The sequence below is a fragment of the Nyctibius grandis genome, chromosome 4 (assembly GCF_013368605.1).
Source record: "Nyctibius grandis isolate bNycGra1 chromosome 4, bNycGra1.pri, whole genome shotgun sequence".
Taxonomy (NCBI): Eukaryota; Metazoa; Chordata; class Aves; order Nyctibiiformes; family Nyctibiidae; genus Nyctibius; species Nyctibius grandis.
In genome coordinates, this window is record NC_090661.1 from 84,466,952 (window position 1) to 84,588,847 (window position 121,896).

Sequence of the window (121,896 nt, forward strand, 5' to 3'; positions counted from 1 at the left end):
TAATGTAGGTAACTGCTAGGAAACTGTGTGCAGCCTGCCCAGCTTTTCTGTTTTCTTTCAGCTCACAGGAGAGGAGGAGTCAGGCTGCCCAAAGCCATAAGTGCATCATTGTACTTCACCAGCTGTGTATGTGTAGTGTCCCTGGAAGTGGTTCTAGGACTCCACTGGAGTCACTCCAGTTTTACATCAGCCTGCAATGGGAATCAGGCTGTACAGCCTACCAATTAGTCATTTCAGCTTGGGTCTGTCCTTTTTTGTTTCATAATTCTGCCCAAAGCAACTAAACCAAAAAGCTATTAGAAAAATACGTGATCAACCAAATTTATTTTGTATTATTTTGTACACGTGAGGGTTTCTGTGGTTTACCTTTTTTGTAGGTGGCAAGAAGCAGAAAGCACATGGATTTCTGGCACCACATTCTCATCAGGGGAGGGAAATGCCATAGATGGAGGGAGCAGGTCAGGAGGGGTGGGGAGAGAAGCAAACCACATAACCAATGCCCAGAGGCCGTGCAGTAAAGTGGTGCAAATAATATTTGTTTGTTTGAAATGTCTTAATTTGGCCGAAAGTATGTAATCCTTAAGGTCATTTTGAAAAATAACACTTTCAAAAGTGAAAAATAAGAAAAATATAATTTTTTTTAAGTTTTAAAAGGTTTCAAATGTTTTGAATTTTTTTTTCATCTATACCTATTTCAGACTAAACATACTGCTGAATTTAATCTAAATTGTCAAATTTGGTCTTGTTAACAGAAGTCCCTTCACATATCTTTTTGCAGTAGTGAGTAGGATCCCTGACCTAAAATTTTCATGTAATTCCAGTTCATCACAGAGCAGAGCATAACATATTTGGACCCTGCTGACCTTTAAGAAAACCACACGATAAACACTAGATTCCTGGTTTACCTCTATTTCCCCCTGCAGAGCCTAGCCATTTTCACTGATAGCTACTATCATTAGCTGTTAGTAAATAGCTTAGTTATTGAACCCTTTATGATCAATGTCGGGGCCTTTAAGTGGGTCCATGTTGTACCAATATATAGCAAGAAGCCCCAGTGCAATGTGTTGTCATCTGTGTTTCCTTTACCGTGAAAGAGGTGGGTTGCTATGCCTTGTTGATTCAGCTGGAGCTCCTGGGTGGCCCATGTGCAGTTGGTCACAGGTAGATGTATTGCAGCAGTGCAGACAAAATCCTGGATTATTGTGCTATGACTGGTTCCAGGAAGAAAGGTATATCCTACCAGCCAGCTCGTGATATATAAAAAGTATTGGTACTGTTTTGGCACCCAGAAACGGGAGAGGAGACCAAGAGGATGCTGAAGTGGCAATGCTTCAACAATGAAGAATGTTTCTCCAGCTATTTCCCAAGTCTTTTTCTATTTTACTTCTATCCTGGCTTGATCCCACTGCTTTTTATCCAAGAGTTGATTTTTATCAATTGATGATATCACGATTTAATAGCATCAAATGTGCTACATATGAATGGACCAGGATAGGGCTATTGTTCTTAACATACCGCTTGCAGCAAAATTCACTGGCCTCTGATTTTATGTACATAATATATGTAGATGGTGGATAAAGGCCAATCCCCACCTGTCTGGTGGTAAGGCACATTATACACTTTGCTTTTCTGGTACCTAGCCCACTCTAGTTTACCAAAGAAGCCCCCATCACTATTGGACTTTAGGTTTTCATCACAGTACTATGTAAAACACCTTGCTAAATTGAGGTCCTCAGACTCTTTGAAAAGGTATCTGAGCTGGAACAATCTCAGGCTGGGACAAGAACCAGATGCAGCACTATAAATTGCAAAATTTCTACCTGGCATAATCTCTGAAAGCAATTTCCAGGGTATACCCAAACACTTCTGGGCAGCAGGTAACACCTTGTCCTTCAGTTTATCAGCGGAAGTATCGACTCACATGGTGTTACTTTTCTTTCACCATATCTGAAGTGAACAGATACCACCTCTATAGACACTCAGGTCATGCATTCCCAAACATATAGAATGATACTTCTACTTGGATCTCTGAGTCCACGCAGTGTTCTGTATACTACATACTCTTTAGGCTGAGTGGCATCCTTCAGAGCTTAGCTTCTGGCATTTTCCTATAAAGAAAGGAGAGGGACTCCTCATCTCTACAGCATCCCACTTTAGGAAGGCCAGGATACAGGCGGGCTGTGGAATCTTACTGTAAGCTCACTGTCCAATACTGAATATAAGTTTTAAAACATTCTTTGAAAGGAATGGCAAGATATTTTGTTTTCCAGTTTCCACAAGAGACTTTTCTGCTTTGTTTATTTCTCCAGCTGAAGAAGTATGGAATCCAAATAAAATTAGTACATCAGAGAAACAGAAGATAAAGGATCCCACATAGAACTTTGACACTGGAAGCATTTATTTTCTATACTGAAGTTCACTCACTTTTGTGGATCAAATGCAATGCACCAAGGAGGAGCTCCTTGCAAGCGCTTTCTGTGTTCCCCTCTTTCTGCTTTCTTACATTGCTAGGGATGGTAGTAGATCACAGTCCTAAGGGCAAAACAAAGTTCATTTGGCCAAACATGTGGCCTTTAAGTTACAGGGTAGTGAGCTGGAGAAGTATGCTGCTATACTAGTGGTGATCTCTGAGCTGCCTCTGTGCAGTAGCTGGTTACATAACCTCCTCTCCTATATAAGTATAAAATGTTTGTGCTTGCAACATATTTAGATTTCTTTGCAGCTTTCCACAAAGCACAGGTCCTTGCCTGCAGAAAAATGTCCCATGGTCAGGAAAACACCTGCAGAACTTGGTCTTACTGTGTGGCATGGTCTTATTGTGTGACACATTCTCATTGTGAAGCTCTTCCATCCTTTAGAGGTGATGAGCACCTCTAGGTTGATATCTGACAGCTGGTATCTAGAATATCAGGCAGTTGGATGTTACAGGATTCACTTGCAGAGTAGAGCAGTAAGAGAGAAAAAGTTTTTTCTTACTCCATTATCTCATTGTATGTATTTGTACTGGTGAAGGAGTAAGGAGTTAATGTTCAACAGAAATCAGTGCTTAATTACAGCCTATGGATACTAATAGTCCAGATAGTCTAGAACAATAGAATGATGCAGCTGTCAAAGGGAATAACTGATGTACTTCATTCTGAAAATGTTCCTTTGTATCTACCAAGATAGGAATCCCAACCTTCTCTCCCCTCCTTAGCCGGTAAAACAGCTCCCTCTACTGCAGCTATGTCAGAAGTCTCATCTATAACAACCTGTGCTTCAGGTTCTTTGCCAACAGCATATTTATGAGCTACTTTCAAAGAGCAAAATAAGTGTTTTCAAGGCCAAGTGAGAAGGTGAAGAGGTAAGAGGAGCACTTCTTGTCTTTCCAGTTGCACCATATCCCAGCTATTGACAGGTGTGGCACAAGTCACCGTGATCATTCTCTTATAGAAGAAAATCTCAGTATATCAATGCTTTGATCACAATAGTTAACAAAATGCAGACAAATGTTTTCACCTACATACTGAAGAGATTTCTAAATTTTATTTTTAAATGTGGGTAAAATATGTGAGATAAAGAATTTTGGAAGATGAAACCTGTTCAAAATAGAAAGGAAAGAATTATGAATGGAGTCTGGCCTTGCATTCCAGAGAACAGAAATTAAATTTCTGACCATAGGCTGATTGCTTCATGTCTCCAGGATGGGTTCAGTATTCCCTTGGCAAATAGGGATAGTGTGAGAATAAGTCCTAATGACTGTAGACTGTTCAGAAGCATTAGTGAGAGTGATTTTGAGAAAAAGCAGGCCCACAAAATCCCAGTCTGGTGCCTTAGTGGTAAAACATTGATGACAAGTATTGGCTTAGTCCATTAAAAAATCCAAACCCTAATCCTACTGTTGCTTTAACATGATTGTATTTTCAAGAGCATTCACTGAAAAAATATGCAGACAGGAGTTTGTTTATACGTTACCTAATCAGCACGCTAATTCTCTGCAATATAAAAATAGACATTAGTTTTCAAACTGTCTTTCACCCATAATGTGAATCTTCTTGGTCAAATTTATAGGACTTAAAAACAGAAGAGAGAGGAAGTGTGTCCTGTGTCTGATTATTTCCTCTCTTTAATCATAATGCCTTGTTATAAAAACTAGCTGAAAAGGTTATCATTTAATTTCATTGCAAAGTGAAATAAAAAGCTGAAAAAAATACACTGCATAATGATGATTTTGAAAAAAATATTTGGAACTGTCATTGTTTCAATCAAAACACTTCAGCATTCAAAAATAAAAACATTTCATGTTTTTCTCTGCCTGATCTTATCTGAAATACTTTGTTGAAATTACACAGAAAATGGGATCTGGAATACAAAGATACATATAACTATATGGTGGCAGATAAATGCTTTGAAATGTTTTGAGGCAGTTCAGCAGAATAAAATAGCCAGTACTTTTTGCAGAACAAACTCAAAAAACTGATTTTAGTTTTCTTGATTCAAAGCTTATCACTTTTTAAAGACTTTCCAAAATATTGTTATGGAGTAGACTTTGTCTTATGCTTTCTGGCTGGGTCTCTAGCAAGTGAAGTCTCCAGATCACTCTCTTCCTACTACCCTGCCACAACTGCGATCAGTTATAATACTAGGCTTATGACAGGCTTATATTTATGCAGACTGAAAGCTGACCCAGGGGAACCTCAGTCTGCGGATGTGTTGGAGAGTGTTGAGAGAGCAGAGCCTTTGAAAAGACAGGATGGAAAGCCTTAGCTGAAATTCTGTGACTTCAATTGTTTGTGGGGTGGGAGAGGTTCATGACAGAGACTGATAAAAGAGAAATAAACAAAAACCATGTGGCTGCCTTGCTGCATCTCTTGCCATCAGCAGAGGCTCTGTGGGGATTGAGAACTAAGCATGATGCCAGCTCCTTGTGTCAGTTCTGGAAGTTGAAAACAGGCGTGTATCTAGAAGTCGAGACATCTTATGTTCCTCACCTTTTAGTCTGTGTAGGTGAAAAGTATCGCATGTACCTCTGGGCCTCATTTACAAATAGTTCCAAATCAGTTTTGCAGGAAATGGCCCCTCAAGTGCAGAGCATAGAAGGAGAAATAGTGTAAGGAGGGCAGCTGTACTGGTTCCTCTTTCAGCCTGGCAACCAGTTGTTAGAGATCCCTTCCCAAACACAACTTCTGAGGGAGGAAGAGATTGGATACAGCAGCAGCTCCCCATCATTCAAGCAGGATCACTGGGTCCAAGGCAGAATAGACACAAAATGAGGGTAGAAGCACAAAGATTTCACCAAGGATTCTTGGACAGAGCAAGACATCTATAATGTTATGTCAGTGTGCGAGAGGAAAAAGACAGAAAAGATGGTTGCAACCCCAGAAACTAATGAGGCTTTGGAAAGAACAGATGTGAGCTGTCAATGCAGAGCTGGAGTGGGAAGAGAAGAAAAAGGCAGTTGCTAAAGAAGTTTAGGAGAGCAGACAGACAATGGGGAGGAGGGAAAAGTCTTTAAGTGGGAGGAAGGAAAAGGAGACAAGAAATAAAGACTCTGCATGGGAAGAAAAGGAACAGAGAGTCTGAGAGGTTGAGAGAGAGAGAGGTGAAAAAGGGGATGGCTTGCAGAAAGAGCTATGTGAATATGCAATGCATTCTTCTGATTTGATCTCCAGAGCAACTGAGTTTCCATACGAGTTCCAACTACCTGACTAAGTGTAAATTATATGCAGCTAGCTGATCCCCTCTGGGACCTTCCTAATCAATCAGGGACCCTCAGTTAGGCCTGTTAGCTTAAGCTGATAACTCCACAACATTGCTGCATAGACACAAGTCCAGTGTGGGGCAACTGTGAATAAAAGTCTGAGTTAAGTCTGCAGTGAAGATTTACTGTGTGCATTTACAGACCATTTACTGCAATGTGACAATGATCTCAACTGAAACTATGGGCTTCTAATGTAGTACAGATAATATTTAAAGGAGAAAAATTAATGTTAGAGAGGGAGGAGGAATGAAGTTATGCTTTTGTGGTCCTTGCAGCAAATAAATGGGTAATAAGCCTTGCACTTCTTGTGCTACTGGTTTTGACATGGAGAGTGGCTAATGAAGCCTTATTTTCTGCTTGAATGCAAGGAACAGACTTGCTGTTGGACTTGCAGCAGGTCATTCAGTGATGCTGGTGATTCATGGTAGCAGGACAGTGGTGTCCTGAGAGCAGTCATGAAATCTGAATTTGCTAACTGGAAATAATGATATTGTGGTGGAAGGCTCTCATCTGTTGCCAGAGATTCTTAGTGGAAGCTTGTTCCAAACCATGTTTACCACAGATGTCTCCTTTCCTTTCTCTCACCAAGATCCTTTCCTGGCACATAAAGATGAGAAGGATCATGCAATTTGCCACTTCTCTTGTCCAAACAACAAAAATTTTGGAAATTCTGACTTTACCCAGAAGAGGCTTTAGGGGAAACAAATTAGCTCTGTTCACCTCACTAGTGATTAAATGTCAATAAAAGTTTTATTTATGTGAAATAGAACTTACTGACAGCTAGACCCATATTTGAACCTCTCCAACCTCTGCTGGAGTCCGTGAGAGTTGGACTTGAGCTCCTTGTTCCTGTAGAGTCCGGGAGGTTGTGCAGACATTGTTTGTAACAGACTGTGGGGACAGAACACAATTAGGGAGTTGGAGGGCAGTGCAGGAGGAATGTGAGACTGAAAGACAGGCTTCTCTTCTCTGCAACTTTTACAAGATGTTCTAGTGTTTTACTAGATTTACTTAAGCAGAATCAAATTCATGGTGCAAAACCTTCTAATGCTTTGAAATGGAAAGTGCTCACAATGTCCCATTTCGCTTGTTTTGATCACAGTTGAAACCTAGCAAGAGGGTGCTACCTCTGGAGTTCAAAGTAATTCAGAACAGAACCTGAGAAATATTCCAAATATTAAAAACAACCTCATTTTGTTTTTCTGGTGCTTACTAGTGCTTGCCATGGAAAAGCCTGCAGGCCTTACTCTGACATTGCATGTCAGCAGCTAGCATCTTTATGACACTCCAGTTCTTATAAAAAATCACTTACTACTCTTACCTCCTTCAGCATTTATATGGACTTAGAGAGGTTTGTTTCTGTTGTGGTTTGCTTTTTGTGATTTTCTTTTTTTTTTGTTTTCTTTTTCCACAGGAAATCAGAAGGGTGGTTGGACAAAACATATTTTAAGGTCAAAAGAAGGAAGTTTGCTTTGTAAAGCAATGAGTTGGTACACAGAAGAGCAGATTTTGTGTCGCAGGTCTACCAGATCCTTCTTCTCAGTGACCTATAGCAAAGTACATGGTGTTCTGACTCATAGATGTAGGCTACAGAGATTATCACCTACTTCTGTCTGCTTCTCTTCTCTCCCTTGGAGGTTCTTTACCCCTTGGAGAGTCCTTACACCACTATATGTAGCTTAGCTCACCCTGAAATATATGCTGTATTGTTGCGAGTTAGTGTGATATACTGAGGAAAACAAAAATCTCTGTTGGTTTTCTTGATATACCAAGCTATGATTTGTAGTGGTTCAGGATGCTGATTTCTATCAGCTTAGCTGTCCATACAGTATATATGTCTGAGAAACAAATAAGTTGGCAACTCTGGCTTTTATTTTAATCTATAGGTATGTTTGACAATCAAGACCATCAACAGGAATGCTCCAGTCTTTCTAGGGCTGATTGCAAGTCAATATTCTTGAGTCTATATTTGACTGAATATTTTTTTTTTACTCAACTCTTTCACAAAAATATTGATTTCCAAGGAACCCTCTGAAATCCAGGAGCGATGTTGCCTCTGCCAATGCAGAGTGTGTTACACTTGTTTTACTTCCATCTCCCTGTGTGACAGTCTGATTTGCTGGTAGCTGAGAAATGGGACCAAAGCCTTAGTCCTGTTTCCTCGTATCTCAGTAGGTAACTTGTACTGGTGTTCTCCCAAGTACAGAAATAAGAGGAAAATTTGCTGTTCTATTCCACAAGAAGACTGAGTATTTCCTATTATTTTCTCATCTTACTGTAATGAAAAAGTGAAATCTAGAAAATTGCTAGTGGAAATAGAAAAAAATAAGATTGAGTTTCTTGAAATGTTTTTTCAGTAGATTAAAAACATTGCTTCACTTTGATCTTTTAAAATGCTTATACTTTTTACATAGAAATTAAATTTCAAAACAAAATTCTACATTGAGAAGAAAAATAAAATTAAAAAAAGCTAGTCACACTTGCACATATTTTGAGGTTTCCCCCCCTCCAAGATCTGTTGTTTTTCAGCAAAGTTGCTCCATGAAGAAAATATGAACAACTTATAGAACATCATACCTGTTTTGTCCTCAGGACTGGAAGAGGATGCCAAGGCTAATCACAGTATATTCTCCTTCTCCTTTGTACATTAGTGTCTTCTCTTCAACTATGTCCCTGGAAAATCAGACTGAAGCCTACGTAAAGCATCCAGCAGAAGGCTGGGTGCTGTAGAGGGTGTGGCAGCCTGCAGGGTTCAGAAAATAATTAGCTCGTGTCCTGGAGCATGACATTTGATTATCCTCTTTTTCTCAGGCCACATCACTGCAGTTATGTCTAGCCGTTTAAAACCCCTGTCTCAGTGCTTAGTTCTGTGCCCCCCGCAGCAGTGAACGCTGCCATTTGACTATGCACTGCATACAATAATCTCTCTTTAGATTTATGTCACAAGCCATTGAATTTCATTGACAGCCCCAGTTCACATCTCATGGAAGAGGGTGAAAGGATGGCAGGATGGCAGGTTAATTTTCTTCTTGTTTCTAACTTTAATTTTATTTTTTGTTAGTGTAATGCTCCCCTTTTCTGGAATAAATAAGCAGAACCATATTTTTTCAGTTTTCATCCCATATATGGACTGGATTTACCAAACAGCGGCTTACAGGGAAAAGTGAGAAGGCGAGAGAGGCATGGGAAAACAGCTATCAATTTCCTCTAGCTGAGTATGTATCAGTTCATGAGGTCTGTGGAGCTGTTTATCTTCTACAAACAGAGGACCTACCCAGGACTTTGTAGAGGCAGCATGAGATGATGATAACCATACTGCTTTGGAAAAAATCCAAGAGAACTTCATGTAGGAGTAAGTCAGCATCTGAGTGAGGTTAGCAAAGACACGTCCAGTTCCCAGTTGGAGAAGAACATGTGTTAGCCATAGCTTAAAAAGAAAGAAATCCCAGATGCAAGTGAAACAGATCAGTGCTTGCAAAACAAGGCTAGGAGGAAGGAGCATGAAAAAGGAAGCCATGGCAGGAGTGTGTTATATTCTACCACCTGAATGTCCGTCTGCCTTCAATTACGTACACCATTTGACAAGAATGGAAAGTGCTTTTGAACACCAGCAAAAAAACAACGACAAAGATTTCCAGGCAGATGTTAATGAACTTTGTACTGAAAGCAGTGAATGGAAGTACTAGGAGATGTGGAGAAATGAAAAGTAGGGACACTAGAAAAACAATTCCCTCTTCTGCTCTGCCAGCATGTACCTTACATGATGGTAAATCAGTAGTCATTTTTCAATATGGTTGTCACCTTTTGAAGGTATTTGTACAGCTCCATTCCCTTGCAGTGTAGCCATCTCACAATTTTTAATGCTTTTGTTCTTTCACATGAAGTTAGGTAATACTATAATGCTATGCAATACTGTACAAATTCCCATTGTACAGAGAACTGATACACTTTGAGCTGCATCCCAAGCATGATGTGCAGTTAAGACTCAGTGTTACAATGTCTAACTTAGATGCCAGGTCATAAAATGGAATTACAGTCCTGAATTACATGACCAGACTCCCTACAAAATGCAAATCTAGCTAGTTGTCTAAAAAACCATGCTTTCTAAAGGGAGTTAAACACTAAATGTGAACTGGAGCGAGGCACCACTGGCATATTGGGCAGCCAGTATCCATCTGTTTCCTTGCTGTGATATTCCACCATGCAGACTGGAGAATGCCTAAGTGGTGAATCCTACAGTTGTGCTAACTTCCATTTTTTTACATTGTTCATTTTTTTAAAAGTTCATTTAAAAATAACTATGAAACTCTCGAATATACCTACCTGGTTTTATTTTTTTAGTTTTCATTTTCAAAGGTAGAAAAGGCTTCAAAAGCTGTCTCACTGCAATATACATGTATGAATTCAGATTATTTGGGAGACTAATGGAAGAGTTTCAGCTGGGCGGTAAGAGTGTCCGTGTTATGTGGATAGAGCTGATCAGTACTTTATGACTATCAAACTAACTTCTAGTTAGTACCGCCTTTCTTTGTGTCTGCATTACAGAATAAAAGATTAAGAGATAGGTTAGGTTTGGGCTTCTCAAGGGATACACATTTATGTTCTTTAGCAGCATTGAAAAGACTCGTATTTGCTCTTACTGGAGTGAGAGTTAAACATAAGTGTACTGTGTTGCCCTCAGAAAAGACAGACATCTTGTATCACTTCAGCACTACATGAGAATAGACACCAAAAAAAAATTCTCAAGTAGAAGCAAGAAGAGTGGCAGAACACGTTGTTTGGTCCTCTCTGAAGATCTGAAAAACCTGAGCACTCTACTACTGCTCTAGCCTTTGGCTGCGGTGGAGGTGATTGTTAATTTCAAATAGTTTATATGTATTAGGAAATAGGTCAGTCACAGAAATATTCCAGAATCCCTCCTAATTTTCACCCTACTACTCTGATTCCATAGCCTACTGCCTATTCCTCTTAATGATCTTTCTCTTCCACCTCTTATTTGGTTTTAAATTTTCATACTCCACTAGCATGATATGAAAAATCAGGTCTTTGATATTTGGCATCTGGCATTTAAAGAAAAATGAGAAAATCAAGATTACCTTGCCATTGTTTAGATAGTTTTAACAAGTTAAGCGGGGGGGAGGGTGGAAAGCCCTGCTTATTGTGTTTCTATCCTCCATCCAGTGTTATGATGCTATTAGCATTTCTGTGTTCCTGCTTAAAATGTCTTGACATTTTTTCGTTATACGTTTCTGAGATAAGTAATAATTCTCTCCCCAGAGGAATCACACGAAATCTGTCCTTTATTGTTTCATTGAGGGGTCTGCAATCGTCATAGATTTTACAGGTTGTGCTTATTAGATATTGTTTGATGTGAGGAGGCATGGTCTGCATAAAAGTGCAGTGACTCTGCTTTGTGTTTCAGCACATTTCTCTAGCATAGTATCCCCTAAAGATGGGTTATGTGTCTTCTGCTCACAAGCCAAAAATATTTCTAGTCTATCCAGTTGGATGGCTTGCTTATGGTCTGCTTTTTTCCTATGTACAGATTTCCAAAAACGCTTTTCAAAACAAAGGAAAAGAAGGAATAATGTTTTTTAATGGATCAGCCCCCCCTTTTCTATTTCACTTTTCTAGTGACATTCCTGCATTTTTAAACCATTTTACATGTTGATCTCAGTGTAGTGCTCAAGTTCATATACACAGAGGTACAGGGCAAGTTAGTAAATACTAAGGAGATGCATAGCGCTTTTTTTTGAATTTGTCTAGGCAACTACAGCAGGTGGGTCCTGTTACTGCCCCTCCAGTATGTAACAGGGGTTGTGTGTGCTTCTGAAGCAAATCAAAATGATGCCAGAACAAAAGGTTCCTGAAAGAGAAGTCAGTTCCAGTTGGAAGTTTAAGTTTGTTCTTATCAAATTAAAAGTGAAGCAAAGAGTTGGGGAGATGTAGATTGGATTACATTCAGGGTGTGTGCTGCAATGGGGCAGCATTGGCAAACTGTTCTCTCATCCTTTGCCCTCTTATGACCCGTCATTACAAGAGACTAACTGTATTGCATGAAACAGTATTGCTTGGGGAAAAAAGTCTATCATCTCACATTCCTCTTTCAGCAATAGAAGATTCTGGACATGGTGGTGTGTTGTGGAGAGTAAAAGCAGGCTTCAGCAGTAGCATGTGTGTGTCTTATGACAAAGAACAAACTTGAATATGATGTTGTTCTTCATGATCAGTAAACAAGAAATTTGTTGTTAAGAAACTGCTTACCAGAACCTAAGCAGCACTCTGTGAATTTCAAGGAAGTCATTGTCCACACCAGCTTGACTTTTTCTAGGCTTTTTGGGGTTAGGTTACAAGCATGGAAACTTTCATGCATTGAGTATGAAATGGGAGAACTTTCTTGTTGTTCCTGGAACACAGCAGAAAAGCATGCTGAGAACTGGAAGAACAACTTAGCAATAAAAAAGGTGAATACAACAAATAGTTCCCAGGGTATGAGCTTTCAGGCAATACAAATTAATTCCTCATCCCATCTGGTCTGCAAGTAATGGGTGAACCTCTAAATAACCAGAGTTTGGTTAAGAATTCAAAAACTGGAATCTCCCTGGAGTCACAATCATATGACTCTGTGCTTTATCTCCAAAATGCCTATCCTCACAAAACCTAAGCAGCAAAGCCCTCATTAGTATATTGTATTAGATTCATTTCTGAAACTAGAAAGACGACAATTACCACAAAAAAATTAGCACCATCTGCTGCAGTCTTCAGGTTGTCTTTGAACACTTCCTTTAGCATGCTGAACGAGGTCATGATAATGTTTGCTCATGAGGTCCGGTTAGACTCCATTCCAGCGTGGAAGGCTGGCTTGGAGCAGGCATCGCATTTAGGCTTGATCCTGGAATTATATCAGAATGCATAACTGGCAGAAGCTATTTGCTGTGTGGAAGGCAGAAGGGCTAAGCAAAGACATCCTGGCATAAACAAGTGAAAAATCAGTACTACTGACCAGAATTATGTTTATGAGTTAGCAGACTGTAAAAGCCTGACATTTCTCTGGGCATGTCTAACTGGCATGTTTGCTGCAGATAACCCAAGCTGCCACTGACTTGGCCAGAAAACACAAGACTAATATTTTCCTTTGTATAAACTGTTCCTGAGCTTTTTCTCCGAAGTATTGGAACACGCTTTTCATCAATATAGGTTGGCATGACTTCTTTTTCCATCTGTTTGGGGGAGGGGGGCAGGATGGAGTTGCTATTTTCATTTCTAAAAATAAACAACCCAGTTACACAGACAAAAAATTGGAAACCTTTACTCAACAATAGTATTTAGAGTTTCCATTTGCTTTGGCTTCCTCCTCTGGATTCCCATGTTGTGGAAGAATATTTGCTATACGAGCAGTACAGGTTTACATGAACGAAAGCTTATCATGCCAATCCAGCCAGTCAGCACAGTATGGCACCCTCTGATGAGAACAAGATTCATTAGTTTAAAGAACAAAGTGGGATAGGAGGGGCTGCTCTTCTTAGGGCATCAAAAATCACAAGGTGGAGAATTCAAAGAGAATCAGATCCCCAGGGCAGCCTCTGTAGGTCATCCCAGATGTCTGCTCGTTGCTTGTGCTTGCTTTTTTCATATAAAGGCTGCTGCTTTGGCAAGTGTATGGAATGGGATGATTGGTGGCACAATGACAATTGCAGTTGTGGGCGCTATCATCTGCCACCTACTGAACAGTAATTAATAAGGTCTGCCCTGAACAATACCGCTGGCTTGTCGAATGCTGACATGTGCAACAAATTCTAAAGGGAAGAGACACTCGGTCTGGGGTCCCACCCAGCCACTCCCCCTCCTCCTTCTCATCTTCTCACCCTACTTAGAAGCATTCTCTTTTTTTCTTTTTTCTTTCTTTTTTTTTTTCCCTCCACAGAAAAGGTTACAGTGTATAAAAAATGACTGCAAAACGTTTTGTCTCTTTGGTCTATGTTTCCAACAATGTCATGGACTTCATTGGTGTGGTATAATTAGAGCTCCATTCTGAATTCACAAAGAACAGGGTTTATTTGTTTATGTTGATGCTTTGCAGCTATAAGAGTTCTGTATGTTGCTGGAAACCACTGGTTGCTTCACTTTGTAAGTGAAGCTTTCTTTGCTCAGTAGTGACCTTCTCTGTATTTTGTATTTTTTAAGTTTCATTTTACTACAGTTCTTTGAGAGACATTATCAGCCACAAATAAAGGAAAACATTTATTCTCTTTAATCTGAGGGAATCATTGTACTGCTGCTGGGTCAAAACATTCAGGGGGACACGCTATTTTTGAGTAGCTATCCATTAAATTGCTGTCACATTTTCAACGTAACTGCTGTACAACACTACCAGATCTGCATGCAGTTTAATTAGTGCTCATCACACAGTGTGGTAAATCAGGTGGAACTCCCTTGTGCTTGGTGTGGTTATCATTTTCAGAGAGGCTAAACTGATATTTCTACAACTGAACATGATATTCAAATTCTGAGTTCTGCTACAGCATGTAAATCTAGATTAAATTAATCCCTTATTAACATCTAACATCACAAATAGACAAAGAATTTTATTGCTTTACAGATGTGAAACTCAGAACAGCATTAAGTGTGTAGTTATCTTGCACGGTACTGTGCTACTGTTCTACACAGATATCCCAAGCTAGCAACATTTGAGCAAGCTTCAGAGACTGGAAGCAGTAAAGCCATGTAAAAGTGGCACTCAGTTAAACTAACTGTCTTGCCGAGTGATAGTCTTGATAGCCAAAGTACAGTCCAATATCAGCCTATGTTAATGTAAGTATTACACTGCATCATTTAGAAGCACTGGCTTGCATTGTGGTAGCTGCATTTAATGGCATAAGCATCCCCGGGGTGATACAGGCTACTGTTAGACTGCCTGACAAAATGCAGATGAGCAAGCATGTTAAAGCACAGCAAGCTCCTTGAGCTGCCTACATTATATGCACCACTAGGACCTAGGGTGCCTGTAGTTCAGCTCAGTGTGACATAGACACAAAGTAGGTCAAAACTAGGCTGCCTACCTGCTCTGTTATCCCTTAGCAAACACAGTGATGATGCTTTTCTAGGCACAATATAGTGACTAACTTATCTTCTTAATGTAGAGCATACTTGGGCCCATGCTGAGGAATAATGTAGTGCTAAATTTGTTCCCGCATCATAGAGTAGCATTACTACAGGGATATGCCCAAACACTTTAAAGAGGAAGTGAATTTAGGCTTTAATACAGGAAATTAGCCATGTATCTATCTATAAAGGCAAACGTGAGTGTGACTGGAATTAAATTTACATCTGTTGCTTTCCTTTAATTTTATCAGATGTATCAGGTGTAATTTTATCAGAATAATCCCACAAAATTGTAGACAATGTGCATTACTCCATGGCTGCTTTGTAGGATTTGGAAACAGGTGCTATTCACCCCCTTCTGTGGAATACAAAACTGGATGAGAAGGAAGAGACTTCCCGCTTCTCCCCCCCAAAATTTAGAAGGAATAAATTTGACTACTTTGAATAAAAGTGAGAAAGTGCAGAGTATGTTTTATATACATGCACACATATACATATATGTATGTGTGTGCACATTTCCTTTTTTAGCAGTAGTGACTCATGACAACTGGAAACTTGGCACCTTTCCTTATCCCAGGTCTGGCGTTGTGCCCACTCTGTATATAGAAGGAGTGAAAAGCTTTTCAATTTCTCCAATCCAATTCATTATGCAGTGGTGCACAAGTTGCCACGTGTGCTGTTAGGAAGTCTCAGCGCAGATGGAAATAGATCATGTCACAAAATATAGCCATTCTTCAGTGCTGATGCTGAGCTTCCCCACTTGGAGAATGATTAGCTGTCTTGAAGTTCATTTACAAACTGATCAAAGCTGTGAAATGGGGCTGACTGGCTAATGCCTGTTTATTCCCTCATGCCATTTGAAACAAATTGGAGGAAGACCAAAGGGTGAAGATTTTTGAATCCCACAGGTAAGAAAGGCCTCCTACTCTGAGATTTGTAAATCCCCTTTTCACTAGAATAAAAGATGACTTTTTTACAGTTACATTTTGGATTCACATGGTCTATGGATTCAGCATAGCAAAAAAAACCCCCAAAACCTGGGGTTAAATAATATATGATCAGGCACTACTCAGAGTAGCCACTGACTGTATAAAACATGTGGGAATTCCTTAGAAGTTGATTATTTCTCATGATATGTAGAGTAGTACAAACAGCTGGATTGGTTCTTTGTTTCTCTTTCTGATCTGGACAGTGCTAAGGACCTGCAACTTCCCTTGAGTTCACTAAGGTGGTAATGGAGTATAGGCAGGGTTGAAATCTCTGGTTTGAACTTAGGAGGTTTGAGATTTGTAATAATTCACCTCTGAAGACTATATGTCCGGGAGAATAGGGAATGGAGAAACTGAAACCTTCACAAAAAAAGGGTTGCAGTGTCACTTAGAGTGTACTCTAACTGGCAATATCTCTATGAGCAACAAGAAGGGTTAAGCTGAGTGAAGCCACCTCCTCAAATGGGAGTTAAATGTTAGTGTTTTTTCCTAGCTCTTTTTTGGTTTTGGTTGTTCTTAGAATCAAACAATGTGGGAGATAATTTTATTATAAACTTAATAAGTGTTTGGAACAAGGGTTTTGGTATTTGATATATCTCCAGTGCAAACATCCATAAAATCAGATCTCTTATGATGTTTCATATATTAATTTTAGAAGGCAGGGACTGGACAGCACCCATTGCAATGAAGTCCCAATCCTGATGGGAGACAATTTGCACAGTGCAATCAAATAATTGTTGTGATAGCAGACAGAATAAAACATACAGCAGAGATTCCAGAAACCTTTTCATACTAAGAAGATATTAGTGCCTTTCCCTACTTGATAGTGCCATGACACAGCAATATACCACGTGCCTGCATTTCACCCAAATGGATGCAGACTGCCATCTTTCCAGTTCTATTTTGCTTGAAACAATGTCTGCTCAAACAGATTCTGTGGCTCATCTTGGCTTGGAAAAGCTTGATTCAAAGGGTCCCTTTTTTGTTAACAGTAATTCTTTTTCATGGCTGTCTCTATGGCCCCTAGTTCCAGCTGGAATCTGAAATGGAAGTACTGTGTTAATGCTACACAGCACAGGCTGGGGTTCTCCAGATGCTGGAAATCCTGGAAATCTTGCAAAAGAGCCTGCATATATCTGCCAGCTCAGTTGTTGCTTGGCTGTCTACAGCTGCAGAGGACTGTCTTTGATGGTCTGGATGCCCCCTACCAGGCCTGTGTTCACACATTCAGATTAAGATGGTTTGGTTGTGATCTAGAGAGACAGACAGACAACTTTTTTAGATATTTTCCCATTTTTTACATAAGATTAGTACTGGCAGGTTGCAGTGTATCTTGAGAATGGTATGGCACAAAGCTGTAAAGGCCAAGGCTGGGAGCAGACTGTTGCTTGAAGGGGAAACAGTGGCTATGCATTCTTCTCTTTTATATTAAAATCATATTAAACTTTACCAACCATTTTTTTCTGGGTAGCTTTTTCTTGTGCCAGATCCTTTATGCTGGTCAATGTACTGAGGCAGCAGAACTCATCTTTTCCATTCCTGGCCTTTTATACTTGTAAGGAGAGGGCTAATGATACCTCTGCGTTGAGAGTTCAAGGAACTTTAAGTGCTTTATTTGTCCCTAGTGTTCTGAACAATTGATAGTCAGTATGCTGGCTTGTTATATTAGCTTGGTACACAAAATGCTACTCATTTCTTTATTCCAACATTTTTTGCATCTTTTATCCAGCAGTGTGTCAAGTGTCAGGCTGCTGCTGCCTGTAAGGTGAAAAGAGTGTAATCTGATTTGTTAGGTAGCATCAGCGATGCGTGAGTGTGGGCACCACTAGTGCTAAATTCTGTTATACGTTAGGTGTACAACTTAGAGGAGAGAGGAAAAAAAGAAAGCAAACATCTTACCATAACCCAAGCCTAGGTGGGAACAGGGAAATATTGTTTGTGCCAACTCTCCTCCTCTCTCCCCACTTTCCTCCCACCATTTTAGTACCAAATATAACCCAAACTTCTGGAGTGTCTCAGCTATTGGAATAAGATGTTGTTTCATGTCTGGTCTCCATCTGGGTCTGGAGGCAGAAATGCCATAATACCGCAAGACAAGTCTCTTGCATGCTAGTTCTGATCAGGGTCAGGAATCTGGCCTGCCCCCCAGAAGGGCCTAGATGTGTTACAGGATTAGCAGGCATCCCCCAGAGCTCTGGGAAGTAATGCAGTGTTAGGCCATCAGCTCCTTAGACCATACTCTTGGTTACAGGGCACGCGCAAACTTTCTCAAGCAAATCTATGCAGCACGTGAGGGCTTTCCAACACAGAACCAGGCCAGCTCGTGGCAACTTCTATGAGCAGATCATGAAAAGGATTGCCCAAAATGCTCAACAAAGGTGTGTAGATCTCAGCTGTTCTCAACTGTCTTCCAATTTACAGCTCTCCCTGTATGTTTTTGTTAAAGTCACAGACAAATATATTAATATATGAAAGAGGACTCTTGCGTGAAAATAAAAATGGCATTTCTGAAAACGTGTGCAAATCAGTGCAAGTTTCATGGAGTATGAAGATAAGAAGTAAGAATGTGTCATGACGTTGGTTACATTTGTTAGTTTAAGAGCATTCTTTGGGCTTCTGTATACAGCAGCAAAATCCCTCAGTCTGTCTATCTTCCCTTACCCTGACAAAGTGCCCTCATTAAGGGATTAAAGATGTTATTGCAATACTATTCATAATGTATACACTTATACAGCCCCTCACATCTGTTTTCTGCACTATTTATCTAATCATCAAGACCCTTATTCATATTTGCCTTGGAGATAACAGGGCAGAATACCAAAGGATTCCTGGGCTGAGAGGAAATGACATAGAGTTGGTGTAATGCGCTAATTAAAGACTTCAAGGTCAGACTAGAGAAATCCAGAATTCTGTGGTGTGGAGAGACTCACAGAATACACATTTTTAATGGCACAGGCGTGATCAAAGCCACCTGATTGATTGTTACATCCCAAGGAATATGCCTCTGCCAGATTAGCCAGCTTCTCAGCCACACATAGAGAGAGATGACAGGCTTTACTTTGCATGTAAGGAATTATGAGGAAGCCAGGCAGCTTGAGAGAGCAGAGAGCTTGCTCTCAGTAAGGCACTAAAAGGCCATATGTGAGTCAGACTTCTCTCTCTTCTTGCTGACCTGTCAGTTGTTTGACTGTCTTGGGTCAAAGAGCTTTGATGGCAGAGTAAAATACAGTATGAAGACGTAGTCTGTATTCTTTTCAGTATGTACTTTCAGATATGCCTTCCCATATCACTTCTACTGCTAATATGTAGAGTAGAAGAATGTTCACGTAAGTGATTTGTGATAGAACTGGGCTCAGTGACCTAGATCCCTGAGAGGTACTTAGGTTTCATTTCAAAAATTCCCAGAGAAAAAGAATTGTAGAAAATTTCACTGCAGGGTAATAAAGATACCTTATAAGACAACACTTTTAAATTATTCCATATATCTGTTCACCCAGAGACGTGTATGTGCTGCATAAGATGGATGAAATGAATGCAAATTATTAAGTCAAAACTCATTAATTTGAAAGTTGGAATTATGGAATAAGATTTCCCCCCTGAATACTTTTCAGGTGTTACTTACTTTGTTGAAGTCAGTAGATAACAATGAAACTCTTCCACTGGAAATGCTGCAAGTACTTCTATGTAGCATTTAAATAACATTTGTGAAGCAAGAGTTAAGTGAAACAAACGGAAAGAATGCATGAGGTGAGAGTTAATCAATAAGGATCTGTGTAATAAACAGTAGTTGTAGAGTGCTGGCAATTTTTGTGGCCAGCATGATAGGCAATTTGGTCATCAAAAATAAAACCTTCTGAGCTTCTAGGCTTAATGAATTAGAGTCGTACTCAGAACGGATGGCTGTAGCAAACTCAGACTCTTTGTGAACTGATGGTGGGATACTTAAAACGAGTGTGAGGACATTTCAGCTATCTAAACATTGCCCAGTGTTCCATAGAAATCTCTATGGAAGAGGGTTTGAAAGAGACTTTTGAAGAATTTTAAGGTCACGTGCTCTGCTTCTTCATCTGGCTAATGTCACTAGCAAGTCAATTCTAAACAAATAACTGTTTAAGTGTGTATTTAAAGAATTGAGAAGACTTGCCAAAATCAAAGAGATACAAAGTTTAGAGCAAGATGGAGCTTCACCCTGCAAGAGTAGTTTGTGCAGCTTGCAGACTACTGCAACTTCTCTTTTTCCTGGGCATCTCTCAGTTGTAGAGATAGTGCTGAGACAGACTAAATGAATTGTTTTGGCAGCCAAGTGCTTTCTTCTATTACAGACCAAAAGAATATCTTACAGAAGGGCATGCAATGCATCCCCTTGAAAGTCATGTCCCATAGCAGGGTAAGTCCTACTATGAGACTGGGGACGCATATTGCATGACCAGAATTCTCAAATGCTCTGCAATGTTAATGACTGTGCTCATTTGGAGGATACCGGCCTCTGCTCACTCAGTGGCCATAGCTGCAGTTACCCAACAGACCTTGCCTCCGTAATGGGCTATGAAGCTTGTCTGCGTGGAAAGTTCCCATCTCTGCTTTAGAGCACTCAGAACATAAATCCATTTAGGGCTTTTGCAAGCTTCTGCCACTGTATCAACAGCTCAGTTTGGTTATGGATTTATGGAGAACTGGTAACATGATCATAGATTCCTCTGACTTGGAAATTAATAGAAACAACTGGAACTGGCTATACTCTGAAGCTGCAATGGAAAATCCCTTTTGAGTTTGCTCTAAAGTTCTGCCTTCTTTCAACTTCTCCTGACACTGTACCTCCTTTATTTATAGTGGTCTGAATCAAACATCCCTATTTGAACTCTGATGAACTAGCAGAAGTTTAATAGTACAGATGAGAGCAGCTATTCAGACACATTCCTGTTTTCTCAGCTGGTTTGTCTGCCACTGTTTTCCCTCAGGAAGTGAAACGGCATAGTGGCATGCTGAAAATTACCTTAAGGCTAGGGTATGGAATGAGCTTATTTTAGCCAGAACTGGCTATTGTCCCAAACTAGAACCTCTGAATTTCAGGGGGGCGGATGAAAGAGACCCAGAGTTGGAACCTAGAGATGGGCTAGCAAACAGTACCACTGCAGTAGATATTGCAGCTATTTATCTACTTGTAAATCTCCTGTATGCTTCCTATCATCCATGCACTGGACCTCTGGAGATGGTTTAGTTATGATATCGTTGTGGAAGAACATGTTACACTAATTCTAGTTTGATTTTGATTGTCACAAAAGTGAAGTGCACTGGGTTTTGTACAGTTTTCAATGTGCCAAATGGCGGGGCTAGTGGTTCAAAAGACCTAAATTCTGCACCTGCTTTTTTTCCTGACTTCCCAGGTGATTGTGAGAGTCAGTTTACTAATTTCCTCTTTTTCTCTTTCTCCATCTACTTTAAAATCTGTAGATGAGAAGTATAAGAAGATACTAGTTCACAGTGGTGAGAATATGGAGTATTATATATTATTAGCAAAGGTGACTTTTCTGTGGTCTTCTGTATCTGGACTGAAGATTAGGATCCAATCAGAGATGTGATTAGTTAGGTTTTCACAACCTGTCTAAGTCTCTGTCCATCATGTCCTGACAGACCCAAGGCATCATTAAAGGGCAGGAGGCAGCTTCCTTACGTTCTGTTACTATCTAGTGATCTGAGGAGAGACAGCGGCCAGTGTGAATGGCCATGATGAGCAGCACACTCCGCTGCCTGTCACAGTCACATGTTAATCAGGGTAGAGTAATTTGTGAGAACATTAATAAATACAAATCACTCTCTAGGGGACTGCAATACATTATTTTGCCTCTCAATAATAACAGGTCTTATTATCTTGCAGGGAGAAGCTCCTGTCAGGGCAATCAAGTATGGCCACTTTTAATGAAGACAAATGATCTCCTTCAAAGAAGCGGCGAGCCTTGATTTGGCTTAATGGCTCACTAGTACGAAGCATGGATTTAATCAGAGCTCCAGCTTCTGTCACGCATGGGCCTTGAAGTCAGGTAATTGGAGGCAGGTGCTAAGTACAATTTAAATGAAATGTCTAGTTAATAAGGACAGTTTGAAACAAGCAATTTATACCCCTCCCCAAGCCCTAGCCCTCTCAGGGACATGGAGGCAACCAGCTGTGCTCAGGAACCAAATGGCTTAATTTCTAAGCGTTGCCTTTCTCACTCCCAACACTGTGCTGCTACTTTTAGCTTGCCAGATGTCCCAACTGGAGTGATCCTCTTTCAGATAAGATGGGCAACTGAGGGACTGTCAGAGCTTAGTATGCTTTGTTTTGTGCTGGAAGAGGCAGCTGAGCCAGAATCTGGACAGAGATGTGGTCCATAAGGTTCTGGCTTTTAAGCATCTCAAAGTCCAGGGAGGGAATAAGAAGGAACAGAGTAGCAGTGTTTCCCTAATATGTGTATCATTGTTCACCCCTAAACTGTGGATCTGAATGAGGGGATTTGACTCTCCAGGCTGTGTTGTGCAAGTCATTTTAGATGGTCACAATGGCTATCTTGAAATTGGAGTATGTATGACCCACAATGCCTCTCATAATCCAAATTGAGAAGCCTTCTGAAGAACACTGTGCCTCCTTTCCTACCTACTAACCTGTTGTTTCCTTCCAAGAACATCATCACAGTTCATGTTTATATTTGTATCTTTTTCCTTTTTGGTGGTGATGGGGCAGGGAGGAGAGCAGATCCTCTGTACTTGTGGGTGCCAGCAAGAAACTTCCTACAACCCATGACCTATGTGCAGCTCCATTTGGAACCATGTAGGAATTGTCAGCATCACTAAGTCTTGTTCTTTAAAGGAAAGTCTTACAACATTTGTGTTTTTTTTTTTTTCCTTGAAAACCTGGCTTATGGAGTCATGTGCTTATGAAGTAAAAAATGATTGTGGCTGGGAAAGAAAATCTGAACATGTTATGTAAAAGAACTGCAACACCAACCCAACACCTCACTGAAAAATAAATACTTATTTTTAAATGAATCTCATAGCTTTGAAGAAAGACCTATCTTATTCTCAGGCATTTGATGCCAGCAATGCTGAACCTTATAGGGAATATAGGGAGTTATAGGAAATTCGGTGAGTTATCACTAATACATTTGTCATATTCTAGATTTTCAGACATGAATCATCAGGAAACCAAACTGGATTTTAAGCCCTAATTATCAATTACTTAAAAGCAGAATCTAACACGCAAAAGCATGATAAGAGTAGTGCTATACGTACTATAGGATCTCCCTTGTCCCTTTTAGGTCTTTGTGCCATGCTTTGAAACTAACAGTTAAAAGGTAGTGCATTCATAACAAAAACAAGATTTTACTTTTGAGGGAGAAAGTAATTAGCCACTGGGTGTGGAAGTATTTTCCATTAGCAATTTTTTAAACACAGGCATGCAACTATGCCTGCGGGGACTGCATGACTGGGAGAAACCACAGACCTTCACTATAGGGAGATTTCTATGATCAATTTCTGTGAGACTCATTTCTTAGTCAAGTAAGTGCACACAGGCAAGCAAGGACCATTAATGCAATTAAGGAGACAGATATTTCTGTGTGCTTTCTCAGGATGACATGTGCTGCTTTGCTTTGTAGTAGGGCCAAGCAACAGGTAGGGCTGCCTCTCTACGTCAGGACCAAAGTTACTAAACCTGTGCCATGGTAGGTGCACCTATTTCTGAGAGCATGACATGGCAGTGATGTTGGAAATTGGTTTCTCTCCATTAATATTTTGTTATAGGAGGACCGTTCAAGATTAGTTGCCCTCTAAGGAATCTGTTTTAGAGAAGAATTAAAGTATTCCCTGGCTCAAATTGCTTATTGAACTGCTTGGAAACAAAAATTGTTCCTGGGGGCCTCTGCAGTTTTGTCTAGATTTTGGGAAACCAAAGAGGTTTTGGCTTTTCAGATACATTTTGAAATTCATTGTTGGTTTTCTTTTTCTTTCTTTTCCCTTTGTCTGTTTTTTTAATTGGGAAAAATGATGAGCTATAATTAACAGATGAGAAATAGAACAATCTTGAGAAGGCAAATGGATCAAGAAAAGAGTCAGAAGTAAAATACAGGCCTTTTAGATTAGAAGTTAGTGTTCAGCTGATCAGAGTCCTGCTACTCTTCTGCTTTATGACTTGAATTCCTTCCACTAGCCCTGAAGGTGGAATATTTCCCACTAGTTACAAAACAATTAATAGGCAAAATGTTCAGATGGCCTTTCAAGTTTACAGCAACGTTGTGGTCATGGATGTGATTGCAACTCAGGTAGCTGCAAAAGAGCTGCCAGCTATTAGAATTACTAAGTCTAGCTAAGTTGGGTACCAGAAGCAGTAGACATTCAAAAGCATGGGCTGCACCCGCACAAACTGAATAAGGCTGGCTGGTGTGCGAGCAAATGCACCGTGCCAGTTTTGATCATGTCTGTCTGTAGTGGAGGAGAGAAGCAGCGTTCTGTGAGTGGCAGAGGTTTGTGCTTCCAATCCCATAGTCACTTCCTATTCATGTATAGGTAGGGCTTGTCATGGGCATGCATGGTGATGAATGTTGATGGGAGGGAGAAAAGAAGGGTAATTTATTTCTGTACCAAAAGGGGAGAGGTTACAATGTCCACCTTGCCTTTTAAATGTTGGTTGGTTCTGTGTACCTGTCAAAGCAAGATGTTTATGGCAGGAAGAGAAACTATTATTCCATCAGAAAATGAGGCATTGGATATGCTATGATACTGTATTTAGTCATTGGCCCTGCTGAGGAAAAAGAGAAGTTCCCAGAAGAAGAGAAGGAGTTTGTGATACCTGTATAGACCACTTTTGTTGATATAAGGAAAAACAGTGGAGAGAAGGCCTGAGCTGGGATTGTAGTTCCCCTCTCCTCCTCAGGAAGCAGAATTGAGGCCATGTAATCATGGAGCAGTGAATGGTTTGTGCGTGTTCTGTCGGCAGTCACGAACTATTTTAAAAAGGTATACACAACTCTTAGAGACAACTCACACCTTAACAATGAGGATATTCCAGTCTAGACTGGAAGCTATTTTGGTGGGCTAAGAGGAGAACATAACACTGATAGATGCAGTGGGCAGGAGACAAGACTAGGGTTACCTGCTGAGTCACAGGAATAATGCATAAGACTAACTCCTGAGCTGAATCAGCCTGTGACTTGTCAGCTTCTCAGGGCATCAGAGAGTAAGGCCAAACTGTGTTCGTTCTTCTGCATGCCCTTGGCTGCTGTGTACACTGTAGGGAGCAATTTGCACTCTATTCCCAGCTACACAGGACAAACAGGCTTTGCTATTCTTATGGACAAGGATCTCTTCATTACAATGTCATTTGTGAGAGCTGGTGCAATAGAAACAACTGCCATGCTTTCCTAGGAGCAAGGTTGCAGAAATAAGGTACTAGGTCAGAGGTTCATTTATACTGATCAGGATTCACTTTCCCGGCTCTGAGAGTTGTTCATCGTGAGGCCAAGTCATTTTGTCTCAGTGCATACTTCAGTGTCTATAAAAAGCCCAGAATAATACTATCAGGCTCTCAGAAGTGAAATGATTTGAAGCCCTCCATGAAAGGTGCTATACAAGCCCAAGCTGCCATAGTCAAGCCAGCCCCAACAATACCTCATGGAATGTGAGCCTTTCATGTTTGTTCTGGGGCCATGGGGAACAATGCCCTTTCAGGAAAATAGATGTCTGCGATTCATGGTGAATTTCCTTTCCTTCTCTCATTAAAATCCATTCTTTTCCAGTTCAGCCTCTTCATTCTCAAACATGCCTCTTTGATATTTGTCAACTTCTATTCATTTTACTTAGTCTGCGCATCTAATCTCTTTGAGACTAAGCATTTCCTCTGATGGCAGAGCCTTAAGGGTGCTATTCTGCCAATTGGGATGCATTGAGGAGAGCCTCTTGGCAAGCTGGCTCATTCTTGGGGAACACACATATTTGAGCAGTGAGACCTCAGGCATTTATGCTGTGCAAGACACCACAATGCTCAGCACTCAGTAAGACTCAGAAGAGAACCACTACCTTGAAACGCAAGATGGTTACTAGCAAGTGTTTTTCAAGATGGGTATGGAAAACTGGCTTCAGTGCACAGTTTAGCTCATGACTCCCTGTGCAGCTTCAGGCAGGCCACTTTGTCTCAGAGTCTAACCTGTAAAGAAGCAACACAAACTTCCTTCTTGTGCACTTTTGCCTGCTCTGCTGGGTGTTTCAGGTGGAGGAGAACAGAAGAACTGTGATGGTAATGTTCCGTAGCAGTAAGTGTAGGGAGGTTGACTCCTTTCAGATTGAACTATCCAACAGCAGTGAAATCATAGCAGCTTTGGCCCAGTAGTGATTCAGCAGTGTTTCATCCACTGACACAGGGAAACGCTCTGTCCTCAGTTCCTTACGTTTGCTGTTTTACCCTGTTCTCTTTAAAAGGGAAAGTCTGTAGGTGACTGGCACTCAAGCAGGAGGCTTCTCCTGCCCTGACTCTAGAGATCCTTGAGAGCTTGGTGACATCTGGTGGGAACTGGAAGGATCACAAGCCTTTTGTGATCTTCACTCACAATTTATAAAAACAAATTTAGAAAATATTCTCCCAAAAACAAGCCACAAAAATTTCTATTCATTTTTTTTCTCAGAATTACAAGAGTACAAAATCAAATTATGATGCTATAATGAGGCATACTGAACACCGTATAGTTTAGAGATCTAATGGCTTGAAATTTTGATGGGATGTAACTGAGCTGAAATACAAGGAATTTGGCACTGGATTCTTTCAGGCATGTAAATGCCATCTTTTTATCAACCTGGTCAGAATATCAGTATAAAAAGCAAATGATGCAGGTCACATTTGCTCATCATGCAGTGCCAGGCCCCTGTGATATAATCAATCTCCATCATGCTTAAACTTTGCACAAAGCACATATATGCCTTAGCCTGGAAAGTATCATTGTGGGTATGTTCAGCAACCGACTTGTGAGCAGTTAGGTATGTGCGCCCAGAGTTTGGAATAGGCGTGGGTCTGACAATGGGCACAAAACTTCAGTAAAGGGAAAGGTAGTAAAGTTAATGCTATATTCAGGCTAATTCTGCTAAGGAGAGTGAAAATGGTTTTCTTGAAGTTCAAATGAATTATCCCATTTGATCTGCATGCAGATGCATGTGAATGAGTTTTTACATTTTTTCTAGATCTTTTTAATCCTATAAACATAAGCACTATTGCCTTTGCTCTCATTTTTGTGAGTGCAGTTTTTGGATCTAGCTATGCACAGCATTTGTGCACCTTCACAAGATGGAGCAAGTAATAACCAGCAAAATTTTCTCCCAGTGTCTTTTAGATATTGGAACAGTATGTCACCTGAAAGACAGAGAACTTCTTGCATTTGCCAAGGGTTTTGTGAGGCCTTTGATAAATGGGGAAGAGTCTAAAATGTTACCAATCAATCTCCTTTTCTCCTTCATCCCTTTTTAGGATTTGTAATGGGAAAGAATAGATATAGAAGGAGGAAATCAGTAAAACGATGATCAAAGTTTTCAGAAGTGTTTGTGAAGGCCACGCCACAGATCCAGCTACTACTGAGAATCTAGAATGTGGATACACAGCACTTCCTGAAATTCAGCCCCCCTTGAAGAATGCTGAACTGGGACCTTGAAGTCACTGGTAAGTTTAAACAATCACAGCCTGTTGCTGCAGCCTATTTGTCTTTTCATCATTCAGTAAGAGAGAGTTAGGTTAGAGGACAAAGCAGGGTGGATTTTCAGGGTGAAAGCCATCAAGTCCGAAGTGGATATTCTCTTAGCTACTTAGGAAAAAGATTTTCAGTCTAAGGATTTAGGTTGCCTTCCTTGAGCTCCTCAGACCTCTGCCACCCTTCCCATGCCAGCTTGTCTCTGTAGTGATGTCATGACATGTGGTATCACTGCTGGTAAACTAATGCAGACACCCTTCCCAATCCTGTCAGTTTTCTCCCACTCCAGTAGAGATCATGTGTGTTTGTGATACGAGGTGGATTGGGATGGGTGTATTCTACCTCTTCCAGAAGCCAAGGCAATTGCAATATACAGGCTTGGTACCCCCAGCTGTTGAAGAAGTAATTGAGAATTAAAAGCAGATTGGTCACATCCCAGCTGGTGTTCAAAGAACAGCCTGACAGGAAAAGAAATGCTGGAGTTTTGGAGGGAAACTTCAAAGGGAATTGAACATCTGTAAATGCTGTAAACCCTGTGACTGAAAGCTGTGGAGAAGACAGGTTGTCCTCCCTTTGGTGGACAGGGAGAAGAGCAGCCAGAACACATCTCATGAACACATTAGTCACAGATCATTTTGGTGTAAATGGTGGAAAAGAAGGGATGAGGGTGTAATTAAACTTTACCAACCTTGCATTGGTAAGGAGCAGACAAGTGAATGGGACCAAATGTGCTCTGATTAAGGACCAGCCTCGTCTGTCAGCAGCAGTGTGGTACAGGTCCTAGAAAATCTAAGTGGTAACCTAGAGTGTGGTAAGAAACTTTATTGTCTGTTCTGAGTCCTGTATATGGACTGCTTTTTGAAGTCTTCTCCGGGAGCTGATCTGTGTCATGATTTTGAGGCAACTTGGACTGAAGGTACAGAGAGCAGCAGCTTTGATAAAATTTTCTCTTCCCTACCCAAGGCTGTAATCACCAGCTGCCTACAGGCCATTGACCAGTGCAGTCCTGACCATCTAGAGATCACCTAGCTGCACTTTGGATTCCTTGAGTTTACAAAAAACTGGGAGTCAAGGTGCACAATCAGAATTGGGGTGTGCAATCCTGTTGCCCTGTTAACTGAATAACTAAGAGGGGAGAACTCTTGACAAACGTGAAGGAAGAAAAGTTTTATTTAATGGATATTTTTAACATATTTACTTGTTGGTGGTGCTCCCAGCTTATTCTGTGTCCTTCTTAGAACTCCAAGGAGATAATTGAGTTTCACCAGATGCTTTGATAGAGTTCAAACCAGTGTTATGTAAGTCCCCAGGAGGACTCCTTGGATAATTGAACCTGACCTTTTGAGCTGCTGACAAAGTCTAGCAGAATAACATAACCCAGCAGCCATCCACACTTTTAGCTAGGGATCTAAGTGAATGTTGATGAGAAGGGGAGTAGGTGGAGAAGTCCCCATGAGATATAGAAAATCTCAGCAGGAGCTGGCATGGAGCTGCTGTTGCCTAGAGCAATGTTGCTCTGAAGGAGTTGAGCATTTGTATTGAGCTGAGAGGTGTGGTCACCCCACTGCTGCTGGCATCCCAGGCTTTGTCCAGATTCTGATTATGGAAACAATTTTAGATCTTTTGGTCTAAAATTGCTGTCAAGCAAAAGGAATGATGCTCGGTCTGTGCTAAGTGGCTCAAGTTAGGTGATACTAATAGAATTTCTAGCTGTGAAATAACCACTTTGTTCCTACTTGCTGTTCAAATGGTACATTAGCAGAATCCTACTCTTCCCAGTGGACAGGCACATACAACGGAAGTAGCTCACAGTCATGTGAAATGTTTCCCTTAATGATGCAGCACAAATTTCCTAATAAAGGGACAGATGCTTTGTATGTGTACCCTCATTTCCACACAGTGGTGGAGGGGAATGTGTGGTAACTCAAAAGTGCAAGCATGGGTAACATTTTATGCTTTGTATGGTCTTTTTCTTGAGCACTTCCTCGACACTTCGCAAGCATTACCTGTGACATGCATCTCCTCTGATGGCAAAACAGTAGACAAGGAAAATGAGGCATAATACTGTTAAGGAACTTGTCTTACAATGAATTGTAGATATGATGAAGAAAGGAACCCAGAAATTCTGGAAGACTATGTGTAGTGCTATTCCAAGTTAAATAAACGAACTTTTTATTTCTTTTATCTACTAAAAGTCAAAATTCCCTGAGAGTCATTCAATTATTTCAGCTTAGGATTCCAAAAAAAGTGAGAAAACACTGTCTGTGTTCCTGTTGAATACACAAGTTTTGCCTGGTTTCAGTGGATAAAACAGCTGTGAGGTGAAGGCAGGATAGTTTAGTGAGAGACCAAGGGTCAGTTCGTGCCTCTGGAACAACGGCAGCCTCCTGATCACCATGACAGAGTTATCAGTAGATCATTCCTTTGATGACATGGTGCTAAACCTGCCGTAAAATGTGGAGCCAGCTGAGTGAGGTTTGGGATTTTCTTGCAAAGACTCAACAGTTTTGGATCTCTTGTTTCACCCAACATTTCCAAAAGTGTGTGAGCTAATTTTCTGTCTGCTATACATGTGCTTTTGCGTGTGTTGCTGGTTGTGGCAAGACTGAAGGCCCAGCATGCTCTCTCCTGATGCTGTGGCCCAAGTTCCTGCTTTATCAGCACTTTTACATACACAATAACAGCAGTTTCCTTGCACTCATGGTGGGGATTTGCTTTGTGAATGCTAGTGTTGCTATAGCTACATTTTCCTAATGTTCATTATTTCCCATAGTGCCAGTCCCATCCAAGGATGCTGGCATTAAGCAAGCTCACAGCATGTCATTTCTGCTTTGGGAGCTATTGGTAGGTGTACTGAATGGGCCAAGAGGTACTGCAGCTGATGCTTTGCCAGGGCTAAATCTATTTCAATCATGAAGGAAGTGGTCAGGGAAATAGGAGCTTTTTTACAGCAGTGTGATGGGAAAGGAAAGCCTACAATCACTAGCGTGCCTTTCCAAGAGGGTTGAACCCTCCTTCCAAGAGGAAGGAGAAGAAGGAATTGTCATCTCTCAAGAGAACAAATGTGGGGAGGGAGCACAGACAACTTCAGTTAATTGCTAGGTTGTGTAATGAGCTGGAGTGCTGGACAGCTACTGTATAGTCCCCATTGTGTCTGTGCCCTGGTTGGGGGTGTACTGCTCTCGGGCATTTTAGCTGGTTTTGTTTTTTGTTTTTGAATGGTTTAATGAGCAAGCTAAATAGCTGTAAAATTCAGAGCAGGATCTCAAAATGCTCACTGTCCCTCAGGCATGCATGTGTATCTGGTGCTGTGACGAAGGGGTAATGAATTCTGAACAGTCACCTACTTCCTATGGGAGGGAGCTATGTACAGAGCTCAGTTACACAAAGAAAGACACCAAAGAGTTGAGACTAGCTAAAAAGTAGAGCTGGTCACTGGCAGATCTTGCAGACTGACATCCAAGAGAGACTCCAGACTCTGCATCTTCTCTGAAACTCCTGTATTGGCTTCTCAGGCCTTGATCAGTGCATAAGTGGTATTAAAACAGCAACTCTCTCATGCTAGTAGGCCCCCAAAAACTGTATCTCCTAATTTCAGTAGACATGCAGCTGTTGGATGGTATCTTGTCCTCTCTCTGAACCAGTATTGGCATATTAAGGCAACTGAGATGATTAAGAAATTTTAATATCTGTCATATAAAGAGAAGCTGAGAGAGCTATGGTTGTTTACTGTGGAGAGGAGAATGCTCAAGGGAGATCTTCTCAATATGTACAAATTTGTAGATGAGAGGGAGTAAAGAAGTAAAGGTGGCGGAAACAGACTCCTCTTAGTGGTATGCACAACAGGACAAGATGCAATAGGCACAAGTTGAAATATAGGCAATTCCATTTAAACATCAGAAAAAATTTCTTTACTCTAAGGATGGTCAAATATCAGAACAGGTTGCCTAGGCAGGTCATGGAGTCTCCATCCTTGGAGATATTCAAAACCCAACTGAACACAGTCCTGAGCTCTAGAGACACTGCTCTGAGTTTGGGGGTTTATACTAAATGCTCTCCAGAGGTTCCTTCCAATCTCATCTGTTCTGTGGCTTTGTGGTTCTATGGTTCAGTGTTAATTGTTCCATGCTATTGGGCCTGAAGAAGCATGAATGAAGTATGAGGTTCTGTTATTCCTGGTGTGCATTAAGTAATTGACCAAGATAAGAAAAATAATACCTGTATGGCACTACAGAACACTATTCTGGTTTCACAAGCTTATTTCTAAACCTAAAGAGCTACGTCAGTGAAAGATTATATGTGAATCATGCTTTACTGTTACACATATCTTTGTAAGTGTTGTGCCCTTCCATCACACACATTGCTAGACATTTAAAAGATCAATCTAATAGTGGACTGTCACCCTCAGTCGTCTTAGACTGCAAGGGCGAGCTCTCTTTTCAGTGTAGAGATCTCAGCTGGCATCTATTTTTTGCAGTATTACAATAATATTCTGTCATCTTTGCAAGCAGTAGGCAGGCAATCTTCATGTTGAGCCCAGCTTTGTGATTTAACAACTGCGAGAAATACCATTGTCCTTCACTGGTAACTGAGTGTTTTGCCCCTGGAGGTGCTGTTCCATTACGATTCCAGTAAGGAAGACACTCAGACTTTGCAAAGTATCATTTAAAGTGCTATTTGTTAGTACTAACACTGCAAAGGAAGAGAGGATAGTATAGATATGCTTACATCCCTTCAGATGCCAGGAACTCCAAGTTGTGCAGCATCAAACAGGCATCTGCTCTGGGCACAGCACACTGTGCAGACCCTGTCCATGGAAGGGTTACCTTGTTTTGGTCATTTGAACTATTATATGATTTTCTCACAAGAAAAAAACTCCATTCAGCATTTCTACTGTCCAACAGAAAGAATGTTCACATGAGAACTTCTTGCTGCACTTTTAGGTCCTGCAAGAACTTGCAGGTGGCATAATCACCCGTAGCAAGTGGAAGCTGCCTACAGGCTCTCTGTTACAATTAGCTGGCTGTGTTTATTCTGCAGCTAAGAGATATTCACAGCACAACACAGGCCTGAAGGCTAAGCTGTATGTGCAGCACAGCACAGCACAGGCTTGGGCCTGCTTGGGTTAACCGTTATGTGGATCACATTCCTCGATGTGAAATGGTTGGGATCATTACACTGAGATATGTGACACTATCTCCAGTCCTCATTCTGCAGATGAATTAGCAACATACTTTACAAAAGAAACCAGTTTACAGGGATTATTTTACACTAAATATACCCCAACCCAATTAGATTCAGATGCTCACAGTGTTTCATAAAACCAATTCTTGTAAGATTCCAGGAGGATTTCCCATTACTCATAATTTTCAGTAAAAGAAGAAAGAAAGTGCTTCATTCCAAAAGCACCCCTGCTTTAAGGTCAAGAGAAAGTATATTCACAAGGTAGGCTCTTGTCAGGTTTGGACATATCCTGTCAGATTTCTAGATACCCTTTCCTGAGACTGAACGAGTACTTCATTATTATTATTTTAGGATCTGTAGGACCAGCAGCAGTACGGCTATATAGTTGTCAGCAGTATGCAGCACCTGCCTGGCCAGGCAGGCACTTGCCAGGCTGGAGCGAGAGCACTGCATCCTGCCAAGCCTTGGGAAGGTTGTTGAGTGAACCTCAGTGAAAGTTCCTGGAGTGGTTCTGGGCCGAGGGCAGGAGTGACTGATGGTGATGCATGCTGTCGCGGTAGCGATTTGCCCCTAGATGGCAGTGCTTGCTGTTCCTTCGCAATACTGGCGGCCTTTGCATTGACCCTATTTGTTCCATCACAGAAGATTCTGTTGTTCAGTAAGGCCATAAATTCCAATCGAGAAGACAGAGAAAAATTACTGACTCATCTCTCAGGCTTTCTAAGGAAATTAAAAGGAAGCCTGATTATATTAGTACAAGTTGTAAAAATACAAGTTGGTACTTATTAAAGTCAATTATTCAAACCTGACAATGTTCTTGTAGCCAATAGCACCCATTTTGGCATGTGTGGATATTTTAAGTTATCTTACTGTTGCAGATGGGGTATTAGAGTATATGGAGCCATCAGCATGAAGCAGTCCTGAGTCCATGGAACTCAATGAAGATGTTAAAGGAAAGAATGGGGCACTAGTTTCCCCCTACTCACGTGATTGTATCTTAATAGCTATGAGATGGTTTTCCTTTCTATACTTGCTTTTAAACTGAATCAGAGCTCATATCATCTGGGTTTAGTTCCCAAGTTTCCAAAAACTCTGTAGACCTTGGAGAAATCACCAACCCCTGCCTCACTTCCCTATGACCAAAATGGGACAGCAGATCTTCCTTTCTTTCCAGTTTACCCTGACTTGTTAAGTGGTGTGAACTCTTTAAGGAGTGGGTTATCTCTTGTTCCAAATGAATGCATATCAATGAGCCTTGATCTCCGTGGGAGTTTTGAATTAATAAAGAACACAGAAGTGGGACTGTCATTCATGTATACACCATACAAAAGGGTGTATGAGCTGCTGGATGTAGTCAATACTTAAACGCTTCTTAACAGTCTTCTAACTGTTCTCAGTTTATCTAGACTTTGAGCTCAGTGGCCCCATCTATAAAGGATATGAGTGCACCCCAGTAGTGCAGCATAAAAGAAATAATCTGTGAGGCGCAGAGAATCCTGTTTAAGTGGTGTGGCTTATTCAGGAAGTCTGGAGTAGAGCTGGAAGTTGAATCCCTGAATCCTGCCTTTAAAGGGGAAGCTGAGAACAGATGGTTCTTTAGCATCTTCAAGAGAGCATATACAGCAGCCGCATCTGCTAAGCACTTTCTGGTGATGACTCATGGTTTATTTCTCCAAACATGGTGTCTATTGTAGGAAGAAGCTCTGTCTATCATTTCAGTCCTTCCCTCAACAAAATTTATCTGCTGTCTAGGCTGACTGTCAGCAGTGGAACTCATGAACGGTACTTGTACTGAGGTGACCAGCTCTGAATATGTGCTGAGCACTTGCAAGTCTGCAGTTTTCTTAAAATGTTTTCAGGCTGTGGATTGAGAGACTTGCTCTGTAGGATCGCTCCAGGACTGTGACAGTTGGAGGGCCTGTCACCCAGCATGTGGTAAATTGCATCTATCTGGCTCTGCTCAAAGTTGGTTTGAGAAGCTCTGAGATTTTCTGTGAGTGAAAGTTCCTTTGTTATATAACAGATTGTGAAATATCTGGAAGGACAGTTCTGTTTTATCTTGCTCTGCTAGCAGGCTTAGAGGACAAGATCTGTGTAAAAGTGTATGTCTCATCCAAAACAAAGTTCAGTCTGAGTGAGGGTGTCGTTATGGGGATCATAACCATAGTATCTGCTTAAAAGAATTTAATTATTATATTTCTAAAGTATAAGAACATGAGATTTGGCAGAATGACTCAGAGGTCAGTAATACCTACTTTAAGAGAATGTACAAAAGGTACCATCATCACAAAATCTGCCTTTAGAAGAAGTTTAAATATAAGCCTCACTTAATAAAAGATTATTTTCCCTAGAGCTCTTAGTGGTTAGTAGGTAAGTATTACAGATGCTTTTTCATAAAAAGAAATTGAAATGAAACACAATTTAGTGTTTCCAGAAATCTTTTTAATATCCCTGTAAAACAGGAAAAACTTCTGTCAAACAGCAAACACTTCTGTGAACAGCTGCAAATGTGGAGGAACAAATAATGCTACGAAGATTGTCTTCTAAATCCAGAAAGCTTGTTCTAAACCACAGAAAAAACACTTGTGCATAAAGTACAGGAATATTTTCACTGAGAAGCTTTTTAAAGTTGTTGTGGTACAAAAAGTGAACTGTGCATTCACGTGCAGCATAGTGCATTCATCGCATAGTAGTACATGTGCAGTAATTAAAATCAAAGTGAAAGGCCAAATACCAAATGAAGATAACAAAGTTATGAACAAAAATTTGGCTGATGATACTTGACAAAACTGTGCAAATAGTCCTTTATATGCAACATAAAGAGAGTAAATGCAGAATGTATGGAGAGTAATGCTTCTGGGAAGGCTCAAATTCAATGAATTTAAGACAAATCATTGGATTCTGTTTATATTTATACCAATATAAGTCCAGACTTACTCCGCTAATTTATCGTTACCCTGGTTCTCTACCAATATGTTTGAAATTAGCATCTGGCTCACATCATAAATTTCATTTCTATCTTTTCCTGACTACCAGCAGACTATCTGAGGGCAAAAGAAAAAATGGCCCTTGGCCTTAATTATAAGTGTATTGCAGTGGCTTTTTCTAAAAGCCATACTTGTAATTTGTATTTAGTCCCTCATTCTTTTTGAACCATAAACCTCTCATTCATAATGAAAATAAACAGCTATTTTATTGTCTTGCTTCTACTGCAGTTTTACATTCAAATGCCTCTTAATATTTTTGTCCTTTCCAGAAATCAAAGAAGTTTAAAAAATATGTACAATTCAGTTAAATAAATGCTTTTCTATGTTTAAAAGGTACTCTTCCAATGCACATCTAATAACTTCACTTCCATATATATCACCTTCTAGATAAAGGTGAAGTAGTAGTAGTACTATAGCAACAAGTATAATCTTACAAACATGAGCAGCAGATTTCTGCTCAAATCCACTCAAACTCACACTAACAGAAACACTTTTTACATGAGAAATAAACGGTACAGAGAGTTATTTACTCTAATTTAAAGATCTGATTCAGCCCCTACTAAAACCAGTGGGACTTCCCATAGATTGGTGCAGATCCTAGATAAGAATTACAAGGTAGTTAATCAATGGAAAGGAGCTGGGGAAGATGAAATGTATTTGCGTGCCACAATGGACACACAGTCATTTCAGCTGGCTTAGTATTGCATTCCTTTTTACATGGATGCAGAATGAAAGAATACTGATGTTATCTGCAGCTGTTCATATTTCTGGGAAAAATTAGTGTTCCATCCAATTATTACAATGCTCTTCCTGCTTTGAAGAGAACCAACTAGGGTTTAAAGGAATCCTATTTTTCTGTCAGTTTCTTGATTTAAGATGTTTAGTGATGGTGGTATAAATTCCTGGGCAGGAGTGATGACTGGAAATGGTTCTACATTGTTCAAGCAACCAAAGGTAAACAAATTGAGTCCTTCCACACAAAAGGATAACTACTGTAGAAAATAATGATTTGCAGTCCAGAAGCCGATAGTGCACAACAATATGTAGGGGACAACTAATCTTCCACGAACGCCAGCAGAATCTTAGATCTTTATAGTTGCCCTCTGGAAAGTAAAGCTACTTCCAAAGGCTGCTATCTCCTTGTCACAGTCCCAAAATATTTTCCTAACAACTAATATGTTATTACACAGAACATGCAAATTGTCCAGCAGTGTTGCAGTGCTGGCTGGCTGTTTCTTCAAACTGTGAGCCAAGATTTTAATGACTTACCCAGGACATGTTAAGCAAGGTTTTGAAATGCCTTAGAAATAAGAGTAATCTAACCAAGCATTTAATATAGCACTTGTCTGTGCTGGCTTGACATCCCTTTAAAGCAATTGCTGAGTGGTCCCTGGAGTACAAGGGGAATAGCAACAGGGAAGAATCATATTGCATCAGCAGGAATCTATTGCTTGAAGCTTCTGAAGGACTTCGAGCACAACTTCATAACAGAATAAATACTCATCCTGTATGCAGAGACATCAATGTGAAACACCTGGTTACATTCAACATAAATTCTAGGCAAAGAAGGATGAACTGGCTGAAGTGCTGTTTATAACATCAGCATCTTTGTAACATGGATACAAAAATGTAGATACTTAAGAGCGTCCTTGTTATTTTTGTTCCATCACTTGCAAAAGTTCAGGAACACTTTCTTATTCAATGTAAGCATGTGTGCAAGTCTCATTTAGGTCAGTGAAGGTTATCTATTTGCTTAATTTTAATCACATGCTCAAACCTTATCCTGAAGAAAAATATATCAAAGCATGTGCTAAAATATGTGCCTATAGGAAGAACTTATCCTATCTTGTCTTGCTTTTCTTCCCACCACCTGTTTGCTCTAAATTGAGTGGCTGCATCTTGTCTTTTCCTCTGTGAAAACTCTTTTCAGGGGTCGGTATAACTCAGCAGTAGAAGGGTTTACTGAGGTGATGGTAACTCAGCAACAGCTAGAATTCAACTGAAGGCCACAGTTTTGCAGGGTAGAGTTTATGGTATCTCACTGGTTTTGTTGTTGATCCCTGCTTTTCTTTTTGCTTAAAAAAAAAAAAAAAGGCGGGGGCTGGTATCTGTATTATATTGGTTCTTTGCTTTTATTTCAATTAGTGAGTAAGGGACAGACCTTTCCTAAACACCACTTGCCTGGAAGGCTCTTATTTTCCTCTAAAAAGAGGGATAAAATTATGCTTTAAGCTCCAGATTTATCAAAGCATGTGGATGTGTACCACTAATTGAGGCTTTTAAAAATCATAATCTAGTTGAATATTGAGAACTTACCTTAGTTTGGATCATGCCAAAACGCTGATCTCTCAAATCTCTCACTATCTGCTTGATGTTGAACTATCAGAAGAGAACAGTTTTAATTTTGTTGACATGCAAGTTATAAAGAAAGACTTAAGCATGTTCAGATGGGGAAGCTGTGACTCAGTTCTTTTGCAAATAGTATATTTGTAGTTATCATCTTTGTTGTTTAAAATAACAAAACCTGGGTTTATACCATTTTGTTAGGATGAATTCCACCAGGAATTACTCTGGTTTAAGATACCCCCACACGTTGCTGACATCCATACCAGTTTGTAATACTTAACGATGATCTGTTTGATACTTACACATAAATCTTTTTCTATATAGCTGAGCAGAACTTCAACAAACAGCAAAACTCCACTTCTTCCAATGCCAGTGCTGCAGTGAGCAACAATAGGTCCTGTACTGTGAGCTTTTCTCATGCAACAAATAAATTTTACAAGCTGCTCAGCCAGTTTGGGAATATTGTGGTCTGGCCAAGTGGTAAACTGCAAATGACTTACAATGCGCTTCTCTTCTGTCTGGAAGAGAAAGACCAGAAATGTTAAAAATGATCAGTCCTAAGACTGATTTTTGAGGAATTCCACTGATAAATTTTCCTTCAGCCTCATTCTTAGTCAATTGTTTGTCTACCCTACAATTCTTCAGCTTTTCATACTTGACCCTATTAAGGTTTCTTTTAAGTTTTCAGAAATGCACTCAGAAGACACAGGCCTAGGAAATTTACTTGATGTAATTCTAATGAGACACTGAAGTTACCCTGTTGCCCCAAAAGGATGTAGTTATCCTATTTGTTGGCTAGAAAGGAAAAACTTGCCAGCTTGCCAAAACATGTTGAGCTGAATGCAAAAGAACTACCTGGATTTTTACCATCAGAAGAATTTGAATGCATGTCTGGATTTCTGTTGAAGTAAACTTGTGGCTTTCTGTAGTAATTTGATACTGGTCCAAGACAACCATAGCAAACATAACATATAATGGCTCATCTTCCCATCTTAAAAATCTTTTGGGAAGACTCATATCAAATATTCTATTATACTTCACACTCAGTTACCTAAGGCGAATTGCGTTTTCTTCATATAGAGAAATTGTTTTCTTGATGGAAAAAGACACCAAGTGATTCTGGCACAAGTATGACTCTTGTAATTTTTCCATTAATTAATATGTCCTGCAGAAATTTTTGCAAAGCTTTACTTAATATTGAGGCAAGACTGATGGACTTATAGTTGCCCAATTTCCATATTCTTACACCTGGATTCTGTATTAGGTTTCTAAAAATTTGCTGCTAGATTTGTAGTTTTATGTGTATTCGTGTCTTTTCATGAATGAAAGAAGTATCATTTGTTCTTAATTCTAGGATGAAAACGACCTTCTTCCCCGCTTTCCTTCCAGCCACCATTACAGAATACGAATCCAACTCTGGCAGCCCTTACTGATTTGATTTTATGAGAACAGTAAGCAATTCTGCAAAACTCTGAACACACCAGCTCTGTGACTGTTAAAGGACTAATTTTTGGACATTCTTGTCCAAATGTATGTAATGTTGCATCCATTGTTGTGCAATGAGCAAAGAGGAAGCATCTCATTAACCCTAATTTCATGCCTGTTGTTCAGATTTTTACATTGCTAAAAAATACTGAGCAAATGTTACAGAAGCAGCAAACAATACTACTAGTATTTACTCATGTAAAGTATCTAATCAATTTCATCATATATGAAAGTATTAAGTATACTCAACTTACCTGCTTGTTGATAATTTCTATTGTTCTAATTATGAAGTATTGCAGAATCTGGTAATTGTCTAGCCTGAGATGGAAATTACCTAGGTCTATAGAGTTGTGGGGAGGTTCAGGCCAGTATCGATGACATTTGACTTGCCCTAGCTCCACTTCTTTTGTCATCATGGCAATCACATCTGATTCACTCTCCCAGATCATTTGCCAGAAATCAGCTATAGTGGATGGCAGAGGCCCTTGGGTTATAATATAGAAATGTTCCTCTTCTCCAACTTTCATTCTAACGTAACTTGCGTTAATGTAGCCATTCTTTTCTCCCAGAGGAACTCGTGTCTTATCATCTGCACAGAAACAGAAAGTCGCTATTTCAGCTGTATATCTGAAGGAGAGTTCTACCATCTCTAGCACTCAGGAGATGGGGAACCTCAGCCTCTAGCAGCAAAGTATGCCTCTGGATTTTAGAATACATTTGGCTAGTAGCACTAATATTAATCACTGCTAATAGGAATTCCCACAGATAATTGTGTAGTTCACTGCAGCTTTATCTCTCTTAAGATACTTGCATAACACTCTGACAAGCCTTCTAGTTACCATACAATTGTTTGGCAGCAATTCAAAATAGTGTATCAAACACTGCTTTTAATGTATGGCATGGGAACATTGTCACTGGACGTTGTGTTATAAAACAAGAAACTTCTGAGAATGTATACTGTATCTCCAATACAGAGAGGTAACTGTGCTACTAATTTTGTATGTGTTGTCCTGCTGCTGAAGTTTAGAAAGACATCAAGGGTCCAGAAAGTGTTCTCCTTCTGTCATGATACCTCTCGGGCAATCATTGGGCAGTACGTTATTTTTGGAAATCCTTGTTAACAGCAGTCATTCAGCTCTTGGTCTTAAATCTTCCTTCTAAAATGACTTCTCAGCAGCAGTGAAACTTGTTTCTGACTCAGATCAGAGCTGAGCAGCTGAAAGCTCTGGTTGGATATTATGCTTTCAAATACTTCTGAAGGAATCTTTATCTTTCCAAGAGCTACATAACTCCACGATTTCCATTATACTTTTCAGAATTCTACTATGTCACAAGCAGTACCTGTAGCTGTACATTACATTTAAATAGATTTAAAAAACTGCTATTATAGTTCAAGCTACACTTGCCCACAGAAATGTGGATCAATATATCTGAGAAAGAGGGAAGGAAACACCAAGACAGCTGGCCCCCTACCAGACCAAGTCCTGCCTTGTGGAATATGGTACTTCAGAAAATTACATATTGTGCAATGCAAACATCCTTACATGAACTCCACCTATTCTGGAAAAATCTCAACACATTTCCTTATTAGTGGAGCTCTCTGTGACTAAGGATGTGGTGGTGGTCTGCATCTCCTACATCTCAGTGTTACAGCTGTTTTTCTGTTTCCTGATGTCTTTGTTCACTGAATGTATGTTCTCATTAGTGTGCATACTTACATGGCAGAACATCTCGGTATCTGTTTTTATCCCGGTTTTCTGGTGCCTTGCCAGTTCTGCAGTCATCTATTGGTTTCACATGTTCTAAATCCTAGATCAAAGAGAAATAGTCAATCCATGTTGTTCACATCCTTTATAGACAACCTTTACAGAGTTGGTGTGAGCAAACTTTACTGCTATATGTGACCCAAGACTGGTAAATAGAGTTCTTAAAGAAGAGAATCAGTGCATCATTCTCTAAACTTCTAGGCAAGGAATTCAAATTGCTTTGTATTTTCTTCAGCCCGCACAAAATTTCTGGGGTTTTCAAGTGGGATTTCCAACCCACATCCTCAGCCCCTGTTGCTACAAGTCCCTGTTGTATATTGCTGTAAAATAGATGTTTGGAATAGTGTCTTCGCCAAATGTCAGCATTCATAACTGATAACACACTGACTAAAGCACCAACTATTGCACTGTTAACAGGTAGTGAATGTCAGTGAATACATTTCAGTGACAGAGAAAGTGATGGATATAGGGAACAGCATCAATGATGTCACGTGCAAATCATATGGTCGTTAAGTACTTCATAGCAGATTTAGGGGAACAGTGTAGCTGGAAGCAGGAAAGTGCAAGTTAATTTCATTTACAGTTGTGAGTTACCTTCACTTTTCTTTATTCTTTTACCTCTTTGGTATGCGTTGCACAATGCTCAGCCATCACATTATGCCACTATACAGTGCATATGGACTGAAATACACGTGACAGTTCTTTAACATCTTTGTCAGCTACTACAGCTTTTACTCAGATAAAATATCCATTGGCTTTGGTATTTAGTGCTTTCCTTATTAGATCTTTACGTTTTCTGTGCAGACGCGTGACACAGCTCATAGTATGCTATGCTACATCAGTAATGGAATGGGATGAATGGAAATTAATACATGCCCTTGAGCCTTCAAGGAAAGTCAGCAAATCCTATACACTTGAGCTTGTGGGATTTTGTACCCAGAAAGTCAGAGATATAAAGGCAAGTGAAAGAAACTGATAATGTTGTAATTACTATGGAAAAGTGTTAGTAATCTGTTTCACTGGTGATGAGTAAATCCTTTAAAGGAAATTCCAGTATGCATTGAAGAGCTATGGAATAATCTGTTCTTTGGGAATTTGCTGATAACTGAGTACTCCATTTATATCCTGAAACAAGGAATTTTACATGCTTTCCTAATTTTACACTTTTTCATTATTTATATGCCATCAAATGTAATTATGTGCTTTCGTTATCTACGGAGGTACCTTACTTTTTCTTTTTAATTTCACAAAGTTCCTGATGTTAATAGCATATTGTGGCAATGAGTTCCATGGATCACTGGAGCATTGTGTGAAACATTTTCCTTTCATCAACTAAGTGTTTCAACACCAATGAATCCCTAGCAGCATGGATTTCTTGCTTTAATGCAGCCTCTAGAATAGTTCTTAGGCAGATATTCAGTAGAGATGAGGGGGTAATAGGAAGAAGTCCGTCTAGGAAAAAGTGATTCATACTCTACTTTTTTGTATTATTTATTTTTCATTCCATGTGGGCAGTATCTTTGCACAGGGAACAGTGTAAGCCTGACCTGCATGGAAAGACACAGATACAAATACTGTAGCATCACCCAAACAGCAGAGTAGAAGCCCCATTCTGGCTGGTGGAGTCAGTAAAGATATACAAGTCAATCTCCCATATACTATGCAGAAGGCTGCTAAAAGTCACTTTCTTAGCTCTGCTAAACACTCAGAATGTAAAAAGGAATCACACTTTACCATAAACTCCTTTAACACCTCTTGATTCTCAATCTGCAACTGAAGGCCTCGAATAAGACCTGTGATGCCAGTCCTTGGACCTACTCCAGTCAGTGATGGTTTAAAGTTAATTAACTGAGTCAGTTCATCTCCAGAAGCAAAGGTGCTGCCTATATATCAACAACAACAGAAAGAAGTTTTTAATTATTATTGTTCATAGTGCAAAGTCCTGGCTTTAAAAACTAGGGGACTGCAGTACTTAAGTACATAGTGATGCTTATACTGTGGAAGTGAAATGTCAAAAAATATTTTTGGCTTACTTATGTTCATAGCAGAAAGAAGAATAATTTAGCACCATGGATACAACCAGCACCACATTTCATGTAATTTGGAAGCAGATCCAACTATTGCAACTTATTGCCTCATACAGTTTCTAAATACAGTCTGTTCTAAATAAACTGTTCTTGCAGAATTGTAAACTTTAATGCTAGCTTATATTGGTATAGGAGACTCTGGCCACATCTTCACAGGGAATCATCTTCATGTTTACAACACTTTCCTGAAAATTAGTATTGCCACACCCCACTGCCAGGAATAATCACTGCAAATTCTTCCTCCCTGAAGTAAGAAAGTATCTTCTGTTCTTTTCATCTTATCTCACTCTCCCCTTCAAGAACAAGATGTGAAGTATCTTTGATGCACCAAAATCAGGATTCAGTTTTACTAATTAGCTCATCCTGAAGTTCTGATCCAAAAATTGACAGATTAAGAAGATGGATAAACATTTATATCTCCAGAAATATCACTACTCTACTGGAGCAATTGAAAAACTTTTGTTACCATGTAGAGTAAAAACAGTAGCTTGTTTGGTAAAAAATAGTGGTTTGAGGCAGAGGAATTATGTAATTTGTCCTTTTAGTCATAGGCTGCTGTTGGCAAAGAATAACATGCCAGCTGCCTCAAAGAAAACCTGGTGATCTGTTCCACAGATTTGCTGTAGGCTGAAGACAAAGAGCAATGCTCTGTTTTTCTTTTGTAAGATGTCATTGCTACTCTTAACTAATCTCTGTTACAAAAGTGTTGTGCTTGCTATGCTTTTGTCTGGGCTACAACTTGCACCTGCCTTGCCTGTGCTTCTAAGACACTTTCTGTTCACTTTCTGTTCTCTAACCCTCACAGATGTGAGTGTGTTTCTATTAACTCATTGAGAGTGCCAGTGAAGACAGATCCCCCGCTCCAGAGAGAGCATGCTATTTCCCATACACCTCTCTTTCCTTCCAGATCAAGTGAAATAAAACACCCAAACTTTGAGCAGATAGTAGAGGATAGATTGGTTATAATTTGCTGTTTGCTAGCCAGCACAGCTTGGTAGTGTGAGGGAGATGATAACTGTGGTTTGCTTCTGATAAGAGCCATCAGCAATTCATTGCTTCTACAGGGCAAGAAAAAGCAGGGAGAGACGTGTATTACAGAGACTCTACAGGATGCTGCAGCATTCTCAATATGATTCCTTTTGACAAATTATTCTTGTTTGGGCCTGGAGCAGCTTAATTTCCTACAGGAACAATTAGGCAGATTCTTTCTGTAAACTGTCTTCTGATATCAGAGGGGCTTTAGCACCTGAGCTGTGAAAGTGCTTCAGTATGTGTTTAAGCACATCAGTTCTAGAGGTTTTAATGAAGTTATTATATGAAGTGAAATTCAGTGATTCTGGGAACAAAGTCTTGAGATAGATAGAATTTGACCTTTCATTCTATGTTTTTGTGTAAGCGTTTCATTTACTTTTTTTGAGGAGTTGTATGGGAACAGTAAAGGAAGGAGGAGAATGATTTGAAAAACTTATTGTATCCAGTGGTAACAAGCACATTTTGTAGTATGTTCCTGGAATTTGTTCCATTAATTCTCAAAGCCTTCTTTGTCATTGCCTTTTATATACGAAAAAGGCCTTCTACTACATCCAGTCTGTTTACTGTATCTCTTGTAAGACAATCCATCTGCTTTTATTTTTTTCATTTTGGGACAAACTAAGAATTTCAGGTTTTTTTGATTATGCACTGGCAAGCTCCCACAAATTTGCTTCTGACCCAGATTGCAATGTTCCTTTTTTTTTTTGTTCAGCCACTGAGCCAATGTGTCATTTCTTTGCACTATCCAATAGTGCATGATTTGAACAAATGTCATGACGCTGCTCAAATTAATTCAACAACTTTCTTTTCTTCTTATTTGCTCAGTTTGTACACCTAATTGCATATAGTCAAGGTATTCAGAGATTTTACTTCGGGGAAGGACATGATATATAACATTACAAAAATAATCCCAACCAAAAACCAAAAGACACAAACAAAAACCCCAAAAAATAAAAATAAAGTTGCTCATCCTTTTGAAACTGGAATTCCAAAGCAGAAGTGCTCAAAGGAGTGGTGAGTGGGTGATGGCCAGCAGAGCTGCCCTCTCTGGGTTCAGTTAACTGCATTCAGACTCATATTCCTTCCTTCTAGCAGTTCTCCAAAAGAGTTGGAGAGCTCCTGATGTAGGCCTTCTTCTTGGGGATGTTGCAAAGGTTTGATAACCTTCATATATATCTATGGTAAAAATTGTGTCCTGAGTGCCCTGGTCTTTGAGACACAAAGAGCAAATTCTTAGCTTATATACAAGGGATTAGCATTGTTCTCACTGTACATATACAGAGAAGTTGGCCTATAATGTTAAAGAAACAAGAGAAGTTTTTGCATGGTTACTTCTAGGTAGAACAGAAATCCTGTGGGGCATATCATCATCTTCATTGTTCCAGCTGTCTGACTCAGACTGCTGACTCTCTTTTCTGCAGCCTTCACATTTTGCATATTTCTGTGACCTGCAAAACAGCATCAGTTGAATGGTCTTATGGAAGCGGCAGAAGCTTTGATAATCTGAATTGTACAAAGGTTTTGTTTTTAATCTATTTTTGATCACTTTTAACTTTCTTGAGCAATTATTTTCAAGAATTAGTGTGAACTCCGAAGAACATAAGTTCAAGGAGTAATAGTAGCCTTTTGTCTGGAGCAGTGTTTGCAAAAATAGCTAGTGAAAATCACTATTATCTGTATGGGGTATTTTATTTTTTCAAAGACATAAGAACATACTTCGTATAAAAAGCTGACCAAAAAATGATTGGAAGTAAGGTTTGTCACAGTTATAGACAATTTTTCATGTATGACATTTTTCACTTGTTAGGCAATCATAGATAAATAGGCTTTGCTTGTTACTGTTTCCTAAAGTATTTAGAAAATTTTAGAGCACGTAAATATGTTTTAGGTAGAAGATGTGCCTGCAATCCAGAATACAACTATAACGTGTGCAGAATGTGTCAAATATTCCTCTACTGGCTAACTCTGATACTCTCAGACCTAACATTTAACTATGTTAGTAGGCTTAAGCATGTCACAGTCTTATATTATCCGATCCTATGTATGATCATAATACATAATGTTATAAATAGTAAAAGCTGCACTTAAGAGGGAGAATAAGATAATAAGTAGCAGCTTTACAAATATCAGTAATCATTGCAGGCTGTGCATGTTCAAGTTACACAAAGCTTTTGCAAGTAGAAAACAAAAATACCAGAAAATACTGGTAACAAAAAGATTGAGTTTACAGATAGGGGCCAGAAAACCATCCTATTTTCAAAACAACCAGGAAAGATACTTGTTGTCCCTATATATGATAAGATAACTTTGTATTAGCCATAGATATATTTATGCATCTTGCACACAGAGCAAGATAATTTAATAATAATCACACCTGATTACCTGATATATCACAAGATAATGTTATATCAGCAATGAGATAATAGCAAGGGGCACTGAGCCTGTGTTCACATGGATGTTCTCACTTGCAGATGCTTTCAAAGCTTCTTTCAAACCTTATCTCTGTAAGCAGGTAAGTTGGGGAAGATTTTAATCCCTAATTGGTTGGCCAAGTACTGTTCTTACAAAATTTTAAGTTTTAAATGTAAATATTTAGTTATTTTTTCCATTTATGTGGGTTATAAGTGATAAAGAAAATAATCATATTTCATATATTCTGTATCATTGTAATAGACAACACTGCCCATGTCTTACTAACACTCCGTTATTCTTTGATTTCCCATTGTACTGTAGATTTAAACTTTGAAGTAAAATTCTTCTCTTTTTGTACTATGTACTTTCTTCGGAGTAACATCCTCAAATTCTCATGATTCCCAGACGTCTGGAGTTCAATATCTGTATCGCTACAGCCATAGCAGCACAGGGTTCAGCCCAGGCTGCAAGACCTGCTTCAACACTTAATAAAAGCCACGGGGACCCTGCCCATGTCAACGCGATAGTGCTACCAGTGTTCTCTCTCCTCCTCAGTTGGAAAGGCTAAAGCTAGCTTAGCCATGTCTGCATGAGCTGTCACACCTAGAAGCTTCTGTTTCATTTGTCTTGGTAGTTGTGTGGAAGGTATTTAGCAACTCTTACTGCAGATGGAGCTGCATTCTAATAGAGCTGTATTTCTATCTTTTGGGACACATGAGTGCATTTGCATACCATATTAGGACAGCTCTGGAAATGTAAGAATAAATTATCCATACTATTTATTTTAATAGTTTTACTGCATTTGAAAGACTTACCTGTCTGAAATGTTATTCATGATATCTTTACAGTCTTGTCCAGCCAGCTGACCTTGCAGAGGGGAATTGTGTGTACTTTCTGGATCCTGCAAGTTTAAAATAAGAAAAAGCTGTGAAAAATCAGTACACAGAAACATCAACAATATAGTTACTTTCATCAACTTTCTTTCTTATATCTGACAAAAATGTGTCCTTCGCTCAAGAAGGAAAGGGAAAATAGAATAGTTTCCATGTTGAGAAGAAAGTATGTGACTTTGATTCAGCATTGCAGTATTTACCAGGAGTAAAAAGCCACATCAGCTGTATTTGTAAGTTACATAACAATACAGTCTTCAGACATCTCTACAACTTAGCCATGACTAAACTTTGAAAAGGTTCATGTTAGTTATATCCTCTCTGATCTCACAAAGAAAATTCAATCACAGGAATCGAGTCACACTCTACTCTTTACCTCCCAGCTCTTGGCAGCAGAAAGCACCAGTGTCTGAGATGGAATTGTTGGTAATAATTTCCTTTTTTTACCTCAGACACAACGATGCCAGCTATCAGAAGCAGCATGCAGCTGCTCTATTGAAGCAGCACTCAGCTAACAGAGAAGGTAGACCCTTGATCACACTCCATATGCAGTAGAAGCAATAATATTGGTGGCTGTTTTTCCATACTAGAGAATGATACATTTAAATAATGATGCAGCACATCTGCCATTAGTATGTGGAAGTGGCTTCTTCTCAGCTGTAACACTTGATAGATACTTACTTAAATTTTAGTTCAGAGTGGTGTTTCTTCTTCTTTCCCCGCTTAATATTCCAGATGCACTCAGAAACCACCCTGGCATATTACACAGGATAAACTACTGAATGCCCCACAGAATCTTAACAGTAGCTGCCAATAATACCTTATTTTCTTAATTTTGTGATTGTATTTCCTCATTAGAATAGAGGAATTCATGGCTGCCTATTTAACCATGAATTCATTTACCCAGTTTCTGCACCTACTGACTACACTGATTGGAGAATGCTACATGGATTTTTGTTTTCTATTTGCCAAGGAAAAGTATTTTACTGCTGCTTTTTTGCATCTGTTTTTTTCAGTAGCTTGTCATTTTCAAAGTCTACATCTTTGGAGTAGATGGCAGCTGTACTATATAAAGTGTAAATAGTTTCTATTCATAGAAGACAGCTAAAGGCAAGCTGGAAATAATGAAGAAGAGAGAGTTAATGGAACCAATTCAGCAAAAAAATTTAGTATGTGCTTAAAGTTAGGCATGTGCTGTGCTGAACTAGATAGATTTAACCACATGCTTAAAACTAAATTTGTGCCTTAATGCCTTGCTAACTCAGGGATCTAATAAGGAACCTGAACTTTAGTACTATCTCCTACTTCTCATTGATATTATTTCTTGGGTATACTTCTTTGTCAGATCATAGGCATGACCTTGTTTTGATGTTACATTTCATCAATCTCTAACAAACAGTTGAGTCCCAACACCCATTCCAACAGTGCACTTAAAACTTCCTCAAACAAATTCCTCTTCAAGGTTTTTTCAGCTTATTCATGTCAAGGATTTCTTCCATTTTTCTTTTTCTAGTTTGATTATATTGGTTGAGGCAGGGTTTGTTTTTTTGATTTGTTCTGGAGGATAAGAAGACCTATATTTCTCACATTTGCTGAGGAGAGGTTTTACAGTTGTAAACTTAGAAATAACAGATGTAAAATTTGATGTGGAATGTCTTGCAGGACTTACTAAGATTCAAAAACATAACCAAGTTTGAAGAAGTTTGGGTGCCTTGGAGTTACAAATATTAATGAATAAGACAGTTGAATAGAAATCTTTTAAAGTATATTGTTTTAAAATACTGAAAGAATGGTAAAATTAATAAATCATTCATTCCAATATTATAAAGCACCAGAACTAGACTTGCATATGCAATCTTCCTTCCCCCCGCCCTTTTAGCATGTATATTATACTAATCATATGCTCTTATCTCAGTGGAATCCCCTGACTCATTGAAATGTTAGCAGTTCCAGTCATTGCAGCACACTTCCCTCACATTAATCTTTTTTCATTAAGAAGGTGTGGTTCTTGCCTGCATTGCAGCAAACCCATTTTGTAAACAAACATATGAGTACATTGCCTGATAATTTCTAGAAGCCTGATTCAGATTTTACCTTGGTGCACATCTGGTTGGGTTCTTCTTCCTTGAAAGTGAAAATAGGCTGAGATCGCAGGCTTCCCTCAGTACTATCTGAATACCAGAAAACAAAATCAAAGTAAAATGCCTATAAAGCATGAAAATATAGATCCATTTGTTCTCTGCCACCCACACCAGAGGACTTCGATCTTGGAAGAGGCACTGAGATACAGTGTCAGAAACTGGCATGGAATATCCCTTTCATGGATGCTCTGAGAGCACAAATGCCATACATCACCACTGAAGAAGCCAGCATAATTCAGGTTGCCAGAAGATACACTGCAGTAGACCCTTGTATCAATAGCAGTTACAAAAAACCTGAAATGGAATTTAGATATACCCTCCCTAACCCAACCCATTCCTTTGCAGTACTAAGGAACAAATGCCATAGATTAACTTTGATGCCAGTGCTTCTATAATACCGTTGGGTTTTGCGACAAATACCATGGATTAACTTTGATGACAGTGCTTCTATAATACCATTGGGGTTTGCTGGTCCAGGAAAACAGTTTAAACTTTCCAGCAACTGTGTAATTCACCAGTGTCATGTGAGATGCAAATAAATGTCTCCACACCTAGTTCCTTGAATTTGCAGAGCTGGAGAAAAGGCTAGTCTTCTTGAAGTGAGTGGGAATATTTCCACAGCCCTTACTAGAGCAAGAGCTTTAGTTAGCCTTTTTATAACTGGCTGTCCTTCCATTTTTTTGCGTCATTAACCCCCCAAATTAAACTAGAACAGAGATGGGGCAGTGAACATCCTCCTTCTACGCCAGTGCTGAGCATAGCTTTCTCATCCTTATGGAAAAGCTTTGCTCTTGAAACACACAGGGTACCTTCCAGTAAGTGAAGGAGTGTCCAGTGCTTGTGACACAGGCTAGGAGTTCAAGCGGATTAGGTTCCGTAGATACTGAGAAAATTAAGGTCCTCGAACCCTAGAGGCAGCTGCTGCCTAACAGCTGAATTGCCTAAAATACCTATGCAGTAAGTTTGCATCAGTAAAGCTGACTAGATTCATAAATGTTTGCTATAAAATATGTCCAAAAACCACAGTCAGCTCTGCATCTCTTCCTAGTCAGCTGGGGAGAAAGCAAATCGCAATGGCAGTGGCTTCTTGCCTGAGAAGATTTGAAACAAAGCCTCTGATTTGTAATGAGTAGACCAGAAGGTATACTAAGGAGGAATTCTATATTCTTTCCACTGATGTTTCTCCACATTATAGGAAACATTTCAGTGTTCAAAGAAATAGAAAGTTGAGGAATATAAACCCATAATCTATTTGCAATAGTATACCCTTACTTCCACTCCCAGCTTTAATTAGTATTTAAATTTCAAGTATTCAGCAGAGCAGAGCCTGCAGCACAAGTTTCTTCCATTAGAGTTAGTCAGCTCTCTTAAGTACTGCCTTGTGCAGCTGGATGTGCTCTCAAATTAATAGCAACCAACCTGGGAGCAGCAGCTTCTGGATTTGAACATGAACAAGCACATAAGGGGGAGGAGCTGCCAGGCAGAAGAGGAGGTGTACTGCTTCCAAGAGATAAGGTAGAAGTTCTGGGATGTGAAATTTGTGGGAAATGTATTTTAGTAGCTGGGTCAATAATTGGCTGTGATTCCATCAGTCAGTTGTATAAAATTGGGTAAAATCAGAGCAGGAACTTTCTTGACTTAAAAACGTAAGCTGAGTTAAAGCATCTTTGAGGGTCTTGCAGCTTTTCTTCCACTATTCCTAGACTTAAAAATCACACTTGGGCCTTCCTTCCCTGTGGTCCTATGTCTTGAGTAGCTTAGCCAGAGCTGCAGATCAGGGTGAAGAATGTGTTTCTGTCTACAGCTATGAATCAGGACTAACCGTAAAGTTAGTAATATTGTTTTGCTAATAGGAAAATTGAATTCAGGCAACACATAATCCCACTTCTATCATGAACTGAGCAGATGTAGCTGCTTACCAGGTTCTGCTTTTGTGTTTGGGGCTGAAGGTATACTGTTGCTCTGATTGCCTGCCACGCTTCGGCGGACAGTGAGTTGAACAGTGCCTCGAGCCTTGCGTAGCAGGTCTATAACTGTTTGTCGTGGCAGACCAGACACAAAAGTCTCATTCACCTGAAAAATACAATGAAATGTACTTCCAGATTCCTGTAGCAGAAAGCTATTTTTTAATCACATATCCCAGCACTGAGCAATCTTTATACAGCTGCTTTGCACTTCATGTGTCCTCATCCCCACCCATTTTAGTAACCTGTTTGATCCTCTCCTCTCTACTTCTTTATACCATGATTGCCAGCAGTACACCATGGAAGTATAGTCTGAATCTCTTTCGAGACACTAAGAGGGCATTGTTTCCCCCACTCTTCAGGTGGAAGATGAGGGAGAGATGGAAGTAAATGAAAAATAGAAAAGCAAACGAAAATATTGAATCTCCTGAAAGTGGAAGAAAAAATAATTCAGGGTAAAAAAAAAAGATTATTTACGTTAAAAGGTGGTTAAGATAGTAAGATTTTAAATAAAGATTCAAAAGCTTTAATTTCAGTGCTTTTTGCTTGTCTTGGTAATACCTAACTGGCACTGATAGTAGGTTCCTCCCAGTATCCTCCTGGTTAGCTGTTATATGCACACTTGGTCAGTGAACTCTTGTTTGCCTGATTTTTTTCATGTGTAATCCTCACTGGGCACAGTTACACTATAGAGTAGTTGCACTTTACTTCTTGCCCTGCTCTTCTGGGTCTGCTTCTCTGCTGGAGAGCCCAACAGCCATTTCTAGCTGTAGAAAGGCCCAGTCCCATAGGAAGCTGAACTCCAGGCAAGCGGGGGGCTGGGGGGGGGCAGGCGGGCAGAACAGTTCTCTGGCCCCCAGGAGCCGAGGGACACCATCTTCTACACGTTACTGTTCCAAGCAGCCTCAGATTCCAATCTGCACAACCTTTACACTGAACATTATAGAGTAACTAGACAAAACGTAGGCCAAGCAATGAAGAACAAACATTACCTTAAGTAGGATGTCACCAGCTTGAAGCCTCCCATCTAGATCTGCAATGCTGTCTGGACTGATGGCTTTTATTAGGAAAGCCCTGCCATTTCTTCCACCTACCAGTGCAAATCCTAGGCTTCCATTTTCTGCTTTTTCCAGCTCAATCTTAATAATGAAGTCCTACAATAGAAAAGGATGCAGTCTAAAGTGGAGTTTATTCAGGGCTGTGTTTGCTTTGCATTTTTAATACCAAAGAATCTCATTATGCTTCACAGTCCTCACTGACTGCTGTAGGTTATGAGATATATCCTTCTCTTGAATAGGTGTATAGAGCTTCCAGTGATTAATATAGCAGCTGCATGTATGTATCAGAATGAAAATAGTACATACTTATTTCCATAAGCTTTTTTAATAATTGCTGGAGGGGAAAATAACCTCTTAAGAGCAAGGGAACATGTACTTTTGTAATCCTTTTATAATATATCAAATGCATCACCTTCATTGACAAACAAGTCACTCTTATCTCCAGCATGACAGTAATGCAGTAGATATTCCATTCTTTTATTGTTTTATAATGAAAATCTTAACCTTGCAACACCAACATACCCATCTGTTTGGCTTTAGCACTTCGTTCAGTTTTAAAATCAGCTGGTTTTTTAGGGTCAAGCATTATGCCAGAAATAGCAGCAACCTAGAAATGTTTGACTTGCAGCGTGACTAGTTCCAATGTTGCAAATATCATCCTCAGAAATTATTTTAGCAAGTTGAACAGATAAGCCATCATGGATTAAATGGTGTGGAAGAAGCAGTAATAGTGATGACTTAATCAAAAGTGAGAAAACTGTTCCAATTTTTCTGCTAGGTTGGAGGCCTAATTTTAACAAGAGACAGCCCTTTGCAAACCACAATCAACAGAAAACTAGTAAATCTATTCCCATGAAATATCAGTCCCAATGTGGGTAATTTCAATTCCAAGTAACATTACTTTCCATGTGTTTGCACAAACAGAAATTATGTTTGCACTTGTAAGAATTTTGAAGCATTGTATGCTGAACAATACAATAAATTACTTATAACAATACAAAATTACTTCTTTTTTCAAAGAGAACAGCATTGTATTTTAGGAATTCATCATTTTAAAAAATGGCATTACTCTTGCCAAATTCAAACCGTTATGGTTTATGTCAATGCTGCACAATACTCCAAAGGTTTGGAGTAATTTTACCCTCTTTTCAAATGCCCCATCTGAGAATTTCAGAATGAAACATATTTCAGGTTTCAAAGATTGTTGTGGAAAATGCTTCACAATTACAATTACACTTTTCTCCAGAATCCCATGCAGTGACATTCTGTGTCTTGTTTTCTGTGCTACTTTCTTTCTAAGCTAAGGACTAATCTTGTAAGCTGTTAAGAGTACCATGAAGATCTAATGGAGGGGCTACATCATACGAGTCATGCTTATATTACCAAGCTGGTAAAATAGTGATATTATACATTGAAAAACAGCAATAGAAGAGTCTGACCCCAGGAAGTGCTCAGTGTGTTCTAGTTCATGAATGCTGAAGCAATTCAACACTTCACAAGACACTCTCCAAATGCATTATATTCACATTTTCAAAGAAACTGGAGAGGAAGCAATACATTAAATACCACTGTTGAAAAAATCTCAGTCCACACAGCTCACTTCATTTGATTGGGCCATCTCACACTTGATAAAATTGTCACTTACCTTACATTCTGGAGAATCAGGAGTGTTTTTGCTGAGCACCACAGTTTGTTTCTTCCAAATGTTTCTCTGTGAAAAAGCAGCAACAATTTTTAGACAGTGGTACTGGTAAAATGTTCTATAGTGTAAGACTCAAAGTCATATTCAGAGCCATAATAAAATATTTTATATTTGACATGTAAAATACAAAAAAGTTCCTGTGGACTTATGTGGGCTTACACTCCTGAACTGTGAACTGAGCCTTCTGTGCGTTATCCCTGTAAACTTTTTACCTCCCAGTGAGCAGGTTCCGAAACAAGCTTTAAAATCTGCATGTTACAGGGTCAGAGACACCAGATGGACAACAGGTAATGTATAGATGTCCTCTGAAACTCTGAGGGAGGCAGTTTTGTTTATGAAGAATTAATCTTTCTCAGATGCTGCCAGTACCACCTACAGACTTATTTTCTTTCAAAGAAAGAGCACAAAATTTTACAAACCCTAACTGAAAAATACAAAGTTTCTTACCATGTTGATGCAGCAGATGCTGTTCTTGGGAATTCAGGTTTTCATTTGAGAAAGAAATATTGGCTTTCTCTGTCTCAGCAGGTGGCCCTAAAAGCATACAAGTAGATTTGTTCTGACAGGCCTCCTGCTAACCTTCATATACGCAAGGGATGTAAACTCTGTGCTTAGATTATTAAACAAAGCATCAATATCCAATATTGATACTATATGAGGCAGTTTGAGACACTTACTACTGCGTGATTAAGTATGCCAATTTGCACAGTGATATAAACAATTCTGTCATAAATTGCAGAGATATTGAATCTCAGTTATTGCTATTTTTAAAACGGTAACAACAATCGGAGATCAGACCGAGTCATTCTAGACATGTGGCAATGATCAGGCAGAGGAAGAAGCAAGGTCTATTAGTGTCTGCAGAGACTGACATTTAAGAAGATAATGTGCATTTGTTGACTCTCCCATCTCTGCCCACCCACCCACACTTTGGGGCTTTGCTTTATCATATCTTGGTGATCTTAGTTGTCTTCCACAAAGTACTCTTAATGTATGAATTACAGAAAATGATGAGTGTTCTGTTGTTTAAAAAAAAATGTTCCCTGTTGCATTTGCAATTTTAGTATGCATTTTTATAATTATGAGAGTCTATAAAATTAAGGCTTGCTTCCTTAATAGCAATTTATTATAGATTTATCTATAAATCTATCAGAGATTATAGCAAACAGAACACTAAATACCAAATTACTATAGATTTTTTAAAGTGCCTTATAAAAGGGAAGAAATCTTGTTTTATAAGACAGGTAGGTAACTGTAGCATTGTAGAGTTCATAAAGCTGTATCAGAGGTGGATCAGATCTGGTAACCTATTTTGAAGGTGTCTTGAGAAATCTTGGAGTCTGCAAAGCTCATGGAGCATGGATGTAAGCAAGGTCCTACCAGGATATGCATTTACCATGCTTTAGTTCTACCATGGTAACTGAGAGTACACATAACTTCATCTGTGTCTTGCAGTAAATTCAAAGCAGCTTGTTCTTCAGTAAGTAAAATAAGCTGCTTCAGTTTATAAAAACAAACACATGGCTAGTTGTCGTAGAGTAGGAAATCTGTAACTAGCTTGACTTGGAATAATTTCTTCAGGTAGCCATATGCCAGTATTCAGATGAGTATAGGCATATGAGCAATTCTGGTCCAGGGTTACTTTTTTAGGTCATCTTTGCATGGTTAAAAAAAATTCAGATATCCAGTCAGGTAAATGAAACTGTGGGTTACGCCTGACTTAACACTCCAGCCAAATGTACAGTGGAAAGTATTACTTGCATAGCTAACACACTTTCTACGCAGTGACATAGACGTGATATCTGTCCTTCCACCTGATGGTGCAGATTCAACCTCTGCTTGCTGAGACTCCTTCTACTGCTAGAGCAATTCTGGTCAAGTCCTTGTAGTGCAGATTATTACTGAAGTTTTGTGTCAGTTATAGTATTAAATATCGTCCCCTGATAGGAAAGCTCTTATATTAACTAAGGGATATTGGTGCTGCCTGTTTCTGATTTTCTATAGATTTATTGATAACAGTTTAAAAAGTTGGTCTAGATGATTACGTAGTGGCTCATATTAATAGTGGCTCAAAAAGTGCTGAAAGACCCCGTAGAGAATAGTTTCAATCAAAACAGATGTTGAAATATGACCACGTAAAATTCCCATTTAATAACAACAAATTAAAAAAATAGGAAGTGACTATGAAAAATGCAATAAATAATTTTTTTTACAGACAACTATACATTTTATTTCTATCTTTACAGAGCTACCAATTTTTATTCAGACCCTTAGAATGGCTGTAACAGAAATACTGAAAGCCAAGTTACAATCTGTTAATAACTTTTTAAATGCAATGAACCAATACCTTATGCTTGTTTCCAAAATCAGAAGCAAGTTTTGAAGTAAAAACCAAAAATATTAGCCTTACTTACGATTTTTCTGCTCTATAGGAACCACTGGATTGCCATTTCTGGGAGCAGAAAAAATGAAAAATGTGAGCCATTAAGAGCTGCATGCTTTGTAAAACACATATGAAAAATATTTTTAGAAAGTCAGTTGTCTAAATTGTAGTTGTACTTCTATGATTTTGTTAATGGTGCTTTCCTAAAGATCATTTATATCAATATATAAATATCTGACTGTATTTAACAACAGTGAAACATTTTATTTAAATGGGTTGGGGAAAGAAAGAACATGTTAAATCATCTATCCCAATACAGAACTGCTTTGTGGTACATTTTGAATTCAGCTTTGGTTCCCCCTCTACAAAGTGGGAATGATCTTTTGTGATGTCCTTTACCCTATTTCTGTTTGTCTCCTTAGATTGTAAATTGTTACGCTCGGGGTGTGTTGCCTACTAACTGCTTGTACAACAAGAACTATAATGAGGCTGCAGTTTCTTCATCTGCTAGCCCAGTGCAAGTTAATGAAACATTGATCAAAGTTTGAACTACGTTAAGACAGCTGTGACAGACAGCTGGACACACTAGCGCTAACTCTGGTTATATAACTTAGTCATTCACATACTTTTGGGTTACTTTTTGACTGTTCCTCTGAGATCTTTGGAGACTATTTCTATATGAGTCCAGGACCTCTGCTGATGCTCTATCATACTGTAGAAAACAATAAATCTAAAGTGCGGCCAAGAACTGGTGAGGGAAATTCTTAACTTGCTGCAGATTAAATGCTGCATTTTTAACACCTTTCTAAAACATCTGGCTGTTGGAAGTAACTCGGAGTTTCCCATCAGAGGTAGTTTCTTGCCTGTAGTTGTGAATCTGAGAATGTATGGAGAAGGTTGGGACTAGTGGTGGAAACATAAAGATGATTTTCCCTAGAGAACTGGATGTCTGAATATGATGGCCAGCCTCACAGTTAAAGGATTCACATTTGTGTTTGGATGATGAAGTTTGAAGAGTTCTCATTTGTGTTGTACGAGTCCACTTGTATTCACTGTGTTAGTTGTAATTACAAGGAGTTAAGATATCTTATGGATGTTATGTGTCAGGTTGCAACCTTCAGATGTTTGAGGTAAAGCATTTTTCTTGTAGTTTGTCCTGTTTTTATTTTTTGACTTCTTGATGTAAAATTTAGAAACTGATTTAACATTAGGATTGAGATTGAGTATGCTCAGATTTACCTTGCCGGCTCAGATTTACCTTGTGGCTTTGATTTGGACATTCTGGGTGGCAGCTTCACACACTCTCACTGCATCATCCAGGCTAATGCCCTCAGTCCGCAATCCACAGATGTAAACAATCTGATCTCGTGGCTGCAAACTGCCTTCCACACTGGCAGGAGAGCCAGGCACTATCTCTAGCACATAAATACCTTGCAGCTTGCTTCCAGCTCCTCCTGTCAGCTTCAAGCCTAGAATAAGGTAGAGAAAGCATCTTTTATGGCAGTGTGTTTTGAATTTCACTGTCAGTGACATACAGCCTAATAGAATAGATGTGGGTTATTAAAAGACAGGCTGAACAAATCACCAACATTATAAACAGCAGTCTTGCCCCAGTGAGATGGGGTATAAGAGCTGGACTGGGAGAGTGAAATGCCATTAGATGTTAAAAAAGTATGGAAAAAACTTAAACGGTATTGTCCATCTTGATGCTTCAGCTATTCCTTACTGCTTTATTTCACCTCATGTTGAATAGTCATTTGAATAAGACATTTAGCTGCGTAGCAGTAACTCCTTCAGTACTTAAATGCCTTGCAATCTTTAGAGTGACATAGGGAACGGAGGCATGTGACAACTAAGGAGATACCTATACAGTACAAAACAGAATTGTGCAATGATATTGAAGTAATCTCTAAATAAGCTAGTTTCTGAACTGGAAACAGGATGCTGTACCTGAACAAATATAGCTATACTGTTTCCTGGGTCTGCAGGTTTATCTCTGTGCAGTATTCATCACATTCTGCAGAAATACCAAGATATGCTGTGGGGATTTCTTTTATCACTTGTGTTGCACAATGTAGATAAAGCCTTGTGTCTGTGGTGAATCAAGGATTTGAGTGGAGGTTTTTTGAATAGCAAACTATTGCCCTAACCAGTGGCTCATCCTTCTTAAACTTTGTCTTTTTTTTCTTTTTTTTTTTCTTTCCCTTCAAATAGATCTTTATGTATCTCAGCAGGTAGCAGACATTATTATCTAACTACCAAAAACTTCTGAGTATTAGTAACATAAAAATATGAGACTGGATATCTGCCAGAAACTTCAGCTGATAGGGTGATAATACAAAGATAATTTTTCCAACTGTCTTCATTGGTCTAATAAAGAGATATTAGTCTTCCCTTTAAGGCTTTGCCCAAAATAAAGCTCTCCCTTCCTTGGTCATGGGTGAAGGAGGAGAGCATAAATGTGTCAAGGTCACTCAGGATCATATTGATCCAAGACCACAGTTGCTTATGATTATCTTACAATTGCTGTAATCCCTGTCCAAAATAGTATGCACAGTATTTACTACACACCTAGCTGTCCATTGGCACCTTTTGTGAGAGTAATTTCGGGAATCTCATCTGGCCTAATAGAGGGATGCGGATCACTGTCAGCACGACCAACCACAAGGTGCAGATCAGGAGGAGAGCTTTGCAGTAAAGTCAGGGCTTCATTGGACGGTAAAGATGTGACATCAGTTCCATTCACCTAAATGACAAATTGGTAAAATGATGTCATAGATCTCATTGACCATCATGTACTTCTCCCTCCACTCCAAATTTTGCATATGAACTTAAATTAGTTTTCACTTTCATGTTAGTGCTTTGCTGTGGTATTTAATGTCAGTGAATGCAACAGTTAAGATTGCAGTAATATTTCTTTTTTGAGCTTGTATTTTTCTGAATGCAGAGACTTCATAAAAAGTCTGAAGAGTCTTCTTTTCTTGAAACTCAAGGTCTTGTAGCAAAAAACAAGGAAGACAGCCTAATGCAAGAAATTGAAGATGAACCAGGCTGAAAACAGGCTTTATTCACACATTACAAAGGACATAACTCCTGTATCCTTTGTATGTCACCTATCTTATTACATTAATTCAGTTTATGTCATTTAATTGGGAAGGCATTTAATGTCTTGGTTGTCTTGCGTTGCTGCTAGATGATTCTTGTTATTTGCCTGGTCATACAACCTATTCAGTCTGAAATTTGTCCTGCTGAAGTCAGCAGAATTAATTTATTATAGGATCCATTTGCACTTGCACGCCTAAATATGTGATAAACTGGACCCTACAGAAGGAAGAATACTGAAGCTAAATGGCATTGATCTGCAAATATTCTCTCCTCTGCATAAACTCAAAGGATTACTGTACCTTAATAATTCTGTCTCCCCTTCTTAGTCTTCCATCAGATAGGGCAGGGTCATTCAAGATTTCATCAACATACAGGCAGTTGTCCACTTTGTTAAGAACTACAGAGAATCCATAACCGTTGTTCTCTGACTTTGTCAAAGTCACAAAGATCTCAATTTCCTATTAAAATAAGCACAGGATATGATGATGTAGGCTTTTCTGTTGCTTCATTAACATCTTTCGTTATCTTTTATATGCAGATAGGAATCAGATCTTCAGAGGGTATAAATAAGAGCATACATAAGGGTTTCTCTGATCTGTTACTGCCTTATTCCAGAACTAATTTTACTTCTTTTTACCTAGTAGAGCTTCATGGTGATTGATTGATTGATAGGGCCTAATAAGGCAGAGAATGCCATCAGGAACTGGAATTTTGGCATTTGAAATGTGTAAAGAAAGGCTTGGAGCCCTCTGAGCTGACAAGCTTTGCAATAGTAGGGTGCAGAGATTATTGTTGTTATTACTATTGCTGTCCCACTAAAGGAAATGGCCGGACCTAAATTCTGTCTTCGGCGCTCTCAAATTAGTGGGAATTCAGAGCTCATTAGTGTCAGCAGGAATGCAAGATGTTCAGCATTTGGCAGGACTGAGCCCTATATTTTGAATAGTAATTAGCACAAGGAGCATACTTTCTTATCAGGACATTACAGTAGTATCACTGTAACAAATTGATTTTCCACACGGGTTAAAAACACGACAGAAAAAAAAAACCCAAGTAGCTGACTCCAATTAATTTTAGAGGCTACTACAGGGCTTTTAGGCCTTTGTACACTGGGAATAATACTGCAGAATGCTGGAAAGTTGAAGAAATAGTAAGATGGTAAGAGCAAGGAGATGGCCTTAAGGCAAATGGTAAAGAATTCTGCTTTACTTGAAGATTGTGGGCATTCAGGGAAGAAAAAAAAGGCATACAGAAATAGCATAGATAATGAGTTAAAACTAATGTTTAAGAATGTTGCATTCTTAAAGTTGTTTATTTTCCCTTGTCATATTCTACCTGTTAATAGTCTGGTCCCTATCACATACCCTAGTGCAATCTTCCCTTTCTTCCTTCTCTTCCTCTAGTTCCTCCAAGTCTTCCCATTCCTTGTCACTCTCAAGTGTCTCTCTAGCAGGCAGGAATGATGAGAAAGGACCACAAACATGTGGTTTTGGGGTCGCCATGGTTGTGGAGAGTGTCTTGGAGCTTCCTCCCCGTGGAAGTGAGGTCACAGACGTTAAGCTGATAGTGAGATACTCTTCATCAATAGGGGTTAGAGAGAGAATTTCAGGCATACATTTTGTGTTTGACAGGTCGTCATCACTCTTATTAAATAAGCGGCTGGAAAATAGATTGCAGTGCTGGGGTTTTCCTCCATATGCTTTATTAGATGGCCACTGAAAAGTCTACTGCTTATACATGACCTTATTTTAATTTTAACCAAAGTACTAGTTATGGTATTAAACTGCTGTCTGGGTCCTCCAGTGTTACTATAAAAATAAACAAGTAATCAATATTTTGCAAAGCTAGTTAAAAGATTAAAAAGCTTTCAGAATTTGAAAACTGCCTTTGCATAATCTTGCACTCTTATTTTTAAGGCATTAGTTACTACTTTGGTTGCTTCTTGAAAAGAATAATTGGACAATTCCTAGACCATTAATTATTTCATTTGCCTTAAACAACTTAATTAACTTATCTGGTAAATGGTATGCACATTACAATACTACTACAATTTTCATATTTGCATTTTCCTTGAAAAAGTAATGCCAGCCACATTCCTGGCTCCTACAGGTCTTTCCTTAGTAACTAGCGCGCAGACCAGAAACATGGAATATAAAATGATTCCTGTCCCTCCATAAAAAATACAAGTCCTGACTTCTCTTTGTAAGCATAAGAATAAAAGCAAGCTTGCCTTGAAGCATGAGTTGTCCTACAGAAATCAATGTATTTGTTCAATTACTTGAACTAAAATTATTATTGATTTTGTTCCACTATATTGGAGACACAGTATTCAGCACTTTTGATGTTCAAGCCCAGACTGTAATATGTGTTGTGTTTCTTATTGGTTTGGCTGTTGTGGTTAATGAACGCTAATAGACTGCTATAGTATTATCTCCCATTAAATTTACCATTAAAGCTAATAGAAATGCTTGTAACACATTTTTTTAAAGTATGCATTTTCTTCATATCAATCTTTATTGAAATATTGCTAAATCTCATTCATCTTAAAAACACTTAAAACGGCATAGCTTTTATTAATGTTTCGCAGAGCAAAGATCATAGAATCATGGAACGGTTTGGGTTGGAAGGGATCTTTAAAGGTCCTCTAGTCCAGCCCCCTCTGCAATGAGCAGGGACATCTTCAACTAGATCAGGTTGCTCCGAGCCCTGTCCAGCTTGACCTTTAATGTTTCCAGGGATGGGGCATCTACCACCTCTCTGGACAACCTGTTCCAGTGTTTCACCACTCTCATTGTAAACAATTTCTTCCTTATATCTAGTCCGAATCTACCCTCTTTTAGTTTAAAACCGTTACCCCTTGTCCTATCACAACAGGCCCTGCTAAAAAGTTTGTCCCCATCTATCTTGTAGGCCCCCTTTAAGTACTGAAAGGCTGCAATAAGGTCTCCCTGGAGCCTTCTCTTCTCCAGGTTGAACAACCCCAACTCTCTCAGCCTTTCCTCATAGGAGGGGTGTTCCAGCCCTCTGATCATTTTTGTGGCCCTCCTCTGGACCTGCTCCAACAGGTCCATTCTTCCATGTGCTGAGGACTCAAGACCTGAATGCAGTACTGCATGTGGGGTCTCACCAGAGCGGAGTAGAGGGGAAGAATCACCTCTCTCAACCTGCTGGTCACGCTTCTTTTGATGCAGACCAGGACACAGTCAGCTTTCTGGGCCGCGAGCGCACATTGCCGGCTCATGTCCCGTTTTTCATCCACCAGTACCCCCAAGTCCTTCTCCACAGGGCTGCTCTCAATCCCTTCATCCCCCAGCCTGTATTGATACCAGGGATTGCCCTGACCCAGGTGCAGGACGTTGCACTTGCCCTTGTTGAACCTCATGAGGTTCACATGGGCCCACTTCTTGAGCTTGTCCAGGTGCCTCTGGATGGCATCCCATCCCTCAGGCATGTCAACCACAGCACTCAGCTTGGTGTCTTCTGCAAACTTGCTGAGGGTGCACTCGATCCCACTATGTCACTGATGAAGATATTAAACAGTACTGGTCCCAATACGGACCCCTGAGGGACACCACTTGTCACTGATCTCCATTTGGACATTGAGCCGTTGACCACTACCCTCTGGATGTGACTATCCAACCAATTCCTCATCCACCGAACAGTCCACCCAACAAATTCATCTCTGCAGTTTAGACAGAAAGATGTGCCATGTCATTTCATATATAACACTTGCCTAGGATCTTTTGCTCTCTGATAGAACTGAACTGTGACTACCATCTCCCAAGCAAACATACACAACTAAAAGGAACACAAATGTTAGTTAAAGGTCTCCTAGAGACCTTGTCTTTCCACCAATCCTTTCTGTTCTGATAATTTATGTTATTTTGCACTGGGAAAGATGGTTAAAATAAAATGGATTGTCTTCTGTGTAGCAGTGTCTGATATATCCAAAAGAGTGTAAAAGGAGGATGAGTCCATTTGCACTCTATTTTATTGTATAACTCCTCTGGCTCAGGGCTTCTATTGGCTTCTGAAGACGGGAAAATAACTTTTTTTTTTCCTCCTTGATCACAGTTTGTCTTCTGAGTTTTTTTTATTTTCTCTGAAAAAATTTGAAATTAAAAGATCATACAAGAAGAAAGAAATTTTTGGTGTCTATTTAAGTCAGCTCTGAGAAAATTGAAATTAAAAGATCATATAATAAATAAGAAAGTCTTTGGTTCCTATTTAAGTCAACAAGAGTTTCCATTGATTTCAAACTGCAGGCAGTTTCAGCTGAACAGCATAAATGATTACAGTAGTGCAGCACTCATACAACTGTCTTGCAATGCAGACTTACTCAAAATTCTAATAAGATGAGAGTAAATAGAGACAGCAGATTAGGACAGTCAGAATAAGATGGCAAGACAAACTCTTCAGTAATCAGCAGTGATTAGAAGCAGATAGCCCTGTCCTTAAACCTAAGCAACTCACTTTCACAATTCTGAGAGATGAAGGAATGGCTGCAGAGCAGATATATCAGTTTTCCCTACCTTTTGGCCCATCCAAATTCACATGGTGAATAGCAGTTCTGCTTCACTTCTTCCTCTAGGGAGTGGAAGACTTCAGAACTGGGAGCTTCTTGATGAAACTTCTGAAGATGCTTATAGAAACTTTCCCTGGAAGTCATAAGTTTCTGTATGGGTTTCTCTTGAAACTCAGCTTCGGGCTCTTCGTAAGTTGGGCTGTCCTCTTCAGGAGGCTCATTGAAATCTGCTCCCACTGGAGAATCCAGGCAGTCTTCGAGGTCTGGAGAGGTACTACCTCCATCACTGGTAGACTGATCCATACTATTTCCTACCTCTGTACCGCTTGGCATTTCTGCCACAAACTCCTTAATAGGAGATGGTGCTGGAGTCTATCAAAATAACAGAAAGGTTAGTGTCACTCCTTTTTTATCTATCTCCCATCTTCTTCCCTTTAAAAATAAAATAATTTGAAGAGGCAATGTCAATAAGCATCTGAATTTGAAAATGTCAAGTGGTAGCTGGAAGGGAGGGAAAAAATAGAGGGAGGTACTCTCTCAGTAAATAACTGTTTTGTCTTTATGCATATCTTCCACATTCTTCAGGAGTTCTAGCCAGGGAACTACTACAGAAGTTCACATTTCCCAATTAATTCTTTGATAGACATGACCCCTTTTTATTTCTTTTCATAACATGCCTCAACTTTGTGTCTATATTCTCTTAATTGTGCAGAAGTGGCTTCCAGATTTGACTCCTGTGTGACTGACCATAGAAGTCAGCCAAGGGCACATTGCAGGAGAGCAACAGGAGCCAGTTTGTTATCTGGAGATGGTCCTAACAGTCATTTCTGTCTGCCCATGGACAGCTCTTATAAATCCTGGTGGGACAGGAACCATGAGTGGGCCATTCTGCATGGAGAAAGAGTAATGCAAATGCATGTTCATTATAAGAGTACTTGTGTATGTGTCTATGAGTTGTGTTCAAGAAGCAAGAATAATAATGCTAGCACACCTAATGGCACTCTTCTAGTCTCTGCAGTCTCTACTGTTTGGTTTTTTTTCCTTTTTTTTTTTTCTTCCCCTGCAGATTCTGCTAACTATCAATAAGAAGGTGAATAACCAGTTGAAACCATTATTTCATTTATTTAAGTTTACTAAGAGGTAGCCTGGATAGGAAAAGTTCTTTATTTTCCTCTCACTTTTGGGAGTAATATAGCTACCTCAAACCCATGAGTTATAATAGCTGCAGTTGAGAATATCTGCAGTTTCTGGCTGAGGATCTAGTAAGAGCATTTTTAGAAGCATCACTAGGAGATGTGCTTGGGTATGTTCTGTTTCACTCCAGTGACAGCACTGCAATTCAAAAGTTGTTGAACTAGAATAGACATGTTTCACATCTGTCAGATTTCTGTTATTTTGGTTGCTAAGGAAGAATCAGTTGAACTCTAGAGGCTGAGTTGAAGCCAGGAAGGGAAAGAAATGGAGGGCCTTGGAGAAAAGGGAAGGTTGCATTGTTCAAGACTGGATAGAAAATCTAGTAGTGTTTTTCCAGGTTTACAGAAGCAAGTTTACTGACAGAAGGTTTGCCTTACCAGGGCACTCTGCTCTATTTCTGGAAGAACACCTTTTGGTGGTCTGCAAAGTAGTAGTGTGACTTCTGGAGGAGCTCCTCTCAACAAGTGCATGACATCCTAAGCAGGAAGATAGGAATATTAGATTTCTTATGGAACACAGCCTATAGTACATGTCATTTTACCAACTGGGTTAGAGACAATTTTTATTGTGAATGCCAGATTCCAAGTATTTGTGCCTCTCAGCAGTGTCTGGGGGCCAAAATTCACTACTGTATGATTGTCATATAAGTGGACGATAGTTTTTATGTGAATGTGTATCTAAAGCCAAGTCAGTTCTGTTTACAAACTTTTGTTCCACCAACAGACACATAGGTTTAAATTAATTCTTTTTCTTTTCTTGAAGAAAACAGGATTTTCAGATAAATTCATTCAAACTGCATGTGGCAGGGACACATCTTCAGTTAATTATATCAGCATAGCTCCACAGACTGCCATATTGACATAACGAAAGGGAGATTTTCTCAAAGCCCCTCATTGACATAACATCTATTCAGTGGCATTCAGCTTTCAGCTATAGTGGGAGACTAAATTATCTAGAGAGGAAAAAAAAATGCTGTAGGCCAAAACACCCTGTCTGAACCTCTGCACAAACTGTCTAAAAAGACTGTAAGTCAGAGAGCAACACAGTGCTGGAAAAGGATGGACTTCAGGTCACGAAAAAAAAAAAATGGAGTACAATTACAGCACCTTCCCAGGTGTCCAGGACTTACAGGACCTTGTCTTTTGCCCTAGCTATGTAATGACACAAATGACCTGTCAGTGGGAAATTTGTATGATTTCATCACTTCTGTTTGTTACCAATCTTATCTATTCAATGCATATTCATATACAAAACTCAGGGATTTTTCATAAAGTGGAAAGATTACGATGGAAAAAATAAATCCACCTGTAGTCCCTTTTTACCATTTAATTTCTTCATGTGAGTATAGAATTTCTCATTCCAGGTAAAAAATTTACACTTGATTTACCTCACCTGGTAGAGATTTGAATCTGGGGCATGGTATTTGGCATGACGTTTCAAAGCATAAATGACCACAGGGAAAAGATGTTCCAATTATGCATAACAGCAACAAAGATTCCAACTAATTAACAACTGGTGTGCATCTAACAATAGACTTTGTGCATCAGTAGTAGAAAGTTATAAATTAAATAGCAGAAGAAATTCTCTGCCAGAATTCTGTTATGAAGGAAATTCTCCATAAGAATTCTAGAGAAGAATCCTACATAAAAATCACATTCATTATACGCAAATTCTGAATCCCTCTGGTGATAATTAAGTTTAAATGCAGTTTCATCCGGTTGTCTTTATTAACGTGTTACCCATCCAGAGTCCCAGTGATAGTACTGCCTGGTACCTGATACAAGAGTCCTTGAATAGGTTTCCCATTCACAGCTAAAATGATGTCTCCAACTTCAATTTTGCCATTCTCTTCAGCTGGCTGCCCTGGAAACAGTCTTTTGATCCTGACAATGGCTCCTCCAAGGTGTTCGCAAGCATCTCCTTCCATTTGCAGAACACTGAAGCCGAGGCCTCCAGAATTCTTCATCAATTTGACTTCAAATGTATTATCTGTTCAAAGCAGGGATTGGAAAAAGAGAGGGAGCTGTGGCATATGTAACCCCTAAGGAGCTGATGTAAACTATACCATCAGCAGACCTTTTTCCTTGTGTGCTGCATGGCAAAAGAAGGGTTTGGTGTTCTTTTAACTTATGTGAGCCCTTGAAATTGCACAGGCAGAATGGGGAGAACTGGATTCTATTCTACTGTGTGTTCACAGACTTTATGCCATCTAGTACAAGCCCATAAAGGAAGAAGCCTTTTGTACCAACATTAAAAGGTTCAAATGCTATCCTTTTCTGACGTTCTTCTGTAAGTGTTGGGTAGATCTTACTATTCTGTAGCTGCCTGATGTTAATTTGGGTCCTGCACTAACCATCATAAGCTAGGATCAGAGCTCCTGCTCTTTCCAGACAAGAAGAAGAGACCAGCCCTTTCCCAAATGCCATACTTGCAGCTGAAGCCCGTTCTGCTAGGGACAATGTAGAGGAGTAACTGCCCCATAGGAAAGTATGGTTCAGACTTAGTGTTTATGAGACATCCTTACAGTAAAAGATACAGCATTTATTTGTTGGCTAAATTCAGTGAAAGTGATCTCTGAATCTTCTGCTTTTAAGAAATGAAGTGATGGCAGTCTCCAGTCCCAGCCCTGGTGCAGCAGTTCACCCTGGCTTCATCACTGACACAGCATCAGCAGTTTTGCTGGCGGTGCTCTCTTTGGGTAACAGACTGGCAACATCAACACAGCTGCTGCCTGCCTGAGGGTGCTATAGCACACAGACAGGGAAGTCCCCTGCCAGCCCCATCTCATGAAGGCTGAGAGATACAGTATTTATGCCTAGGATAAATTCAGCTATATCTAGCAACTGTAACTCTAAGTACATCAGAAATATTTTGTTCAGAATTGATTTTTGATGATGCCATTAATATTGCACATTATATTTTTACTTAGTATGCAGGTTTCCTTCCAACCCACAGAAATTTCATAGTTATTTTCATTCATTCATTCCCTTCTTGCACATTGTAAGAAGTCACCCTGAGTTCCTTTTTTATTGCTCACCATCTGTCAAAAAGCAGTAGTCCTTGGTACCATCTGTGAAGGATGTTGCCACAGAAACAACTGCACATTGGTCCTCCTTTCTGTCATTACCAATCAGGCGTGGCTCTGCCAGTTGGTAATTTCCCCTTTCTAGAACCAGCTTGGCGATCTAAAACGATGATGAACAGGTTCCAGTTACACAGTACACAGTGAGCCCTAAGTCTTTTACTTTTCTTTTTAGGAGAATGGGGTTGGATGGGTGGGGTGAGGGGGAAGTTTCTTTTGGCCCAGCTTTGCTGCTGTGCTTCATACTAAGTGCAGTTTATTCTACTGGGCATCTTATTGAGCTCTGCTGTTGTGCAAACCTGGCCAGATTTCTTAAGGTGTTCCACAGCCTGTTTGTGGGTGATGCCACAGAGGCTGATGCCATCTACTTCCAGCAGACGATCACCTGAGGCAAAAGAAAACAAACAAAAAAGGGTCAAGTTGCTTTGATGTTCAAGTTCCATGGGGGTAAACCTTAAATCTACCCATCTTGCAATAGATCTTCATGCTTACATGTGTCAAATTATGTTACTTTGTATGAAAGCAATACTGCTTGTTGTGCAGCATTCTATAACCAGCACTTGAAATGTACCAGGGTATTCTGTAAGTAACTGCAGTGATAGCATCTGGTTATCACAGCAACACTGAAAGTAGATGTCAGAGTCACTAGCCTGATGTGGAGCTAGAGAGTAACTGTACAATGTTGGTATGAGACTCCTGTTTTTTCAGTGGGATGTCTACATGTAGTACAGGGACAGGCTGAGGAATGATGGACTGCGTATTATGTTTCACAGTTGTATGACTTCCAATCCCAAATGTGTTTCATTGTCCCCGTGGCAAGCATTCCACACTAACATTGAGTTCTGCAGCCCAAAGTTTTATTGCCAGACATGTTACCTATCTTTATTTGTCCATCCTTAGCAGCAGGTCCCCTGGGAAGAATTGACTTCACGTATATCCCACCGTGACGCACACTAGTGTTAATTCCACCCTGCAAAACATACGCCTACAGATTAGAGTGGAGTCTTCACATGTCCTTCCTGTGATAAAAATCAAAGCAACTTACACATGCATTGCAAAGCAACTCCTTCAGGAATTACATTTTTGTTAAATATAGGGAAAAAAGGAAAGAGGATGTTATTCTGAAGTCCCTTCTAGTTGTAATATACTTCCCTAGGCAGTAATCTTTTTTTTATTTTCTCAGGAAAATGCAAGGCATTTCTACATGGCTATATAAAAACATTTACTAAATGTTCATAAATTTTTCCCTATGCTAACATAAAGATGGGGTTGCATCTTTCAGTCAGCCTCTAGCCCAGCTTCCAAACTATCCATTCAGCAATTATTAACCTTTCAGACAATATATAAAGCATGGACCTGAACTTGTGCAGCCACTTGAGACCCTACAGCTCAGAGGAATTCCAGGTTAACTAAGAATCATGTTCTGTCCATCTACATCCCCTGCCCAAATTCAGATGAAAAAGCAGCCCTCAATGTCTTCTGCAGGCAATGAAATGGCTGTTGCTTCCCACTCCATTTCAGCAAGGACTGTAAAGACATCTCAGCTTGGAGGGGTCAATTCAGCTTTGATAGCCAGGACAAGGAATTATTATTCAAATGTGGCAGACAGTTTTGACTGCTGCCTTCTCTGGTCCTACAAATATATGGAGAACTGTATTTCTTTATATCAGGAAATAAAACTGGCTAGGGGCCTTTCTATGGCCTTCAGAGTAAAAAGCATGGCATATCTTGAGTCCACATAGCTAAACTTTCAGCCCCCCAGCATGGAATGGCTTCTGTTATACTGCTTGTTGAGGCACAGGCCAAAGCCATATCAGGGGCTGTCAACAATTAAACCGTGCCTGTGGGCCACTGCTTGCACCTATGCTATGTTCCTGTGCAATTTACTTATACAGACACAGCCTTTGAGTTCCAGGAGCTCCAGGGGAGCAGCAAAACCAGTCATGACTTGGAGAATTCTTTGAATCGCTGCATTTTCTAGAGGCTCTGGCTATATCCCTCCCTGACCAAACTCCACTTTCAGTGGTAGGTCTTGTTCTCAAATTGAGTAAGGATGAAGAGGGCTTGTACTGCCATGTGCTTTATGCTGGCACACTTCTTTCACAGATTCTGCTGGCAAGAACTGGGGAATGAGCAGAGCCAGTACTTTTTGCTTGCTCTGTCAGTCAACTGGACACAGGTTTGAAATGTGCCATGCTAACATTTTCTGTTATCAGCCTATTTTCTATCTTTGTTCCACATAAATACATTTCCCTATGTGTTTCTTGGTCATGTAACAGTTTGACAGACACACTGAAAGATGAACAGTAACACTTGCGGTCACACTGATTCCAAAAGTCCCGTCTTCTTTAACAAGCTCCACAGTATAGATTTTCTTTGAATTGGTTTCAGATGGAGATGGTAAGTGTGAAGAATCAGCTTCCTGTCTCAAAAATATAAACACTAATGAGACTACAGCATCTCAATAAAAAAGGGGAGGAAAGGAAGAAAAAAAAGAGAGGGTTTCCAGAAGATATAAAAGGTTTGATCCTGCTGTCATCGTAAGCCTGGAGTGGTATCATTTATATCCCTGACATTATTTCAAGCTTACACTAATGTTACTCAAAATACAAACTGTCTAAATGTGCATAAGCTAAGTATAGATAAGGAGGCTGTCTAATAGTAGGAAATTAGACACAAAATGTTGCTCTTCTGTGTCTGGTTGAAAACTTAAGAGATTGCAAGAAAATAATCAAAATTTTTTACCTCCACTGGAAAAGGGAGGAGAATTTTTAATAAAATTTTGTGGAATGGTTTCCCCATTTTTTCACATATCCTGGACACGTCTATCATTTTGACATTTCCAATGCAATTTAACAAGCAACATCTTCCAAGGTTTTCTTTCTCCTTTCCTCATTTTTTAAATTTCTCTGTTACTTTCTGTTCTTAATATAGCTGGCATGGTGTTAAGACACACGCTGGATGTAATATTACTGAACAGCATAAAAATCTCAGTTACCTCCACATCCAGGCTATCAGCTGAAGGAACTGGAATCCTAGGGCCCAGTTTTGGTGCTAAACTCCAGGAAAGAGCCTTCTCAAGTTCATCTATATTTATGTCCTGTTCTTTGGGGAGAGCTGTATGACAATCCTGAATCTTTTTTCTGCCACTGTCTACACAAGAGATCTCAGATCCACTAGTGCTGTTTCCTCTTGATAGATTCTTTTCTTCATTTAATCCTTCTTCATATATGTCTGTAAAGCCATACCAAAATAAAACATTGCTGAATGCAAACAGTGAGTAAACTTGAAGGCAAATGTTATTATACTTCAGCACAGGAGGACAAAGTAACTTCCTACATCAACTGGTTGTGAAATCAGATCTATAAAATGAGTCAGTCATTGTAAAATGGAGCACTGCTATTACAAGTGTGGAGAAATGTATTTGCTTCATCACTGCAGAGGACTATGACTCTCTATCAGAGAAAGAAATGCCAAAATTCCCTTGGTATTCAGCAATGGAGCCCATAATAGATTTTTTCACACTGGCTGTAGAATAGAGATCACATGATACCTACTAGAAGTTGACTATTTTCACTGCTAGCCTATGGTTATTATAACTGACACTGAGTAGCAAGAAAGTACTACTACATCCCAGTGCCTAATAAATACCAGTGTCCTGAGTTAACTATTAGCATTCCATAGCCAGCAAAGGCATTTGCCTCTTTACCTTTGGGTTGAGAGATGATAAGCTCCACTTCATCAGGAGAATCCTGTATGATTTTAACTGCAGTATTAAATGAAACGCCCTCGAGACTAATATTGTTCACAGAGATGAGTCGTCCTCCTTAAAAAAAAGGATAAAACCAAGACAAATCACATCTAAATAAGGAAATAAATCCAGAGTAACTAACTTTAAACCATGAAAGTATTTTCATTCTAATTAAAAACTAAGCACAATGACCTGATTTGATATTTCCAGCTCTGTCTGCAGGTCCCCCGGGGATAATTGAAGCGATAAAGATACCAAGGTCTAATTTTCCTACATTTTCTCCTCCAATAATCACAAAACCTGCAAAAATGAGATAGCATGAGAATGCAGAGATACTGGCAGTATTAGAAAAGATGAACCTTAAGAGCACAAAAGGCTGTTACGCCAGTGGTGTAAGTTTTATACATGGTCTGGAGAATGGGGAGCTCTGATTTATACACGTCATCAAGGTCTTGATTTGGGAAAGCTTTAAACTCTTGTTATAATTAAAGTGTGCTGGTGACTTTGGTGGATATTTAAATATAATTTCTCAATAAGAATACTTTCCTGGCTTGGGACTTTTAAAGATTCCAGCTACTGTCTTACAAGAGTCATATGTGGACCTTAGTATTTAACACCTGCAGGAGGAAAATGGTATAAAAGCTCATTAGATAAATTCGAACATTGTTCTACATCATGTAGAGCATCTATGTTAACTATAAAAAATGTTATCCAAATAGGAATCCAAAAGTCAGGAAACATTCACATGAAGCTTGTGTACACATTTTACACCCCCACAGGCAATACCTGAAAGGTTTGCAGAACATCATCTCTCCCTGTGTAAGGTCCAAGATAAATAAAATAGCTGCTCATGTATTTCAGATACAAAACTAGACCTTTGTTCCTTTCATTCTACTCTTAGCACTTGGTCCCCTTGACCTCTATGGCCTTAGTTAATACCCTGAAAAAACTGTGGTCTTGATTTATGTGCTTAGTCCTTTTCAGTTGCGGAAATTCTAAGTCCTTCACAAAGACTGGTAGTCTTATTCTATGAGAAGAATAAATGAGGTGAAGAAGGTTACAATCTTGCTCAGGTTGAGTCAGCAAATATCAGTGTTAGCACCAGGATCTGACAGTCCCAGTAACAAACATAACATTCATGTTTCTTACTTACCAAATCCATTCTTAGGGTCACGTTTTAGGCTGACACAAATGATTTCTCTTTCTAGACCACTTAGCAAAACTTCCTTTGGGATGGCTGGTGATCCAGGTGCTGCAGAAACAAAACAGCCAGAATAAATGCAGATTAATGCACGGAGACAGTAGATTCATATAGTATGCAAAACTGGGGCTTCAAAAATTAAAAATATATTTTGTCCTTGTTTTCAACATTACTGTTACTTCTGAATCAATATAATTCAGGAAGGAAGCTCTAACAGGTGTTTGGAAATTTTCATTCTTTAGAAAAGTATTGTTCTAGTTTCATGGGGATAAAATTTATAGAATCAATTTTCTGTTGCATTTTGTTCGAGTTTGTGGCCAGCTGTGGTATGGTGATGAAGACCATTAGCAGAATCCAGGGCAGTTGATCCAGGCTGGCCCACAGGTGTATTCTATAACATTAATGTCAGGTTCACTATAAATGGGAAAGCTTGCTGGGGGGTGGGGGGGAGTTTTTTGCTCTGCTCTTTCTTTGCTCCTTGTTCTATCTTCTTTTTTCAACGCTTACTATCCCTGGATGGACTTGCCACCACTCTATGAGCTGAGTATAATTGTGTGTCTTTTATATTAGTATCAATATTGGTTTTCTTATTCTATTAAATCTGTTTAAATTTCAGGCAATGAGTCTCCCTCCTTTTCCCAATTCCCTTTCTTGGCTGGGGAAGGGAGATTGGGTGACAGAACAACTGGTTATCGTTTAGCCCTGGATGCAGGCTAAATGGAGACAAGTATGTGTACAGTAGCTGTGTAAGCTCTTCCTCTAATGTTCTTTTCTGGGAGAGTATGCATTTATCTGCAATGTTTTTATGAAGATGATATCTAAAGAGTCAGGCATGTAGCACCCATTGCACATGAGGATGATTTGGACACAACATTTCCTATGGGTTCCTTTGGAAACACTAGCCTTCAGCCCTGTGGGCCCTTTTGGCTCTGTAGGTGCAATCCAATCAGCACTGATTGTGATGGTGACTTTTGCAGTGTTAACGCTACTTGTGCAATTGCCACAGGGTGTTTAAAGTACAGTTCTAATTTTAAAATGGACTAACCAAATAATCATAGCTTTGTATTGCGTAGATCTGCTCACTGTGTGCATCGATATGGCTTCTGTTAGAAAATTAGGTGTCCAGTTCTTATTCCAATTTGTGTCATGCAAATGCAAGAACAGAGGAGGGACCTGGAGCCTATGTTGTCTCATGTGTTATTTATTGAGCTGTACATCTCATTTGCAAACCAAATGATGACCTCTGAGCACAGGGATATTGCCCGATGTGAGAGTCCTGGGTGTACTTAACTACGTCTCTGAAGAGCATTAGGTGCTATTGATAGAATAACTTTATCACTGATCCTGATGGAAAGCAGGAGCGAAAGGGAAGACAACAGCTTGTCTTGCTAAACTCTGGGTTAATTCCCAGGACTAGAAGTGCAAAAGGATATTCTTTAATCTGTAAGTAGAATATATTTTGGTCTCCTGCTATTGAAACAATAAATATGGAAGGATATTGTCTCTCTTTATGATTATTATACTCACCACTGATTGTGTTCTGAGTTGAATGGATAGAGAGGTAGTCACAACTCCTTTGCTTTCCATTCAAATTGATGTGCATTTCTGACTGGGATATTCCTGATGTGGATCTGCACGGCAGGAAATTAAGACTATTACTATAACAAGTCAGCAATAGTATTTAGCACTCTTTGTTGTCATGAGTCTGTCAGAGCCAAGTTGGGAATGCACATGTTTATAGCCTTTCAATGAGTATTCTGGTTTCTGGGCCACACTTCATTGTAGGGGAGAGGTAGTTTATCCTTGCCAGCATTTTGCTTCCAAATAATAGCTGCCATTGGACCACTCACATTGCAACTGATTTCGCCATGTGTTTTTCCTCTGAGCTGCATGCAGGCATCAGGAAAACACAGCATAGCCTCAGCATGATTCATTTAGCCCTCTGTCCATTCAGACAAAACCACATCTGAAACTTTTCCTGGTAGTTCATGTTCTTCTTGGCTCTATTCTAACTCAGTATTCTAAAAGACACTAGAATTCATCAAAGCCCTTGAGACTGTGTGCAGCTATAGTAGTGGCCTACACTAGTGAATGTACCAATGCAAACGAGAAGGGAGAAGTTCTTACACTGTTGTCTATGATTTGCACCTTTAGACATGGAGGAATCAATTAGATAAGACCACCTCAAAACCAGCTTCCACTGTGCACTCGGTTCATATACTACCATTTCCAGAGAAGATACACAGACATTAAAGACTTTACTTCTGTTCTCCCTTATTTTTATCCTTCTCCATAGCCCAATAAGTGGTTCATTCCTGAGTTGGGTACAAATTTAAATGTCACTCTTTTTCAAGTTCTTATCTGTTAGACTGTTAGCTTCCTGCCTGTGTTTGTCTACTGCTGGCACCAGGGAGCCCCAGCCTGATGGGGCCTTTTGGTGTGACCACAGTAAAGACTGCAAAAAAAAAAGTCTGCCTCACAGTTTACCATAGAGGTTTGCAATGATGTAGTCTATGACTGAGTATTCTTATACATGTTTAGCAGAAAAAGGAAGCCTACCTGCCAAGATTGCTTTTGTCTCTAATCCTGTTGCTGGTTTCCACACCGAGGTTATCACAAGATTTGCTCATCATCCCAGCAGAAAGGTTTTCCAGGTTTGCTCCATAGAGCACATTCTCCGAACGAGACAGTCTCTGGATCAGGGGAAGGTGTTCACACTGAGCTACATATGCAGAATTTGATTTGTCTATTTCCATAAATTTACTTTCCTCTGAATAAGGAGGGAGAGAGAGGGGGAGGAGGGAAAGAGAAATTCACTTATGTTATCTGATCTTTTTAAGCTCAGAGGTGCTTTCTCTCTAACCTTTTGAACATGCCAGCAAAAAAGGTTGACATCACAGATATATTTGTTCTGGTATCCTTGAGTATAGCTAGGCTTTGGAGTGAGCGGAAAGGGTTTCCAATCCATTTCTTTCATTGAAAGTATAAGCTGTATTTAGATTTCATTTCTATGAATTATACTGCAAATTCATTTTCCACAAAGACAGATTAAATGTACAACCTTCTATAATTTAAACCTGAATATCTCTGTAAAGTATATTTCATAAACGTTTGGTTTATGAGAAATACCTGTCTGTCAGAGAGTGAATTAGCCAGGTTGGTAGTTTCCCGTCCTTCACAGGCCCACCACTCCAATATACGTATATCTGAGAAGATAGGAGCTCTGCTAACACATGCTCTCTTAAAATTTAGAGAGGGGCCAAGGAGCTGGCTGTTTGCTCTGAGTGATTTGTACAAGTGAAGTTGAGTAGGGGACCATCTTGGTGGCAATGCTTGCTATCCAATTTTCCACCTCTGTGTGAAAGATACTACTTGCTTAATGATGTCTGGGCTCTGCCATGTATGAATTTATCCTCTGAAAAGATTTTATTTCCCTGAAACAAGATAGTGCTGGAGGAGGAATTGTTAATTTGTTTAGGTTCTCAGCTGGTGGGTTGGACATGGGATTTGAAGGAGAGAGGGACACCAGGCAATTGGAGACAAGTCAGAAAGTAAAACAAGAATCCTGCTTGGTACAGACTAGCACAAATATGGGCTTTCATTCTGCTTGTATGTGACGGCTGACCTCCTGTGCATTTTCCTAAAAAATATTAGCCTGAATGCAACTTTCTAGAACACTACTCTGCAGCATTAAGCCTAGGCTCCCTCTTCCCTCAGTGACTTTGATCAGGGGCATTTGTTAAGTCATCAAAAGGCTTAACTGTTCACATTAGCACATTCTGAGAGTTGCCGTGGTTATTTCAAAGCAGTGGGTTGCTAGCAAGTTTTGAAAAGATGGTGACTTACACATCTGAACAGTGCAGCAGAAGGAAGAGTGTCCCTCATGCAGAATGAGCCTTATAATCTCTTCCAGCCTCACTGTGGTGGCAAAGGCAGCATTTTGAACTACTGTCTGTCATTGCCTTCACAAAGCCTTTTTTTCTGGGACAGCAAGCACATACCAGACCTCAGAACCTGCAGTCACATGGCTTGCGTAAGTCTGGCTTGTTTCAGTGATTTGAGGTGCTTGTAATCAGGACTTGGGTTATAATTTTCTTAGCTTTAAATCTTTTTGTTCTCTTGTATATGGAATGTAGTAATTTTTATTAAGATATATTGCCACAAGCAAATGTGACACAGGAAACTTTACAATTCACTACTAGCACTCATTTGTATGCTACAAATCATACTTTCACTAAGTTATGTTTGAAGGTACAGGAGCCCAAGCAACAAAAGGTGCCCAGAACCTAAATGTCATCCTAGCGCCTTTTTCCATGGTAACAAATTTGTGCAGGTGGAATTTCAATTTTCATGAAATAATTTTAGTGGGAAAGAAGCAATATATTGATCATCCTGTTATATCCCATGATATAATTTGTTGCCAGCACTTTTACAGTTTTACTAGAGAAAGGAGTATCCCAGCAGATAAGGCATGACACTTGATTCTCCTGCTATGACTCACTAGGTCAAATACTCAGCAGTTGTAAATGATCATGATTCTGTTCAAGGCAGTAGAGGAGTCCTCAGCTCATGTTGCTCCACTGAAGTTGAGAGTGATGACAGTTGTCAGTTTAGGCTGTTATTTCTTATGTGCCTCAGTTTCCCCATAATAATCCTCACCCATCTTTACAGAGCATACTGAGAACTGCATGTGAGAAGTGCTATGTAACTGCCCTGAGTTGAGCAGAACTTTGTCTTAGAAACTATGGAAAATCTTAAGTCTAAGGAGGTATTAGTCATATCTTCCACAGACATGGCAAAATCTAAGATAAGAGGAGCTAGCAGCTACATAGTTGAGTGGGTATGACGGATGTGCCTTTGGTTTAGTGGTTTAGTCCTGGGACTGAACCATAGGGTTGAACCCCTGTTTTATGCAAAGATAACCAGTTAACTAAACCCAGCTCCACCACATCTGGGCACTACTATAGTTATTCTTTGTGTGGAATATTTATCAGGTTACATTTGGGGTAAGTCTGATATGTTTCTTCAGAATTCTCAGCAGGTTTCCTGAAGGGAAGTGTAATCATGCTTTTTTTTTTTTTTTTAAAAATCTGAGTTTAGCTACATAGTTATTATCATCAGAGAACTCTTCTCCACCCCCTGCATGTGCCCACTCACATGCACAAGCTAAATTACTTACACACCTCTAACTTCCAGTGAAGTAGGAGACATTATTTTCTAGTCTGCAAATGAGAAACTGAAGCACAGTGAAACTGATGTGGCAGGTTCTGATTCTCAGCTAACCTTGTCCTATGGCCTGAACAACAAAAGTGAATTTATACCTCACCTGATGAAGTTTGCTGAAGTTGCCTAGAATTCATCTGTGCATTGAATTTGTGCTGGGCAGAGCAGAGGTTCAATAGATATTTACATGTCTTTGCTGTATCAGTAATGAAGGTGTGTTTCTTCCCACTGAAGCTGTTTTCAATCATGAATTTTTTTCTCTAAAGGGAAAAAAAGCACAGCTTGCTTCAAATATCAGACATTACACTGAGGCACTGAAAGTTCATTTGTATAATCTTGTTGGTTTGTCCAGCTGTATTTATGCCTGGCTGCATGCCTTTTGGGTGCAGTAAATGCCTATTGTAAATTCAGCAGTTGTTAGTGAGGTGTCTGTCACTGGGATCATAACTGTGCTATGTCAAAAGTCAAGAGCCTTTGGACACTGACTGCATTGAGAGCAGATTGATAGAACTGGCAAAATTTGGCCCTATAGATGTTAAAATGATTAAACCAATTTAATGTGAAAATGAAAATATCTTCAAGGGGCAGAAGGGCCATTTTGGGAGAGCAAACAGGCTGGGAAATGTGTAATGCAGGTTGACACCTACACTGTATGATGATAGATTGATATATCTCTGATGGCAGAATACCATTTAGAAGGGGTCACAATCTCGTCACCAATACCGGTTTGTTAACAGACATCAATATACTAAGAGATGAGGGTGGGAATAATGAGATCTGGAAAGAGACATGATCCCATGACCTGATGTAGGTAGGAAAACAAAACAAAAGAGAGAGAAGTAAAGACGAGAGAGGAATAAATATGGAATATGCCATAAAGAGATTTGACATAGTCTCTGTAATAGTCAACACCAGATTATTCAGTTTTATAGTAATTTGACTCCAGCTATGGCAAAGAACTAAACTTCACTAGGAACTGGGTATCTTGGTATCCACATCCAGCCTTGATTTTTGACTGTTTTCAAAAAGGAGTTGCCTGTACAGAATAAGTCTCATTCTGGCTCTGAATGCAATAAATTTATCAAAATGACATGCAGAAGGGGAGTCAAGTAGTAGAGTGGAGAAGAGATTCACTTGGTTCCAACTCACATGAGCTGAAATTCTCTCTGTTTCACGCCATTGGAATCTTAAACTGGCAATTCTTGTGTGATTTTTGACCTCATACACAATGATGCCTTTGGCACAGATTCCCAGGATGATGTCCCCTCCTGCTCCTTTCTTCTCTTGGGACACACGATAGAATAACACTCCATATTCAGGAAGTTGCTGAGTCACCTTGTAGAGAAAAAGTGCATTTACCAATCATTATTCAAAAAGAAGCATGGGAAGAAACAGTAGGTAGATGGGAGAGGAAATGGTTTTGAGTGTCTTTACTGAATTTTCTTTCATTCTGTCAAGAATCCTCTGAAAACCCTTACCAATTTTTCATACCTACTGCCTCACAGAATCATCACTTTACTTTGGTATGTCACAGAGCTAGTACATGCATTCATTTTTCCATGGATAAAATTGAAATAACACTTTCCCACACACCTCATTTGAAGAGGTAGGAGGATTATGTAGCTTCCTGCACAATAATCTAAACATTACAGGGGCACTGAGGTACCCAGCATTACTGCTGCTTGGCACTTGTGTGCATTTCTGAATAGAAATCCATGCAGGATTAATGCTGCTTGGCTACTGTTAAACCTTGTTTCTTTCTGTTTTCTTTTCTGTGGCTTTGTTTCCCCAAGCAAACCCAGAAACCGCAAGGTACAGCAAATATGGTGATCTTAGTAAAACTGCTAATACTTTGGTGCCAGGACTACTTGGACATTGTGATGGGCTTGTGTGGCTTCCTTTCTACAACAGTAATGACAAACTGGAAATCTTAACTGCAGTGACACCACAGCTCCTAGCCTGCAATGAACTCACTCAGGTACATACGCCCATTCCTTCATTGCTATCATCTTTTAAAATCAGACATTGTAAATTTCCATTGCCAAGAATCTTAAGTTTATAGGGTTTGCTAAATGATACCTCAAAGTATCTCATCTAAATATAGTGGTGACTTTTGAGGGAATTTCACTGCCCCAGAATTCCCTTCAGGGCCAGACTTCATAGTAACAGATCTTCAGTGTTGCTTCTTTCTTGCACAGTGGTCACTGCTGGGTGAAAAATTAAGCAGGATTATACTTAAAGGGACTGAGGAGCCAGCTTCTGCCCCTGCCATCTCACTGTGCAGAGGATACTCTGAGGAACTCTCCCAGCGGTTCTGGGAGTTGTTGCTTATCTTTCTACCTACTGCACTTGGCCACAAAATGTTAAAATGTGACTATGGAATACGAGGAGGATTTTCTGTCCTCTTTTGTGATCTGCAGATGAATGAGTTTATTCTAAAACTTTTTTTTTTTCTGGGAAGCTAATGTAGAATCCCCAAATAACTTTTCAACTGTGAACAGATATTTTCAGTGACCAAAATAAAACACTTTAAATAAAGATCTGTTTTTCAGAAAGTATCCAGAGCACAAATGTTCAGGCCCTGAAAACTGGGGCATCTATAATCACTAGCTGAATCTGGGTTTTAATTTTTAATCCCTTTCATATTTGGTAATTGCATGTTCTTGCCATGGGGGCTTTCTCACTTTGTATGATGTGTTGGCTCCTTCTACAGACTTATTCATTGAAATAGATACTAACAAAGCTGCTTTTCTTCACTGGATTTGCCATGCGTGATGGGACTGTCGTTAAGGCTAAGCTTCAATCTATTTCTTCAATTCCACTGACGGGGTTAGATGAGGAACTAACATAATTAAACAGCAACTGAACTAAAATGATGCTATAAATAAAACCATGTGGCACTGCAGCAAAATGGCTACTGAAATTTATCCATTATCTAATCCCTGATATTTTTCATTTGATGGAAAGCAGAGAAGTTTGGGGGAGAAGGAGAAATTAGGGGGGGGAAAAATTAAATCCCACATCATTATGATCTAGGGGTCTCTAGAGAAATAGTCATGTGAGAAAATACTTCAGATAACTCCTTCCTCTCTTCCAGAGTTCACAGATTTTTTTAAACAAACAATCAATCCCTACATGTTTAGAAAGTGGCTGAACAGCTGCTGTAGTTTCAGAAGTCAAGAAAGTGCATATTCCCATGTTCTATAATCATCTCTAATACATTCTGTAGGTGTATTTATAATCCTCTGGAATCCAGACATGTTGGTAACATGCTGAAATTTTGCATCAACCCTTAGGATGTTGAAAATACCCTGAAATGTGCATTAACCCCTTTATAAACTATCGGTGAAAGGAAACCTACCATTTATATGTGATGTAAGTTTAGAGTGACAGCATCTACAGCAGAATGAAATTCTGAGTTTTTTGTTGACTATTCAAATTTCTTCACTGTATCAGCCAAGAAGGAAATAGTAGACAATGGTAAATAGAGAGGGGCCTTCTATCACAAAATAAATAAATAACATTTGGGGTATGATAAGATACCTTTAAAAATTCTAGTTCAGCTTCATCCTCAAATAGGGAACAATTCATACGATGTAATTTAGCAAGTTCTCGCTGTACATACACCAGGGTCATTTTCTTTATTCGGCTTGCTGGAATGTAGTCTTCAACACGAAAATAGCTCTTTCCATGCATCTTTGGGAGAAAAAAAAAAACAAAAAAACAAAAAAAAACCAAACCAAACCAAACAAAAGAGAGAGGAGCCTTTTGTTCTTTCCTGACTTTTCTTATTTGGTGCATTTCCATACTGAAGTCACCCTGTTGCCATTTCCTAAAAGAAGATGGGGAACAGCAGGCAGTGTCCTGACAGCCAAATGTGCTTCTTGCACCTGTGCTCAGCAGGTGCTCAAAGCACACGCTACTCTGTGCAAAGGGAGAAAAGAGCTGGGCCTGCAGACATGCCTGCAGTCTTGCCCTTAGAGCTGACAGCTACAGTTACATCAGTACAGCCTACAATGGGGGACTCAGTACCACGATGGATCTGGCCACATGGATCAGACCACTCAGAGGTCAATTAATAGACCTACACTGATTTATATAACTGAAGATATGGCAGAGAACATAAATGGGTATTTTCTGTACACTTCAAAACTAGGATAAGTAGTTCAGATATACCATCAGCAACCTTCCTGTCTTTGCAGCTTGTGGATCTGAGCCTACACACAAAATAGCTGTGAATTCTGGAGTGTTTATTTATTTTTTCTTCCATGTTTTCTAATCTCTTTAAGCCCCTCTGCACATCCAAGGTGTGCGTATGTTGGAAATTTTCTACAGATTTTCTGGAGTTTCTTGGCTATGTTATCAATTATGGAGGACCAAGAGTCTTTCATCATTCTGCCATATTTCCTACCAAATTCGTCTGGCTCATTACTGCTCCTTAATTAGGCAAATTTTTTAATTTTTTAAATTAAATCTGAAATGTGATTACTGAAGGACTTAGCTGAAATTATATGCTATTCACATTTCTTCTTTAAACTCTGTGTGACAAACAAAAGCTGCAAAAGCTATTGGGAGAGACCTCTGAGGAATATTGTATTATTTATCCACACCTGAGAAGCATAATTGCCAAGCTCTGCCTGTAAAGCCAAAGCGCCAAGTTTCAGGGCAGTCTCATCATTGCAATATAATCGCTCCTCCAAAATATCTTTACGAAGCTGCAGGTAAAACTGATGCCTTGTCAAGCTGTGCCTGAAATACAAAAGGGTTTAGGAACACAGGAGGAGCCTTGAGCAGTCACCCTAGATGCTACTGGTTTTCCCGCAGTAAGCAGAACCATGCACTTACTGGATAACATTAAAGTGGTTGACAAAGAATTTTATCCTTAGAAAGAGTGTGAAATTAATGATGGATGTTTTCTTCTTGGGCTGGTCATTCCAGCCATCTGGGGCCACTTTGTAGAGTTTGGTCTCCTCATCCAAAAAGAAGAATTCTTTGCCTGAAATTAGAATTTTGGGTTCTGTGATAAGTCTGGAGGTATTTCAGTAGCTCAAAGTTCTGCTGTCTTCATTCAGTATATCACTAGCAATAAAAAATAAAATGGACCATGGATGTCAGTTGAGATTTACTTCTCTGTGTTACAGCCTAATTTACTGCTTCTTTGACGGAGAACTTAGGATAACACTTAGTATGTAATTTAGGATTACAGTTGTTAGATGCTGGATTGGTGTGGTATCTACGGAATCACTCAGGAATTGATGGGGTTTTCATTCTGCTCACCATTCAGCTTCTGTACCCCATTGTACTCCTCACGCCCTACACACAAGGTATGCTTCTTCCTAGTGCCTCAGCCATACTGGCTATCAGAAATGGGCTAGGGAGATGTGGGTCTTGTAGATGAAATAGCTGAGCCTGTACTCCAACTTACATCTAGGAACAAAGACAGTCAGCCTGCCTCAGTACAGTGCTTCCTGGAATTTCTGCTGGAGCTACATGGCTCAGTGCAAGGCTGGGACACTGCCTTTTGTGCATGGGAATATCAGTCAGTAACAGTATGGCTGTGCTGATGCACAGTCATAGGGTAGACATGCTTTACATCAGTGCAGTACAGTTTAAACCAACGTTCCTTACTTTTGCTTAAGCTTTGGATCTGCTTTAATCTGAAGATCTTAAAGGATCTTACTGGAATTCATTAATAAAGTGACTACAGAGGCACTGAGGGAGAGAACTGTTACTGTAGTTAGCTGTGTCTCATTACCTTTCAGGTAAGCCAGGCCAAAGTAGAAATGTTCCACCAAGTTTGCATATGCCACCACAGTGTTGAAAACATCTCTTGCCTTGGACGTGATGTCACATTGCACCTCAAGGCACTGCCCGTTGAGTAGAATCACATTGATGTCCCTTTGGGACAAATAGGATTTCCCTTTTTTTGTCTAAGAACATGTAAAAAAGAGTGAAGAATGAGTGCCAAGTACAAGCAATACAAATTCCACAGCATTTTATTACTGAGGTCCCCTAGTCTCCTGTCTCTACATAACGTGATGGAATTGGTCACAACACTATGCTATTCCCTGCTTCCCTTCTCATAAATTAATATCCCAAACATTTCTAATTTTTAAAATCCCAAGGAATCCCCACAAAACAGCTGAGCATACTCAGACTCTACAATCACTAGGATTATTCTAGATTTGAGGGTAATTCCAAATTTTCTTTGTCCTCATTTTCACTGCTGTATGCTGTCAGCCTTTTACCTTATCTTAATAAAAGATAGAGGATGTGCCTGCAAACTGGAGTCCAATACATTGGCACTAGATGTCACATTGCGTATTTGCTGTATAATCTTAGTCTCAAAAGTCTAGTGCTAAAGTGAGCATTCTTAGCTGAGAAGGATAAATTAAACTATTTTCACCAACAGAAATAACTACGTAGCACTGAGAATTAAATTACCTCCTTTCAATATGTCTGCAGGAAACCTAACTTGGTTTGGGAGGAGAACGTATCAAGAAGACTGGGTTGGGAATCGGATGCAATTTACAAAGAGCCCCAACTAAAAGGTCACTAGATTAGTTCTACATTCTTAACGTTCATACTTACCACAATTGATCCAGGCAGCTGTAAGGTCACTGGTGGTTCACTAGACAAAATAATAAATTCTGGACCTGAAAACTGTAAGGAGGCAATTTAGAAATCTAATAAATATCTCCTTAATGTAATGAAGATCCCAAACACCAGTACAAATGAAACCCACTTCTGTTGATCTGCATGCTGTAGCTAATTTACTTCACTGTCTAACAAGGTGCAAATGCTGACTGAAGACTTCTTTCTGTTTGGGGTCTCTCGTGTGTGGACTCTCTGGGGTCTACTTAGGGGTAAACTCATGCTGAAGCCTTTTCTTTGGTAAAGGCACTTAACCAAGATCCATTTCCTTCGCAAGGCACTTATTTTCATGACACTTACAGAAACTTAATTTCTTCTGAGACCTTTTTCCATTTGATTCCCAAGTTACATGAGGACAGTCACAGACATGTACACACATACATACACACCACTGTGCTATCATAAGCCTAGCTTCCACAAGCCTAGCTTCCACAGGGAGCCAGACTAAAATGCAGAGCTGCTTTCTTCCCTGTAATGAGAGTTGACTGGTATTTCTTATTAGCAGACATTGTATTGTTTTGCTTTAACTTCAACAAACTTTAACAGCACAAGATGCTTTATTTCTTGCTGAGCATCCACCTCAAGGAATTTTGCGTATTGTTTTTTTTTTCAGGTTCATCTATACTTTTAGATCCTTGAAGCAGACAGAAATAACTAAATGTCTGCAAGTGGTAAGAGGTGGATCCTTCCAACCATTCTCCGTGACTTAGTACCTTGACCCATTTAGATCTTTTTTTGAGAAAATTTATGGTTTGTTTCATAATACTAGTATTGTCCTGCCAACAGACAATGCAGTTCTGTATCACATATGAAGAGGGACTAGCACTTCGTTGTAACAGTTGCTGGACTCCTTCTGAAGAACTCAATTATTATCCCAGAAAAAATCATATTAACAAAAACTAAAACTAAATTTATATATAAAAAGATAATTTTCCAAAGTTTCTCACTGAAACTCTTGATCAAAGTTCTGCCACTGGTCAGTCTTGACCTTGTGAACTGGAAACACATGAAAGGACTCACCAGCCTGAAACCTGTCCCTTCTACTTCCACAACAGAAAGCTCCATGGGCAGCAGCATTGTGAAGTTTTCTGTGATTTGGTTATTTCTGGATTTTTGTGATCCAACTGCTAAAGAAATATTATCTTTCCCATTTAACAGAGTCCTACAACAAATCAGCATCTAGAAATAGGCCCTTAGCATAGTGTGTGCCAAACCAATAGTTCACCTTTCTGTCCAGGCGTACACTGTAAAAAAAAAATTTAAGTTTTTTGAGCACCATCGACCAGCAAGGGTTTGGGTTCAATGTTTCTGTAAATGCTTTTGCTGTTCTGAAGCTCCTGTCAAAGTGATTGATGAAAACAGTCCATGTGGTGTTTGATGCTTGCAGAAATCACACATTTAGGTCAGAAAGGGTTCAATTATAAGCTTTTGCTTAGTCTTTATGGACAAGAGCTTTCACTGCCTTCAGTTCTGAGTTATCACAGCTGGATCATGCCTAATTTGGAGTCTGTCCATTTAGAATACTCATATAATGAGATGACTCAGTAGCTAATATGCACATCACTGGCAAACGACAACTGGATGAGAGGTTTCTCTAGTGATATTTACATTTTGAAATCAGTTTATATGTTTTTCATTAGTCACCTTTTCCTTCCTGTGGAACAAACGTTTCTGTGATGCAGCAGCTGCTGTGTCGTCCTTTGTAGACATGGAGAAGGTGGAACCTAAACTTAGCAGGTTCTGTCTGCTGTTCTTCTGAGTTCCACCAGGGATTTCTTCTACAGCGCTGACCGACCTTCAAAGGGAATGTCATAGTGAGCAATATATATAGCATGCAATCAAAACAACAAAGACTTGAGGACAAAGAGGTTGAGGTACCTTGACTGGCAGAATATTATGAAATCCAGGGCAATGTGAGTTTTAAGTTGTTACAAGTTTCTTTACAGAAAAGGAAAACTAATTTAACAGGGATAATATTACTGATGCCCTTTATAAATAAATCTAAACTATGCATTAATTCGATAACAGTCTTTTTTTTTTTTTTTCATTTGGTGAGCCAGATCTAGCTGGTTTAAGTCTGGTAAAGCCAACAGGCAAAGAATTTAGCCCCACGTCTTTCTGGGAATTCTGCAGGATGAAGTCAGTTCCTCATTTCTTATTTTCTGAAGCAAAAAATCTTCAGAAAACCATAACATTTGTTGTTACATTATTCAGAATTTTCCAGGAATGGGAACTAAATTATTTGAATACTAATTAATTAGAATAAATTAATGTCTTAAGGAACTGAGGGAATTTTCAATTTAATTAAGAGAAAGGTATGTGAAATCTCAGATCAGAAAGCTTGACTTTATACTATATTTTTAACCCATAAAGTAATGGTGTTTTCCACACTAGCAGACACATGTATGCTTAGAATAAAGTTAAAATATAATATATACTCTTATCAATGAGGAAAGAGTGATTATGTGGTACAGAAGGAAAGGTTTTGTTGAGGTGGATTTTTGATAATTATATTTTTAACAAATGCCAAAGTCACTTGGAAGCTTTTTTTGTTATCCCAAAGTTTTATCCTTTTCTTTTACATGTTGCAGAGTTGCTTAGGCAACTATTCAGGGAGTTTCAAAAGGTTTTTAACGAAGTCACTGGAATAGTTGCTGAGCTCTTCTCCCTGGTATCCAGTGACAGGACACATGGGAATGGTTCAAAGCTGCGTCAGGGGAGGTTCGGACTTGATATTAGGAAGCATTTCTTTACTGAGAGGGTGGCCAAACACTGGAAAAGCCTTCCTAGAGAGGCGGTCGATGCCCCAAGCCTGTCAGTATTTAAGAGGTATTTGGACAATGCCCTTAATAACATGCCTTAAGTTTCGGTCAGCCCTGAAGTAGTCAGGCAGTTGCACTAGACTATTATTGCAGGTCTCTTCCAACTGAACTGTTCTGTTCTATTCTAGTTTGCATTCCTCTGTCTATAAAGATATCTAGATATTTTTGTTTGTATCCATGTAACCTCATAAAGGTCAACTTTTCACTAAGGAATATGCCTAAAAATGACCTGGAGTGACTTTTGTCACTATTAGCTCAAAACTTAAGATGCTGTATTAAGATGACTTTCTTTTCCTGTGGAAAACACTTCCTGTTATTAGACCTGCAAGGTGAGAGGTGCCAGACTTGGCAGCTGTGACTTCTTTATATATAGGCCATAGTCCTGCATACACTTACAAGCTTAACTTTGTGAGACGTAAATTTTGTCATTTGGGCTGCTTACAGAAGGGAGCATGATGATATTAGTAAGCTTTATAGATAGTAAACCCATCAGTAAGTTTTTTGTTGGTTGTCCTCCTATATGGGAAATTGGTGGTTTCCAAACTAATTATTTCAACTCCACTGTTGTCATGGTTCTTACAATAGGATGGTGACCTTGGTAGAAATTCAATTGCAGATGCTTACAACCAAAAGTGGAGTACACAGTCCTTGAAGTTCTATGGGAAACAGCTTGCTGGAAATTTGGAGAAGAGAGTTCGTCTTTCAGCAGAGGAAGGGAACACTTTCTTGGCAGCATGGTTTTAGATCAAGGGTATCAAGATGGTACCCAGGCTGGTAGTCAGAGGCATGGCAATTGCTCCGAAATACTCAGTAAATTAATCTTCTGTTACAAATATCATTGCCAGCTGTGTGATGCATATATAGATGTCTGTATACACACATATATATGTACGTGTGTGTAGTTAGGTAGATAGAGAGCTCTTCCTTCACAAAAGCTGCCACTATCCTGCAACCTGCTTGCAGTTCTTTCTTATTGCAGGTTCAGAAGTGTACTGGGGTATCTCACATCGCTCAGATTATCGTGACTGATTTATCAGGAAGTTCAGGCTATTTACTTGGGATACATTTAGTTGGGAGTTGATCTAAATGGAGCATTTCCTGTGGGCCTGAATTACTCATGTCATGGTTAAAAGAAGAAACTGCTGTTTAACTGGGTCAGGAACTCAATTTAAATGGGATGTCTATAGGGATTACATGGTGCTTAACTATGGGATTCTGGTCTTTGTGGTGCCTAGAGGCTAACAGTACTTACATCTCTACTTCATTTGGAAGCAGCCATGATTACAGCTGCACTATGCTAACACTCAGTCTAGGAAACTCTTGTTTGGCAGCAGTGGTGTTTCCCTGGCTTTTGAAAAGAAGTTAGTATCAGTTGTACAATTCTTAGCTTTCCATGTCTACGGACAGGGCTGCTGTACATGCCATGGCTGAAATGAGGGTAATCCTCACGACAGAGCAGAGGTCTCTACTGCTTGTGTCCCTGATTACCTATAAGTGTAAAGTGGCAATGCAGGCAGCACAGGACACAGGTGAGACAAATCAGTCTAAGAACTGAGATGGAAATGCAAATAACCCACTGAAAATGATGGATCATATACATGGTCTGTCATAACCACTCCAGAACACATCAGGCCTCTGCTGATGTGACAGCAAGGCAAGACCAGATCCAAAATTTGAATGTAGACACATATGGACTCTGCAGAATGCCTTGCCAATGAAAGCAATGACTGTTCGTACCTTCTCAACAGGTTTTTCCCTTCCACACTTCCTGTGGAGCTGCTTCTCGGTTGTTTCAGTCACAGCGAGCTATTGCTCCTGACCTGTCTGATTCTGAAGGAGATACGCTAGGGGCAGATGTTCTGGGAGGCCAGTGACATCTGGCAGGACACAGTGGTAAAGAGTAAAGGTGGAAAACTTCAGTGTCCTTGTTTTGTATGGATTGTTCAGGGCCCAAGCTCCATTTCACTAGAGCATTTGGACTGTTAAGCTTGGAACCAAACCGAGTCAAGGTGCGCTCTAATTCTACATAAGCAGTATCTATTATCAAAACAGGTTCAGATGGTGACCCAGGCATTTTCTGATAATGACATTGCCACACTAGTTGTCTGCTTCACTTGGTAATAAAATAGCTTCCATCTTTTAGGAATATGAGTTTTGATTACCTGTTTATGAAGAGATTGTAGCTACTTTGTGTCCTTGACCCACTAAGGGTGGGGTCCCATGACCTGTGTGTCTCTGGAACTCTCCCTGAAATGAATAAAAGAAATTTCACAACTGAAGCAATTGTAGCAGCACTCAGCATCAGATCTTGGGACAATTACAACAAGGAGGAAATTTAGACTGGCTACTTCCTCTCTTGTGTCCTTGTTTGGACATGATAAATGGCTCTTTGATAAGGCTAAGTGAATACTACACCAGTAGTATTCCCAGTTCTATAGTTATTGGTACTTCCATTTCATAACCCTTCACGTGAATGTAATTTGGAAAATAGCTGTGTAGGTACAATGGCTATTCTTTCCATACGTATGGGGGTAATTTGTGAAACAGCTTTTGCTCATCAGAAATTACACCTAGTACTCTTTGTTCTTCTATTTCCAGGCATAAAATCGGGGGGGGGGAAGTCATGAAACTTCTCTGGCTTAATCAGAGTAGGATATAAAATCACTGAAATGAAAACTGTTTGTAAATATTCCACTGGTTATTTGCTGCTTTAAATATATTGTGAATGTTTTCACATCGTAAAAATCTGGTGGGAATATAGGATGGATCGTGAGTCTTTAGCAAATAAGATTTGTATAGTTTTTCACCTTTAGTCATCTCTGCTGATACAGAAAGGATAGGCATTGCTTTGCCCAAATACATGAAGGCTGAAATTTAGAGGTAGAACCAGACAGGGTTATGCAAGTGGTAGTTCCATGAACATTTCTTCAAGCAGCAGAGGTGTTTAAATCCTTTAGGGAAGGGTGTGAAGGTTAGATTTTTCTTCACTTGGATCATTTCATTGATCTTATTTGAAGAACTGCATATCAAACTATTACATAGGCAGAATGATAAAGGTGATAAAATGAGCTATGTGGAAGCAATCATTTAGATCAGCTTTTTCTCTGGATAAAATATGCATGAACTACACACTGAGACCTCACTCTGAATTCCAACATGAAAACATGACATTGAATTCTAGTGTACCACCCACCATTTTCAATTTTAAAAACTAGAAAATCTACAGTCACATTGCTAAAATATGCAAAAACATGTTTTTTCAAGCTGCAGATGGTAGTGACAAAATGTGAAATTTGAGATAAGCCAAATGCTCAGGGCTAGCTAACAAAGTTAAGATTCAGACCTGTGTTCTGAAACTACATGCTTTTTAATGAGAGAGCCTTGCAAAATTCTCTGCTTACACTATAGGTTTCACATAATTGTATAAATGTACTTTGACAAGCACATAAAATTCCCCTTAGTTTTTCTTTCTCAGCTCTTATGGCAGTGGAACAATTTGGCTAGTTTCAGTGGCCAGACTGCCGTGCTTTGATCACAAATCCAACACGTTCCTGATGTTTAAGTAACATGTGGCCCTTCAAGAAGTTGATGCTGTAGATGATTAATTTATTATATGTTAAATGAGCTTCTGAAGTACAGTCTGGATAGAGATATTGATCTCCCTTGATAATGGTGCTCTACTAGATGGTAATATTTCTTTTCAGAGAAGAATGCATTTTTCTAATACATTATCTCATGAAAGAATGTCTGTGGCAAACTCTCACATTCTGTGTTTTCACCTGTATTTTTGGAGTTTTGTCTTACAATATACTGAGTACAAACAGCTACCAATGTTTCAGTGGAGACTGACAAGCACAAATTCACTGGAATAAGCCTTTGTCAAGTTTATGACCAAACTTTTTTAAAAAAGGACTTAGAAAACAGGCTCCTGAGTTTACCTTCAAAATGTGGCACTAGGTATGTGACTGACATGTATGCATCACAAAGGGAGCAGCTACAATTTCAGGTATTTATTGCTCCTGATATTGATTGCAATTCTGGAGCTTCAGAAAAGCAGTGCCTTTGAGTAGGAGAGTACCAACAGCAGTTGTATGAGTAACCTCACCTTCCTCATCCTTGGGGCTGAGAGGCTATTACATGTGTTTTTTTCCCCAGGATATATTAGCTTTCTCTCTGTGAATTATCTCCTGGCAAACTTGTGATAATGCAGTGTGCACCCAGTTTTTTTGCCGTCTTTCCTAGGGAAATTAGTCCCTTGAGATGATGCTCGATGCTTTTAATTTTTGCCTAGTAAATTTTAAACCTTTCAAATTTGGAAGAGCATGGGTAGTATGTTCCTATGAATTTCATGACAATCAGCAGCTGGATATCATAAACCCAAATTAATGATTCTCAGTGAGAAAAAGCAAGAACTACTCAGCAGTTTTCTGTTATTTATGGCATCAGTGAACTAACCAGTCAGTGTGCATACCTTGTTGCATTGTAACTGATGCAGTGGATGCTAGGGTTATTGCCTTAGGGAATAAATTTCTGGGATAAAAAAACCACACATGCTTACAGAGCACATTTGAATCCATGCCACAGGAGGACCTAGTACTTCATTTCTCACGGAGGCTCATAGAGGGAGGAAGCCTGCGGCCTCAGAAGAAGTCAGGATAGAGGAGGAATCTGTCTTGGTTGATGAGGGCTGGGTCAGGGACCAATTAAGCAACCTGGACGTCCATAAATCCATGGGCCCTGATGGGATGCACCCGCGGGTGCTGAGGGAGCTGGCGGAAGTCATTGCTAGGCCACTCTCCATCATCTTTGCTAAGTCGTGGGCAACGGGAGAGGTGCCTGAGGACTGGAGGAAAGCGAATGTCACTCCAGTCTTCAAAAAGGGCAGGAAGGAGGACCCGGGTAACTATAGACCAGTCAACCTCACCTCCATCCCTGGAAAGGTGATGGAGCAACTTGTTCTTGGTGCTGTCTCTAGGCACATCAAGGATAGGGGGATCATTAGGGGCACTCAGCATGGCTTCACCAATGGGAAGTCTTGCTCAACCAACTTGATAGCCTTTTATGAGGATGTTACCCGGTGGATAGATGATGGTAAAGCTGTGGATGTGGTCTATCTCGATTTCAGTAAAGCGTTTGACACGGTCTCCCACAGCATCCTCGCAGCTAAACTGGGGAAGTGTGGTCTGGATGATTGGGTAGTGAGGTGGATTGTGAACTGGCTGAAGGAAAGAAGCCAGAGAGTAGTGGTCAGCGGGACAGAGTCCAGTTGGAGGTCTGTGTCTAGCGGAGTTCCGCAAGGGTCGGTTCTGGGACCAGTTCTATTCAATATATTCATTAATGACTTGGATGAGGGATTAGAGTGCGCTGTCAGCAAGTTCGCTGATGACACAAAACTGGGAGGAGTGGCTGAGATGCCGGAAGGCTGTGCAGCCATTCAGAGAGACCTGGACAGGCTGGAGAGTTGGGCGGGGAGAAATTTAATGAAATATAACAAGGGCAAGTGTAGAGTCCTGCATCTGGGCAAGAACAACCCCATGTACCAGTACAAGTTGGGGACAGAGCTGTTGGAGAGCAGCGTAGGGGAAAGGGACCTGGGGGTCCTAGTGGACAACAGGATGACCATGAGCCAGCAGTGTGCCCTTGTGGCCAAGAAGGACAATGGCATCCTGGGCTGTATTAGAAGGGGTGTGGTCAGCAGGTCGAGAGAGGTTCTCCTCCCCCTCTACTCTGCCCTGGTGAGGCCGCATCTGGAGTATTGTGTCCAGTTCTGGGCCCCTCAGTTCAAGAAGGACAGGGAACTGCTAGAGAGAGTCCAGCGCAGAGCCACGAAGATGATTAAGGGAGTGGAACATCTCCCTTATGAGGAGAGGCTGAGGGAGCTGGGTCTCTTTAGCTTAGAGAAGAGGAGACTGAGGGGTGACCTCATTAATGTTTATAAATATGTAAAGGGCAAGTGTCAAGAGGATGGAGCCAGGCTCTTCTCAGTGACATCCCTTGACAGGACAAGGGGCAATGGGTGCAAGCTGGAGCACAGGAGGTTCCACTTAAATTTGAGGAAAAACTTCTTTACTGTAAGGGTGACTGAACACTGGAACAGGCTGCCCAGAGAGGTTGTGGAGTCTCCTTCTCTGGAGACATTCAAAACCCGCCTGGACGCGTTCCTGTGTGATATGGTCTAGGCAATCCTGCCCCGGCAGGGGGATTGGACTAGATGATCTTTCGAGGTCCCTTCCAATCCCTAACATTCTGTGATTCTGTGATTCTGTGATTCTGTGAAGTAAATTCTGAAGTACAGAAGTAAACTTCCACTTCTGGGTCTGGAAGCTCAGGACAAATGCCCCAGGCAGGATGGAATAAAAGGCTGAAAGCAGATGGGAGGGTGGGTAACTGTGGAATGGAGAATAGAAATGGGCAGGAGTCCGAGAATGGGGAGCTGGCATGGTAAGCTTGTTTTTTTAGGAGACCCTGATGACATTGGGCAACAGCAACTTTTTGCTTTTGGGCAGTGTGAAGGTCCTGTCTAGGTGTCCCTAGCTCAGATTCCAATTTAAACATGAAGATACACGTGTTCTGCAGTACTCCCCTTCCTGCTGAATTCCCTTCTTTGCTTCATAGTATCCCCCTACATTTTGATTTAAGTGGCTTGGGAAGGATCCTGACTGGTGTCTACCACAGTGAGTTCACTGAACAGATCCTCTCCCAAACAGTTTTTTTCATGCTGTTCCTGCCATAAAAGGATTGAAAGTGGAGCTAAAATTCCAACTCTGATATCTCTGGACAAAGTAAATCAGAAGAGCAGCATTGCAACCTGGCATTTAGCACAACAAAAACAACACACTGAGCAGGAAATACGCAACGGCTTTAGGACAAAAATGAAAAGAAAACAAAGGGTTGTTTGGTTGGTTTTTTTCCTCTAGATTTCAGAATTAGTCCCTTTGTTTTTGAATGGGCTTGAAGAAACATTAATCCCCACCATTCAAGTCTCAGGTATTATTCATAGATTCAACTGATTTCAGTGCTGCCATCTTGACATTGCCCATCATATGCATTTGTGGGGTAGCTCCACCATTTCTTACCTGGTTCAAGACCCCATGTGCCAGAAACATGCTGTCAGGCTTTGTGATCTGCTGAACAGCCTCACTTGGCAAAGGGGGCATAAAGCAAGAAAAAAGTGATGGTGCTGCATGGTAATGAGGGAATATGTAGCTTTACAGTACGACACAAGTAAAAAGGAATCCAGTATAAAGGGATCTTTCTTCTCTGCAGCTTAGCACAAATATACCTCCCTAGTCACGTAACAACAAGTGCATGGGAGTGCCTATCACCTGAGCATACATGGGTAGTCTCACATTTCAGGGGACAAAAGAGATGAGTACATAATTCATAAACATAATCTTTCAGGAAAATCTTACCTTTCCCATGTCCTCGGTTAGACAATATCAAAGACGTACTTTCAGAAATACTATTAGAGTCACTGTAGTCCACAGAGAGTTGTCTGTAATCTTCTATGGACTGACTGTAATTCATTAATCTGGACCCTTTGTCTGGAAACAGAAAGGAAATATGGTGAATCACATACTTTAATTATAAATCATTGTATCTGCATGATAATGTAAGTAACATTTAGCTTGACTAATTTTTATATAGTCCATGTCTGTCTGTCTTCTAACCCTGACTTCAGTTCCTTAAGGACTGAGGAAAGTTTGGTAAATTCATTATATTACTTTCATAATCTTATTCTGACCCAAAATAGTTCTCATAGTTCTCCTCAACAATTCCAATAAAACAAATCTAATACTAATTCTATTCTGCATGTTTAACTGAAAGGTTGTAAAGTGCAGATAACCTGCAAAGTTCTCCTTCCTTATATTCTGAGGCTGAAAACCTTCAGCTTTCTGTGTGCAGAATGGACATTGCCCAGACACAATCCACTACCAGAGTCAGCTGCAGAAATTCCATTAACGAGCCATCCTAAGTCATTAGGAAGTACATATTTCTGTTGCACCTTAACTTTACTTTGGTTGCATTGTCTCTTGTCCTTACCCAGAATCTGTCCCAGAACTGGACACATTCAACTGGACACGCATTCAAGGTGCGGCCTCACCAGTGCCGAGTACAGAGGGACGATCACTTCCCTAGACCGGCAGGCTACATTATTCCTAATAGAGGCCAGGATGCCATTGGCCTTCTTGGCCACCTGGGCACACTGCTGGCTCGTGTTTAGCTGGCTGTCGATCAGCACCCCCAGGTCTCTTTCCGCCGGGCCGCTTTCTAACCACTCTTCCCCCAGCCTGTAGCGCTGCATGGGGTTGTTGTGGCCGAAGTGTAAGACCCGGCACTTGTTCTTGTTGAACCTCATGCCCTTGGTCTCGGCCCATCTATCTAACCTGTCCAGATCCCTCTGTAGGGCCTTCCTACCCTCTAGCAGATTAACACTGCCACCCAGCTTGGTGTCATCTGCAAATTTACTGAGGGTGCACTCAATCCCTACGTCTAGATCATCTATAAAGATATTGAACAGCACCAGCCCCAGAACTGAGCTGGAGTATACACTGGAATATACAAAGTACAAAAGCAGTTTTGAAAGTAGCTTTGTTTTATATGCCCAGGTTTTATGCAAAGTGCTTTAAGGGATGATTCTGTGCAAGCTGATTCAATATCATTGCTTCACAGCCCTCAGATTACTGTCCTTTGAGGAAATAAGGAACAGAAACCTTGCTGACTTGCCTCAGTCTTTTCATTATGAAGTAATTTATATGTAAAGCAATAAATATCCTATCCAACACTACATGTAATCACTACAGCATGAAATTAAACAATTCACCCAGCTTCAGAAAGATTCAGAAAAGGCTGGCTGTATCCTTATTAGACAATTCCTATTATATGTCTGTCTTTACCTTGGTGAAAATTCATTTGGGAGGACAGTGGTGAGGTGTCCGATATTTTCTCATGCAGTCTTTTCCTTATTGCGTGACTTCTGTTAAGCTGAGAGGCTGTGTTGTCTTCAGTGACTACCCGCTCTACCTAGAAGATAGTAGTATTGCAAGTCAACGTCATATGATATGTGGACTTCAGACTCTCATACTGAAGTGATCCTTGCCCTCTGCTTGTCAGAGGCTGCTGATTTGCTTGGTATAAGCAACTTCATCTTCTCAAATTAACATAAAGCAGGACTGAGTTTTGATGGCTTCATGCTCTCATGCTAGCTGTGTTTAAGAGGGGACACCCTCTGTTATAGTGAGAAGTAGAGTAATAGAGAGTGCAAGGGAAAAGGTCATCTCATAATGTTAATGAATACTGGTTGAAAACAGAAAAAATATTTGCATTGTGTTTCTTCCAGTTTCATTCAGCTTGTCAACGAAGCTTTGTTGATACTTCAAATCTTGAAAAAGACTCAGGTGCTCACTTATTAAAGACTTCACATGGTCAGGCTTGATTGCACAGCAAATGTTCAGCTCCATTCAAGGATGATGAATGAAATTCTCAATGTGATGTAAATGTGATTTCTTTGAATTTCACAAAGAAAGTCTGAAACAGAATGGCAATGGGGAAAACTTTTCTCTTGTGTAAAGTCCATTCCTTTGGCCAATATGAAGTCTCTGTAAAGGTTATGATTGCTTCAGTATTAACCAAAGAAATTAAGATACTATAAGCGCAAAAGTTGGATTTGTATAATTTCCCAGGAATGTAAGAGTGGTGTGAGAGATGGCTTCATTCCCTCATTTGCTTGTACACATGCCCACTCAATTTCCTGCATAGAAGCCTGGAACCAAATCTCTCACCTCCTTAATTTATACTAGCATTAATTTCAGGCAGTTGCTCACCTGTATCCCATGTTGCTGCTCACCTCTCTCACTAAAGAAAAGGAGATGATTAGAGTATGAGAGTAGTACCTACCTCACTGACACTTCCCCCAGCAAACTCGACCATTTTCTTTATGTAGACATTTGCTGGTAAGGAAGCAGATTCCTTCTGATGTGCCTCATATGCTTCCAGAATTGATTCAGGAGAAAGTCTTTTATGTGGCAGATCTTCACAAAGCATCAGCAAGAGCGTGTGTAGTTGGTCACTCAGCTGGAGGGACTGAGTCAAAACGGAGGTACTGTTAAATGACATTTCCCAGTGATCTGAAATCCTATGTAAACTAGGACCAGGAATTGCTGTAAGCCTTCCACCCCGGGGCAAGAAATGGGCACTGAATTCCGTTAGACTTTGGGAAAATTCCAGACAGGCAGCATAACAGCACTATGTGGAGCCTCTAATGGGATCCAGGATAGCCTTGGAGGGAACTGGCATCTGCAAGGAGGGTCGTCATCCTGTATAGGGTCTTCTTGGTGACAGATAACAGCTCAGACTGGTCCACAGCTTTGCTAATTAGACTGTGAATCTTAAAGATTCATGCAAGTAAGATGATGTAGCATTAGCTTCAAAAAGGTGAGGAGTTATACCAGCCAAAACTGTTGCCATAGAGACCAGATACTTAAACTTTAGAGTCATTTAGCTTATAGAGCCTTTTCTCTTAGACCACATATACCCATGAAAGGGAGGTTAAATCTACTAAAATCTTGTGCTCTCCAAATCAAAAACATGCAATCAAAGGCATGGATATAGAAATGAAGCAAAATGTGTGCTACAAATCTTTGAAAGGATTCTGGGTAAGCAAGAAACGCAAAATTTCAACTAGCAGAGATGCTGGTAGAATTTGCTCAGAAATGAGAGTTATTTAGTTTTATTCCAGCATTGCATTCTTTGAAAAAGCACATAAATGTGCACAGTACCACAATCATGCCGACGTGATGTTTTTCTTTTAGCCCTTCCTACTCTAGAATTATAGAATCATTTTGTTTGGAAAAGACCTTTAAGATCATCGAGTCCAACCGTAAACTCAGCACTGCCAAGTCCACCACTAAACCATGTCCCTAAGTGCCACATCTACATGTCTTTTAAATACCTTCAGGGATGGTGACTCAACCACTTCCCTGGGCAGCTGATCCTTATTACAGTCTTGGAATAAATAAAAAAAAATAAAAGCAAGGTACAATTCGTCTTAATGGGAACAATTCTGTTTTTTGAAGAAAAAGAAAAAAAAAACAAACAAACCAAAAGGAAGGTAAAGATGAGGCCTAACTAAATTCCTGATTTGGATGCACTAGTATTTTTGGTGAAGTCTGGATCTTGACACAAGCTTTCCAGTTCTTTCTAGTGGTCCAAAACATAAAGCCCCTCTTACTGAGACTTCAGATTATGCCTCTCAATCTTTGAACCTACCAATATAAGATGGAATAAAAGAAAACAAAAATGTTTGTGTTACTGGCCTGGTTTGGAGGAACCTGGTAGTCTACTGACCAATAGAGGGTCATTCCTAAGGAATACACCAACATCTGTCAAAACAGAAAAGGAAACCCTTTATGAAGTCAACATAAAATACAGAAAAGCCTTATACTAGAGAGACCATCTTTTTGTGTCTTTGGTCACAAAATGGCAGAAGCCAAACAGATAATTTTTTAAAAACTAGACTAGAGGAAACATATATAAAAGTACAATAGTGACTCTTGGATTATGGACTAGATAGCATGCAATGAGTGTTGTTCAGCTTAAGGGGCTGAGCGAGGCTGCCCTCTATCCAATGATGCAATGAGTAGGAAAAGAAATCTGAACTTCTTTCTTAGTTTTGAAGCTCTCTCATTGGTGATTAAAGCTCCTCCCTACCTGTGGTACTGACTAGCAGTCATGTCCAGGAAAAGGATTACTGGAGTAAGGGTCATCTATTCCAAAGGTTCATGTTTCTGCATAGTGTCTAAGTGATCAGTTATGTGGGAGTCTGAAACTACTGTGTTCTGCATGAGGGAAGTATGCATTGATGTGGTCCTAGTGGTATTTAAAAATTCTAGGTACCTGAGTGTTGTACCTTACTGTTTTGCCAGAGACACACATTTGTCAGGGAGAAGAAAAGTATATTGTTAACAAAGCTGAACATATTTCTGACTTCCTGGGAGTGCTTCCACTCTCTGATTGTATAGATACTGCAGTCCTCCTGCTTCTGGGATTACAATTACCGTATCTGGTCAAACACCATGTTCATAGAAATATTATTCCTTTCGAGGGCCCTTACAATTAATACATTTCTGCAGACCTTGAGAACTGATGTTCAAAATTGATTTTGATGTTGACATGCATGCTAATCTAATGGCGAGCTGCAAGATACATGTAAGTCTTTCCAACTGTCGCTTAATTTGTTTAGTGTTATTAGAAATGGAGTTTGACCGTAGATACCTGGTATGCTGCATTAAAACCCACAAGCTTGTCTTCATAAGGTACTGTCAAGATTTATTTTGTAATATACCTCACCTTTGTCAGTCCGATGTGCTGGTTTTTACTTTGTTTGTGGAGCAATTCTGGTGCACTGAAAGGGACAGCTTCCATCTGAGATGCATTGTTTTGGAAGGACAAATTTCCTTCAGCAGACAGTAGTACTGACCATGGACAAATCACACAGATAGCAGGGTCTGAAAAATATTGAAGAAGATAATGGAGTTCTTAGTGTTGAATTCACTGTGTCCAGAAAATCATATTGCTGGAGTCTCACCTGCATATCTAAACCCATCACTGAAGTTTCCTGGAGATGTATCCAGAAGTCAGTGGAATCATGTCAGTGGAATACATGAAGGACATGATCCTAGCTGGCACTGCACTTTCTGTGTGCACTTTTCTTTAGGAAGGAGTTTTCTGTCCTGTTCCACTGTTCATAGCTGTACTTAGATGGATTAATATCTGATGTGTAATTTGGAAAAAAACAAACCTATGTGAGGATCTCTTATGCAGGCACAGCAGTCTGCATGTAATCCTAGCAGCAGTGAAAGTTTTCTCATTTTTATTAGCAATAAGCTATTATTGCCATTAGTGCTTTTTGTCTCAAAAAAAAACCCCAAACAACCCTCAAAAGAACTAAAATAGCTCAAGAATGAATTTCCAACAGTAAGAACTACAAGAAGATACTTTTCACCTCACCTTTGTGAAGGTCCTCCAGAAGCTGCACTGTGGCCAGGTACAAGAGTGCCCATATTTCTTCTTCCTCCAGAGGGCTTCCTTTTGCCCACAGGACCTCAGCCAGTGTCACACAGGAACTGCTCATGCCTGCTGGTATAGAAACCTAAAGTAAACTGAATTGCTCAAAGCAAACCATACTGATTACAACTGTACCCTTCTCTCACAATCACAGAATCATAGGATCATAGAATCATAGAATGGTTTGGGTTGGAACGCACCTTGAAGATCATCTAGTTCCAACCTCCCTGCCACGGGCAGGGACACCTTTCCACTAGATCAGGTTGCTCAGAGCCCCATCCAACCTAGGCTTGAACACTGCCAGGGAGGGGGCATCCACAACCTCTCTGGGCAACCTGTTCCAGTGTCTCACCACCCTCACAGTAAAGAATTTCTTCCTAAATCTAATCTAAATCTAATCTAAATCTACCCTCTTTCAGTTTAAAATCTTTCCCCCTCATCCTATCACTACATGCCCTTGTAAAAAGTCCCTCTCCAGCTTTCCTGTAGGCCTCCTTCAGGTATTGGAAAGCTGCTATAAGGTCTTCCTGGAGCCTTCTCTTCTCCAGGCTGAACAACCTCAACTCTCTCAGCCTTTCTTCATAGGAGATGTGCTCCAACCCTCTGATCATCTTTGTGGCCCTCCTCTGGACTCATTCCAACAGGTCCATGTCCTTCTTATGTTGGAGACCCAAGAGCTGGATGCTCTGGGACTCCAGGTGAGGTCTCACAAGAGCAGAGTAGATGGGCAGAATCACCTCCCTTGACCTGATGGCCACGTTTCTTTTGATGCAGCCCAGGCTATGGTTGGCTTTCTGGTCTGCAAGCGTACATTGCTGGCTCATGTTGAGCTTCTCATCAGCTATCACCCCCAAGTCCTTCTCCTCAGGGCTGCTCTCAATCCATTCTCTGCCCAGCCTGTATTTGTGCTTGGGATTGCCCCGACTCCCGTGCAAGACCTTACACTTGGCCATATTGAACTTCATGTGGTTTGTACGGGCCCAGTTCTCAAGACTGTCAAGGTCCCTCTGGATTGCATCCCTTCCCTTCAGCATGTTGACTGCACCGCACAGCTTGGTGTTGTCGGCAAACTTGCTGAGGGCGCACTCAATCCCACTGTTCATGTTGCCGAAAAAGATGTTAAACGGTGCCGATCCCAATACCAACCCCTGCAGAATGCCACTCGTCACTGGTGTCCACTTGGACATCGAGCCGTTGACTGCAACTCTTTGAGCGCAACCATCCAGCCAATTCCTTATCCACTGAGTGGTCCATTCATCAAGTCAATGTCTCTCCAATTTAGAGACGAGGATGTCATGCGGGACAGTATCAAATGCTTTGCACAAGTCCAGGTAGATGACATCAGTAGCAATAAGATATATTTTGTGAACCACCCTGCTTCTTTTGTTCACAAAAGGTAGGTATTGTTGATCCCTATCTTAATCTGAGTAAGAGTAAATAGAGGGGACTGAACTAAGTGACTTTCTGTAATCTTTTTCAGCCCTTTTACTCATCATTCGAAACCAATCACAAGATTCTGTGGGGCAAATAGTTTTTGCTCAGGGCATCCTTCATGAATATGTGCTGTTCAGACTTTGTGAGTGGTTATCTGAATGGTAGGGCATTGATTTTGCTGTTTAATTGGATGCTTTTGTCTATAAAAACATGACAGTTAATCTAAGAGAAAAAGAATGGCAAAGCAAAAGAGATGCACTGTAACATGAAAGCTTTATAAACACAGTCCAATAGAGTTGAACTCCAATTGAGACTCATTCATTGCTCAGCAGTTCGATCAGTAAAAGCTTGTAGACTCTTACTGCGTTCATTGATGACAGATTTTCTTGGTCGGATACCTGAGATGCAGAACTTGCAGTTCATCCATACCAATATACACATAAACTTGCTTTGTTTCCCTGAAGCAAATTAAAAGATGATTCCCTCTGTGAGCTGCTGAATAGCAATTTAGTGGCTCCCAGCACACTGTCCTATCTAACAGGTACATAACACTTGGCGTACTGCAGAAGAATGTTGGTCCACACACTCTCCCTGTTTTGTCTCAGCTGCAATGCAGCATCATTTAGAGAAAGACATCTTGTAGTAAACCATAATTTAATGTCTTACCTATTGGAAAAGTATTTTCTTAATCCCAGCCAACTAGCAACTAACTTGTGGTTTGAAGTGTCAAGGTTTCTTTTCCTCCTAATATTTTATAATACCAAATACTGTCAAATAAGGCTCTTCATAAATGGGTCTGATTTTTCCATTTCACCAGTTTTACATTTCTGTAACTTACTAATCTAGGCAGAGCTGCTCTAGGTCTACACATCTGTAAGGAAAACTGAATCCAAGCTTAAAATGTGCTAAAGATTTTTGAACTTAATTTACGCTTTTGCTGTTACTGTCCTGTAACAGTGAGCTCTATAGGTTCATTGTATGCTATGTAAATAGGGGCAAAATGAGAAAAGTTGGAAGTGATCCATCTATTACTTTGAGGTTTTGACATTGTCTGCAGACTACCAATTGAGGACACTAGAGCCTAGGATGCTACTGTCATGTATAGGGTTATAAACACAACTGTAAAATGACTTCACTTACAGCCTGAACACAGATCTTCCCCCCCTAACAATGTCTTCACCCTCTGTACACAGCCCACTTACTGCTGCCATTTGCTCTCTGCCTGCAATAGAATTTAATGTGTCTTCCAGCTGATTTCTTTGCCAGCTTCCCGTTTATTATGCAGTCTTCAAAAAGTCACTGCAAGACCATTACAATGTTCTGCGGGACCAACTTGTTGCTGATTAATAGACTACTCAGACTTTGATTCATGGGGTCTTGCTCTGGCTCACTAGCTTCCAAACAAGGAATCACAACATTGGAAGAATGATCCCTCGCTGCAATCACTACGGGATTATGGAGCAACCTAGTGATATTTTAAACAGAACCAGAGTCCTAATTTTAGTCTCTGTAGCTTCAAAGGATAGTAAAGCTTCTTAAAAACCTAACCTTAATTAGAAGCGACAGACAAATCTTCTTAATCTAAGCCATCACCATTTCTCTTAGTAATAAATTACTGTGATAGCATTTCACTTAACCCTGTGGTACCGGGACTAAGCAATCAATTCACATCCCCAGAGTGAGAATCTGTGTGGCTTCTCCGTATGAGTAATCCACCAGACTGTACTGAGTGCTGTTTCATTTGAGACCGTGCTGGGGGAAGGAGCACTGCATCCTGTATTTTGGATAGAAATGCTTATACCAAGTGATTTCAGTGCTGATATTTCTAACTAGCTTAAGTTACTCAATAAGCAAGTATCCAGAGTGCAGGCGTTACAGCTTTATAGAGCCCAGGTGAAATCAGCAGTTATACCAGAGCAGCTTAACTTTTGTAGTGAGTATTTTTTCTACAATAATGTCTCAGATTAATACTAAGTATGAATTAAATGAATTGTGCTACCAATGATGTGCAAACTTCTTCCAAAAATTATTAGATTGTATGGCCATGGAAATCATAATCTCTTTAAAGTGTAATAAATTATTACTTTAATGCAATGTAGAGTTAAGCAATGTGTTATTCTACAAGCAAATTGGCAATTGATTTTTAAACACACTCAGAATGCCCTGTAATTTTGGGCTGTATTTTTGACTTGTTTTTCAAGACCAGCATGATCTGATATTTGACAAAAATATAACTCTGTGAGTGCTTGGAGTAAAAATACATTTCATTTCCTTTTATAGCCAGGCTACACTGTGTATACAATATGAGAGTAAAAGTGATATAAAGATGTTGTTATCATTGTAGCACTGCACATGTTCATGGTCCCTCAATTTAATAAAAGCTGTGATCCAGAACCAAAAAATTCTGACCTCAAACAAGTTACAACTGATAGGGCAAAGCAGACAAATTAGGAGGCATGGAGGAAAAAGTTAACAATAACCTTGCAAAACGGGACTTGATTGTTTGCAGTAACACTACGCATCAGGAAATGATCCTAGATCTGGTTGAGCCTGCAGGGAAAAATTAGAGCAGCAGAATGTAATCACCCACTTTGGAGTTCGGCCAGGATATAGAGGTTAAAGTTTTTGTGCCTGTAAAAAGTAGCAAAGGGTTTTCAGTGCCAATTTGTGCTTGAGGTCAAAGACAAATCTTCTGCTGACTTCTGTGAAAGAAGGTAGTGCCATCCAAAGGCAAATTAGCCTAAAATATCCTCCCCATTCTAATCTTTGCAACACATTCATTCATTACATAGACAGTCTGAAGTCAGTAGATTTTCCCCTGGAAGAATTTAATCTACTCTTCTTGCATAGATATGAAAGCTACACTGAGGTGAGACTAACCCATCATTTTGCCACAAGCATCCACCTATTTATCACATTTCTTTATAAATTATTTTATTCTATTTTGGTACATTTTATTTTATCATATATGCAAGTGTTCATCCAGTCACTGAAATCTAGGGTCAATGAAAGAAATTGAATTGATTATAAAACATAATGAACTACAGCCTTGCATCTGGATTTAACACTTAATAACAATCACGCATTAGTAATTTCATAGGCCCAGGTCACTTAACGTGCAATTTGGCTTTATTAGATGTGGCAATATTATTTAGTAAAATGTAATGGAGCAACTTGGCTTTTGTCAACCTTCATCATTACTTTTGCTGCTTTGTTGACTGTATAAAGGCAACAAAAGAGCTAAAAACTATTACTTTTGTAGGGAAACTGACTTTCCCTTATCAAACAAAGTCATGTGAATTAAACATCCTCAAGGGGAATGGGACATCTGGATTCCTAACTAAATGACAGCCCTTTTCACGGAAGCCTATCAGAAGGAGTTTACTGGGAAGTTGGTTCAGCTGTAGAATCAGTTTCTATAGTATGAAAGTCTTAATCCATTACCTGGATAATGGTGAAAAAACAGATGAAAAAGGGAGATCATAGGACACAGCAGTGAATAAGATGGTGAGGAAGGAGAAATCGGGTTTAGGTTTTGAAAATATGGGGTCAAGTTTGTTTCTTGTGTACTTTTAAAGGCATGAAGCAAGAACAGATCTCCACCATTTGGGCATCCTGAAGAATAACTGAAATGAGAACTTCGGCAAAAAGTTTGTGTATAAGGATTAACCTTGGGTAGGAACCAAGCATTCTGTGAACTGGAAAGGCTTCTGTCAAACTAGAAATGCCTTTCAATTTTTATTGCCTGGAAGCTGTTCTTGCAGAGGTCTTGTCTTTCTTCTGACTGAACATCCAGTTCTGCTTCATTACTCTACCTGTCTATTGCAAAATACCTAGCTGGAAACTTAACCAGCTTTTAAATTGCTTAAGGGTGTAAACAGATGTAAATTTTGTAAACAGTTTTGTCTGAGAAAGGTGCATTGTTTGTTTATGGTTTGGACATAAAAACCCATCACAACCCCTCTACTAGCGGTGACTATCTGATCTTGACATGAGTGAGCCAGAGAGGTCACAGAAGTAGGTGCTGTGACAGATCTGAGAGGTTATTAACCTCAGCCACTAACCTCACTAAAAGAGTATGAGTGTAGGCTTGTACTGAGAGTCAAGTGAGAGGGGACTTGGAGTGCATGGTCTTCCATTTGCACCACTATATCCAGAAAAAGTTGTCTACTCTACTCACAACAGTATGTGTAATCTGGTGCAAACCCACTGCACATGAAGACACATGAAGCTGGCTAATACTGATTTTGCTTAATTTAACCACTACGCTGTGTGAAGTATCTGAATCTCCATTGGTCACTTTCAAGGGCAACTTTAGAAGTTGTTTCTTTTAATGTTGCATTGAAGGACATACCAATAAAATTACACACAAGTCTATAAAAAGATGGTCTTTAGCTAACTTTCTCTAGATACAGTATTTCTCTTAGCCTTCTGTCCGTTTCAGCTGTTGTACTCCAATTTCTTAGCTCTGTCTAGCAGTCCCCTTTAGGCTGCGGGTGCTGCCTGATAGCCTAAAAGCACCTCCTGTAAATAAATTACCAAAACCAAGCGGACCCGATCCTGCTTCAGTATAGCCAAAGGCAAAACTTCTTGTATCAGTGGGGGAAAAAAATACCTTTTTGGAAGAAAGGACTTAGCCAGAGGACCTCAGGTGCTATTCTGCAAGATGTTGGGCAATCTACTTTCAAATGTAAGCTGATCAAATGCCAGGAAATATGAGAACTTGAAATGGCATTTTCCTAAGGTGTTGTAGGGCTAATAGACAGATTTTAAGGGCTGAAAAGGGGTCCACAGCAGACAGATTAGCAAGACATACTTGCTAATTCTTAAAGATCTTTTAGAATGAAAAGCAGCTAGAAAAATGCATTTTTAGTCAGCATTCTTTTACTTGACAGTAGGTGCTGGACAATGGGTTAATTAACATATCAAGTAATGTAACTTCTGAACACACCCAGGTGAGGACTTTGACCTAGATAAAATCAGTCTGTTTATCCTATCTCTTGATTTTCCTCTGTGGTTCCACCCTGCAAATGTTAGTAACTTATAGTAACTCACTGCTTTGAATGCCTTCTGTTTAAGAGTAGCCCAGTGCTGAATTTATATCTTTACAACTTTATGACACAAGAGTTCAGAAACTTCATCAAAAGGGACTGAAAATTCATTGAAGACTAGAAGTAAATTAAAACACAAATATCTGATTAAGGGCAAGACAAATGCTTTTTTTAATATCAAGTATTCCAAATACCCTAATAAAAGTTCTTGCAGCCTGTCTCAGGACTTGCTGGGCAATAAATCAAACTTGGAATGCAAAATTAGGGGCATTAAAAATAGGGCCAATATTAACGTTTGGATTGAGCTATAGTTTTGAAATCATCAGTGATAATTTACAAAATTTACGAACAGTCTGTCCCAAGCCTAGTAGTACATTGATGTGACATGATGAAGGCAGAACACTTTCTGTAGTCACAGGTGGAGAAGGAATGGATGCAGCTAGCATCAGTCTCACTGCCTCTGACTTCCCTGAGTCATGGTGGCAGGGACAGCATTTGGCATGAACCTGAACCAGGGCCAGAATCACCTCTCTGCATTCTGTAGGAGGTATATCCAGGAAGATAATTAACTGATCTCCTTTAAGCACTTAGATATTATATAGTTATAAATGTGAATGCAGAGACATTTTTGAAATCAAAAATTATCCTAGTATGCATACAGATTAAATATTTGATGTACGGAATCATTTCTGAATTGAAATGGGAAGATAGGGCTTGCTTTGTACAGAGGCACAAGATTATTGCATAGTACATACATTTTAAACTGATTCTGGGTCTCTACAGACAGTTTGGGATTAGTGAAATAATTCTGCCCCACTCAAGAGTGTCTACACTTAAATACTCTTAAATGAACAATTTACACATTAGGATCACAATCTTTTGTTGCTCAAAGCTGCAAGTTGTTTGCTTCTTAAAAAAAAAAAAATCTAAACCCTGTGATTTGGAATACTATCTGGAGATTCTGAGAGGTGTTGTCTCCAAAATAACTAGGACTAGGTAGTTAGGAGATACTGGAGAAGCACTGAAAGCTGGGACCAAGCTGTCAGTGAGAACCCGAAACCTGTTTTGGTTTGCATCTGATTCATAACAGTCCACAAATCTGTGATGTGTAATTGGCTACAGAGGAAAGAAGATGATCACTTCAGTCTGTAATTGTGAGCTTTGGATAGGATCTGACTGCACATATTTTGTTGATGACAGTTCTGGTTTAATACTTCAGGTTATATTTTGGTTTTGAAGAACAGTGCTCTTCTATGAGACAAATTAAGCTTATAAAAATATAATATAGAAATGGTTTACTAAGAAATGACAACTAAATATATTGGTTTTATAGGCACTATTCACCTATAAGATTTAAAATTGAAAACCTAAGTAAGTTCTCAAAAAGTAAATTCTTAAAATATATTCAAATCTAGTTAAAATTGAATTAAGGGCATGTTGTTGCTATCACCGAACTAATGACTGTTACTGATCATCTTAGGGGAAATACAGAAAAAACTGTACTGAAAATAAATGTAATATAATATCTTAATCATAACTGTATGGATATTTTAGAGAAACAAAAAAGGAAAGAATCTAGGGAGATTACATGCTTCCACTGTGTACTTTAGACTTCTGTAAATGTTTAAATTAAACTCTGAGGTTTACGTGTATATAATGCATCTTAGGGCCAATACAGTAACCTTTTAATGTATTCAAAGTCAATTCTTGATACATGCTATCATCCACGACAACAGGTTAATATGTTTTTACCAGGAACTATAAGCATAATAACTGGATAAAAAGCTGGATAATTACTAATTACTTTGCTTAAGTACAACCTATTATGTTCCAATGCTGCTTGTCCATAAAATACCAATAAATTTTCACTACATAAGAAGTTGGAAGAGATTGGAAAGAGCACATTTTTTGAAAGATCTAGTTTAAAATTAATTTAAATCATGCCCTGATTTATTCACATATATTCCATAAGCAAATTTTATACTCTTGACTCATTGTACAATTGTTGTTATAATTCTGGAGACAATACACTGTTTTCCTCATACCAGAGAGATGAATGCCATTAAGTATGAAATTCAAGTCTCTGAAATATGGGGTGGAAATATATGGGTTTATAATTTGAATAAACACTTGAAATAACGTTAAAAATTTCTGTTCAAATAAAGTAGACAGGCGGAGCCAAATCTGTCAACACTGACAAGTCAATAAGGGAGTTGGCTTGTTGCTAAAGCATGACTTCCTTAGAAAGATTATGCCACAGAAAATATAGCTGTAATGATACAGCCTTCACTATATGATATTTTTTCACCTTCTAATGTAAATTTATTTATTTTATTTCCTTCCTAGAAACATGCACTTTAATCAACAGGAGAATTAACCAGACTATTGCAAAGAAAGTATTCAGCACTCAAGGGGGATAAAAGTTCATTGCTGAACAGAGCCAAATTTAATTGCTAGGAAATTATAAACTTCTTATAGGTTGGACTAGTTTTTAAAAAGTCTAATCTTTGAAGGAAAGAGTTGAAATCTGAATCCTGAACACTGTGGTTATGTGCCTTTCTGTAGTGAATTTCATAAGCTGAGTGGTAAGGCTGTTAAAAAAGATGTGGCTTTATTACAAGATCTATGGACCTTGTTCCTCAAAGACAAAAAGTTATTGATGCCAAAAGAAAATGTAGAAAAATTCAGCATCCTACAGAATCAGACTTATGGGGTCTGACTTCCTCTTTACTTCAAAGGGAACCTACGTGTGAATTTCAGAAGAGAATATTACAGTCTGCAGTCAGTTTGCAAACATATTCTTTCAATAGAAATGCATAAAAACATCTCACTAGATAACTGCATTTAAATGAAAGTGGTGTTATGTTAGTTCTTACTGAGCTTATATGCCCTATCATCTCCACCTTGGCTTACGTCAAACCCCAAGGACTTCACAGAATATCTATCTATGATAGAGAGCTACTGCCATTCTTTTATTTTCTTCATGCATCTTTCATTAAAAGTTTGTTCTACAAGAGAGCATAACGGACTGGTGGCCTAGAACTGAATCTAATACATCTAATACATAATGTACATTCTAGTGCTTCAAAGATTAAAGCTTCAAAGACATGCTGTCTGCTGCTGCAGTGCCAGAAATAGTAGGACAGTAGAACTCAGTCATCCTAGAAGTATTTCTCTTTTTTGTTTATTGGCTTATGCCCTTTTTTTAGGCATTATGTAACTCTCTGCAATGAGGCAGCCTTGTTCCAGAGACAGGAACTGGGAATGAAGAGTCAAATTATGTGCAGATGCTGAGGTTAAAATGTAGCACCACAATACATGTAAAAGAACGTAAGCAGGCTTTACTCTAGCTTCTTCAGGTGCCAAAGAAAAATGAAGTCCCAAATTAAAAATGAAGAGATAAGATTTTAGCATATACTGTCCAGGCTTCTCAAAGTCTCTCCATAGCTTCTCAAGCAGCTAATCCTACTGTAGCCAATGCTGCTGTGGTTTGCCTATTTTTACTATGTTAAATGGGTACTCTAAAGCTAGTTCTTGTATCCTGAAAGTGTCACGGTTATACCTTTGTTTGCAGTGGAGAGATATCCAAAGCTTCCGATCTTGATTCAGCTGGTGACTGGCTCTATCACCTGAGAAAGTCTCAGTGCCTTCTTTCACCACATCACTGAGGATGATGCAGTTTGCTATCATTAGTGATCCACTTTAGATGTAAATAGTAAATTACCATTATTTGTATTCCTCTGGAATTTCCATCTAAAAATTTCTAAATTGGTAATGTTTACAAAGCATATGCCAAAACTTCCATAAAATAAGGCTGCTTTTATTTTAGAAACTGCAAACTGTAATGCAGGGACTTGCCTAAAAACACATTCGAGAGCATTAGAGAAGAAATTAGGGAATCAGTTTCTTAAATGAGTCTTTAGTTCCAGGTTGTAATCACTAGAGACATGTCTTTCTGGTGTTTGGAGTTCAGTGCTGTTTTCTAAATAGTTGTACTCAGTATAAATCCATGAATAAATAACATACCTAAACATGTTTTCCAGATCATATGAACTGTGTTATACAAATCAAGACTTATCCCTGCCATAAGAACAGTAACAATTTAGCACCTTCTATTCCTTTACCTTCAATAGAAAATGAAAATAGGCTGAGGTACTCTGGATTTTTATCAGTGAAATTCTGTCATAGGTGAATGTTTCTAACTCCAGAAGAAGGCAGGAAGGACTGAGCACTGACATTCTGGACCACAATCTGACCAACTCTGTATTATCATTTCTAATACAAGCAAGCAGCCTTCTAGTCAGAATTGGGTAAGGACTTTAGAGAAATGAAATGAGCTTTAATGTAAAAAAAACCCTATGGTAAATATTAGATACTGCTATACAAAGTGAAGAAGATGAATACTTTAATACTTATTTAATTGATAATGAGATTAAGAGGAATATGTAAAAACCTACCTGTACAAGTTGGACAGATGCTGCATCCAGAATAGTCTGAAATCATCTATATTTTTGCCCAGTACTGATTGTTTAGATCATCATAGTTGTAAATATCACATTCAACATATTCAGGAATTGCTTGGACTTCTGTTTCTTGCTTTTTCTCTCCTCCTGTCTTCTCTCTCTTTCTTCCTTTCTCTCTTTCTATTGCTTTGTTTATATCTCGTAACTAGGCACTGTGTGGTCTGGCAAGTGGCTAAGCAAGTAAATAGTAAAGTTCCTTCTCTTGCTTGCAAGCCAAGCCTAGCAGCTCCTGGTTTGAAGTTGAGGGCAACGTCATGTCTGCTGAAGCTCTTTACACTCCTTCCTTTTCTTTTTTTTTTCTTTTTTTTTTCTTTTTTTTTGTTTTTTGGTAGTTCACCCACCAGGTAATAAGAGTCAGCTTTTAGGAAGTGGCTCAATATAAATGTCTGGGTCCCTCGATATATAAGAACTCAATTGGATTACCTGATGCACACGGCACATGGGAGCATTAGACCTAAAGCCCTGTAGACTGATGTCATTTTCAGCCCCCTGCCAATGCAGAGAGAAGCAGTTCACCAAAGCAGAGACTGATGGTCTAAGGGGGTGAGTGTGTTTTTTATGAGCAGCAAAATCCTTCAGACTCAATAAACAATGTAGATAAGATTTGGATGGGTCTCTCTGGCAGACAAAACAACTGAAAGAAGGGAATTTGGTGGTTTTTTTTAATATTGCTTAATCTGAAAAATTCTGGTTAATTACTGTAGGGTGCAGCTGTGCTCAGAGCAGGGCAGAGGGAGCTCATGGGATGCTGCAGGGTAACTGTGGGCTGGGCATAAGAAAGTGAAGAAAAAAAAACCTTGGCCAAAAAAATAAAGTTCTATTGGACATATTCAATAAGCTTTTCACATTAATTATTCCTCCATTCTTCCATCTCTGTTTCTCTTGGCATTCTATTTTATTCCTTCCATCTTCAAAACAGCTTTCTTCTGGTTTGAGCTAAATAGAAGTCCCCCTGCATCCAAAAAGTTTGAATTCATTCATTTAGTTCCAAGCGTTAAAAAAAAAACAAACCACAAACAACAAAACAGAAGAAATTATCAAAAGGTAAGTTATATATTGCAATGACAAATATCCACGTTTATGATAATGTTAGTATTCAGAGCAGACAGCATTTTAGTTTTAAAGAAGACCCTAAAAAAATTGGATGACACAACAGAAAATATGGTATCATACAAAAAGCCAAAAGCTACAACAAGAAAATATGCAACCATCTCTTTTGCTGTCCATGTCTATGGTAAACACAAGCCAAGATTATTTTACCATCAGAAGGTGCAGTCATCACTACCCTAGATCCTCATACTCTTTGATGTGTCAGCTGACACTCAGCCATGTTCTTCTTTATGTCTTGTCCTCCCTTGGACTTTAAGACTGTCTCCACTCCTGATTCTTGTCCTTCATAAGTGCTCTTCTGCGGAGTAGCTGGAGGTTCCTTCACTTTCCATCTTTGTACCAGCATTCCACAAAGCTACATTTGTTTACTCTTTCTCCCTATACTTTGTCCCTGAGCAATGTGATTTGCATATGCAATTTCAGCTACAATCTTTATGCCAGTGCCTCACAGTTGTCTCCACTGTAGATTTCTCTCTTCATGTCTGAGTGAAAACCTTGGACTGTCTCTCTTTGCCTAACTTCAGGCAACTAGTCATTTAAGTTCAACATGGCCAAAAAAAAAAGCCCTCATTTCCTTATTTCTCCCTCCTTTTTCCTTTCTTAGTCACTGGGAATGATGCCACTGTTATCCCTAGCCCATACAGTGGGATTCACAATCAGTTTGATCTTCTTCCTAGGTCAACCCTTCCACTGTATCTGGATCTTGACAAGTGCTTTTGAACAAAATTTACAAGCTATAGTCTTCTTTATCTGTCTTTAAACAAAATTTATTCACGCTTTCATAATCTCAATTGCTGCAAATCCCTCTCTCCTGACACTGACAAATGCAATATTGCCTTATCCAAAATGTCACTGAAAACATCCATTTTGCTGTATTCTCACACTGGGCATGGCACCCATCTTTTTGTATCCCTTCACTGGTCCCTTTTCTTTATAGCAGCAAAATAAATCTGTTTTTTTTCTAAATTTGATCATCGTCCAGAAGTGATAAATCTGATCTGAAGGGCAGTCTGCCAGCACTGCAGGCAGGAATAAAACTAGGTGGAAAAGTCTCACATCTGAAATGTTTCAAACAGAACATTTTGGAATCAGCGAAAAACATTTACTGATAAATCTTAGCAACTGTGCAGTAAAGACTAATTTTTGACCCCTTTGCTATGATCACTGGGACTGATATTGCCCTTCATTTTTTTTTTTTGATGAATGGATCCAAATACCAACAGATCAGCAAAAGGCTGTTGATGAAAAGAAACTATGAGCATTGATGCACCTTGGGATGTGTTCAGCCTGGTTGTCCAGTACAGTCATACTAGCAGGAGAAAAGCTCACAGAAGTTTGTGGCTGTTCCTTCCCCAGGTAATGATTGGGGAGGAGAGATGCAGTTATTTATAGTGGTGCATTTGTAGCTACCAGATTTGATTCAAGTAGATGAGTGTATAAAGCTGTTTGTGGAGTTAATAGGGCGTGTGGCTTGTTGAATCATTTTGCTAGAAATAATGTTGTGTGAATATGCTCCTATTAAGTCAGGTAGAAATGTTAATTTGATTAACTAATCAAAATCCCTAAATACTTTATACTCCATTGCTTTAAGAAAAGACTCAGCCATTCTTCTCATGAAAACATGGGCCTGGTGCAAACCTGTGGTAGTTCTGTTGGTGTAAGCAACAGTTGCAGATTTGTGAAATCAAATTCTCACCCATGGTTCCTTCTCTATTCTAAATAGTTATTGAAAACAGCCATTTTAGAAAATTATTCACATCATATTGGTCTGAACCAAAGTGATATTTCAGACTCATAAGTCCGAAATGGACAGTATGAGAGCTTCAGTTGCATTCATTCAATTCACCTGTTGAATCCTTTACTGTATACAGATGACATGTATATAACTGTGGTAAAGTTTATGTAACTAGATCACTATGAAAGAAGGTTAACAAGATGAAAGACTATTTATCCCAGTGAAGGAACTGCTGGATGGAGGCTTAGGATCTCCCTTATGTTCCGTCCAGCTTTCTGAGAACTGGCAAGGGTTAGAATCCAATTATTCTCTGACATTAATGCCTTTCATCCCACAGAAGCTGAAGTGTGGGAAGCTCTTAAAGTTTACATAAAGGTGAGGATTATTATTTACTTCTCAGCTGATGATGGTACAAGCAGGCTGTCAAAACCACAACCACATGTCAGGCGTGGGGTTTCTATTAAACAGAGACAACTAGTAGTGCTTCTGTTGTTAAGTTTTAACTGTTTTTAATTCAGAGTCCCATGGAGTGGATCATAAACTGCTTGAGTTGTCAGAGCTAAATGTGTATCACTTGAATTTTCAGAAAAATCAGGGATTCTCCCTTTTTATTTGAAGTCTGCTCAAGTCATGTAACAGGACCTAACCACTTCTTCTGATAGTGAACTTCCATGCAGCATCCCTATGCTTAGTATATATACAAATTAAAGACTTATTTCTATGTGGTTTCTAAGCAGATTGGAATTGGTCCAGTCATCTATATTTAGCTTAGCAAAGTAATATAGGGATGTGAGTCTATGCTCTTGTTCTGGTCTTTGCAGCCAGGGGTATTTCACAGCAGCATCTTCATGAGAACCAGGTCTGATTTGTGTAGCCCTTATCTCTGTTGTGAAGAAAAAGAGAAGAGGCCAATATGTAAGCAAGATGCAAAGAAAGCATCTATGACAGGAATTTAATTTCAAATTAATAGCAGAACAAATATATCTGAAGAGCCTGTTTCCCTCTAAGAAATAATTCCGAAGTTAAAAAAAGAATAAATAAATACTAAACTGAGAGTGGAGGTGGTTTTGAGTTTGTCTTTTAGTTTGTTTGAAGGGGGCAGGAAGGCAGGATAACTCTTACCTACCACTGGTGACAATAACTGGTTTTCCTTAAGAACAATAGTTGTCAAAGGCTGGATCAAATCCCTGGGAGTTTCTAAATCTTTGTATGAATGGATAAGACCCAGTTAAAATATCACTTCTAATACAACCTGTTTAATTTGCTTTTGCTCCTTTCATTGCTTTTGAGATGTGATGTGAGGCAATAAAACATGATTGCACAAGTAGCTCATGTCTGTGGTACCTGATTGCAGCTCTGCTGATCCCAGAAGTCATTCCATGAGAGACAGTATTCCTATGATACATATTACAATGCATCTTTCTAGGATAGAAGAAGAGAGGGTGTGAAGGAAGTAATTCATGATATAAAGTACAAACTGTCACTGTTTAATGACCAAATGCTCACAGACTGTAATGTAGACACTCTCTAAATAAGAACTGTAAGTTCAGGCCATTAATATGAGGAAAGAGAGAGTGAAACTTCTTTAAAGATTTCTGGAATATGGTGATGGAATTTGATGTGTACACCTGATGTATAGTTCCATTAAATGGCCATTTTACCAGCAATAACATGGATGCTGGTTTATAAGGAAAAAAAAATCTCCGTTCTCTCTTGGAAAAGATATTTTATATTTGTTTTGCTCTTGGCTACCACAATGAAGCCTGCATGCATTCAGATATGCTCATGTATATCAGATTAACACTTTACTTATGAAGTGAAAATAATTTTTCCCTACAACAGCTGAAGTGATCAAAATATATCTTCATTTCAAAATCCTAAAATGAGTGTACATAAGTGGTCACAGGGTAGTATTGCACCATGCAGAGATGTGTGCAGACACCAAACTAGCACAAAGAGGTACAGTTTCACCCAAGGGTAATCGTTTTCTATTGCACTTATCCTCCTTATTCTGCCTAGTGTAGTTTGCTTAGCGCTCAGTCATGGTATTGTGCAGAATAAGCATCACACACACAATGAATTATCTTCAAAATGCTTTGGTTAATTCATAATAAAATACAAAGTCAAAAGAGAGAAAGCTAAGTTGTCTATATTCCTCTACCTGCCATTTAGCTCACAGTCCCCACATTTAATTGTTTTTCAAAACCACATTCAGAAGTTACTAGGTTTTGTATTGGGATCATTATATGGAATGCTACCAGCATATAGACAAGATGTCAGATAATTGGTGTTGACCAATTTCATTTGAAATGCAGTCATTTTCTAGCTCTTTTTAGAGATAATGTATGACACATTATCTCACATGGGAGGGATGTTGGCGTTTAGGAGTTGAAATTAAAAAACTTTGACAAGAATTGGTGCACTCTTGGTAAGTCTTTTTTTTCAACCAGAAAGATGCATTGAGCAACTTCAGGGCTCAAGAACCCATTCGATAATGCTGGTTGGAGAGAACTTAACTGAAAGTTTGCCTTCAGTATCCCCTGAGTTCAGCACCAGAGTCGTCAGTGGTGTTGTTCAGTGTAAGGACACCAAATTTTTGTCAACTTCGAATGCACCCATGTAGCAGAAACCATGAGCAGAGGATAGTACAGGGGCTTTTCCAATGATGATCACCTTATAATGACAAGGGAGAAACAGCTGATAGAAAAATCCCTATGGCTTTGTTCTGAATCCTGGAAATGCCTTTTGCTCTGGAATTATTCTTAGAAAGCCAAACACAAAGTCTTCATTGATAACGGTGTACTAAGGGAGATCACGCATGTCAGTATGTAATTTGGAAAGACAGGAGTGGGGAACAGATATAAATTAGAAGTGTTTGGCAGGTTGCTGAACTAAACCCCGCAGCTGAAAATCTCCACACATTTACAATCAATCTTTCCCCAGTAAAGAAACCACAACTTGGTTGTGACTTAGATAGAATATATTGCCACAATCCAGCCCAGTGAACCCACTGTCTAATGTTGTCCTCAGATAATGCCAAACCCCAATAACTTTTCCTAAATTTGCCCATGCAAAATTTCGATTGAGTAGTAGTATAAACAAACACCTTATACTATGTTAATATCAGTGTATAGAAATATGAGGCACGTGATACCATAAACAGTGTTTTCTAATAGTTAAACTACTCTCCACAAACAATTTCCAGTTGGCTGAGTATGTCGAATGATTGTACATACTTGGCTGCCTGATTACTCGGTATAACTATTAATGTAAATTGGCTGTACATGGAATTATGGCAGCTCAGAAAGAACTTGTCAGGATCAGCAGAGGAGGGGTTAATAGTATTAATGACATTTCATAGAACAGAGTTTCTTAACTAGACATAGAGAACTGTCATTTTTACTGAGCTTCAGTATCCCTTAGCCATGAACATGGCCCTGCCTTCATGTTCACATTTATAACCTGTCGCATGGTGCCCCACGGTGGCTGCTTTCCTCCTGTTACATTTGCTCAGGCCAGCAAGTGCTCAGTTCATTTTTGGTTACCACTAAAAAAAAATATTTACCCCAGTTCATGCTTATTGGCTAAGAGTCAGCATTCAAGTGTAAAACAACATTTGGCAACTACTGACTGTTTCTAGTTCCATTCAAAGAGGGAGTACAAGTCCCTCCAGCTAGTTACTTGAAATTGATTTCATACTGCTTTTCAAGACATAATAAAAAAATCTAGCTGTTACAGTATTTCTCTTATTAGGTTCTTTTTTATCTATTTCATTATTAAAATGAAACATTGTAACATCAGCTGTATTTACCAACAATTAGAATGTGTGATTCTTAGTTCGTTTTTCTTTGTACACTTTTTTAGGCTGTAATATGTCAATTAATTTGGGTTTTGGTTGTAATTAGTTTCTAGCAAATTTCCATTTCACTTTCTATGTGAAATGCAGCTTCTGTGCCACAACCAAGGGTAAAAAATGTTTAGGAAAAGATATTATTAGCAAACTGCTTTGTTTATTTCACATAAACATTTGTATTACTTATGGAATTTTCTAAAATGTTTCAAAGTCTGGGTTTTCTTTCCACATATATCTCCCTTAGCAAACAATATTTATCAACCTGTTTCCATAAGTGGACATGGATGTTGATCCTGGCTGTGACTTATCAAGCCTTAGTATGGAAAAAATGGGCCTCCTGAGTACCCACAATTCCTGTTGTTCTCTTCTTGATGAAATAATTAGTGAGGTGAGGAGAGGGTTTGTTAATTTGGTTAATTTCCAGAAGGCAGCTTTCACTGCTGCAAGATACCTAGGTGCCTATGTGATGATAATATATAAATGTTTAAAATAAATAAGTGACAGAATTACAGTGGCTGCATGTTTGCACAGGTGGCTCAGCCTGAGAACTCCCATGAAATTCAATTTTTGGCAATGCAATCTATTGAAGATTGCTTAAGAAAAGAGGTTAGATGGTCCATTCTTGCAAAGAATTATTTTTAAATACGAAGGTAAAAAGATTTTTTAAAAATCAGTACATGCAGTTCTTTTTCTAAATGTTGATATCATGTAGTTACAATACATGCCTAGAATATCTTGTTCTGTTTTCAGCTTGTCTAAAAATGACTGTAGGCATAATCAGATATTTACTTGAAAAACAGCTATTGTGGTTTAAGCAGTTACCACCTTGTATCTCTTCACTACAGTCCCACTCAGCTGAAGCGTATTGAGTTACTATGTGTATTATGCTAATCCATTTTGGTGCAAAAATAAATCATTGTTCTTTACTATGGATGTTTTGTGGGCAAAAATGACTATTCCATATATCTCTAGCCCTGTTATTTTATGTTATAGTTTCTATTTTTGACCTTTTGATTTTTGTACATCAAAATTTGGGTCAGATACTCAGATCCGTTGCCTTGACTCCAAAAATTTCAGCCTGAATTTTTTGCTTTGCAGTTTATAAACATCAATATGTTAAACCGTGTTTACTACCAAGAGTGTAGTAATTGATAAGAACTTAATGAAAATATTTTAAAAATGACAAAACTACATATTTAATGTAAATGCATGACTGCTGAATCCAGACGGTTTGATATGATGTTCATAAACATACTTGTATACCAATGTATAGAACTGAGAAAGCTTGCAGGATTTTGACATAATTCAGATTTTACTGGCACTTTTTAAAATCAAAATATTTTAAAACACTCAACAATGCTTATTTTAAAGCAGCAGCCCAAATCCAAGACTAATACTACATGGACACTGAAACTGAGGAGGTAAGAGAATGATTAACAATTACATGTAAGCAGAAGATGATTTTCATGCTCCAGATTGTTCATTAACTTAATTTTGGAGTTTCTATTATTAAATAAAAATACTCATCAGTTTCTTCTTATATATAAAATTTCATGTTGATTTTGGAAAGGAAAATTCAAGTTCTGAGGTTGGTTATTCCCATTATTTTGCCAAACAGACCCTTATCAGCTTTCAGACTTTCCCGTGGGCCACCATTCACCTTTATTGTCAAACCTGTCGCCAAAAATCCTGTCAAGTTACGTGGTTCTGTGGCCTCAGCAGGGCCACAGTCTGAGAGCCCTTGCTGCAAAGACCTTGGCCACTGCCAGGCAGCCATGCTTCCTTGTGTAATCTTCTCTCTTCGTATTGCTCTGCAAAACTTCTTTTCCCCTTCTGCTACTGATCCTCTTATGCACAAATATGGATCTCCTGTATGCTTGCCTGTATGTTCTGTTGTAATGCATCCATACTCTTGGTCTCTACTGTATCCTTCTAACCTATTAAGAGGTACAGCGAAAAATGCTGGTTTTGTTAAGTCTGTTGCAAAATACTTGTTTACTTTCATGGATATTAGGACTTTAGTTTTGTATTTTCTTGGATAACAGTCGGGACAATCCAGAAAAAAGTTTCCACCCACAACGTATGCAATGTATGAGTACAGCCATTATGCTTGTAAGAAAATACTTCTGCAAAGGAGTTTTGAAAACAATACTATAGTGATGCTCAATGACATTCTCAAAGTTTTATTTTCTTATATAGGGGCTTGGTTTTGAAAAATTGATTATACACACAGTCAAAGAAACCTTTGTCCTTACTTAGAGAGGTATTATTTCAATGTCTTGTAAATTTTGCATAGTATACAGGAACTTTACAGCCTATCTATCATATTATGTTTATTTTTTTAACCTTTATACTGGTATATAGCAAATTTACAGTATGAGATTCTTATCTTCCTTTCACAGTTTTCCTTCATAAAATCTTTACATATTTTGGGGCCCCTATTAAAATATATAATGCTCCTTCATGATGCTTTGCAACAACACCAATCTGATCTTTTTGTGTAATTTCTGCATCATTATTTCAATTGCTTATCAGCTCTACATGCAAGACGGCAATAGATGCTGATGGTGTACAAGGTTGTGAGGACTAGCTTTAAAAAGT

The 121,896-nt window shown here is 39.3% G+C and overlaps 2 protein-coding genes across 2 annotated transcripts; both read right to left on the bottom strand.

Annotated features, from left to right (window-relative positions):
- Window positions 1–37,134: 37,134 nt before the first annotated feature.
- Window positions 37,135–43,105, bottom strand: PTPN20 (protein tyrosine phosphatase non-receptor type 20). The gene is made up of 5 exons (XM_068397435.1): window positions 43,033–43,105; window positions 41,251–41,341; window positions 39,787–40,121; window positions 38,018–38,080; window positions 37,135–37,206 (listed from the first exon to the last, which is right to left on the bottom strand). The coding sequence occupies exons 1-5, from the start codon at window positions 43,033–43,035 to the stop codon at window positions 37,135–37,137; spliced, it is 564 nt and encodes a 187-aa protein (XP_068253536.1). The 5' UTR covers window positions 43,036–43,105.
- Window positions 43,106–45,708: 2,603 nt separating this feature from the next.
- FRMPD2 (FERM and PDZ domain containing 2) lies at window positions 45,709–101,656 on the bottom strand. The gene is made up of 38 exons (XM_068397436.1): window positions 101,533–101,656; window positions 100,873–101,030; window positions 99,840–99,905; window positions 98,422–98,607; window positions 97,422–97,548; window positions 95,937–96,068; window positions 90,687–90,771; window positions 87,347–87,497; window positions 85,640–85,711; window positions 84,804–84,978; window positions 83,894–84,044; window positions 83,659–83,797; window positions 82,592–82,744; window positions 80,198–80,383; window positions 79,147–79,308; window positions 76,385–76,518; window positions 75,353–75,456; window positions 73,778–73,876; window positions 72,817–72,924; window positions 72,583–72,699; window positions 71,872–72,107; window positions 71,191–71,295; window positions 69,750–69,843; window positions 69,173–69,258; window positions 68,829–68,976; window positions 67,566–67,780; window positions 66,169–66,267; window positions 64,605–64,969; window positions 61,437–61,731; window positions 60,372–60,530; window positions 59,539–59,713; window positions 58,226–58,436; window positions 54,528–54,642; window positions 52,817–52,978; window positions 51,780–51,933; window positions 49,814–49,890; window positions 47,645–47,730; window positions 45,709–45,865 (listed from the first exon to the last, which is right to left on the bottom strand). The coding sequence occupies exons 1-38, from the start codon at window positions 101,654–101,656 to the stop codon at window positions 45,709–45,711; spliced, it is 5,568 nt and encodes a 1,855-aa protein (XP_068253537.1).
- Between the last annotated feature and the right edge of the window lie 20,240 nt (window positions 101,657–121,896).

What these genes read in the sequence shown, in the direction of transcription:
- PTPN20 (XM_068397435.1), bottom strand. An exon ending in TAGAAATTATCAACAAGCAG is followed by an intron (nt 38,081 to 39,786) that starts GTAAGTTGAGTA and finishes CTCTTCTGATAG; the next exon opens with TTCAACATCAAGCAGATAGT. An exon ending in TTGGCATGATCCAAACTAAG is followed by an intron (nt 37,207 to 38,017) that starts GTAAGTTCTCAA and finishes CTCTGCATACAG; the next exon opens with GATGAGTATTTATTCTGTTA.
- FRMPD2 (XM_068397436.1), bottom strand. Translation starts at nt 101,656, where the DNA reads ATGAGCAGTTCCTGTGTGACACTGGCTGAGGTCCTGTGGGCAAAAGGA. An exon ending in TTGGCAATTATGCTTCTCAG is followed by an intron (nt 82,745 to 83,658) that starts GTGTGGATAAAT and finishes TTTCTCCCAAAG; the next exon opens with ATGCATGGAAAGAGCTATTT. An exon ending in CTGATTCTCCAGAATGTAAG is followed by an intron (nt 52,979 to 54,527) that starts GTAAGTGACAAT and finishes TTTCTATTGTAG; the next exon opens with GACTTCATTATTAAGATTGA.